The following is a 144,179-nucleotide window of genomic DNA, read 5'->3' on the forward strand; positions in this document are numbered from 1 at the left end:
CACTTACCCTGGCAGCCCGAGTGAGGTCGTGCAGCTTCTTCCTACACTGCTCCCCGGACCGGGGGGTGTGCCCCACAGCACTCACAGCGGTGCCAACGTCACGCCAACCGCGCCTCACCGTGCTGGACGGTTGGCGAGCCCACGCCTTGGGCAGAGGTCCCTTTGGTTTTCAGCCTCATCGAGGAGGGTGTCCAGGACCGTGTCCCGGAACCTCAGTGCGGCTCGTCGGGGCTCAGCCATTGCTCCGCCTCCTCCTGGGTCCTTCCGTGTGCGGATCGCGTCATTTATGGCGCTGCGCCGCATCATTCGGGCATCGCGCGCTTACGATGCTGCATTCGCGCCACGCCCCCCGAGTTCCTCGCGGCCCTGCTCCTAGTCCAATTTTGGGCCCTGAATCGATCGCGATCAGGGCCGTTTCGCGCTGTCGTGAAACTCAACGGCGTTCACGCAGGCACTTAGTCGCAGGAGCGGGGAATCTCGCCCTATATCTTCAAAAGTGAACAGTTGAAATCCCTTGTGATGTTTTGACTCATGGTGGTCACTCTCAGCAGGATGGGTTGCTGAGAAACCCATGGGATCGTCTTGGTCGCATCTACCATTTAAAACTCAGTGCGGTGAGTTTGAGCACAATTTGAACATATTCTGATGCTCAGAATGTTAGAATAATGATAGATATCGATACTTTTCTGACTTATTGGGCGTCAATATCTGCATTTAGTTAAAAGTCAACGACGATGTTGTGGATCTAGATTACATGTAGGCCAGGTAAAGATTGCAGATTTCCTTCCATTAGTGAACTAGATGGGTTTCTGTGACAGTCAACAATTCTATTAAAATAAATTTATCGTACGCAATTCTTTTATTTCCAATTGAGGGGCAATTTAACATTGCCAATTGACCTAACCTGCACATCGTTTTGGGTTGTGGGGTGAGACCCATGCAGACAAGGGGAGAATGTGCAAACTCCACACAGTGACACAGGGCTGGGATCGAACCCCGGTCCTCGGTACCGTGAGACAGCAGTGCTAACCACTGTGCTATTTTGCTGCCCCTAGTGACAATCAACAATGTCATTTGACTTAAATGTCATCATTAGACTTTTAATTCCAGATTTTGTAATGTTAAAATTTCACCATCTGCCATAGTGGGTTTCAAACCTGGATCCTAGTCATTGCCCTCGGTCTCGGATTATTACTAAGTAAAGTTGCCATATTCCCAGATGACTATCGGTTGCTTTTCCCTTTGAGGGGAGAGCTGACTGTTAGTGATTTAACCTGTGGATCACCACAATTCAGGTGAGGGGCAAGATTGAGGAGGGTGTCCTTCATGAATAACCTCAGCTGGTACGGGAATTGAACCCGCACTGGTGGTCTCGTTCTGCATCACAAACCAGATGTGTAGCCAAATGAGCTAAACCAACCCCTAGATTACTAGTCCAGTGACAATACCACCACACCACTACCTCTCCCAGTTCATTTTGTTTAAAACTGCGAATTCCTTTGTGTTATTCTCCCGGTATGTAACTGTGATTGAAACTTTGTCTACTTTATGCAAAAAGTTACTGGTCCTGAACCAAATTGCAACAGTAGCTCTGCAGGCAATTTCATGTTAGCCTTGTGAAGTGTAGCTTGAGTGACAATAAGGCAAGTTTTGAGCCTTCCTTTGTCTTTCAGCTTTTCATGAAGGCTTTCTTGAATGTCTAGATGTGTCTTTCCATAAAACCATGTCCCCTTGGGTAATGTGGGGATGAGTAATTATGTTGAATCCATACCATTCAGCAAATTCCTTATCCTCCCTGGAGGTTCCATTATTTTATTACTCGGTCAAGAATGCCATGCTCAGCAAACAGAACTCATACTGCTAAGAGAACTATAGCTCTTAATTAAGTAAAGTCGGCTCAGTCCCAGATAACCATAGGCTGCTTTCCTCTTTGAGGGGGAGAGCTGACTGGTGGTGATTTAATCTGAAGATCACCACACCTCCGGCGAGGGGCAAGTTTGAGAAGGCATGAGTAACCTCAGCTGGTATGGGACTTGAACCCACGCTGCTGGCCTCACTCTGCATCACGAACCAACCGTCCAGTCAGCTGAGCTGAACCAGCTACTTATGTAGCTCTCCAACCTTCCTGATAAAAGGGGGCATTAAACAATAGTCTGGTACAACAGAGTGTGATTGGTGTGCGTGAATAAATTGACTCTCACAGTAGGTCATGTCTGGGTGGTACTTCAGTAGCTATCTTTCAGCTGTATATTTATGAACTTCTGGCATACACAATATGTAGAAGACCATTTTCTGATGTCTTTGTAGATGCTTATCCAGTTCTGATCTGGCTGAGCTTACACATTCCCAATCCCATGCTGTCTTTATGTGTTTCTCAAAACATTTTATCTGTTAGAAGTTTTCTTTTGCCATATCTGGTCTCAGCTGATGCGAGAACTTTGGTTGTGAATGCTATTAATTTATTCTCTTGTCCAGGGCTGTTTCCGATCCTTTTGTAGAAGCATCTACTTGCAGAATGCTAAACTTATCTCCTTGCATACTACTTAGAAGTTTGTTGAAACTCCCCTCATGTGACTCTGACGCCTGGCACTCAATATCTCTCATCAACTCCCATAGGTTTGCTGTATGATCTGACATGTAAGGTATGAAAGAACCCATGTACTGGGTCAAACAAAGGAAAGCTGTCCACTGTTTTTTGTCTTTTGCAATCTCAGGGATAGCTGTGACCTTTTCAGCACTTGATGTGACTGTCAGCTAAACAAGACTGAGGCCTAGTCTGTCTGTCTGTCTCTCTCGTCTAGCTCTGCTGAAGCAAAAAGGCAACAAACGTTTTATTGGTGAGCTCTGCTGCTTGGCACTTCTAAGTGGGGCATTTTTCATCACTTACTCTCTTTTTAAAATTGACAACTTTCTTCATTTTCAAGCTTTCCTTTTCGTTCTATTGGTAATTTAAGTGGGGGAGGGGCAAAGAGGTGGGGTGAATCATTGGTTTCTTCTCTGGATATACCATGATGCGATATTCAAAATCTTCAAAGAATCCAATTATTTCACCAACACTTTGAATACAATTCTTGCTTCAATCCCAATGACACCTCCTCAATCTCATGGTTAAGGGCAGCGGGACTGTTTCTGTGGCATAGAACATGCAGTTAGCATATTTTCCTTTTATGTGTCTCTCTGATTTGGGCTGGTCCTAGCTGTTGCATATCAGTTCCATGATCTGTCGACAGCTTGGCATTGTTTGGTTTCAGGACAGCTTGCTTTGGACAACCATTTTCTTTCAAAATGTCAGTAGCTTCTAGTTTTTCCTACAGGTGAATCGAACCTGGAGCTGTGAAGCAACCGTGCTGACCCTTATGCTACCGTGCTGACCTTAATGATGTGAGCATCCTTGCCCATGCATCACTGAAATTAGGGTGCTGTAGGCAATTATGAAGGGAAATAGTGTGTTAGCCTTCATTTTAATTTAAAAAAAAAAAAATCTTTACTGTCACGAGTAGGCTTACATTAACACTGCAATGAAGTTACTGTGAAAAGCCCCTAGTCGCCACATTCCGGCACTGTTCAGGTACACAGAGGGAGAATTCAGAACGTCCAAATTACATAACAGCACGTCTTTCGGGACTTGTGGGAGGAAACTGGAGCCCTCGGACAAAACCCACGCAGACACGGGGAGAACGTGCAGACTCCGCAGTGATCCAAGTCAGGAATCAAACCTGGGACCCTGGCATTGTGAAGCAACAATGCTACCCACTGTGCTGCCCAAGATCGCAAGGGGATTTAAGTAGAGGAATAAAGCTGTCTTGCTACAATTGTACAGAGTCTTACTGTGACCTGATCAATATTGCATAATTTTGGGTTCCTTATCTGAGGATGTATTTACTATAGACAAAGTGCATTGGAGGTTCACCAGTCTAATCTCTGATGGCAGGATTGTTTTCTGAAAACAATTATACATTCAGGAAACTGGGCCTGTATTCTATTCTCTAAAGTTTTGAAACTTACAAAATACTTACAGGGAGTGACAGGGCAGATGTGGATAGGATATTCCCCCTGGCTGGTGAGTCTAGGACCAGGGGACACAGTCTCAGAAGAAGGGGTAGACAATTAATGACTGAGAGGAGAAATCTCGTCACTCAGAAGGTAGTGAATCTTTGCAATTCTCTACTCCAGAGGGCAGTGGAAGCTCAGTCACTGAGCATGGTCAAGACAGAAGGGATACGAACAACATCAATGGATATGAGGATAGTGGGAAAAATGGCCTAAGAGGTAAATGATCAGTCATGATGTTTAAATGGTGGAGCATGTTTAATGGCCCACTCTGGCTCCTGTTTCCATGACATAATCAGCTTCCAAATTCAAACTAAGCTTGAACTGCAGAATTATTGCTGAGGGAGTGGCCATTTCATTTTTGCATGATGCATCAGTTTTGTTTAGAATTCAGCATTTCATTCATTTCTAATGTTCCATTAGAGATGAATACGGCAACTTTGTCTGGATGCAGAGTGGACATGGTTCTTATGAACACATTGGGCTGGATTCTCTGTTTTTGGGACTATGTCCCTATGCCGTCGTAAAAACTGGATTTTCACGCCAAAAAAACTGGCGTGAAGGGGTCACATATTCCTAGCCCTGCAGGGGGTTAGCAGTGAACCAGCGTAAAACTAGCAGCTTTTGCTGCAGATACGGGCCCCGCACTTCCAGGTCGGAGGCCGCGCATGCGCACGGCGGCGGTCTCCAGCGGCTGCACCGTGCTCCATGGCGGACTCAGGCTGCAGAGCTGGACCCTAAATACAGTGCCCCCGATCGGCCGTGCGCCTGACCTTGACCCCCCGCCCAAAAAATTGCCCAGCCGCGTATGTGGCCCCCCCCCTGCCCTCCAATCGGTCCGCCACGACCAGGGCAGCCGTGGACTGAGTCCGCAGCCGCCACACTAGTATTCCGACCGGCAGAACCATGTTAGATCTACGCCATTGAGACTTCGGCCGATCGGGGGCGGAGAATGGCGGGGTGGGCCTCCAGCAACGGCCGCATGTGAGTGATATGCGGCGCGGCGTACTCCAAGTACGCCACTTTCTGGAGCCCGGAGAATCGGGGAACCGGCGCCGATCCCAATTCCGCGCGGGGAAATGCATTTCTGCCCCAGCGTCGGCCGCCATTTCGGCGTCGGGGTGCAGAGAATCCAGCTCTTTTTGTCTGTGTCACTAAAGGAGACTAAAGTAGAAAATGAAGTGTGAATTATTGCATGGGATAAACAGAGAGGAAGGTGTTTAGTGTCCTTGAAAGTGGACAATTCACCAACCCCAGTTGAAATGTTTTCCAGGCAACTGAAAACATTGCAGAGGCTCTGACCCTCATTTTCCAACTGCTCCTGCAACAGGCCTGTTGTAGGACTACTAATGTCCTTTGTTTTTAAATATAAAGTGAAATTTTACCACGATTTGTCAAGTGTCAGGCTCTGACTGAAAACCAGCCTGTATCCTTCCAGATCAATAGCCGAGTTTTGAGATCAGATTTTCTGTCAATCAAGTGCCCAGAAAATCTGAGGCATGGTTTACACCGTCATTCTGGCAGGGCAGAGTCTGAGAGCCAGCAAGGCCAGCTCCACAGAATTAGGAGTATCATTTTTGAAGAGCTCCACGATCTACTCTGGAATTATATTTCCATATCCCCCTGCCCCCACCACAAGACATACTGGGACCTCCGTTTCCCTCTCCCCCACAACCACACAAGTGCCACCCTCCCGTTTCTCAGGTATTGATTGCTCCACTGCCCTTTCGCAAGCATCACCCCCACCCTTTGGAATCACCCCTTGTGGGGGGAACCTCGTTATGTCACAGTTGACTTATTTCTTGACTCTCGTGGGATTTTGCGACCTCATCGGTGTTTATGCTCGCGGTGAACGCGGGTGCAAAATCCCACCCCCATACTTCATAGGATGTGAGTGTTGCTGACAAGGTAGCATACGTACTGTGTACATTCCCTTGGCCGCAGAAAAATACTTTTCATTGTACTTCGGTACATGTGACAATAAATCAATCATTTGTTGCACATCCCTAAAAGTGCTTGAGAAGGTGTTGGTGTGCCGTTTTCTTAACTGCAGCATCTATCTGGTGTGGGTTTCACTGACAGTGAAAGGAGTTCCAGATTTGTGCCATCAGAGAAAGAACGACAATATAACTTTAAAAGGGAGGTATAACCCACATTCTGGTTAGCCTAGCTCCACCAACCTCCCCCCCCACCCCCCACACAGCAACCCGAGATGAAGTTGCCCAGATCAAATGACTCACCCACTAAGCATAGCCACCCTCTCCAGTCATCCATCCCTGTTTCTAATGTCAGCATTCTTTTCCCAAGTGAACACCGATAAATTTACTCATGAAGTATTCTAGTCTTGACCTGCACCTTCAAGCAAATGTCGCCTTCTTAGTCCCTAATGGGTCTCAGAGTACCTCTTACTACCTGTTTATTATTTATATGATTTTCAGGTTACCTTTTGTATTAATTACCATTCTATTCTTGCATCAGTAGTCTGGTGCTGGAATACGTAGAGTTAGCCTGGGATGCTTCTCTAGTTATTTTACCACTCACGGCGGAGAGTATTTAGTCTCCATTCGACAGCTTGAGATGAGAAATTAATTGTGGGGAATGCAACCTTCATAGAACATTACAGCGCAGTACAGGCCCGTCGGCCCTCAATGTTGCGCCGCCCTGTGAAACCACTCTAAAGCCCATCTACACTATTCCCTTATCGTCCATATGTCTATCCAGTGACCTTTTGAATGCCCTTAGTGTTGGCGAGTCCACTACTGTTGCAGGCAGGGCATTCCATGCCCTTACTGCTCTCTGAGTAAAGAACCTACCTCTGACATCTGTCTTATATTTATCTCCCCTCAATTTAAAGCAGTGTCCCCTCGTGCTAGACATCACCATCCGAGAAAGAAGGCTCTCACTGTCCATCCTATCCAATCCTCTGATCATCTTGTATGCCTCAATTAAGTCACCTCTTAACCTTCTTCTCTCTAACGAAAACAGCCTCAAGTCCCTCAGCCTTTCCTAATAAGATCTTCCCTCCATACCAGGCAACATTCTGGTAAATCTCCTCTGCACCCTTTCCAATGCTTCCACATCCTTCCTATAATGCGGCGACCAGAATTGCACGCAATACTCCAAATGCGGCCGCACCAGAGTTTTGTACAGCTGTAACATGACCTCATGGCTCCGAAACTCAATCCCTCTACCAATAAAAGCTAACACACCGTACGCCTTAACAACCCTCTCAACCTGGATGGCAACTTTCAGGGATCTATGTACATGGACACCGAGATCTCTCTGCTCATCCACACTGCCAAGAATCTTACCATTAGCCCAGTACTCTTCCTGTTATTCCTTCCAAAATGAATCACCTCACACTTTTCTGCATTAAACTCCATTTGCCACCTCTCAGCCCAGCGCTGCAGCTTATCTATGTCCCTCTGCAACTTGTAACATCCTACCGCACTGTCCACAACTCCACCGACTTTTGTGTCATCTGCAAATTTACTCACCCATCCTTCTACACCCTCCTCCAGGTCATTTATAAAAATGTCAAACAGCAGTGGCCCCAAAACAGATCCTTGTGGTACACCACTAATAACTGAACTCCAGTCTGAACATTTCCCATCAACCACCACCCTTTGTCTTCTTGCAGCTAGCCAATTTCTGATCCAAACTGCTAAATCACCCCGAATCCCATGCCTCCGTATTTTCTGCAGTAGCCTACCGTGGGGAACCTTATCAAACGCTTTACTGAAATCCATATACACCACATCAACTGCTTTACCCTCATCCACCTGTTTGGTCACCTTCTCAAAGAACTCAATCAGGTTTATGAGGCACGACCTACCCTTCACAAAACCGTGTTGACTATCTCTAATCAAATTATTCCTTTCCAGATGATTATACATCCTATCTCTTATAAACCTTTCCAAGATTTTGCCCACAACAGAAGTAAGGCTCACTGGTCTATAGTTACCGGGGTTGTCTCTACTCCCTTTCTTGAACAAGGGGACAACATTTGCTATCCTCCAGTCTTCTGGCACTACAAAGGTGACTTAAAGATCAAAGCCAAAGGCTCAGCAATCTCCTCCCTAGCTTCCCAGAGAATCCTAGGATAAATCCCATCCGGCCCAGGGGACTTATCTATTTTCATATCGTCCAGAATTGCTAACACCTCCGCCATAACCTCAAGCCCTTCTAGTCTAGTAGCCTGAATCTCAGTATTCTCCTCGACAACATTGTCTTTTTCCTGTGTGAACACTGACGAAAAATATTCATTTAGCACCTCTCCTATCTCCTCGGACTCCAAGCACAACTTCCCACTACTGTCCTTGACTGGCCCTACTCTTACCCTAGCCATTCGTTTATTCCTTACATATCTAAAGAAAGCTTTAGGGTTATCCGTGATCCTACCTGCCAAAGACTTCTCATGTCCCCATCTGGCTCTTCTTAGCTCTCTGTTTAGGTCCTTCCTAGCTAACTTGTAACTCTCGAGCGCCCTAACTGAACCTTCATGTCTCACCTTTACATAAGCCTCCTTCTTCCTCTTGACAAGTGTTTCGACTGCTTTAGTAAACCAGGGTTCCCTTGCTTGACCACTTCCTCCCTGCCTGACAGGTACATACTTATCAAGCACACGCAGTAGCTGTTCCTTGAACAAGCTCCACATTTCCATTATGCCCATCCACTGCAGTTTTCCTCTCCATCCGATGCATCCTAAGTCTTGCCTCATCGCATCATAATTGCCTTTCCCCCAGATATAACTCTTGCCCTTCGGTATATAGCTATCCCTTTCCATCACTAAAGTAAACTTAATCGAATTCATGGCCATAACTTCCTGGCTCCGCAGTGTAGGATTTGGGAAATACCCCAAAGTTGTGCGGGTGAATTCCTCTCCGAGGTTCCCCCAAAAGGGTTTACCCGGCAATTGTCCAGAAGGGCTAACTTCCCCTGGATAATTGCACTGCGCTGGGACCATTCAACAAGGCAATTTAAAACATAACTTTGGATGGTTCTATTGGTTTTACTCATAGCTACTCTGAAAAAAGAACCAACTTCAGAGGGCCACCCCCTACATCCTCACCACCCCCCCCCCCCACACACACACACAAACCAAGAAACTACCCCCATGGTATTGCATATCCCTACCTCCCGCCGGCACAGGACTTCCCTCCTCCCCGAACTGACCCCACACCAGTCCGACCACCCTCCACAATCCAACCTGACTTCTCCCGCCCCAACCTGCCCACCCTCCCAACTCGTAAAAGGAGAGAAAATAAACCAATGTGATATATAAATCAGAACCCAACTCTCAATGTTTTCAAACTAAAGGCCCCTTAATTAATGATCAGGAAATTATATTACCCCTCACATATATGAATAATTAGGGAAAAAAGGCTAATTATTATTGTAGCTTGCTAAAAACACACTCTCGGGGAAAAAAAAACCCCAAGTTTACAGAAGACCTTGTGCACAGCTGCATTGTGCAACTTGTTTGCTTATGAATAAACAGTACAAATTACTGGATAAACTCAAAGCAACGCAGGAAGTTTCAGAATCCATAATGTGGGTGGAATTCAGTTGGCTTTCCTGAAGGTCAGTCAGTCAGTTAGATTTAAATAAAAGTACTTTGTGGAAAATACTAGATATCCCCTGGAGAGGGCTTTTAATTTAGTGACATTGATATTTACAAGAACATTCAAGAGCAACTTTAAGAGCCTTCTTTTAGTCAAAGTCAGTATACACGGAAATTCTGCTGGTCTCTGTCATTCCCAAGACAAGAAACTGACGGCTGGATTTCATCTCTCTCTCTCTTTCATTTGATGGTTGGAGTTTGTCAATTCTCGAGGAAGGCCACGTAGTCAGTTAGTCTGGCCAACTGTTGTTCATTAGGAATCTGTGGTACTGGGGGAGGTTCTGCTAAAATGACAAATAAGAAGCAAATGAACCACTTTCCGCATTGATGCTAATATTACCATTTGTAATGTGGGGGTTCAAATTAATATATTGGCACTTTATTTTTAGGTGCACAGCTTAAATAGCCTAAGTTCAGGGAGTTGCAGATGCTCAGGGTAAACAGGAAAAGACAAATCAAGATCAAAAAGCTAGTTTCTTTTATTTCCACATGCAGTTATCCATTTGTTTTTCTTTATCCTAGGAAAATAAAATCTCCTTGCAATGATGAATTAAATTACATGTGCAAAACATCTGTTGAATTGCAATGACACGGATGCAGCAAGAAAATCTATCAATACATTTAAAACCAGCAAGGCTGCTTTTCAAAGTCACATTGAAGTCACTAAGCAAACTTGAGAAGGTGGCTTCCTCATTGGATTTCTTTACAGCCAACCCATGAAACGTGACTCCAGGAAGCAAGGGAAACAAAAAAAATAAGCGACTTGGAGATGCAGATGTAACTTAAAAGGTTTTTTTTTAAGCTAAACCAGACGATTTCTGTCAGCTTGCTTCAGGGGAAATGATTTACATGCAAAATATAAAGAAATCTTTCCATTCGCTGGAGGGATAAGTGTTTTTACACTGCAGCCACACTTCTTTTTAAAATGTAGAGCAACGGCACCACCTACCTGTCTTTTTGGGTACAACCATTCGTGTCGATGGATCTGCCTGCCACCCTTGTTCTAATACAGCTGTAATTAGAAGGGAAACTTAATTGAGCATTGGACAAATGTAAAAATGCAATTTTTAAAAACCCAGATGTAAACAAGACCAAAAGTATGTTTTTACAAGCGACTATGTAGTGTTTAAGACATCTCAATTATATGATTTAATTTCAGTTGTTTCCACATTTTACACAGGATGGTTACAGCACAGGAGAAGGCCATTCGGCCTGTTGGGTCCACGCTGGCTCTCTGCAAGGGCAATTCAGCTAGTCCACTTCTCCGCCCTCTTCCGGTAATGACACAAATTTATCTCCAGGTGATTATTCAACCCTTTTTTTAATAAAGTATATTCATTAGGATTTTACACTTTAGAAAATTACACAAAGTTACAAAATAACACCATAAAATAAAAAGAAATGTAAAACAGCTCATCATACATGAGTACAGAATGGAACAGGAGAACATCATGACCGACTCAGTACAATCATTAGACAAAACTCAATGCTCTCATGACCCCACCAAGTGACGAATGTGATATAAAATAGTTACTTTAGAGATATTAGTTAATGTAATGTAGAGGTAGGCCAGTCTAATCCTGGTGAGTTCACAAAGGATTTCAGACCGCATGGCAAAGCAAAGGAAGAGGTGTGTCCACCAAAGGAGGAGAAAAGGATGCTGGGTAATAGGGGCCAGAGGAAGGGATTGGAAGTGAGCCAATCAGAATGTATCACCAGGTCAGGAGGGGTATAGGATGACCTATGGGAATCGTGTATGTGAAACTTGATGCCATTTTAATGTATCAGTAGAGATTTCTTTGTTCTACAGACTCACTTGATTCCAGAGGTGTACGAAGCAAGATGTGCTTTGTACCGCTGTGAACTGAGTCAGGCTTGCAAGCCAAATAAAATAACTAATGCTGTACCTGCAAATCCATCTCGACTTTTATTGAGGCCAGACTGACGGGTAAAGAAATTTGGAATTTGTCACAAGGACCGAGGGAAAAACAGGATAAGATCATAAAGAATGATAAAACAGTGCACACCCTCCCACACAATGCAGGGCTTCAACCATTTTACATCAGGACAAATTTCCTGCAGCAAGATCGGGTGTATGTCAACATACAATGCCCCCAGCCTTGGCAATGCCACAGGCATCAATGTCCCATCACAGCCATCTCCTTTGGATATCAGACCCAACTGTATCCGTGCAAAAGCCAAGAGCGGATTGATCACACCCAGCTCCACAAGAAACAAAAGAAAATGCACAAAAACCCCAGTGCTGAGGGGAAATTACATAGGTACCCTAAAACGCAACTTAATCTCAATCCAGGCCCAGAGCAGAACCAATATCATTCATACAATTAGAAAGAGGGGACCGGCAGCAACAAATCTAAATTATTCTCAAATCCAGGGTCTCCCATAGAAGATGAAGAAAGGAAGGACAAGAGTGAGCAGAACTAACCCACCGGGTAATAAGAGCTCAGGACCCAACCCAGGCCCTGATTCACTATGGCGCTCATGAAGCATCCATCAACAAAAAGTGAAAAGCCATTCAACTGACAAGTAGACAAAAGGGAACAACAGGGTAAGCTTAAAAGCACAGGACTAGGATAAGAATAATCATTTCTGCCCCAGTCGAAGGAGGGGCCCCGTCCCGGAAAGCGAGGAACCATCAAGACACCCACCAGTAGGGCACCTTGGGAGGGAGGGTTGACTCTCTCCTCCCTGGCACCAAGGGGCCCACCCCACCAACAAGGCCCCGTCAGGAAAAAAGCCAGCACCATGCTCATCCGAACGGGAAGGGAAAAAGACCTTGGAAAAGAGCGCCCTGACCACCATCGCGGAAAGAGCACCCAGAGCAGACCCACTCCTTTTCAGTCAGAACACCAAACTTCACTTCCCATGCAGATCAAGCAAGAAGCGAAAGGAGAGATCCAATGGCGGATCCAACCTCCAGGATCAGTATTATCCTTATCCTAGAGAAAAAGAACAAGAACTGTCAGAACTAATCGTACAGATATCGAGGAATCAGGATTCAACCCAGACCCCAAATCTCTCAGGCAGCCACTCAACACACAATGAGGGGGCAAGCCAACCATCTAGTTATCAAGAGGGCATCACACCTACCCCAGGGAGGAAACAGGATATCTACCAAGCACAGCCCGTCCCCAGACACCCTGGGAGGCCAAACCCAGCCTCTCTGGAAACCCCCCCCCACAGGCACTCCCAGAAAGGGACACCCTGACTCTCGGGGACAACAGGATAGCAGCCATGGCACTGGACCTGGCCTAGCTCAGTACCATCCAAAATACTGGAAATTATATCCCCAGGACCTCCCACACAACCCCAAAGCCTATACCCTGCAACAGAATCACAGAATAATAGTGCAGTAGATACTCTTCAACCCATCAAGTTTGCACTGATATTATGAAAAACACCTGACCTGCCTACCTAATCCCATTTGCCAGCACTTGATCCGAAGTCTTGAATGTTATGACATGCCAAGTGCTGATCCAGGTACTTTTTAAAGGATGTGAGGCAACCCGCCTCTGCCACCCTCCCAGCCAGGGCATTCCAGAGCGTCACCATCTTGGGTAAAAAAAGCTTTTCCTCAAATCCCCCCTAAACCTCCTCCCCCACACCTTGAACTTGTGTCTCCTTGTAACTGACGCTTCAACGAAGGGGAATAGCTGCTCCCTATCCACCCTTCCATGCCCCTCATAATCTTGTACACCTCAATCAGGTCACCCCTCAATCTTCCCTGCTCCAGCGAAAACACCCCAAGCCCGTCCAAACTCTCATAACTTAAACGTTCCATCCCAGGCAACAGATGCTGAATTGCCTCTGCATCCATTCCAATGCAACTACACCCTTCCTATAATGTGGTGACCAGAATTGCACACAGTATTCTAGCTGTAGCCTCACCAAAGTTCTACACAACTCGAATGTGACCTCCCTGCTTTTGTAATCTATGCCTCTATTGATAAAGGCAAGTGTTCCATATGCCTTTTTCATCACCCTATCAACCTGCCCTTCTGCCTTCTGAGGTCTATGAACAAACACATCAAGGTCCCTTTGTTCCACAGAACTTCCCAGTGTCAGGCCATTATTTGAATACTTCCTTTCCACATTCCTCCTTCCAAAGTGTATCACCTCACACTTTTCAGGGTTAAATTCCATTTGCCACTTTTCTGCTCATTTGACCATTCCGTCTATATCTTCCTATAACCCAAGACACTCAATCTCACTGTTAACCACCTGGCCAATCTTTGGGTGCGATTCTCTGGAAAGATTTCTAAGTGTTGTAGTGAGTGGGAATTGCCGTGAGCTTCCAGGCGCTCGGCCCAGCGAGCCGGCAACACTATTCAACGTTAATTGGTCCACTTTACGAGGCCTCAGAGGCTTCTCACCGCAAATGAACGTTCGCCAGTCCCTCACTAACAAGGTTGCGCAGCACTTAAGCTGCATTTGCTCAGCCAACCCCAGCCAACTTGTAACAATGGCGCCGAGGAGACCAGCCCCAAGATTCGGGGATACTGACCTGGGGAGGCTGCTAGACATGGTGGAGGACAGGAGGGATGTCCTGTTCCCCCGAGGATCCCAGAGGGTCAGCGACAAGGCAGCCTGACGAGGTGGCGGTGTCAGTGACCAGGAGGACTGGCCTCCAGTGCCGGAAATGTCAATGACCTACACCGGGCGACACCAACAGTTCCCCACCTCCCCCAAAGACTTGTCCAACCCCATGGGGCAGCTAACCCCCCAACCCTCCCCCCACCCTGTTGTGTTTGGTCCTTTGTACTTCACGAACGAACTTACCAAACACTTTGACTTGTCCAAACCAGAATCTTTTACTGAGTCTCGTGGTAAGATAGCAATCTGATACAGAGCACGTTATCATGGAGTCTGCTAACTACTCCTCTAGAACTTGCACCTCGCACTGACCATTCGCATGTATGTCTTATTACCCTCTCAACATTTTTCTGAAGATGGCCGGATATGTCTCCCTTTATATCAGAGTCACAGGTCACATGATCTTAGTCTAGAGACCACATGGGGTGTCTGTACTGCCACCTGCTGGTTGGTGGTTTCACACCTTCCAACTATGATACAGCCCATAGGCATATCATCACATCCCTTTTCTCAGAGATAATTTTTGTTTTTTACAGGTAACATTAAACTTTATTCAGTCATTGCATATAGCGAGTACGTGAGCAAGTTTTACTAAAGTATCCATTTACATGCTGTGCCTGACAAGCGTCCATTTCCTTTGTACAGATGTCATTCTTCTGAGTTGTTGCTCACCTCTTCGGAGGCTGTGACTTGCCGGTATCTTGCTTCTCTTGCGCTTCGCCCTATGCCTCTGAAAGGCCTGTGTCCAAGACTGCCATATTTGTGTTACCAGTTGCTTTCTCTTCTGTTTTCCTGCACGCTGTTTGATCTGATTTATTATTATCACATGTATTAGTATACAGTGAAAAGTATTGTTTCTTGAATGCTGTACAAACAATGCATACCGTACATAGGGAAGGAAGGGAAGGAAGTAGAAACTACAGAATGTAATGTTACAGTCATAGCTAAAGTGTAGAGAAAAGATCAACTTAATACGAGGTAGGCACATTCAAAAGCCAGATGGCAGCAGGGAAGACGCTGTTCTTGAGTCAGTTGGTATGAGTCAGTTGGTACGTGACCCCAAACTTTTGTATCTTTTTCCTGTTGGAAGAAGGTGGAATAGAGTATGTCCAGGGTGCTTGGGGTCCTTAATTATGCTGGTTGCCTTTCCGAGGCAGTGGGAATTGTAGTCAATGGGTGGGTGGCTGGTTTGCATGATGGACTGGGCTACATTCATGACCCTTTGTAGTTTCCTGCAGTCTTGGGCAGAGCAGGCTCCATACTAAGCTGGATACAACCAGAAAGAATGCTTTCTGTGGTGCATCTGTAAAAGTTGGTGAGAGTCGTAGCTGACATGCCAAATTTCCTTAGTCTTCTGAGAAAGTAGTCGTTGGTGGGCTTTCTGAACTATAGTGTTGGCATGGGGGGACCAAGACAGGTTGTTGGTGATCTGGATACCTAAAAACATGAAGCTCTCGAACCCTTCGACTTCATTCCCATTGACATAGACAGGGGCATGTTCGCCACTACGCTTCCTGAAGTCAATGACACTCTTCTTTGTTTTGTTGAGGGAGAGCTTATTGTCGTTTGTTGCTTGCTACTCGCAACTGCTTTCATTGCTGTTTGGTTGGTGGGATGAGGTAGTTCTCCCAGTCTTCTTTTTTCTTTTAATGTTTAGGACACAGTGATCTATTTTGGTGTGTCTCTTGGCTTGGTTTTTTTTGTTTGTAGCAGCCTCTTGCATTGCACTAGCTGTCGTTGTGTGTAGAGTTGTTTGCAGAGGTTTAGGCATTGCATCATCATTGGGTGGTATGACCACGCCCACTTCTGGCCTCGTCGACATGCTGGATCACCTTGGTTTTTAGTGCCGGCACGAAGGATGGAACTGGAGTTGGCGGTTTCACCTCTTCCTGCCATGCTGCAGCATCGGTGACTTGCTGTTCATCACTGGAGATGACTTTGCTTTCTGGCTGAGCTGATTCTGGCACTGGGTCTTCTTGATCAAACTCGCAAATGTGCGAGTGGTCTGTGGAGCTGCATAATGAGATAGTCATTAAGTCGTTCTCAGTGTCAGAATTGCATACTATTGCAATCTCCACATCGCTGTAATCAGCATCTTCATCTGTGACCTCCCATTCGCCATTGGTGTCGTCGACTGCTTAGGAGTAAATTACCAGAGCCGTTTCAAGGACTTGTAACGGGTCACCACATACCTCCGTGGCCACTTTTTCCAAGATTGGGATGACTTCTTGCATCTCTGGTTCAATCAATCGCTGATCTTCGGTTGTATCAACAGCTTCAATTTCTACATGCGCCATCTCCAAACTCCCACTCTCCACAGAGTCCAGCACAGTCTGGGCATCCCCCGTGACCACCTTGTCATTGCTTGCAGGCCACCGGAGCCGTACCACTGGAGCCTCGTCTGTGCTGCTGGAAAAGAGATCTGCAAGCAGCTCATAGTCTCCGTCATCAGTCTCACCTTCCATAGCATCACTTTCTGCATCATCATCGACAACCTCAAGCAGATGTTCATAGTAATCGGCCTTGGATTCAGCATCATCGTCTGTCTTTTCACCTAAAAAATATAACATCGCATACGGAATTATTTGTTTTCGGAATAGGGTGCCTTGTTCAAAAATCAGCCTTTTGTTTCGCCACCGAAGCTTGGCTTAAGATTCCACTCTGTGGAACTTCAGTGGGACTGAAGAAATTGAAGGACAATTCATTTGATATCATTCTTGTTGCTGTTCTTGGGAGTGTCCCGACTTCTGTACTTTGGTTTTGTTCCAATTGTTACATTTTTGCTCTTCCTCCAGTCGATTGTGCAGCCTGTGTAGCCGATGATTTGTGGTTCAGCAAAGAACGATTTCAGCAGCCGTGAGTCCAACTGATACACTTTAGTGATCAGATCATCTCATTCGTGAAATACTCATTGGGCCCGAATGTAAACTCCAGATTGAAGCTCCACGGCTTTCCATTCTCTATCCATTTAACATTCACATCTCGCAGATGCTTTAATACGGGTTCATCATGTTCTTGTATCATGCCATTGAGTCTATGCACGTTCCTCAAGACTGTTAGCCAGAATTGTGGAATGCTCACCAGCAGTTCTGTCCCTTTGACTGGTTTGTCATCCTCCACTACGGATTCTTCTAAATCCTCATTCACCATAAAATGTCTTACAACACCAGGTTAAAGTCCAACAGGTTTGTTTTGAATCACTAGCTTTCGGAGCACTGATCCTTCCTCAGGTGAATCCCCCGAGGAAGGAGCAGTGCTCTGAAACCTAGTGATTCAAAATAAACATGTTGGACTTTAACCTGGTGTTGTAAGACTTCTTACTGTGCTCACCCCAGTCCAACGCCGGCATCTCCACATCATGGCACTCATACAGCATGCACACCATAATGCCTTGCAGTGACTCACTGTGCTCAGGTGACCAGCTATCTTCTGGGATAAATAGCCACTCGACAAGATTCAAGGATTCACATGATTGTAACCCAAGTACTGAGTCTCCATCCATGTGTACAATGTGAACAGGTATTGTGTGCTTCATGCCTGCCACTGAGAGCATTAGTTTGCAAATATTGAAGGTCTCCAGAGTTCTCGATCATCAGCTCTGGCTGATCAGCAAAGTCCCGCTGCACGTTTAGCTTTTGCAAAGCAGGTCTATTCACGAGGTTGGCCACCGCTTTACGGTCAAAATCACAATGAATGAAAGCATCAGTGAGCATTACCTTCGATTTTAGTACAAATGTGAATGTTTCAATTTTGCTTTCATCTTTGTTTTTCAGAATTTTCTGGTTTCTCACTGCACTGAGATTGATGAAAAACTGTTCTTCCGTGTTCATTTACCGCATGAACCACTCGTGCATGGTCCATGGTGGAACGTGCAAAACATTGTTTTGCGAAGTGCCCAATATGGCCGCACCTGGAACAAACTTCTTCCAAAGGCCAGACATTGCCGTGGGGCATGGCGAGTGGTACATTTTTAGCACAAGATGGCGGCTCCTGTCGGCTGCTTAAAATGGCCGCCCACACCGAGACCGCGTTACTTCATGACGTCCGTCAGAGCACTAATGGTGCTGGCTTCTCCTTTCACGTTGGTGACAAAATCTGTTGAGCAGAGTGCACCTATTCTTTGTGCAGCAATCTTGCTCACATGGCAAATCTTCACTGCCTTTTCTAGCACCAAATCAACTTCCCACAATAATATCGCCGGAAGCTTATCATCAAGAAAACCAAAGACAATTTGGTTGCGGATTAATGAAGATTTCAGGTCACTGAAGTTGCATGACTGGGCCTTCAGCCTCAAGTCCGTGACAAAACTGTCAAATGTTTCGCCAGGTCTCTGGGTACGCATACGGAACATATAGCGCTCAAGCTTTTTATTCTTCATAGGGGAACAATGCTTAACAAAGTGCTTCATCACTTCAGCAAATTTCTTGTGATCTATCCCATTATCAAACACAAAGGAGTTATAGTTCGAGCGCTTGTGAACCTGTTACCGTTAGCAACAATGCAATTCACCTTTCATCAGGCTGGGCCTGTAGGCACACGACCGCAACATAAAGTTCAAACTGCTGTTTGAACAGCCGCCAGTTCTCACCTACGTTACTGGATATCTGAAGCTGGTCAGTCCATCCATCTCGAGCTTCAGCATTTTTTCACGCATTGGATCGCTTCAGATTGCAGTTCACCAGGCCGATCTTCAAGCCGAATGCCTAACGTTAGTATCACTGCCATTGCTATTTTAAAATCCTCAACACTCATGGTACCCTGTTGTGTTTGGTGCTTTGTACTTCACGAAGGAACTCACCAAACACTTCAACTTGTCCAAGCCAGAATCTTTTATCGTATCTCGTGTGGTAAGATAGCAATCTGATACAGAGCACATCATCGTGGGAGTCTGCTAACTACTCCTCTGGAACTTGCACCTAGCACTGACCATTCACATGTATGTCTTATTACCCTGTCAATCTTCTTCTGAAGATGGCCGGATGTGTCTCCCTTTATATCGGAGTCACAGGTCACATGACCGTAGTCCAGAGACGCATGGGGTGTCTGTATCGCCACCTGCTGGTTGGAGGTTTCACACCTTCCAACTATGATATAGTCCATAGGCATATCACCACACATTCCCTCCCCCATCAACCCCCCCACCGAACCTTCACTTCACACTGCCCCCCCCCCCCCCCCTCACCTTCACTTCACACTGCCACCCCCCCACCCCCCCACACCACTGTGAACGACGCGTGTGGCTAACGATGCCCTCGGTGTGTGACCTCAGGAAAAGCTCTCCCATTAGCACCCGGAGAGGGCCCAGACAAGCAGTGGTGTGCCAGACCCAAGATGACAGCCGTTGTCCCACTCTCCACCAGCACAGATACACACACCTTGGTGGGAAATGTTAGTGGTCAGGCCTCTGGGGCACAATCTGGTGAGCATTACTCTGCTGATGTACATCAGACGGAGGCAGGAACCCCCAGGCGAGACAGCAGTCGGAGGGCTGTTGAATTCCAGGACCAAGCTGGGTCCCAGTCTGATGCTGAGCCTGTGGAACAGGGTTACCCAGAGCTGATAGGGACGATAGGGAGCAGCCGGGACATTCAAAGGGAGATGCAGCATCACTCCAGCAGTTCCATAGTCACTTGGAGGGCTCCTAGAGGCTACGGGCGCAAGAGATGTTACCGGCAATGCGTGGCATTGAGGCCAACATTGCTCGGGTGGTGACCGCAGTGGAGAGCCTGGTGCACGACATCGGCACTATTAGTGAAGGTGTCCAAGGTGTTGCGCAGTCAGTGATGGCCAAGGCTGAGGTATTGGCAGAATGTCTAGCTCGCTGGGGGTTTCACCCAGTACGAGGCTGGCCTTGATGAGGTTCTGCGGGTCATGTCCCGCTCTCATATGGGAATGGTCAAGGCGCTCCAGAGCTTGTCAGAGTCGCAGGTGGGCATTGCCGAGGCGCTGCAGAGCATGTCAGTCTCAGAGGAACGTTGCCGAGGGTGTTGACACGATGGTGCGGACAACGGTGAACCGCCAGGAGCCAGATGATGGAGGGGCAGCTGGGGCTCGAACCAGCTGCCCCTCCATCCCAAGCTGAACCCCAGGGCCCTATGGGCACCAATCAGGAGGAGGGAGCGCTCAGTGCCAACCCGGACCCGTCTCGCGGAGTGGGGATAGTTGCCACCAGCTCCCCTGGGTTCCACCTCTCTGATGAGGCCGCTTCTCACAGCCAGCACACGAGACAGGCGGCACGGCTGTGCATGTGCCACCAACAAGTGCGCCGAGGCCCTCTGGCCTCAGAGCCCCCAGAGGACGCCAGCCAGAGGGATGAGGTAAGCAGCTGGCTGCCTCCACCTCTGATGTCCATCCTGAGGAGACACCTGGGTGTAGTGGTAGAGCTAGGAAGGCCAAGCACATAGATGCTCACTGAGGCACCGGGGGAGGGGGTGGGGGTTGGCATTATCGGGAGAGTGGGGAATTGTATTACACATTAAACACTCTTGTGCACAACCATTATGACGCCTCTTATCACTTCCTTCCGCAATGCGGGCTGACCTCCAAACCCTTGGCCCATCTCTCCAGGCATCCCCCCCCCCCCCCCATGGCACTCATCCACCCTCCGCCCGTGGACATGTTCTCGGAGCTGTGTCCCATCCCCTGGGTGATTGGATGTTGGCTGCTGCGTGTGTGGTGTTGCATCCCGCAGTGTTCCGGCACAGCGTCCAGGCATAACGGTCTGATTAGGATGCTGGGCAATAACTCCCACATGCTACATGGCCCGGCCACCCACGGGAATCCACTTGGGTTGTGTGAAGTGCTCACTTCACCATGACTGCCAATTCCCTAGAGGCTATTGCCTTCAGCCACGCAACCAGAGGTCAGTCGTTGGGGGAATGGATGGTCAGTGGGGCAGGGACAAGGGTTGCCCTCGGAACGGGTACACATGATCCAGGGGATGGCATGGTTGTGCCATGAGTGGTTGCGCCCCCACCACCTACCCCCCACCCTCTCATGGCGGCCCACCCCTTCGGAGGCTCCCCCACCCCCAGCCGAGGATCCCCCACCCCACGCCGAGCACAAGAGCAGCAAGCCCAGCACCACTGGGCTCTTTGCCTGTGACAAAGATGGCTCCTCACCTCCTTGGTTCCCCACAGCAGCTCCTCCGCCCAGTTCACGTTTTTCAAAAGGAGTACTAATCAGCACCAGTGTGAGCACTTGTTGAGGAGGCCGCTGAATGACAGGAGGCCGTTGGATATGGGGTCACTCTCGTTATTTGTATGGAAACAGAACTTTAGTGGTGATAATTGCTTTCTCGCTATGGCAAGATCCTGATTGTGTGTACGGGAGCAGGCCGTATCACAAACTGTTTGCCGCCTGGCAGGGTTCCCGTTTTTGGCCTCTCCCGCTATTTATCGGCCTTGTTTCGTTTGAGCGAGAGCGTAACGATCCTGGAGAATCGCATCCTTGGTCTCATCTGCAAAGTTACTGAACCTACCCCCTGCATAGTCATTTATATAAATGACAAACAATAGGGGATCCAGCACAGATTCCTGTGGCACACCACTGGACACTGTCTTCCAGTCGAGCCAGCACCTCCCCCAACCCCATCCAGAGCAGTACGCCGCCCCATTCACACAAAAAGAGAAAAGATAATTATACAGCCCTAGCCAGAAGGGGGCCCTAGCCCAGAAGAACTATCTAGACACCAATCAAGTGGGTGTGCTGGGAAGGAGGGCCAGCTCCTGTCTCCCCGACACCTGGAGGCCCCCACCCGCTTTACCGGACCAGACAAGGATGAGGACCAGCACAATCCTCAGCCAGATGAAGGGAGAAGAAAGAAACCTCAAGAGAGGGGGCACCCAAACCAACTCACGGCAACCACCATCACACAAAGGAAAAGCAGGGCCACCCTCCTCCCTAATTATCAGCCACAAATACTGATCCCAATTCAGCCTGCTCTAATAAAAACAAGATGTTCTAATGGTTCCAGAGAGGCCCAAATTAGGAGAAAAGATCAATTTAACCTGAAATAGTCAGAAGAAACCCAGTCCTCTCCAGGATAATAAAAAGTCAGCCTGGGCAGTTGAAGGATAAAGACATGAATTTTAAAATTTAATTCTAAAATTAAAAAGAAAGCCAAAACGGATTAGTTGAAGCAGAGGCAAAGGTTGAAGCAGGATCAACGAGCATGCTTTAGACTCGCGCAAGGATTCCCACGATCGAAGCACGAGACACCATTACTTCCACCAGGCCATCTCACCAATGCTCAGGCGATCCACAGCCTAGACCCCGACAGGTGGGGGGTGAGGGGCGGGGAATAACCCGACCACATCCAGCCCCTCACAACAAGCATCAAGAACGGGACAACCCAGTACCAGTGATCGGTGAGGCAAACTGAACCCTGGTCTCAAAGACAGTGTACATTGTACTCTATCGAATTTGATGCACCCAGCCTCGAAATCAAGATTACTGAAACATAGCAACCAATTTTCAAACTCAATTAGTAACTTGGGTTCCACCTCTTGCCAAGAACCGGGCCCAGGGAAATACCCTGCAGAGCCCCCTTCTCCCGAACCCGTCAGGATGGATGACAAGCCATGCAGCAAGACCTCGACAATACGGAGGCAAGTCCTCATTAGGGAAAGTGCTCTCTCAAGCGCAAGAACCTCCTCGCCCGCCTCCATAAATGTACCCCACAACTCATTGAAGTGAGTCCTGACAAATTCCAATGCAGGGCCGAGACTTTCAGCCAAGAAAACATCTTCGTTGGTAGCCATCATCCGATGAAACTTACAGAATACTGAGAGGCCTAGATAGAGTGAACATGGAGAGGATATTTCCACTAGTTGGAGAATCTAGAAGCCGAGGGCAGAGACTCAGACTGAAGGACGATAAAGCCGAGATGAGGAGGAATTACGTCAGCTAGAGGGTGGCGAATCTGTGAAATTCATTGCCGCAGATGGTTGTGGAGCCAAGCCACCGAATGTCTATAAGACAGAGATAGATAGGTTCTTGATTATAAGGGGGATCGGGCTATGGTGAGAAGGTAGGAGAATGTGGATGAGAAACATATCAGCCATGATTGAATGGTGGAGCAGACGCGATGGGCTGAATAGCCCAATTCTACTCCTATGTCTTATGGTCTTATGGACACAGCAACGCCAAGGCGAGGACCCACTCAACAGCAACTACGCCACTGAAGGGCAGCACGGTGGCATAGTGGTTCGCACTGCTGCCTCACGGCGCCAAGGTCCCAGGTTCGATCCCGGCTCTGGGTCACTGACGGTGTGGAGTTTGCACATTGTCCCCGTGTTTGCGTGGGTTTCGCCCCCACAACCCAAATATGTGCAGGGTAGCTGGATTGGCCACGCTAAATTGCCCCTTAATTGGATAAAATGAATTGGGCACTCTAAATTCATAAAAGAAAAAAAAAAAACGATGCCACTGCAAACTGGGCCCCACCCCAGCCCCCACAAGTATTTTAGCATTTAATCTTGGCTCTTTCTCGCAAAGGCAACGACCCACAAACAGTGCCGAAATGTGCACCAGTACGAAAAGCAGGATTAAAACATGAGCAGAGCCGGAGCTCGCGACAACACAGCCGTCACCTCTCTCCCCTCCCCCACTGCAATGACATCACGTGACCCTATTCAATTCCCTTTTGAAAACCATAATTGAACCAGCCTCCACCACCCTCTCAGGCAGGACATTCCAGATACTAACCACTTGTTGCATAAAAAGGCTCTCTCATGTGACCTTTGATTGTTTTGCCAACCTTAAATCTGTGTCCTCTTGGCTCGTGACACCTCCTGTTTTTCCTCATCTACCCTTTACAACAGGCAGACAGAAACACAGTAAATCTTGAAGCCGTCACTCATTGTCCTTGCTGAGCGGTATGATGGAGTTACACTTTGCCAGGTTTTAGCTGCACCAAGTGAGTGCACACAAATCCTGGGCATACTCGAACTCAACAAATATTTTCTGAAGCCAAAGAGCACTTCGGGTTCAGCATCTGCTTCGAGCTATTCGGCGGAATTGATCCAGTGAGTCCAGGGTTGACCCACCAGTGCTTCAAACCGAGTTCTCTCCTCCCAACAGTTGAAAGAGGGGGAGCTTGGAACCCCAAATATGACATCTATGCCCCAATTGGGGGTTGTAACTCCCAGTTTGGGAACCCCTGGCCGAGATCCTTCATGATTTTGAACACCTCTATCAAATCTCCTCTCAACCTTCTCTTCTTGGAGATCAGCCCCAGCTTCCCCAATGTATGCTCATAACTGAAGTCGCTCATCCATGGAAACATTCTTCCAAATCTTTTCTGTCCCCTCTCTAAAGCCTTCATAGCCTTCCAAAAGTACAGTGTCTAGAATTGGGCACAATACTCTAGTTGAGACCGAACCAATGCTTTATTTTTTTTTAAAAATTCAGAATACCCAATTCAATTTTTTCCCCAATTAAGGGGTAATTTAATGTGGCCAATTCACCTACCCTGCACATCTTTTTGGGTTGTGGAGGCGAGACCCACGCAGACATGGGGAGAACAAACCAGTGTTTTCTCAAGGTTAATCAGAACTTCCTTATTTTTATACTCCTATGCCTCCATTTACAAAGTTTGGGATCCTTCATGCTATTTTAACAATCTTTTCAAATGATTTGTGCACCTACACCTGCAAGTCTCTCTGTTGCTGTACCTCCTTTAGAAATTTACTCTATTGCTTATATTGTCACTCCTCATTCATCCTCAACGTATCACGTTACATTTCTCTGCATTAAATTTTATCTGCCATAAGTCCTCTTGTTTATATCATCTCGAAGTCGATCATTATCCACCATAGAGCTCACAATAATTCCAAATTTCATCTCATCAGCAAATTTTGAAATTGTGCTCTGTACATCCAGATTGTGTACCAATACTCGGGAATACCACTGTATCACTTACTCCAGTCTGAAAACCATCCGTTTACCATTTACTGTCACTCTCCAACTTTATAAAAAAAAAAAAAAAATTTAGAATACCCAATTCATTTTTTCCAATTAAGGGGTAATTTAGCATGGCCAATTCGCCTAGCTTGCACATTTTTGGGTTGTGGGGGCGAAACCCATGCAAACCCACACAGGGGGAGAATGTGCAAATCCACACAGACAGTGACCCAGAGCCGGGATCGAACCTGGGACCTCGGCGCTGTGAGGCCACAGTGCTAACCCACTGCACCACCGTGCTGCCACACTCTACAACTTTTTATCCACTGTCCCTTTTATTCCTGACTTTGAGGACAAACCTGTTATGTAGGATTTTATCAAATACCTTCTGGAAGTCCATGTACACTACATCAACTGCATTACCATTATCAACCCTCTGTTATCTCAAGTTAATTAAACACAATTAATATTTAATCGTATGGTATCTAGCACAAAGCTATGAGATAAATGCTGAATTTTATAGCTAGTAGGCAAGATAACTTTAAAAATACAGCTAACTAACTAAATACCAAAGCTTGTTAAATATTTTCTCTATTCAAGAAATGTAGTATGTATCTGTAAAATGTAATATCCAAGCTCTGATTCACAGTGCAATGGTATTTTGTTCAGGTTAATTACATGGTTAAGTGATGGTATCCTCACTGCGTCTGGGCACTAACTTATTCAATTGACACCTGTCATCGAGACATTTTAGATAATTGTTCAGAAATGAAACAGCCTAAATCTTTCAAGTCGTTAAGGTGAACTAAAGAATAAAAATTAAAGGATTACTTCCTGAGGCAGTGCATTCCATGTAACTCATGTTACATTGAGCCGATAGCACAGAAACACTGACCAGTCTACGCTTGTATTTACTCAACATGATAACCAAGTTTAAAAAATGCTGATCTCACTTTTGGCTCTTTTGCCAATTACCTTGAATCTGATTAGAAACCCTGCCGCGGTGGCAGAGGGAGAGCCGAGGCCGCGGGAACAGGGCGAGCAGAGGCTGCGGGGGCAGAGGCAGTGGAGACAGCTCAAATGCGAAGAGTGGGCTGGCCATCTGATTCAGATGTTAAGATTTGGAAAAGCAAATACAGAATAAAATCTAAACATCTGTAGAAGCCAGGTATTTCTAATACAACTAGTATAGGTAAAAGATAGCTGTTTAAGCATAAATATTAAGCCCCAGTTTTAAATACCCATTTTAAATTCACTTATAACCTCAGGTCATCTCTGAACATACAGGGACACAAAAACATAATTCCATCAGAGATTAAAACAGCACAGTTGCAAGACAGATTGACACTATACTTGTGCTGTCAGATCAAGGCAACGCCACAGTAATATGAAGGCACCATTGTTCACAATGCAGACAATAGCTAAGTCAGCAAAAGACCAGTTTTTGCTGGTAAAGATAAAGCAGAATATCGCATTCCATAACATGCACAAGTATTCAGACATAAAACAATTAAAACTAAATGTTGTACATTGAAGATGCTTGCCGTCAAATCAAATGTGTTTGAGTCTAACCCAAACCAATTAGGATCACATTGGGGTGTGATTAGATGACTAAGAAAGTTTTGCCCCACCATTTTAGTGTGTGTGTGTGTTTTTGTGTGTTTTTGGTGTTTTAGTTTAGTTGGAGTTTAGTTTTAGATTAGTTTTTGTTTTGTTGGTTTGAAGCTGAAGATTATCTCTCTCTCTCTCTTTTTTTCATATTTCATTTTCAGACTTTTGACTTTTTAAAAGTTATTATCGCGCTGTCTGCCTAAGCAAGAAGATAATGTCTGTGATTCTTTGAAAGCTTCAAATTGTCTACAAATTGCCTTTTAAATTACTTTCAAATTGTAATCAATAGAAGACAAATAAAACAATTCCTATTGGCACCTGAGAAGTTTTAACTTAAATTTCTACTGAGTTCCAGTAATCGCAAAGTGCTGCTGATAACCGAATGGTTATCCTTTAAATCCTTTAATCCTTTAAATTCCTTCAATTTGGCGTAGTCGGACAGGATTTTGAATACTATGAATCCTTCAACTTGGCGTAGTCGTGCTGGAGGGGAGCAGTGCTGATTCGACCTTCGGAGGAGGCCCAGGCGACGACGGAAAACTTCGAAGATAATCGGAGGAGGCCCGGAATATTCGGGAAGCTTCGGAGATAATCGGAGGAGGCCCGGAAGACAGTCGGAACCCACGGCTAGACTAGGGTAAGAAATATCTTTTTCACCTATTAAAAGTCTTAAAGCCGCATCAATCGGTGCTTCGACCCCTGAAAAGAACATTTTTATGGACTGTGTTAAATCAATCAGGTGCCAGTCGTTGAGACTAACATAGACGTGGCTGAAAGATTAATCACGGCAGTCAGCGATCAAGGGAAATTTATGGCTGATCCAAATCAAAGTGTAGATTCAGAGCCGAAAATTTCTCCCCACTACATCCAAGGGGGGGCGCTAGAATACCAGATGTTTCTGTTGAAGATATGTTGGCGGATTTTAGATCTTTCATTCGTAGACAATGTGACCTATGTGAAACCTCAAAAAGAATTGAATCAAAGTATGATATCCCCAGAGGACAGTGGTCCTTCGATAATATGAAGAGAGCATGGGTAAAATGCACACGATTACATGGTGCAGAACGTGTAAAATGGTCCCTGGTAATTATGGGACAGATACGCAGTCAGCAAGAGATCATTATTAAAAATAAAAGTGATAATGAGTATAGGTCCACTAATGACCAACTAATTGCAGTTGTTGAAGAATTGCAAGATGCAAAATCCAAACTTGAGCATTATGATGAAATTAAAACAGAATTGTGAGATGTAAAACCCAAACTTGAGCATTATGATGAAATTAGAACAGATTTGCAAAACAAAACTTCTGAACTCCAGCAGTTATCTTTTCAAATAGCAGAATTCCAAAATCAAGTTTTTGAAGTGGAGTCAAAATACCAACAGTTGCAATTAAAAACAGAGCGAATTGAACTTGAAAATTGCAAGTTAATCGAAGAAAGATGTGTTTTAGAAAGAGATATAAACGTCACTGAACACTGCAAATTTTCAGTCTTTCTGTGCAGAAATTTGAACAAACAGCACAAACTCAGAAAGCAGCCCAAGCACCCCACCTAGTGGCACAATCGGCAATGGCACAGCCGAGATCAGGTGTCAAGAATAAATCAGTTCCTTTGTTGGATGAATCAGACGAAGATAGTGTTCCTACAATGCAAAATACTAAATTAATTCGACTAGCCCCTTTAAAACGCAAACGGTTAGAGCTGGAAGCAAAAAAATAGAAGATGGGTGAAACTATCACTAGAAACATATATTTTTTTTAAAATTTTATTCGACATTTTCACATTTTCCTTCATAAATTTACATCCCACCCACAAACAGTAAATGGTAACAAATACAAAATTAATCCCCTTAACAATACCAATGATCCCATCCTCCCACCACCCGAAACAACAGCCCACCTGTCAATATATGCATCCAATAAACCAACCCTTCCACGGTGGAAACAGAAAACAAAGGAGAAAAAGAAAAAGGAGTCCGGGACCGCCCATGGTCACCATTGACCTATAGAGACAACTCCCCCTCCCCCCCCTACACTCAACGCCATCCAGCCTCTGAAAGAGTACCGTACATGATACCCAAGAGTTGTACACCCCACCCCCCCCCCTCCCCCTCCCCAAGTCTCCAGCTCCTCCCGTCCACTGCCTCTTGTAAAACTCCTCCTCCCAACCTCGGTTCCTTCCCCCTAACTTTCCACCCCGGCTAGACCACTCGGACCCTGTTCTGCCAGGCTCCGATGGCCGCAGCCCCTCCCCCCCACCTCATTCCCGTTCATTGGCCGACTTAAACCGGCCAGCGTGGAGGCCCCCGCCCGGGTCCCACTCCCCCTTGCCCGGCCCTAGGAAAGCCCAGATCCCCTTTTAGCACACACACCCCGCATATCCACCTACACCCCAAAGAGCTCTCATTTTGAGTGAAAGTCCCATCCCTTCCCTTGTCCAAATATATACAACATTGGCTCCTTCAGCCCTTACACCCGCACGCAGTGAAACAAAAAAGAAAAAAATAGTCATGAGGTTACATCGGCACATGACCATTTCTCAATTTGTCAGTTCTGCCACAGTCCTTCTGCCTTCGCAAACTCCTCCGCTGCTTCCGCCATTCCAAAATAAAAGTCCCTGAGCTTATAAGTCACCCTCAGCTTCGCTGGATATACAATGCCGCATTGCACCTTGCTAATGTACAGTGCTCTCTTCACCCGGTTGAAGGCAGCCTGCCTCCTTGCCAGCTCCACCGTAAAGACCTGGTATACATGTATACCAGCTCCAGCCCACTGCACCACCCGCTTCTGCTTGGCCCAGCTCAGGACCTTCTCCTTCACACTGTACCTACGGAAGCACAGAGTCACTGCCCTTGGCGGCTCACTCGCCTTTGGTACAGGCCTCCACGACCGATGAGCCCGATCCAGTTCATATCGGGAGTGATCCTCCCCCAATAGTTTTGCCAGCATCGCGGCAAAATACTCAGTCGGCTTCGGTCCTTCAACTCCTTCGGGCAGCCCCACAATCCTCAAATTCTGTCGCCTGGATCTGATTTCCAGGTCTTCCATTTTTCCTCGCAGATCCTTGTTAATGTCCATCACCTTCCGCATCTCCTTCCCCATCGAGGCAAGTTGATCACCGTGCTGCAATAACATCTCCTCCACTTCCTTCAGCGCCTCCCCTTGCTCTCGCACCTCCGCCACTGCGCTCGCCACTGCCGTCATCACCGGGGAAATCGCCTCCTCCACCAGCGCACTCAAAACCTCCCTCATCTCCTTCCTCACCGTCTCCATGCATTTCGCAAACTGCCTTTCGAATTCCGCAGCCATCACCATAGTTATTCCTTCAGCCGTAAGCACTGCGGCCTCCCCTAATACTCCAACCTCCATTTTCTTTACTGACCCCGCGGTGACCTTTCCACTCCCCGACAGACTTTCAGCCGCTTTTTTCACGGCCGTTTTTTTGCTGGTCTTCGACATTCCCCTCCTCTGTGCTGTCTCCCGACTTTTACTGCCTTCGCTGGCCCTAGGACCGGGCGTTAACCCCCGACAATGCCGTTCCCGAATGGGAGCCCTCCAACGCGCAGCTGCCTCCCCCACTAGAAACATATTTGACCACCAATGGATTCATGAACCAACAGATCCTTCAAAAATTGACGAATGGTCCAAAGATCTTCCACACCCTAAAAGAGGTGGTATGACCACATGGGATGGAATTCACAGATTACAAGCTTTTGAGGGCCACGAAGAATCCAGCACGAGTTTTAAGGATACAAAGTAATAACATTTATTTACAATAATACAGCAGCAGCAACTTCCCTTGCTGCACACTCCTTCCTGCTGGTTCCTAAACTGGCCAGCTTTATTTATACTAGGAGTTTACTAATGGTTTCTCCGCCCCCCTCATTGGGGAAGCTCATACTCCCACAGGATTGTGGGATTGTCATTAGTCCCCAGCCAATGGTAAGTAGGCAGGTTATAACACAAGCTATTTACAGTCTCCACCCATTTGATGGAGTACAAATTCTGACTATCATGCTAGGTACTCGTGTAATTTCAACCCTTAGAAATGAAGTAGAAGTTGCACTTGGAGACGATTTGCAAAATTTAGAAGCTGGTTGGCTAGCAGTCAAGAATTGCCGATTAAAATTTTGTCCCCCCGAGGACCAATTGGTCTAAGATCACATCTTGCATTCAAAAAAATAATGGAGATATTCAGGATTTTGAGGAAAGAGTTTTTCATACTTGGATGGAATATTCAGGGATGTCACTCGACCAGAAAAATGACACATGGGATGCAAGCACTTTAAGTCCATTAAAAACAGCTTTTATAGCTGGTGTTAAACCTGAAGTTTCTGCTGCCTTGAATTTGGTTTTACCAGCTTGGGCCACAGCTGGCACATACCGAGACATAGTTGACCGACGCATTCAGATAGATTGTGGTTTGCACAATCAGGCAATTTTTAACACTGCAGCTGCTCAAATGCAGCCTATTGCTCAAATCCAGCCCATGTTACCTGCTGCTTCAGCGGTGGCTGTTGCAGCACCTGCAGGAATATCAGCAGTAACTACAATTTCACCACCAGTGCCAGGGCAAACACGTACCCTTGCGCCATTAAAATCATGTAAGAAAATACCACAATGTCTTTTCTGTGGTAGAGTAGGACACTGGATGGCAAAATGCTATCATAAACAACGGATGGATTCGAGAGATGATAATGAAGGAGACAATGTTTACTACAATACATTTCCACCTCGTGGTCAACCATGTAACTCGTACCAACAAGACACACCCAGTACGGCTTCTGGTCAGTACCACTGGCTAAGCAACTACAACCATGGTTTACTTTTATAGTTAATCAGCAACAGTATCACAATAGCCCAACTGTTTACCACATGGCTCTCCAGAATCATCTCAGGCAACTGCCTGTTCGGCCTTCCACCATTATCCAGTATGAAGATGATGTTCTAATAACCTCCATCAATAAAGATGATCATGACAAAGACTTACGGGTGGTCTTGAACCACCTCAGTGCTAATAGTCACAAAGCTAGCTTTGCCAAAGCACAAATTGCCCAGAAAGAAGATGTTTACTTGGGACAGAAAATTTCCAAAGGAAAAAGGGAATTTACTCAGAACAGAACGGCTTCCATCAAAGCAGCTAAAGAAACCTCAATGTATCGCCAAAAAGTTGCCAAGAACTGTCAACTTAAGAAAACTGTCATTATTATGAATGTTGCTTTATTAATTTAAAGAAATTAACATATCTTGTCAGCTGTGTTTCCTTTCACAGAAACGACAAATTCATCTACAGAAAACCAAGATACAGCGCAAGATTGGTTCAGTTATATATTCAATGTTATTGTGTTTGATATTTTAAAATAAATGTTTAGAATTAGCTTGGAAATTACAACTTCAGAAAAGTAACTCTGATTAAAAGCAAATCTATAATCCAAAAGAACAGATCGTTCTAAGAGACTTGATAACGGGAATTTGGCAACAATCCAACTTTTACTCCCAGTCCATTTGAGTGGCAAATATAAAAAATGTTTAGAAGATGCGAATGACATCATTTTAAGTTACACGCCCCTTATTGTCTCTGCAAGAAAATTAACCCTTTCAACAAGCTTTTGTGTATAATCCAGAAGATGTCAAAGACTTGACAATTCACATCCAATACAAAGTTTCATTATTGTTCATTTATTAATACATTATTATTAATAATTTATTAATAAATTACATAATCAATTTTGATAATCATTTTACCATTTATTACTAGATCATATCTTCAACTTTTTATTGTATAATCATTGTATTTGTATACATGAAATTATTATTATTAACTGTTTATTGCTGAATTATGTAATCATGATACCAATTTTCAATCAGTATATCAATGTTAAGATCTGTAAAATGTTAACCGTAATACTCATTTTCAGTTTTTTGACTGGCTTTGTAAATGTTGTACCAGGTTCACATCCAAAAATCTATTAACTTATGGAAATCTGCAGGCTATCCACTAAATACCTTTTCAGGATGGCACCAACTTAAATATAACCTTGACAAAAACCTCAACATCTTAACCTCCCAACTAATATTAAACAAGGATCAATTTGCCTCATCAGTAAGAACCCTAAAGGGATACAAATGAGTAATAGTGTTTGTACTAATTATGTAGATGTTAACACAGCTTATAAATGTACAAACGATCGCTTACAAAGAGTTCTGTGGTCCTCAAGGATAACAGGCATACCTAACCTCAAAAATAATAAAACATTCAAAGACCGATGGTTCTTAGAATATATTTACTTGTATTCTGTTTATAATGGAACTTATTTTATTTGTGATAATAAAGCATATCCCTGGCTCCCAAGATCCTGGTCAGGATCTTGCTATTTAGGATACATTGTACCGGCCATTCGTCATGGGACTAATCTCCCTCATGTTTCAGAAGCAGCTGCTCGAAGAAATAAATGTTCCATTACCTTAAAAGATGCAATTTATGCTAGAATGATTCCTTTCTATTGGGAAATGAGGATGGAGAATGAATTAAATAAAATAACAACCATCATACAAAACGTAGCCGATTACAGTGCCACTGCCCTAGATAAAATTTCTGACAAAATGCGAGCAATTCGAACCGTAGTATTACAAAATCGAATGGCACTTGACTATGTGCTAGCTGAAAAAGGTGGCACCTGCGCCCTGATTGGTGCAGAATGTTGCACTTTCATTCCCGATAACTCTAAAGAAGTTAAAGATTTGGCATTACATATCCAAAAAGAAATCAAAAAACTTGATCCACCCCAATTTCTCTCTCTCTGGGATAAAATTTGTGGGTGGCTTGGACACACTGGAATGGCCACAATAAGAATAATCCTATTCTCCTGTGTAGCTGTATTCATCATTTACATAATATACAATGTGCTAAGTGCATCAAAGAACTATTCGCTAAACGCAGGGAACCAACTATCAGAATGATTCAAACTAACCCAACTGCACCCCCAATTGATGAATTTGAGCTGAAATATTATTGTTGAAATGTTACTGATCAAACAACTATTTGACTGTATTATTAACATACTGTATAATTTATTAATACTGAATTAGTAGTATCAAATTTGATTAATTTATTAATTATAATAATTATTTTGAAATGCCTGTTGCAATGCTAAGTGTCCATTCTATTGTTTAAAACTGCAATGACAACATGAATAAGTTATTCTTTGTGCTTTTACCTATCCTATCGCATTAATGATGTATTTTATCTTATTCTGATATATCTCACTTAATCTTTCGATTTATCAAAGGACCGACTGTAGAAGCCAGGTATTTCTAATACAACTAGTATAGGTAAAAGATTGCTGTTTAAGCATAAATATTAAGCTCCAGTTTTAAATACCCATTTTAAATTCACTTATAACCTCAGGTCATCTCTGAACATACAGAGACACAAAAACAGCATAATTCCATCATAGATTAAAACAGCACAGTTGCAAGACAGATTGACACTATACTTGTGCTGTCAGATCAAGGCAACGCCACAGTAATATGAAGGCACCATTGTTAACAATGCAGATAATAGCTAAGTCAGCAGAAGACCAGTTTTTGCTGGTAAAGATAAAGCAGAATATCGCATTCCATAACATGCACAAGTATTCAGACATGAAACAATTAAAAATAATGTTGCACATTGAAGATGGACGGCTTGCCGTCAAATCAAATGTGTTTGAGTCTAACCCAAACCAATTAGGATTATATTGGGGTGTGATTAGATGACTTAAGACAGATATGAAAGGGTATAACTAAAGAAGTTTTGCCCCACCATTTTAGTGTGTGTGTGTTTTAGTGTGTTTTTGGTGTTTAGTTTTAGATTAGTTTTTGTTTTGTTGATGTGAAGCTGAAGATTATCTCTCTCTCTCTCTTTTTTTCATATTTCATTTTCAGACTTTTGACTTTTTAAAAGATATTGTCGAGCTGTCTGCCTAAGCAAGAGGATAATGGGTGGGATTCTCCCCTACCCAGCAGGGCGGGGGGGGTTCCGGCGTAATGGAGTGGCGGGAACCACTCCGGCGTCGGGCCGCCCCAAAGGTGCGAAAGTCTCCGCACATTTAGGGGCCAAGCCCTCACCTTGAGGGGCTAGGCCCGCGCCGGAGTGGTTTGCGCTCCACCGACTGGCGAGAACGGCCTTTGGCGCCACGCCAGACGGGGCCGAAAGGTCTTCGCCGGGCGACGCAGATCGGCGCATGCGCGTGAGCGTCAGCGGCTGCTGACGTCATCCCCTCGCATGCGCAGGCGAGGGGGTCTCTTCCGCCTCTGCCATAGTGAAGACCATGGCGAAGGCGGAAGAAAAAGAGTGCCCCCACGGCACAGGCCCGCCCGCGGATCGGTGGGCCCCGATCGCGTGCCAGGCCACCGTGGGGGCACCCCCCTGGGCCAGATCGCCCCCCGCCCCCCAGAGGACCCCGGAGCCTGCCCTCGCCGCCTTGTCCCGCCGTTCAAAAGGTGGTTTAATCCACGCTGGCGGGACAGGCATTCCAGCAGCAGGACTTCGGCCCGTCGCGGGCCGGAGAATCGGCCGGGTGGGCCCGCCGACCGGCGGGGTGCGATTCCCGCCCCCTCCGAATCTCTGGTGGCGGAGACTTTAGGACACGGCGGGGGCGGGATTCACCCCAGCCCCCGGCGATTCTCCGTCCCGGCGTGGGGTCGGAGAATCCCGCCCTATGTCTGTGATTCTTTGAAAGCTTCAAATTGTGTACAAATTGCCTTTTAAATGACTTTCAAATTGTAATCAATAGAAGACAAATAAAACAATTCCTATTGGCACCCGAGAAGTTTTAACTTCAATTTCTACTGAGTTCCAGTAATCGCAAAGTGCTGCTGGTAACCGAATGGTAGAAATCCTTTAAATTCCTTCACCTTGGCGTAGTCGGACAGGATTTTGAATACTAAAAATCCTTCAACGTCTAATTAGATATTTTGATAAGGCCAAGTGAAGCTGCTGAAAGAATTTTTTTTAATTATAAATTTAGAGAACCCAATTATTTTTTCCAATTAAGGGGCAATTTAGCATTACCAATCCGCCTACCCTGCACATCTTTATGTGTTGAGGGTGCGAGACCCCCGCAGACACAGGGAGAATGTGCAAACTTCACACGGATGGTGACCTGGGGCTGGGATTGAACCCAGGTCCTCAGCGCCATGAGGCAGCAGTGCTAACCACTGTGCCACCCATCTGCTGAAGGAATACAAGGTTTCAAAGACTTAAGGACTTTTAATGAATTGCAGCAAGAAAGAAAATGGAAATAAATATCTAAGCCTGGAATTAATGCATGAATAATTAACATGTGTCTGAAATTACTCCCCATCATTGGAAAAACGCTAGAATCCATTATTAAGAAGGTAGTAATAAGCCACTTAGAAAATCATAATACATTTAGGCAGTCAGTGTGGTTTTGTGAAAGAGAAATCAGGTTTAACAAATTTGGGTTCTTTTAAGGATGTAACAAGTAGGGTGGGTAAAGATTTAGCGTATTTGGAGTTCCAAAAGGCATTTATCAGGTGCCACATAAAAGGTTACTCCAGAAGATGACATGGTACTGGAGATGATATATTAGCATGGATAGAGGATCAGTTAGCTAACAGGAAACAGAGTGGTGGGTGCCTTAACTAATTCCAATCTACGTTAATAACTTGGATGAAGGGACGGACTGTATTGTAGCCAGATTTGCTGACAATACAAGGCTAGGTAGAAAACCATGTTGTGAGAATACAAAAAGTCTCCGAAGGGACATAAATAGCTTAAGTGAGTGAGGAAAAATTTAGCAGATGGAATACAATGTGAGAAAATGTGACATTATCCACTTTGGCAAGGAGAATAGAAAAGCAAAATATTATTTAAATGGAGACTGGTACAGAGGAATAAGGGTGGCCCTGTACATCAAGCTCATGCAGGTACAGCAAGAAAATCAAGCAGTTGGGATGTTGGCCTTTTTTCCCGGGGTGAGGTGAAGTGATGCAAGTAGAGTCTAAAAACAAGGAAGTTTTGCTACACCTATATAGGACATTGGTGAAACCACACCTGGAGTCCGGTGTACAATTCTATTCTTCTTACCTGAGGAAGCATATACTTGCTTTGGAAGCAGTTCAGAGAAGGCTCACAAGGTTGCTTTCTGAGGTGAAAGGGTTGTTTGATGAGGAAAGGTTGAGCAGGTTGGGCTTATTATCATTGGCATGTGGAGGAATCGGAAGTGACCTTATGAAACATATAAGATTCTGAGGGGACTTGATAGGATAGATACATAGATGATGTTTCCTCTTGCAGTGGAATCTGGAATTAGGAGACACAATTTAAACATAAGGAATCTTCCGTTTCCCGTTTATGAGAGAGACAAAGAGCAGTTTCTTCTCTCAGAGGGCTGTTAGTCTTTGGAATTCTCTTCCACAGGGAGCAGTGGAGGCTGGGTCACTGAATATATTCAAGGTGGAGTAATAAAGCTCTTTAACTGACAAGGGAGTCAGGGTTTCAGGGACAGGCAGGAAAGTGAAAGGATGGCCATAATCAGACCAACCATGATCTTCATGAATGGCAGAGCGGACTCCACAGGCCAAATAGGTGCTTCTCCTCCTATTTCTTATGATCATAATGTAACATTTGACAACCAATTTCGATTTAAAAAAATCTACTCCCAAACATCTGAAGCACGCTAAATTTCCACACTTATAAATACTTGAAAATGATGAACAAATCATGCAATATTCAGGATCAGAGCTTAAATGTACGAAGCAGTTCTTGAGGAACTGAAGTTTACAATGAGCAGCAATGGCAAATTAACCATTTTGAAATATTTGGTTTTGGGCACAAATATATTTGGGTATTTGTTTTAGATTATCAGCAAAAATGCTACCTTTAACAGCATCTTCTACTGGAAGTCCCACAAAGGCTGCAAGATCATCGGCACTAATTGAGGTGTATGCTTGAGAAACAAGACCAAAGGCACGTCGTCTTGTAGCATCTTAAAAATAAAATTAATAGAACAGCTGTGAGACTTGGAAATTGGCTGCAAACCTACACTGCTTACCTTTCAGCAACAGCCATTTTAAAAAATCTTAGAAATGTGATACACCAAATTAATGTCAGGTAAATGTCATAACACAACCTAGCCACTCACGCGGAAAATGCTTGGGAAAGCTGTGATAGGAGCGACACACTCTTTTGTGCCTATTCCACAGTAGGAGGAACATATCATTTAACAATAGCTTCATGATGAGTATATTTGCCACACAAGAATGTGAGCAAATATCAACATATCTCCTTTAAAAACAAAAGTGACTTTTACAATACTACTTCCATAAAGTGCAAGTACACAAGTGGTTTCCAGGTATCAAACTAAAACTTTGGTACCTTTGTTATTTACTCAATAAAACATTATAAGGTGGCTCTTTAGATAGGACATATTGATTAAATCTTGATGTGGAATAAGAGTTTGCTGAATATGGCTGATTGTTAAAAAAGTTATGGAGTTGAGCTTTTCCTGTGAACAAAGCCTTTATGTTGGAATCAACTGGAATAAAACTAACACCAGTTACAATTCTTCAGCACTACAAATTGAATCATTCCTTCAAATGGACTGGGGTTTTAAAGGAGGAAACATTGTTAACTCGGATAAGCTATGCAAATGGTTAAAATCAAATCTGTTTTTGTTTAGGGGGCCCCATACCAGCTGAGGCAGCTGAATGGTAAACCTCACATACAGACAAATTAAGTGACATTATTATTCACACCAAATTGGGTCAGAGCTAGGGGTGGAGAAAGAAATAAGTGTGGCATTAAAAGTCTGATTTTTAATTGTTCTCACGTGTGCAAAAGTATTTTGATTTTTAAAAAGTGATATGCTAATGTTGCTCAGATTGTTCGATGAATAGAAGACTTACTTATTATATAATGCCTTTCACATCTCAGAACCTAAGCAATTTACAAAGACAATTAAGTATTTTTTTATTGTGTAGTCATTGTTCTACTCATAGAATCCCACAATGCAGAAAGAGGCCATTCGGCCCATTGAGTCTGCACTGACCCTCTTAAAGAGTACCCCACCCAAGCTCACTCCCCCGACCTATCCCAATAACCCCTTAACTTAGTCTCCACATCTTTCTTTTTTTGGATACCAAGGGGCAATTTAGCATAGCCAATCCACCTAACCTGCACATCTTTGGACTGTGAGAGGAAACCAGAGCACCTGGAGCAAACACACGCAGACACGGGGAGAATGACAGACAGTCACCCAAGGCCGAAATTGAACCTGGGTCTCTGGTGCTGTGAGGCAGCAGTGCAAACCTCTGTGCCAGCGTGCCACTATTTGTAGGAAACATGACAGCCTATTTAAACACAGCATTCTCCCACAGGCAGCGCTATGACAATGATCAGATAAACGTTTTTCAGTGATCTTGATTGGAAGATAAATAGTAGTCAGGGCATCAGGGATTAACGTCTTTGCTCTTCCTTAAAATAATACTATGGGATCTTTTATGTTCTTGTCAGAAAGTAGACAGGGCAGACATTAAATGTGGCATTTCCCACAGTGCAGCACTCCTTCAGTACGGAGGGATGATTCTTAGTGCTGGATTTAAAATTCACCTTGCATTAAAATACTCTAAAGGGGTTGGGGAAAGAGTTATTCAGTTATAATATAAAGGTGCAGCAGACTTTCAGGAAGAGGGACTCAGAGAGGGTGCTCTGTTTGTGCGGCTGGCAAAATAATGACATAGCTCAAGTGCCTGATCCAAAGGCAAAGAGACTGGAATTAGAAAAGCTACTCCACTCAGTGTCATTGATATGTGAAGTGGGGAAGGAAGGTTCCATTCGACAAAAATGAAGTTGATGGATTTGAGTCATCCCAACCCAAGTGCTCGGCATTTACAAACAGGAATAGACAGCACTTACACACAATGAACCAAACATAATCAACTGATAAAGTGCCAAATTCTGGAGATTGGCCCAGACAAATGACCATGAAATAATAATCAAAACAACTTCTAGATATTCAAAGGCAGGTTGTCTGATTCAAGATATTGGGAAGTATATTGATTTTTAGCACTGTTGAGACTTTTCAGGTTCCAAAGATGTCAGTTGTTGCCGGTTTTACAGAAAATCCATATACATGGGAGAGTCTTTTAGGCGAATCATGTAATGGCATCATTTTAAAAGCCGCACATTTTGGGGGCATTTGTTTGCTTGGCATGGGTGGCACAAGCAAGGCCAAATTTATTATCCTTCTCTACTTCTTACTCATGACCTGAGATAGCGTGAGACTCTGTGACACACTGGGCTTGAATTGGGCTTCGACTTGTTGCACTATCCTGTTTGAAGTAAAAACTATATATCACCACCTTTGGCTGATTGATGCACACTTGTGCAATTCATTCCTCAGAATTTGTCACTCCTTGACATTTAAATACTAGATGGACTCTAGATTAAACACACACTAGTACAGATTCTCTCAATCAGTTTGCAACCTGAAATTCAAACTTTCTGGCTTGCAACCTTAGCTGCCAAAATGTTGAAATTACTTGACAGCCAGATCCCTCTGCCCATCAGAGTTCTGCAATCTCTCACCATTTAGATAATAAGCTTCTTTTTTATTCTTTCTGCCAAAATGGACAATTTCACATTTTCCCTCATTATACTCCATTTGTCAGATTTTTGCCCACTCACTTAACCTATCTCTGCTCCTTTCTAACCTACTTAAGTCCTCTTCATAATTCACTTTCCTACACATTTTGTGTTAAAAAGTTGGGGTCCCAGCACTGATCCCTGTGGTACACCACTTGTCACATCCAGAAAAAAAAACATTTTTGCTGTGAGCTAGCCAATCTTCAATCCATGCCAATATGATACCCTTGCACCATGACCTTTTATTTTACACAATAGCCTTCATTTAGCACCTTATCAAATGCCTTCTGGAAATCAAAGTACAGTACATCCACCGGTTCATCTTTATCTATAGCACTTGTGGCTCATTCAAAGAACTCCAATAAATAGGTTAAACATGATTTCCCTTTCACAAAGCTATGTTGACTCTGCTTGAATGCCTTTTAAGTGCCCTGCTAGAATATCTTTAATAATGGCTTCTAACATTTTCACTTTTGACTGGCATTGATAGGAGCTGGCGGAGAATCCGCCATTCACCGGTTGGCTGCTGCCTCGTCTATCACATCGACATAACAGGTTCCGCCACAGAACCTAGAGGGGATGTCTTGGCCTGGTCCATCGGGATAGGGGTGTTCAAGCTCTGGTGTGACAGGCTAGCTGGCCTGTAGATTCAGGCTTTCTGTTTCCCTCCCTATTTTCAAATCTAATGGAACGTTCCCCGAATCGAGGGACTTTTGGAAAATTAAAACCAATGCATGAACTATCTTTCAAGGCGTCAGGGTGAAGTCCACCCGGACCAGTGGATTTGTCAGCCCACAGGCACAACAATTTGCTCAATACCACTTCCCTGGTGATTGTAATTTTTCTGAGTTTCTCCCTCTCTTTCATTTCCTGATTTACATCTATTTCTTGAATGCTACTTGTGTCCTCAACACTGTTGCAAAATACTTGGTCAATTAATCCGTTATAGTCCTGCTTTCCGCTACCAATTCTCCAGATGGGTGAAGTGGAGAGGACAGAGAACAGGTTATGCAACCAAAACAGAAGGGAAATACACTTGACAGTGATGGTACAGAATGGATAAAAATTTAGATTAATTATCCCTGGGGATTCAGAATAAGTTTAGCTGCTCTTTCCGTTGGAAGATATCATAGACTTTACAGTGCAGGAGGCCATTTGGCCCATCGCGTCTGCACCAGCTCTTGGAAAGAGCACCCTACCTAAGCCCATGCCTCCACCCGATCCCAGTAACCCCACCTAACCGTTGGACACTAAGGGGCAATTTAGCATGACCAATCCACCTAACCTGCACATCTTTGGACTGTGGGAGGAAACCTGAGCACCAGGAGGAAGCCCAGGGAGACACAGGGAGAAAGTGCAAAGTCCACACGGACAGTCACTCGAGGCCGGAATTGAATCCAGGACCCTGAAGCTGTGAGGCAGCAATGCTAACCACTATATTAAGTGCTATACAATATATGAAATGGTAGATTGATGGGCCAAATTTATGATTCATAAAGAAGCCATCCTAAGCATACAGATCCACTCTACAGCACACCAATCCCAGCACAGGAACTACTTTACAGCACAATGTATTCAATCTAAGCACCATGGAATCTACTCCATCGCACAATTAATCCACTTCAAGCAATGTGGGATCTACTTCACTGCATAAAGAGGAGCAACCTTGAGCAGCACGAGATGCAGTCCAAATCTTGTACAGAAAGCAGTACCAGAACCACTCTGTAGCCCAGAATGAAATAATTCTACAAAGTGCCCATTCTATTCCAGAGTATTGGGAAGTTGTTCAGAGTAGCTCTAGGTCTATTCTACAAAGGCTTTAAAAACTATTCAGAGTCTGGTTGGGAATTCCACAATCCAGATTGTTAGGATATTGTTGTAAACCCATTTGTCTATCTCATGTCGCCTTTTGTATCCCCGTCCTGCTGCCCGCTTTGATCTACAGTTTTCTGGTTAGCTGCTACAACATTATTGCACCCGTTGAGATTTCTGTTAAACTACAAATTTTCGGCAGAGCTTGAACACCCCTGTCTCGATGGACCAGGTCAAGACGTCCCCTCTAGGTTCTGTGGCAGAACCTGTGTGTCGATGTGATAGACTTGGCAGCAGCTAATCGGTGAATGCAAGATTCTCCCCCAGCTCCTATCGATACCTGTGACTGGTGAAGCCAGCCAAAAGCTTTCAGGAAAGAAAGTGGGTCTTGGACAGAGCTCCATTTTGCCCTCAGTTCTGAAAAGGTTTTTAGCCAGGTCACAGCTGGAAGGTACTCTCCCTCTCTGCTGCTCTTTCTCCCTCTCAATCTGGCGATATATAAAACCTCCAAGCCAGTTCTGTGAAGGTTCTCCCAGGGAGGAGGCAGACCGCACTCAAGTTTATGGAAAGCTTCTGGAGTAAGAAAACAAGCAATCACTCACCATATCTGTCACCTTTTAATCCTCTGTCTGGAAGACTGGGAAGAGCTCAAATTTGAAGCTTAAGGTGAGAGCATTTGTGTTAAAACCGCCAGAGCTTTGCACAGAAATCAGGCAAGGGAAAGACTGCTAATCCCGGAGTTAAAGCTGTAGCAACCTCAAAGCGAGGCGAAAGCTCCATCTGGTGGTAGAAGAGAAGTGCACTGATCTGAACATCCTGTGTACAGCACCATTTGGTGGCTGGCGATTGGCATCACGCGGACCTGAAAATCACTGTACCTAGCTCCATTTGGTGGCAGAAAGACGAAACTGTGCTGATCCTAAAATCCTTGAGCAAATCTATTCCCAGAGGCCGCAACCACAGCAGTGAAGACTCATCACAAACATACCAATTAATCCCCGTTTTCTTTTTATCCCCACCAACCCTTGTCTTGTGTCTGTTTATTGTATGTCTGGGTTGAGGGTGGGACGGGGTTTTGGAATTAGGTAGACTGATAGATCATTGTGCTGTTATTTCTTTACATACTTTCATCTTTTCCCCCGTTTATTAATAAACAGTTTGCTAATGTTTTACTTGTAAATCTGGCGTATGTAGCGCATTGGAGCAGTTAAGGCTTAAGGATCTTCGGAAAACACAAATTAGTGGTTAATTCACTTAAGTTGGGTCTCTGGGGTCTGTGGGGCTGGAGTTGACTGTGCATTCGCCCAGTGTGTCATAACAAGATTTAGAATCAGAAAGGCAATTAAAGCATTTTACACACTACTTGTATTCTCTATCTTCCCTCATTGGAATGCACATATTGTGCTTCCTGAAACGTCACATAACAGTCTCCCTAACATACTTCAATTCTGAAGCACTGATAAAGATCATACCTCTGAGTTCCTCCATTATAGGCTGGATGGTGTCAGACCATTGATGAGAGCTAATCACTGTGTAAATTCCAGGAAAGTCCCTTTGCCAGATACGCTGTCCCACAGACCAAATTGCTCCCAGCTCAGGATTGGCCTGCGACATAGAAGAGAAGAAACATCAGAGAGAACAAACCATTGAGTTAGTCCCAAGTGTGGAAAAATATTAGTTTACCTGGAAATACATTGTCAAGTTGCAGAGGCTTTTTGAGATTGAGTTCAGCAGGAAATCACTCCACAAGCCTATAAAGAATCCATTTTATAAAATGGTAGCCACTGCTGCTTACCAATACTTGAGAAGGATTTAATTGACCACTTTATAAACTTGGCATCCTTGCCACCTTTTCAGGACAGGTACACGGAACTTCTAAGCAAAAATGTCATTAAAAGTGATGGGCCGCAATGGAAGATATTCCTAACTGTTAACTATAGGGTGACTGCAAAAACTAATTTTCCTCGGCATTTCATTGCGGCTCACAGACCCCTGGCTCTACTCAAGTGCCTAGAGTTTTGTTCCTGAGAATGGCAGCATGTGCCAGCAAATTTCCTGGCTCACCCATACCTGTCTCGGGAGAAACTCCCCGAATAGCAGAGGTGGAGGTGAGTGGAGTGGTGGTGGTAGGGGTAAGTGGAGAGGTAGAGTTAGGTCCATCAACCCCGGGCGCAGATCAGAGGCGGCCACAAGTGCTGTGTGCCAATGAAGTCTGTTTAAAATCCCTGACACTCTGTCCCAGTTGGTTACTTGAGGGGTGTTGCCCTATCAACGTTACTCCCCCACCATACCCTTCATCTCCCCACCTATTCCCCAACACAATCTCAAGTTTCCCCAACCACCTTCAATGGCCCTCACACCTCCCATGCCATCTTAATATCAACTCGCCCAAATCCACCCAAGTTATAGCCTCAATGTCAACTAATCCACCCCTTCATCCTTATACCTTCCATGCCAACTCACCTAGCATTCACCTTGGAAAGACCTCAGGAGCCATGTTGAGATGAAATAAAATAAAGGTCAAAATATTTATTACAGCCTTCAATCACTCCCAATTATGAAAGCCCATTCAAAGCTTTTAGGGTTAAGTTCTTTAATAATCGTTTTGAGCTATAAACCAAACTGAGAACTTTGAGACCCCTGATGAGATCATTATAAATTGCAGAAAGCAGCCAGTCATTCATAAAGAGCAATTAGGTCAACAAACAGCTATTGTAACTGCTGGATTTGGATTACTTTTTTGCCTCTCCTTGGCATGTTTTGTTCTCAATTTTAAAGATCTGGTCATCCAAAAACTTCAGAGATAGACTCTACTGCAGAACTTATCCGGCCTTCATGACTATTTGTCTGCTCCAAAAACTTGTAAACCCCATACTGGGTTAAGATTTTTGCTACAGAGAAAATGGGGTCTGTTTGTTGTCATCACCAAGTTCAAATGATCCCGAATTTGGGTTTCCTTCATGTGAGTCACGCCTTGTCCCGTTTCACCGACCAGCAAAAATAGGACGGCAAGAGCGAGTGACTCCACCTAGAAAAAAAAAATCAAGTTTGCTATACGAGGGCCAGAGGACGGGTTCTCCTCAAGGTGGAGGTTGTTCATTGGTTTCTTTCAGGGACATTAACACGTCGGTTCTTTGTGTTTTGTTTGGGCTTTTGGGGGTGGAAGCTGAGTACAAAAGGAGGGGGTGGAGGGAGCAGCATGGGTAATTGTGAATGGTTTACTGTTGCTGTTTGCTTGTTTCTGTTCTGTTTACATTTGAAAATACCTCCACTAAAATATTTTTTAAAAACTAAAAAAAGGATTCCCAAAAGAACGTCACAGGTCCTGTGTGGTAATTATTTTCTGGATTTGGTTCATAGTGTTAAAACCTATGGAATGTTGTTTTCGGGGAGGTGTGTTCTATGAGTTTAGGAAAGTAGATTTGGATTGGGAGGGTTATTTAAGTATACTGTCTGGGTAACTATTATTGTGGTTAATTGCAAATGTTGTTTGTACAGTTGCTTTTCTTGTGTGTTTTAAAGTTTAATAAACGTTTTGTTATTTGAATAATTTAAAACACCCTTTCCTCACCGGGTTTCATCTCTGCACATTTTTCCAAATCCTAAAAAAAAGGTCAAGAACCAGCTTTCTAAGTTTCCCGTCTGGAATTTGGGATGCCCTTGCATTGAACATCAGCGAGGTTCATGCACTGGAACAAAAAACTGGTAACAGTAATAGTGTCCAGTTTGGGGAGAAAACGTGTTGTGTTTTTCTCCCCATCTGGCAGATTTGTGACTCCACACATACAACTGCATTCAACATGGTGGCTCATCATCATTTTGTCAAGGCAATTAGATGTGGGTAATAAAAGCCCTGCCAGCGACACCCACATCCCACGAATTAAAAATATAATTTGCCATAGTTGTCTCCAACAGATGCAACACCCTATTCTATCAATGGTATATCATGCTTCTGAAGCAAACAGCAGCATAGAAAGCAATGTTCTTAAAACCATATACTCACAGTTTTGATGGCTTGAGGTATTCTCTTCCAGAGATATCGCGCAGTATTCCTGCAATAATAAATTGAAACACCATTCCATCGGATATAACAATTTCAGTCATTATAGCATTAGGATTGTCAAAATATCAAACAAACACGCAAATTCTAATAGTCTTCATTGTGTATCTGAATCAGCCACATAAAGACATATCCATTTTCATTTTGATTCAAAAGCCATTGCAGATTCAGAGGCAGAGATTAGCAGAGGGAAAAAAGGGAATGAAGACCACTTTGTGGTCGAAACAGTGTGCAGTTCTGTTTTGTAAGCCCATGCCCATTAGGAAGTGAGTTGAGAGGAGCTTGAAGCTATTTTAAATGGAATTCTTTAAGGCAAAAGAGTAAAATTTCACCTGGACACACAAGAAATTGGACTGCAATCCAGGTCCTGGTGGTGAAATACAGAACTGGCAGCCTTCAAAGATAATAAATTACTTCAAATTCACTAAAGGCTATATACTCTAAAAATGGTGATGCACTTCGGTTACACGGATAAATGGGCAAAGCTCAGACTCTTCTCAGAGAAGATTGAGAAGAGATTTAATAGAAGCATACAAAATCATGAGGAGTCTAGACAGAGTAGATACAGTGGAGCTGTGCCAATGGCCAGAGGTGAGAGCTAGCAGATACCGAGTTAAGCGAATGGCAAAAGAACCAAAAGCAATACGAGGAAGGACTTTTGAAATATCAAATGATAAGGATCCAGAACGCACGCCTGAGAATGTGGCTGAGACAGATTTAATCGGGACTTTCAAAAGAAAATTAGGTTGTAAATTACGGGGCTATGTGCAAAAGGCGAGTGGGACTGTTCTTGCAATGAGTCGGCATGGTCACACGTGGCGGCATGGTCGCCTTCTGTGTTGTAAGCATTCTAAGATTCTCCAGCAGCATTTTAATTCACTCTGCCAGTTTCAGGTGTAGCAGTCTAGACTGTGGCTGAAGTCAAAAGATATCATCTGCTTTCGCTCAATCCTATAGTACAAAGTGCCCTCTCCCTTGTTTTATTACTATCTAAATTGCTTGCTTACAAGGAGGACATCTTTGAATTAGATGGTGGCATTGACAGTGCATAGATGCTTTACCTTGGACTATTGAGGCAGAAAATAAATTGCACGAGAATATGAAAAGGAAGCCAACGTAAAAGGATTAGAGCACAGAGCTCCAGTTAAAAACATGATGGGTTGAATAGCTGTCTACCATGCAGTAACACCTACACAATAATTATATAGCATCTTTTAACACGACAAAACATTCCAAAGTTTTTAAGAGGCATTATAAAGCAAAACATGACAACAAGACATGCAAGTAAATATTGGGCAGAATTCTTTCAAACAGCCTCGGCGGGTCTGGTGGTGGGTGGGCACAGTGGGGCGGGTCTGGTGGCAGGTGGGCACAGTGGGACAGATCTGGTGGCGGGTGGCCACAGTGGGGCAGAACCAGAAAGTTGGGAACCCGCCAAGGTAAAATCCCAATGGTGGGTTAATGGCAGGGTCACACTTCCCACGTGTCACAAACGCAATTTGCATCTCATGAATACCCATTAAAACAGCTGCTGGCATCAGGTCAAGCCTTTCAATCGGTGTCACGCCAGTGGGAATTTATGCCGCCGTCAAACTCCACTGCTAATCGGTGGCGTGCACAAGATGGACCTCAGTTCACCAGATACTTTGGGGTGAGTGCAACAATTTTTTGCCATAGTGCTGCGCTGCTCCTGATGTTCTGGCACTGAGCAGATCGATTCCTACCTCCATTCCCATGCCAAGCTGGTCATCATGGACAGCACAGTGCTACTGCATCCATGGACACTCCTGTGTCGCTGACATGAATCAGAACTGCGCTAGGTATTGGAGAGCACATCTGTCTCTGGGTGTGTGTGTGGCGGTGGTGGTGCACATGAGGACAAGGCAATGTGGAAGACGTGTGAAGTTTCGCAATGGCATGCAGTGGGGCAAGGAGATGCATGAATAAGATGAACATGGAAGGCAGGGGGAAGAGAAGCTAGGCCCCGACAAAGCTGCATAAAAATCTCACAAACAACGAGACAAAGTGTTAAGACATCCTTGATAAAGGCGAGATCAATTCTAGACCCACTTGTCCCGGAGTCACAACACAAGCATAATAATAAGAACATAATAAGAACTAGGAGCAGGAGTAGGCAATCTGGCCCCTCGAGCCTGCTCTGCCATTCAATGAGATCATGGCTGATCTTTTGTGGACTCAGCTCCACTTTCCGGCCCGAACACCATAACCCTTAATCCCTTTATTCTTCAAAAAACTATCTATTTTTATCTTAAAAACATTTAATGAAGGAGCCTCAACTGCTTCACTGGGCAAGGAATTCCATAGATTCACAACCCTTTGGGTGAAGAAGTCCCTCCTAAACTCAGTCCTAAATCTACTCCCCTTATTTTGAGGCTATGCCCCCTAGTTCTGCTTTCACCCGCCAGTGGAATCAACCTGCCCGCATCTATCCTATCTAGTCCCTTCATAATTTTATACGTTTCTATAAGATCCCCCCGCAACCTTCTAAATTCCACTTAGTACAGTCCCAGTCTACTCCACCTCGCCTCGTAATCCAACCCCTTCAGCTCTGGGATTAACCTAGTGAATCTCCTCTGCACACCCTCCAGTGCCAGTATGTCCTTTCTCAGGTAAGGAAACCAAAACTGAACACAATACTCCAGGTGTGGCCTCACTAACACCTTATACAATTGCAGCATAACCTCTCTAGTCTTAAACTCCATCCCTCTAGCAATGAAGGACAAAATTCAATTTGCCTTCTTAATCACATGTTGCACCTGTAAACCAACGTTTTGCGACTCATGCACTAGCACACCCAGGTCTCTCTGCACAGCGGCACGTTTTAATATTTTATTATTTAAATAATAATCCCGTTTGTTATTATTCCTACCAAAATGGATAACCTCACATTTGTCAACATTGTATTCCATCTGCCAGACCCTAGCCCATTCACTTAACCTATCCAAATCCCTCTGCAGACTTCTGGTATCCTCTGCACTTTTTCCTTTACCACTTATCTTAGCGTCGTCTGCAAACTTGGACACATTGCACTTGGTCCCCAACTCCAAATCATCTATGTAAATTGTGAACAATTGTGGGCCCAACACTGAACCCTGAGGGACACCACTAGCTACTGATTGCCAACCAGAGAAACACCCATTAATCCCCACTCTTTCCTTTCTATTAATTAACCAATCCTCTATCCATGCTACTACTTTACCCTGAATGCCATGCATCTTTATCTTATGCAACAATCTTTTGTGTGGCACCTTGTCAAAAGCTTTCTGGAAATCCAGATATACCACATCCATTGGATCCCTATTATCTACGGCACTGGTCATGCCCTCAAAAAATTCCACCAAAGTAGTTAGGCACGACCTGCCCTTTATGAATCCATGCTGCGTCTGCCGAATGGGACTATTTCCATCCAGATGCCTCGCTATTTCTTCCTTGATGATAGATTCCAGCATTTTCCCTACTACGGAAGTTAAGCTAACTGGCCTATAATTACCCGCTTTCTGCCTACCTCCTTTTTTAATCAGTGGGGCAATAATTCTTAGAAAAATATCTTGCAGGTGATGGGTTCGGGGAGGGGAAGGGTTGTTGAAACAAGGAATAGACTTCTTGAGACTGTTAGCCTTTTCATGCTGACAATCTGCATGGTCTGGTGAAGACAGATGGGCTGAAGAGAGTGATACGAGTGTGCTGGACTGTTATTTAAATATGGCAGCAGGACCTTCAAACCTGTCAGTTTAGTGGGGACAAGGATGGGAGGGTAGGATGCGCATCTCATGATCAAGATGAGCTCTGAGAGGGCATGAGAGGAAATGGGTGAAAATCCAAGGAAGGAAATAAGCTCAGAGCAAGGGCAAAGGGGTGGGGTAAGAGGGAAAAGCCTTCAAGTAAGTTGGCATGGGATAATGGAAGGGTGGTAAGTTATCAAATGGGTTTAAATCTAGGTGATAAAGTAATCTATTTGTTGGTGCAGAGGATGGTGTAAGACAGACGAATGGGGTTTAAGAATGTGGCTTAGAATACAGAAAAGCAGCTGCTTTACCAGGCTGATCCGAGAAGAGTACGGAATTTCGTCGACAAGAATACGACTCAATGGTATTTTGTATGGTCTTGCCAGATCTGACACTAAATGACCAGAGCATGTATGCCCCATGGTCAACTCTGTGTCCACCGAATTAAACAGCTTAGGCACAAGGGCCACATCAGGGGACACGACCAGGCGGAGAGAGAGTAATGGTTTAAATGGGGACCAGGGCATCAAAGCTGGCAGTGTGAATGCAGTCGAGCAGATCAGTTGGCCCAGAAATATCACAGTGAATAACAGGCTAAAGGCTTGACAACTGGGAATTTCAAAGTGCAGTTCTAAGTGAACAGGGAGAAACTTTCCCAGGGGCAGATACAGCAACAAGTAGGGCTATGAGGCAAATGCAGGTTATGGTTGAAGAGCGATTCAAGGAAGTGATCAAAGATATCTGAACCTTTGAGTGATACTACTCCCAGAGTAAGGCCAGGCGAGATGACAAGTTCAAGCTGGTAGTTGTGAATATGGGTTGTGGGGTTTGTAAGGATCCTCCTGTTAATCCTGGGTTGTCCCTTGTTTTCCTTTCAATATCTGTTGTTTTTTGTTATTACAATTTGGTCCATGGCTGATTAATGGTTTTAAGGGCAAGCAGCTTGCCTTTAATTTTAAAACAGGAATGTCCAGCAGGATGTTCTGTTTGGTCCGACGTCAGTGATGATACATCTTGATGGACTACTTGGCTGGTGGCCAATGAGCTGTCCCATAAACGGGGTTCTTCTCAAGGACAGGCAGTGATTGGTCAAGCTTTTCTCTGGAATGATCCTTCATCTGTTGGCTTTTAGTTAAGTTTTGATCTGAAGCTGGAGGGTCATAGTCTGGATCTCTCTCTCTCAACTGATGAATTTTGTCCAAAGTAAAGATCTTTCTCTCTGCAGGAAAATCCAGTCTAGCAGCAGCTGAAGGCAAGGCCAGTTGTGTAAAAACTCTTTTAAAAATCTTGTGTGGGGGAAACGGTGTTCTTATCTCAGAAAGGCTGTTGGTCGTTTTGGTGGACTTGGAAACAAGAAAGAACTAAAACAAGCCTGAGGCAAATCTTCTGAGTGAAGACCCAGGGTAATGCAAGTTAATGTGACTCCCCAGAGGGAATCCGACAACCAGAGTACTGACTGAACACACCTGCCAGGGATTATCTCTAACCATACACTGGTGGTTTTGATCCATAAGCATCCTGGCAAGAGTGCTTGCAAAAACAACCACAACATTCAAAACAACTTCACTCATCTCTCTCTTTCCACTTTAACTCTTATTTTCTATCCCTCCCTCTGTATGTGTCTGTCATGTGTGGGTTTGGGTAGAGAGTGGGATGGTAATGGGTTGGTGGGAGGAGGGGGGAGTAGATTAGCTGGCCATTATTCTGTTAGAATTATTGCATATCTCAACTTTGTTCCCGTTATAAATAAACAGTTTTTGTGTTCAACTTTCAAACCTGGTGGCTACAGCGTATTGAGCAGTCAAGGGCCAAAGATTCTGCAAACCGTGTACAAATTATTGGTTAATTCACTTGTGTTGGGACTCGGGGGCCTGTGGGGACGGAATTAACCAGGCACCCATCCAGGGTGTCGTAACATAAATTGGGGGCTCGTCAGGGATCTTGGAACGTTAGACGGTGAATGTGGGTTACAGCGTAAATGAAAAAGAGACACCAGGTTTGTAGTGATATAACAGACGTATTCAGAATTTGAAAGGATTAAGTACAGAACAATTTTAATAGTTGGGTACGAGTTTTGGAAGTAGAAACTACCTTTGAGGCTCTGAGAGAGGTCATTGTCTTAAAGGAGTTTAAGAATTCCTTACCTTCTATAATAAGAACCCATGTTGAGGACCAGAGGGTACAAACTGCCAGGTAAGCAGCAATTATGGCTGACGATTATGAGCTAATCCATAATCTAAGCATTTGTTCCATCAGCCCCATAATTTTGAAAAGGAAAGGAAGTGAGAGAGTGAGAGAAAGGCAGGTAGCCAAGGTAGAGAATGGTGGGACATGGTCATTCAGCATGTTGGGTTCATAGGGAGGATTCTGAAAACAAAGACTTCAGTGTTAACTGGATTTAAGAGAACAGAGGCCCACACTGCTGTGGAGCAGGTGTGAAGACTGAGATGGGTGGCACGGTAACACAAGTGGGTAGCACTGTTGCTTCACAGCGTCAGGGTTCCAGGTTCGATTCCCGATTTGGGTCACTGTCGGTGTGGAGTCTGCACATTCTCCCTGTGTCTGCGTGGTTTCCTCCCACAAGTTCCCGAAAGACGTGCTGTTAGGTGAATTGGACATTCTGAATTCTCGCTCTGTGTACCCGAATAGGCACCAGGTCATCCCTGGTGCTGTGAAGCAACAGTACTAACCACTGTGCCACCGTGCCGCCCCAAATGAGAGTGATAGTGAACCAGATCGTGAACATTCTCAGGCCGAAAGCAACCATAAGAATGAAGAATCAGACGAGAGTCTTGACTTCGATTTCGGTTCTGATTATGAGTTAATGGTAAACAGTTATTACCAAATAAACCCAACACTAACCAACCTGGAAGGGTCAGGAAAGGGATTCGAAACTGGAACCCTGTACAGCTTGTTCACGATTCAGTTTTTCAGTGGTAGCAGCATGAGTAGTAACCAGGGGGCTGTCGGGAAGGTAAGTTTCCCTTTCTAAAAACCTACCTTACAGGAGCGGTGAGAGGGAGGAGCTGAGTGGGAGCGGTCAAATTGCGCTCTGGGAAGGTGAGTGAACTGATATATTTGGGCAGCGGCTGAACCTGAGACACTACACGTGTAGTGTCTCCCACCCGCCCTCCTCCTCTAACCCCCCCAAAAAAAGACTGTGCTTTGTTGATAAGGTAAGGTTTTTCTATTTCTATTTCTTTTTATCGTGTGATTGGTAACAATTTTTCTTTTTTTTTTTTCCTTTTTCATTTATCTATTATTTGATATTATAGTTGGACTAAGTTAAGCTTAAGATTAAAAATGGCCGGCGATCTCAGACCCTTGTTATGTTTCTCTTGCTCAATGTGGGAGCTCAGGGACGTGGCTGATGTCGCTGACTCCTTCTCTTGCGGGAAGTGTGTCCAGCTGCAGCTCTTGTTAGACCGCATGACGGCTCTGGAGCTGCGGATGGACTCACTTTGCAGCATCCGCGATGCTGAGGAGGTCGTGGATAGCACGTTTAGCGAATTGGTCACACCGCAGATTAGGATTGCTGAGGGAGAAAGGGAATGGGTGACCAAAAGGCAGAGAAAAAGCAGGAAGGCAGTGCAGGTGTCCCCTGCGGTCATCTTCCTCCAAAATAGGTATACCGTTTTGGATACTGTTGGGGGAGATGGCTCACCAGGGGAAGGCAGCAGTAGCCATGTTCATGGCACCGTGGCTGGCTCTGCTGTACAGAAGGGCAGGAAAAAGAGTGGAAGGGCTATAGTCATAGGGGATTCAATTGTAAGGGGAGTAGATAAGCGGTTCTGTGGTCGAAAACGAGACTCCCGAATGGTATGTAGCCTCCCAGGTGCACGGGTCAGGATTGTCTCAGATAGGCTGCAGAACATTCTGAAGGGGGAGGGTGAACAGCCTGTTGTCATGGTGCATATAGGCACCAATGATATAGGTAAAAAACGGGATGAGGTCCTACAAGCAGAATTTAGGGAGTTAGGAGCCAAGTTAAAAAGTCGGACCTCAGAGGTAATAATCTCAGGATTGCTACCTGTGCCACGTTGCAGTCAGTGTAGAAATGAAAGAATAGGCAGGATGAATGCGTGGCTCGAGAGATGGTGCAGGAGGGAGGGGTTCAGATTTTTGGGACATTGGGACCGGTTCTGGGGGAGGTGGGACTCTTACAAATTGGACGGGCTACACCTGGGCCGGACTGGAACCAATGTCCTCAGGGGTGCTTTTGTTAATGCTGTTGGGGAGGGTTTAAACTAATGTGGCAGAGGGATGGGAACCAAATGAGGTTAGTGGGCAGTAAGGAGGTAGTAACTAAAGCCTGTAAGGAACTAGATCATGAAGTCAGCAAGACTAAGGGGAAGAGTAGGCAGGGAGCAGATGATGAACGCAAAAGGACAGGTGGTCCTCATTTGTTTTAATGCAAGTAGTGTAGTAGGTAAGGCAGATGAACTTAGTGTTCGGATTAGTACCTGGGAGTGTGATGTTATTGCTATTACTGAGACTTGGTTGAGGGAAGGGCATGATTGGCAACTAAATATCCCAGGATATCGATGCTTCAGGCGGGATAGAGAGGGAGGTAAAAGGGGTGGAGGAGTTGCATTACTGGTCGGAGAGGATATCACAGCTGTGCTGAAGGAGGGCACTATGGAGGACTCGAACAGTGGGGCGATATGGGCAGAGCTCAGAAATAGGAAGGGTGCGGTAACAATATTGGGGCTGTACTACAGACCTCCCAACAGCGAGCGTGAGATAGAAGTACAAATATGTTAACAGATTATGGAAAGATGTAGGAGCAACAGGGTGATGGTGATAGGAGATTTTAATTTTCCCAACATTGACTGGGATACACCTAGTGTTAGAGGTCTAGATGGAGCAGAATTTGTAAGGAGCATCCAGGAGGGTTTTTCTAGAGCAGTATGTAAATAGTCCAACTCGGGAAGGGGCCATACTGGACCTGGTGTTGGGGAATGAGTCCGGCCAGGTGGTTGAAGTTTCAGTAGGGGATTACTTTGGGAATAGTGATCACAATTCCGTAAGTTTTAGAATACTCATGGACAAAGACGAGAGTGGTCCTAAAGGAAGAGTGCTAAATTGGAGGAAGGCCAATGATACCAAAATTCGGCAGGATCTGGGGAATGTGGATTGGGAGCAGCTGTTTGAAGGTAAATCCACATTTGGTATATGGGAGGCTTTTAAAGAGAGGTTGATTAGAGTACAGGACAGACATGTCCCTGTGAAAATGAGGGATAGAAATGGCAAGATTAGGGAACCATGGATGACAGGTGAAATTGTGACACTAGCTAAGAGGAAAAAGGAAGCATACATAAGGTCTAGGCGACTGAAGACAGACAAAGCTTTGGAAGAATATCAGGAATGTAGGACCAATCTGAAACAAGGAATCAAGAGGGCGAAAAGGGGTCATGAAATATCTTTAGCAAACAGGGTTAAAGAAAATCCCAAAGCCGTTTATTCATATATAAGGAGCAAGAGGGTAACTAGAGAAAGGGTTGGCCCATTCAAGGACAAAGGAGGAAAGTTATGCGTGGAGTCAGAGAAAATGGGTGAGATTCTTAACAAGTACTTTGCATCGGTATTCAGCGAGGAGAGGGACATGACGGATGTTGAGGTTAGGTTTCATTACTCTAGGTCAATTCAGCATAAGGAGGGAGGATGTGTTGGGTATTCTAAAAGGCATTAAGGTGGACAAGTCCCTAGGTCCAGATGGGATCTATCCCAGGTTACTGCGGGAAGTGAGAGGAAATAGCTGGGGTCTTAACAGATATCTTTGCAGCATCCTTGAACACGGGTGAGGTACCGGAGGACTGGAGAATTGCTAATGTTGTCCCCTTGTTTAAGATGGGTAGCAGGGATAATCCAGGTAATTATAGACCGGTGAACTGACGTTAGTGGTAGGGAAGCTGCTGGAGAAGATACTGAGGGATAGGATCTATTCACATTTGAAAGAAAATAGGCTTATCAGTGATAGGCAACATGGATTTGTGCGGGGAAGGTCATGTCTTACCAACATAATAGAATTCTTTGAGGAAGTGACAAAGTTGATTGATGAGGGAAGGGCTGTGGATGTCATATACATGGACTTCAGTAAGGCGTTTGATAAGGTTCCCCATGGTAGGCTGATGGAGAAAGTGAAGTCTCATTGGGTCCAAGGTGTACTAGCTAGATGGATAAGAACTGGCTGGGCAACAGGAGACAGAGAGTAGTAGTGGAAGGGAATTTCTCAAAATGGAGAACTGTGACCAGTGGTGTTCCACAGGGATCCGTGCTAGGACCACTGTTGTTTGTGATATACATAAATGATCTGGGGGAAGGTACAGGTGGTCTCATTAGCAAGTTTGCAGATGACACGAAGATTGTGGAGTAGCAGATAGTGAAGGGGACTGTCAGAGAATACAGCAGAATATAGATAGATTGGAGAATTGGGCAGGGAAATGGCAGATGGAGTTCCGGGCAAATGCGAGGTGATGCATTTTGGACGATCCAATTCAAGAGCAAACTATAAATGAAAAAGCCCTGGGGAAAATTGATGTACAGAGAGATCTGGGTGTTCAGGTCCATTGTACCCTGAAGGTGGCTGCGCAGGTCGATAGAGTGGTCAAGAAGGCATACGGCATGCTTTCCTTCATCGGAAGGGGTATTGAGTACAAGAGTTGGCAGGTCATGTTACAGTTGTATAAGACTTTGGTTCGGCCACATTTGGAATGCTGCGTACAGTTCTGGTCGCCACATTACCAAAAGGATATGGATGCTTTGGAGAGAGTGCAGAGGAGGTTCACCAGGATGTTGCCTGGTATAGAAGGCGCTAGCTATGAAGAGAGGTTGAGTAGATTGGGATTATTTTCATTAGAAAGACGGAGGTTGAGGGAGGATGTCATTGAGGTCTACAAAATCATTAGAGGTAGAGACAGGGTGGATAGCAAGAAGCTTTTTCCTAGAGTGGGGGACTTGATTACTAGGGGTCACGAGTTCAAGGTGAGAGGGGAAAAGTTTCAGGGAGGTATACGTGGAAAGTTCTTTACGCAGAGGGTGGTGGGTTCCTGGAACGCATTGCCGGCGAAGGTTGTAGAGGCGGGCACAATAGCGTCATTTAAGATGTATCTAGACAGATACATGAATGGGCAGGGAGCAGAGGGATACAGATCCTTAGAAAATAGGTGACAGTTTTAAATAGAGGATCTGGATCGGCACAGGCTTGGAGGGCCGAAGGGCCTGTTCCTGTGCTGTAATTTTTCTTTGTTCTTTGATTGACAACATAATGTTGGGGAGAAACCTATACACACTTTCAGTGCAAAAGTAGCAATTCACCACTATAAATTTGCATCTAATTGGGGTGGTGCTGCATGGAGGTTGTGAAAAGAACATGTCGCACAAACACTGAAAGACTATCGAAAAAAGTTGACAAAATCTGCATCCTGCAATCAGGACAAACAAGAACACAACATTTCATACAATCTTACCAATTTACACTCTTGGAGGAAACGGTACTGACTGTTTGGCAAGCTAACTCTCGTTTGGCCAAGGCATTGCCATAGAGAAAACAATAAGGACACATAGATGCCCAAGTTCCCAGGTAATTCAAACAAGGAGCAAGGCTTGAACATATTCCTTTATTTGCAGAGTGGTTCTCTGGATGAATGTATGTTACTTTTAGCAGGCATAAATGAACCACTAAGAGCCCCTGGTCGCCACATTTCGGCACCTGTTCAGGTACACAGGGAGAATTCAGAATGTCCAAATTACCTAACAGCACATCTTTCGGGACTTGTGGAAGGAAACTGGAGCACCCAGAGGAAACCCACGCAAACACAGGGAGAACATGCAGACTCTGCATGGACAGAATCGGGAATCAAACCTGGGACCCTGGCGCTGTGAAGCAACAGTACTAACCACGTGCTACTGTGCTGCCCACGGTGGTAGGAAGAAAGTCTTTTTGGACTAATGGCAGCATATTGTTGGTGTAAAATACCACTTGCATAGCCACTACATAGTAACAGCATGAAATGGCTTATTTAACTTGTTGTTTACATTTTTGAGATATTCCGCCTTTCCAAAGTAACTTGAGATAGGGCACGTTTTTAGGTCTGAAAGTGGCGGTCTTTGGCCCATTTGTGAGTTTGTGCAGTAAACAATGCTCTGATCAGGATAGCCATTTATGAGCTCTATTTCTGCAACAAGCTTGTAAGATGGACAAATGGAGAGTAGGGCTCTTGTTACAAAATTGCTGATAAGGCCAATTTTATAGCATCTGGAGCTAAATGAATCCCAATGTGTATATTGACAGGTGAAGACAGGCTAATGGATTACATCTATCTTGATCCATCTTGTCACTAGCCCAATGTTTATTTACACAAGATAAAGAGGTCCTATGTGCTTAAAGCTTGTTATTGATGCTTTAAAAGTTCAGTTGATTGACACATCTGTAGGGTTGTAGCAACAGCAGTTGTTTTTGAAGAAAATTGTGAACAGCTGTTTTTTTCAGCATTTCCACACAGGATTCCTTTTATTTGCAGAGTGGTTCTCTGGATGAATGTATGTTACTTCTAGCAGGCATAAATGAACCACTAAGAGCCCCTGGTCGCCACATTTCGGCACCTATGCTAGAAGGTTCTGTACAGTGTATATAAGGTGTGAATGGGCATGGAAGTGCTATGCGTTGGCATGGAGGATATCAGGAAATATTGGAGAGCGGGAGACATGGGTTGGCATGGTGTATGGGGGACATGGAGGGCATGTGTTAACAGGGGGGGGGGGGATGAGCAAGACCTTTTGAAGTTATCATTTAAAAGGTTCCCACATCCAGATTATAGTTCACGTCTCCTCTGAGGGGCTGTGAGTACAGGTCCTTGAGAAGCGAGCCCAACTTCACAAAAATGGCAGGGCTAAGAGGTGTCTATCATTTCAATGGAGCTGGTCAGGGTTGGGAATGCAGGTTGTGGGCTCACTGCCCACACTCTTCTCCTCATCTCCATTACTCTGTGAAATCCGGCCCATTGTCTTTGTTAATCTAAGTGCTTTGATAACTTAAGCCAAGACAATCTCTGGTCATTTCTAGCCAAGTTCTAACCAATTGCATAATGGAATCATGGACAAATGCAACTGACCAATCTTCATCTTAAACAGTGCAACACAGTTATGTTTCAGCACCCATTGATTCTGCATAGACATGCTTGAGGATGTAACCATAAACCAAAGCACCAGATTTTATATCCAGGTTCAAATAGGTAGCAAGCTCTTCAAGATCAGAAAATTCCAAACGGTCAAATTTAGGGAAAAACTTATCTGAACTCCCAACTTTCAGACAACTGCACATTTCTCATCTACAAACAACAAAATCTCCAGGACATAACACACCTCTTTAGAGTCGCTGTAAAATAACAGTGCAGTAATCAACTACATATACATGCAAATCACATGTTTGACTCACTTCACATCTGACACCAATGACTGTTATAGTCATTAGCAATTGATAAGATTACAAGCTTCTGGAGAAAAATTGAATCATAGAAATACTGCAATATTGAAACACTAGAGGTGTAGTTACTTGGCCTACATCAAAATCAGCAGCTAACTGAGGTCAGAAATACCTGCAACATACTCCAATTTAGGTCAGTAAATGTTTACCAATACACTAGATGCACCTCAAATTATTGCCACCAATATGGCTCAATAATCTCAGCACACAAAACCCAAATTAAACAGCTTAAATTTAGATAGACAAAGTTTGCAATACCATGTACAATAAGAAATTATGCAAAGCATTTTCATTAGCCATATTTTACTGAAATCTTAATGATATTGAATTTTGATCATTTATTTACTTCTGATGGACATGCATAGAAATTATACAGATTTGAGTGTGGCATTAGCTCTTCACTCATTACTCACATGTCATTGTGTAGGAGATATAAAGCAAGCAGCTGACCATAAACTTGTGGTGTTGCTACTCCACCAGGTGCCTGCAAATTAAACATAAAATGTATGTTAACACCACTCAAAATAAAACAAAATCACATCTAGTAAGGAGTCCCTAATGTTGACACGAATCTCACCAAGGGTGAGTCATCAGCTCCGGGATGCTGCAGTTTCTATAGCACAAATTCCTCAAGCTTCGCAAATTCCTCGAAGTTGGTTTCTCCAAGAATGCAATTAGCCAGTACTTTACAAGTATTCAAAGCAAAAAGATTTTACTTATCAATTACAAATTCTACACAGTATTTTCACTTGCCGTATTGATTATTTGATGGCTAGTGCCCATTTTAAGTTAGACGCGTTTTTTTTAAACGGATGTTGTCATCTGCTATGAGGATAATTGTTCCTTCATCTGTTCCACTTGCAGTAAAATGGTCAACGTCCTGAATCTTAGGCCTGACACATAAGTGGACACTTTAAATTCAGAATTGGACATTATACTGGACAGAGACAGACAAGCCAGGGCTTGTCCTGTAACGAGGAGATGGAGATAATCGGCCCTATTCAGACAGATTGATTTTTGGTGATTACCCAGATGCAGCCAGACTTTCTGGCACCTTGATTTCCCGCCATTATATGGGATACGGCTACGTGAAGACAATGAACCTGAGGATGGACCCTGGGGATTGGGGGAGGAGGGGAGAAAGAGAGTTCCTGGTGCCCTGCAGAACTGCAATCAGCAACTCCATTGGGTGTTGCAACCCCCACCCAGTGACCTCATTGGCTGAGGGTCACGGAAACCTCTGGAAGGACGCGAAGAGGGAAAGAAGAGTCACCCAGAGATCCTCATCAGCAAAGACTCGACATGTAGACAACAGAGATGAATCGACGGCAGACCAGAGACCGGACGGAGGAGGCATGCAAGATCGACCTTCGCAGAATATGGCCCTGAGACGACTGAGGCTCAGATGGACTGATGGACTCGCAGCTCGATCAAGTTGATCGGCACGGGTAGAATCTTGGGTAGATAATATTTGGGAGAATAACTGTTTTGTGTTTGTGAATAAATTTGGATTGAATTGTGAACCTGTGTTTGTTCTTTGTTCATCTCGCAAATGAGGGAATCTGGGTAAAACGTTTTCCTAATAAACTGGTCGAAGTGTTTGATAATTTACAGACAACAGACTAATACTCTGAGCCAGTACCAGCGGTTCCACATGCTGCACAGTAACGATTTTCAAGTCTATATTCGGGCCCATGGGGAGGAATAAAAGTGACTCCCTTGCTATATCACTCCAAGTCTGACTGCAACCAGGTTCTTTGTGAATTTACTGAGGATCATGGTATTTTATCAATGTCTGTACTTAATCATTTATGTGCTGATTGCAATGAAACTAGTCTGGCAGTCTTGAGTTTAAAACACAAAGGAGTTTGTTTTTATTGCGTTAAAAACTCACATTGAGGTAAGGATATAAAAATATTTTTAGAAGATGCATCTAAGTCTCTACCTTTGCAATGCATACACCCACAAACACAATCATGCAGGGTTGGAAGTTACTTTCTTAACCAAATTAAAGTTCAATGCAAAAATAAAAAATATAGCGAGTTCACTGTTTGAGATCTTTGCTGGCACCTGTGGTTGTGACAGAATTTTCTCCACGCTGGTCTTGAAGTTCTAGGAGTTGAAGTCAGGACAAAGTCTTTTTTTAAAAAAATAATCCATGCTAGTGTGGCAGCGCTGAGCACCCCAGCCATCGCCTTAAACATTCACTCCTTTTACACTGTCAACGGTGTGTACTGTATTAATGATGCACTGCAGCAACTCACCAATGCAGTGGTTCAAGACAACTACTCACCATCAACTTCTCAAAGGCAGTTAGGGATGAGCAACAAATGCTGGCCTTGCCAGTGATACTCATCCCATGATAGGAATTTAAAAAATTCTGTATCTTTTTGCACGCTGAGTCCATCTCACATTCGCACTTAGCCAATTTTCATCATCTGTTTCCTTATCTAAATCAGGGGTGCCCACTGACTCCAGATCTACTTTGACAGTTATCTGAACATGATTTACCAATCTGGCCATCCTCCCCTTCAAACATGTCGCACAGTATAGGCCTTTAGCACTGGTCTATGAACAAAAAGAAGAAAAATGCACCAAAGACATTTTGCACTCTACTATCCCCTAAAGGGCATTAGTAAAGCACGCTCTGCCATTTAATGAGATCATGGCTGATCTTCCACTTCAACACCATTTTCTCTCTCTCTCAACCTATGTCCACCTGAGAACTCAACAATGGTCAATTTCATATCTCTCACCGCCACCCTGGCTGACACCCACTAAGTCAGCAAAGCTCCTGATATCTAATCCTTCTGTATTCATTTTTTGTCTGATTACACTGGTGTGGAGCATCTGTCGATAATTTGCTACATTACAATGCTTTCTAAATGAAAGCTATTGAGTAATTTCTTTCTGTTGAGCTTCATATATTGGACCTGGTTCTTAACCATTATTCCAGTTTTCAGGTTTAATAATCCTCTCAAATTCAAAAGTTCACACTGCACATGCGCTGCTTGGGTGCAGATGCAGAAAGCACAAACTAAGCATGTGTCGGCTCCACGCATGTGCAATGTGCAAAAAGCACGCAACGTGCATGTGTAGTACATAGAAAGCACACACTACGCATGTGCCAAGTGCACGATGAGCTAAAGGCGTGCGGTCAATTGGGAATGAGTTCCTGGTCGACCAGTCAACCATTGTCGATGTGGTCTAAATCATTAATTTAGATTGTAAACAGTTGAGGCCCCAGTGCTGATCCTTATAGCATTCCATTAGTCATGCCTTCCAACTTAAAAATGCCCCATTCATCCCTCCTGTCTGTTTGTATTCATTAACCAATCCTCTATCCATATCAATGTATTACTTGTAACTCCATGCACACTTATCTTGCATATTAGCCTTTATGTGGCACCTGCTTCAATTCTCCAGGTTCCCCTTTATCTACTTACTAGATACACCCTCAAAATGTTGTAATAAATTTGTCAAATAGATTCCCCTTTCATAAAACTATGTTGATTTTGGTCACACTATGATTTTCTAAGAGTGTTAAGGCTCAAGAATAGATTCCAGCATTTTCTCCATAATTGATGTCAGGCTATCAAGGCTGTGGTTCCTTGCTTTCTCTGTCCTGTTCTTCAACAGCAATGTTACATTTGTTAACTTCCAATATGCTGAGACCATTCTAGAAGCTAAATAATTTTGAAAACCCTTAAAAATCATAGAATAGTTATGGCAGGCACCATAAGGCTGCGTACTTAGCCACCTACTATACTCCCTGTGCGCACACGACTGCGTGGCAAAATTTGGTTCCAACTCCAGCTACAAGTTTGCTGATGACACGACCATAGTGGGTCGGATCTCGAATAACAACGAGTCAGAATACAGGAGGGAGAGAGAGAACTTAGTGGAGTCGTGCAACGACAACAATCTATCCCTCAATGCCAGGAACAACCAAAGAGCTGGCCATTGACTTCAGGAAGGAAAGTACTGTACTCACCCGTCAGCAAAAATGGGGCCGAAATGGTGATGGTTAACAACTTCAAATTCCTTGGAGTGCACATCACCAAAACTTTGTCGTGGTCCACCCACATCGACGCTACCACCAAGAAATCACAACAGCGCCTATACTTCCTCAGGAAAACAGGAAATTCAACATGTCCACACTGACTCTATCAACTTTTACAGATGCACCATTGAAAGCATCGTATCTGGTTGCATCACAGCCTGGTATGGCAACTGCTTGGCCCAAGACCGCAAGAACCTCCAGAGAGTCATGAACACAGCCCAGTCCATCACACAAACCTGCCTGCCATCCATTGAGTCTATCCACACCTACATTGGGGAATGCGGGCAGCATAATCAAAGACCCCTCCCATTCAGCTTACTCACCTCTTCCAACTTCTTCCATCGGGCAGGAGATAAAGTCTGAGAACATGCACAAACAGATTCAAAAACAGCATCATCCCTGCTGTTACCAGACTCCTAAACAACCCTCTTATGAACTGACCTGATTAATACTACACTCCTGTATGCTTCACCCGATGCCGGTCTCTATGTATTTGCATTGTGGACCTTTTGTTGCCCTTTTATGTATTTTCTTTTTATATTATTTTCTTTTCATGTACTAAATGATCTGCTTGAGCTGCTCGCAGAAAAATACTTTTCATTGTACGCCGGTACACGTGACAATAAATAAATCCAACAGCAGAAATCAAAATAAAATTTACTCTAATAAAGCTCTGGGAAATAGTCCTCTAACTTTTAGCCAGATATTGAAAAGCACTGTTAGCTGGCAAATAAATTTACTTCAGCAATTTATATGCAACAGTGTAGGAAATTAGTAATGTTATACAAAAGTAGTTACACCCCAATTTGTGTTCTCTCTCTCACATATCCCACTGTCTTGGGAAAGTGGACAGCATAATCAAAGACCCTTCCCACCCAGGTTATTCTCTCTTCCATCGGGCAGGAGGTACAAAAGTCTGAGAATAAGCACCAACAGGTTCAAAAACAGCTTCTTCCCCGCTGTTACCAGACTCCTGAACGACCCTCTTATGGACTGAACTGACCTCTTCACACATCTTCTCTATTGAGTAATACTACCGTCCTTATGCTTCACCTGATGCCTGTGTATTTACATTGTGTATTGATGTAGCCCTATGTTTTCCATGTATGATCTGTCTGGATTGTACGCAGAACAATACTTTTCACTGTACCTCAGTACACATGACCATAAATAAATCAAATCTCCCTTTACCCAATTCTAGGCAATTGAATTGGTTAATGGCTATTTCCTTCGTGTATCATACCGGAGATAACTTTCTGACACCTGTCTGTTTGCATAAGTTCCTCCACTCATCTATCATGGTTCATTTTTCCTCGATCCTCGTTCAGCCTGTCAATGACTGACAAATATAACCGGATTTTCAATCTACCCATTCATAAACTATATGTGTATTATATACATGTGCGTGTGTGTGGAATACATGGACAGACGACCAGCCGATCTGACTGTACACTCCGGTCTGTCAGTATCAGTCCCCCGCCCGCCGGCCGAAATCTGACAGACCCGGCTCCCTCCGCCCTACCTCCAGCTCCTGGATCTCACATTGCTCCAGCAGTTTGCTGAATCCCAGCGAGTTTTCCGCCATCACCGCAGTGGGCATCTTCCCAACCTCACTCCCTTCCCGCACTTCCGCTGCCGGGCTACAGGTCAGAGGTCACAAAGCCCGGGCCCGGGGCTCCAGCTCCTCAGCGCCGCCCTGGTGGCCGGGAGGAGTTTATGCACCGAAACATCGCAGCTGTTGGTTCAGTTGATCTGAAGCAATCTTAGGAGTGCCAGTCCATATCGTTATAACCAATTTAAATATACCGCCAGTGACACACTGTCATGGAATTAAAAATATTAGTCCATCTTCGAAACAGTTGCTGATTTAAGTATTGGAGTCAAAGTTTTCAGGTGGTGGATGTGATGTCAGTCGAGGTAGATGTTTGTCTCCAGTGTGGCAGAGAGCATTGCAAAGAGCTTAGAACATACCATTTTCACTGTGGAAACGGTGGTGAAATGCATAAGAGCACCTCCAGCGTGTGGTGTTGGGTGCTCTGGTGCACAGATGAGCCAACACAGTTGTATGTGGTACAACTCTATTTTATTTTAACTCTTATAATACAGTTCGTTCTGGATACTCTGCACGTGCTGTCTCCCTGAATGTGTTTGGTAGCAGATCTGTCCTGGTCCTCCTCTGCAGCGAATACTGACCACCGAGGGTCGTGTCTGTGCTTTTATATCTTTCTGTCATTGGTTGTGGTGTTGTGTGTTCTGATTTGTCTGTTGGTGTGTCTATCATGATGTGTGTGTTTGAATATCATGACATCCCCCTTTTTTACAAAGATATGTGCCTACGTGGTTATAAATATAATTGTGTCGTGAGTGCATCTAAGAGTGTGTGTGTGTGTTGTGTACAGCGTGTGTATATGACGTAACTATTTACATGGGGCGATGTCGGGTGCGTCACACTAACAAGGTTGTACCATAACAAAACATGGATGCGAGAGAGAAAAAAAAAACTTGAACAGTGGTCCGGTCAGACGATATCTGGAACAATAAACAACAACAGGTTATAATACAGAAGTGTTTGACTTTTTGAACGTATGAACAGCGTTATAAGTCCAGTCTAATGGGTGACCGCCTCAAGAATGGGCTGGTCCTCAAGCCGGTTCAGCTGTGGAGATTTGTGGTCACACTGGTTCACCTTGGACTGTTGGAGGTGATGCTGTTGCCGAAGTCTCTACTTTACCATTTGTTGTACTTCGTGCAGTGCTTGGTTTTTTCATTCGTGCAAATATAACATTCAACATCTTTGTTAGTGTTGCCTTGGCTGTGGTTTGGTTCTGGTGGCGATGGAAGGGGCATGATCCGTGGCATCTCCACGAAGTCATCCTTGGGAACCAGTGGAGGATCCGGCGTGTGCGTACGGTTCAGTTGCGAGCGTGGAAGGCGGCGCAAAGCTCGCTGATTGCGCCTACGCACCAATCCATCCGCCCTGCATGCCAGGAACAAGGTGGAGTCTTTTTTCTTTTTATGTTTGTGGTGGACGGCATCTTGTAGCCGATGGGTCGTTGCCATCGAAGTAGCACCATCACTAATATCATGCAAGGCGATGACTGTGCCAGATGTGGAAGTTGGCCGAGACCGTGCACGCTGGTTCCGGCCACCTGCTGTGCCGGAAGGGTGACTCCGCAGAGAAACGTCGAAGCATGTCGCCTTGGAGAGAGAATTGTTGCTCGCATCAACGCCTGGCGATGGCGCGAATTGGTGTGTCCATCTTGGACCGCCGGTGCTGGTTGCCACTGCCGACCCAGTGGGACTGCCACGCGATCCATTCCCTGTCGCCGTGGCATCCGCCGTCACCCTGAGCGTGCCATCACCGAGGCCGCGACACCGCCCGTCCGGAGCAAGGTCTGGCGTGCGCGAATCAGAGTCGGCACTTGGCTGCTCCCCATCTGGAGTCCGGTCTGCCTTCCGTCGATGCTCCCCGTCCGGAGTCCCAACAGGTTCACTGGAGGCAGCCGAGATTCCCTGAAGCTGCACTTCTGGAGTCGGAACATGCAGGAATGCACCAACCAGTGGAGAGGCTCGAGCCATCGAGGGTGGAAGCGGTGCGCCGCCACCGCAGTCGTCAGTGGTCCCACCGTGATCGTCGAGTGCCTCGGTACGTACTAGGCGAGGTCTGTCACCTTGCACCTTTTGCATGGGAAGTGGGATGCTGTCGTCACTCGTCTCACATCCCGTGGATAGATCCTCATTAGCAGCTTGCTGTTCACTAGGGTTGGGTAAATTGTCAGAGTTTTCATCTGGTGGTGCACACCATGTCGGTGGACTGTCATTGTCTTGCCGTTGTCCTTCATTTGGGCTTTTCTTCTTTGGAATTTTAAATCTTCCCCCAGACATTGCAGAACCTTGTTTATTATCCCCAAATTCTCCCATATGTATGGTCTCGAATATAGGATCCAATGTTTCTATCGACATTGTACTATTTTCCAAAGAACATTCCGTTTCACTTTTCTTCTCAGGTACCTCATATGTATCTTTGTCTAATGTACATGCCTTCATGGTCTCTGGGTCTGATTTTGCTGGGACTGGCATGGTCACAGTCTCTCTTTTACTGTTCTCAATTGCCCACATTATACTCCCCATACATAACTGCTTAATCACTGGGGTTAGTGTGGTACAATGGATAATCGGGTCGACCTTATCTGCATCTTCACCATTAGTGGAAAGCACACTTGGTTCACTTGAAACTGCTGTGGGTTTTAAATTCGTTATCTGGCTACTCGATGTCGGTGTCCTCAGGATTCTTGCTCCAATGTTCTGCTCATTTATCAGTGGAGTGTGTATAGGTTCAATGCAATTAATGTTCCCCTCAAGGTTTGAAGAGTCATTACTGACTAACTGCTGGTCTTCGAAGTTGGGACTTTGCGGCGTTGTGTTGAAGGGAGACATTTGTCCCTGCTGTAGATATGATTCAGGTTGTGTTATTTCCATTAACTGAGGATCAATGTCTTGTCCATTTTTTCGATCCGTACTAAAACACTGGCAATTCTCAGTCTGCTCCTTGCAAGTTAAACATTCAATTAATTTCTTTAGCAAATCCTCAGCATCCTTCTGTGGCCGTGCAGCATTATTCATCTCTGTTCGGCTATAATGATCCTGAAGGTCAGCGCATAAACCTTTTTTCTTCGGGCTTGGACGAGGCGATTCCTTTGGCTTGTCTTCAGTTGGGCTTGAACAGTCTTCAGCGCTGTGCCCTTCATTGTAGCATGAGAGACCGTCATGGTCATGCTGCTGTGTAGTGGAGCATGGTAGGCTGTTATAGCCTTCTTGCTGTTCACGTGAGCATGGCAGACTTGCATCGTCTGCCGCTGGTTGGTCAGGAGAGGTTGCTAGACCCTCATGGTCGTGTTCCTGCAAGGACTGCACTCTGGAGTCTTGCGTTGCTTCTATCGTGGAGGCTGTCCACGAGCTCCCTGTGGAGGCTTGTGACTCTGGAGTCACTTCTTGTTCATGCAAGGACTGCGCTCTGGAGTCTTGCGTTGCTTCTATCGTGGAGGCTGTCCACGAGCTCTCTGTGGAGGCTTGTGACACTGGAGTCACTTCTGGTTCATGCGAGGACTGCGCTCTGGAGTCTTGCATGTCTTCTTTCATAGAGTCGGGAACGTTGAGCGGGACGTGGACCACGCTCTGTGTGGCAGCAGGGCGCTCTCCGTGTGCTTGCAGCGCTCCCTGTCTGTTAATGTCAGGCTGCAGCATCATCCGGTACTGATAAGTTGGGATGTCATATCTGCTGGATTGAAGATCCTCAAATCCGAAAAATGAATCCGCATCTGCGTCGGATTCAATGTGGGGGCCGCCAATGTGCAACACGAAAGGTTCGTCCGAGTCATAGTCGTATAGGACCACGGAGCTATCATTGGGCTCGCGAGGTCCGGAAACACTGTAAAGATCATCATCGAAGTATTCGAGGTCGGAATCATCGGCTTGTGCGGAGGTAACTGCTTGTCGGAGGGTTCTTCGGAGGTCAAATTCATCTCCTGGGTCAATTTGCGGCAATGTGCTGTCATTCCAGGTGAGGGAAGGTTGTTTTACAGCTTTAACAGATTTTTGTTTTTTTGATTTGGGACGTTTCCCTTTTAAATTGGATTTGGGACGTTTCCCCTTTAAATTGGTGCAGTCTGGGGCCTCTGACATCCTGACGCTCGGTATGTAGCACGTAGGAAGCGACTGCGCATGCTCAGATCGCTGTTCCTTTACCGATGGCCGTTTTCTTGACTTCCGGTTCTGCGCACTGCTCGCGCAACTGTGCTAGCGTGATACCTTTAGCAAGGTGGCCGCCAACCTCGACCCAGCCCTCTCTCAGGCCCGGGATTTCGGCCTCTGGGAATTCGGGCTCCGGGATCCCAGCCACGAGGTGAGTACTGCCGCTTTTCTTACCTTTACTTGCCGATTGGATTGCGTTTTCTTCACAGTACTTGGAGAATTTGTCCAGGACTGCCTGGTAATCGTACCTTTGCTGCCTCCTGAAGAACCTGAACCTTGTGAATATTTCTCTTGCCCTTGCACCGGCGATGGTGAGGAGAAATTCAATTTTTTCGCTATCATCCAGGTCTTGGAGTTCAGCTGCCACCAGGAACAATTCGAACCATTGCCGGAATCGCCGCCAGTTTTCGCGGAGATCGCCGTAGCACTGGAGCGGCTGCGGAACCGGGAGCTCTATCATTTTGCCTGGGCACTGCTGGTTGTCTGTGTACACTGAGGTATGCCGGCAGGTATTGATCCACTCCTGTACCATGTGGTGTTGGGTGCTCTGGTGCACAGATGAGCCAACACAGTTGTATGTGGTACAACTCTATTTTATTTTAACTCTTATAATACAGTTCGTTCTGGATACTCTGCACGTGCTGTCTCCCTGAGTGTGTTTGGTAGCAGATCTGTCCTGGTCCTCCTCTGCAGCTAATACTGACCACCGGGGGTCGTGTCTGTGCTTTTATATCTTTCTGTCATTGGTTGTGGTGTTGTGTGTTCTGATTTGTCTGTTGGTGTGTCTATCATGATGTGTGTGTTTGAATATCATGACACAGCCGACCAGTGATGCAGCATCTACTGCATTTTCTCAAGATGTACCTCAGCACAGTCGGAAGTTCCAATGTCTGAGTGTGGCAGTGCAAGCAAAGCCAAAAGTCTGTGGAATGTTCTTACTTCCAGTCAAGCTCGGACTGTTGCCATCGTGATTGCTGATCTCAGAGCTGCAAAGGATATACAGTCTCTTGTGGCAGTCCAGCTGGCTGTCCACCAACAGGTTACTGAGATTGTAGGGATGCTGCATGGAGTGGCAAGGCTGCCCTCTCTCATGAAGGCATCATTCATGCTCTCACCATTGCTATGGACCAAGTAGTCACGTGATGATGCAGCGACAAAAGGCATCACTTGTCGGGAATATGGGCAGAGTACAAGCATGGGGTAGCTGCTGAGCTAATGAATAAACTACTCCAAGTCCTTGTTTGTGATTCGGGAACCCACAACGTTTACACGGTGTCAGGAGTTGGCAGTGTGGCACAAGGACTTTGCCACATCAACTCACTCGTCTTTATGAAAACATTGCAGACTGTTGGGAAACGTTTGAGGAGGAGTTGCATTATTTACTGCAGTGCTACATTGTTTGACAGGGTTGAAAAAGGTACAGGCTCACACCTTATTGTGGTAATCACCACTGTTGTATATATTAGGATATTTGTGGTAAGGTCCTGTACTACAGGTATGGGGATAATCCCTGCCTGCTGGCTCTGCCCAGCAGGCGGAGTATAAATATGTGTGCTCCCCATACAGCAGCCATTTTGCCAGCTGCTGTAGGAGGCCACACATCTTAGAGTAATAAAGCTTCAGTTGTATTCAACTCTCGTCTTTGTGCAATTGATCGTGCATCAATTTATTACACTAAAGTTCTCAGAAGATGGACCTCCGCATCAATCCGAATCACCTGCCACTGGATCCGCCTACAGGTTGACTGCTCTTTATACCTCCCTTCAAGGGAGGAGCCATGGGCGGAGCCCATTCAGGCCCTATTCGCGCAATATCCAGGCCTACACCCCCGGCCGCGCAGCCCACTCCTCCTACGCATCGTGGACTCCGCAGACAGCCGCCCCACCAGGGACCCCACCCAGCCAATCCTACGCCTGTGCCACGCGCCAGCCAGCCATCCTAGGGGCCCCAGATGTTACTTCTGTGGACAGCAAAAACACCCCGCCAATGCTGCCCGGCCCGCAGCGCCCTTTGCAAGGGGCACTTTGCCACTGTGTGACAGGCCCACTCTGTCACCGCGATCGCCCCGACCCCCCCCCCGCGCGTACGGACAGTGGGTGCCGCCATCTTCCCCTCCTCGGACCACGCGCAGCCCATGGGCGCAACCATCTTTTTCAACCCCCGCCACGTGCGGCCCGTGGGTGTCGCCATCTTGTCTACCTCAGGATCTTCAGGCTCACGATCTTGTCTCCCCCACGGCACATCGTACCAGCACCCGTGCCCCCGGGCACCCCATCGTCCGACACCAGCGACAACCAGCCGCGACTCGCCTCGGTCACGATTGACCAGGCTCGCCCGCACAATCTAGCCACTGCCTCGACAAGCGTGAAAATCGATGGGCACAAGATCTCCTGTCTGCTGGACTCCGAGAGCACCGAAAGCTTCATCCACCCCAAAAAGGTAAGGTGCTGCTCCCTCACGGTACACCCCGCCAATCAGCGAAGCTCCCTGGCCTCCGGGTCCCACTCCGTGGCGATCCGGGGGTACTGTATAGCCACACTCACGATCCAGGGAGTAGAATTCAGCGGCTTCCGCCTCTACGTCCTCCCCAACCTCTGCGCTGTCCTGCTACTCGGCCTGGCATTCCAGTGTAACCTCCAGGGCTTAACATTGAAATTCGGCGGGCCCCTACCACCCCTTACTGTGTGCGGCCTCGTGACCCTAAAGGTCGACCCACATTCCCTATTCGCAAACCTCACCCCGGATTGCAAACCCGGCGCCACCAGGAGCAGACGGTACAGCACCCAGGACAGGAGCTTCATCAGGCTTCGGGAAGACATCATCGAGGCCAGAAACAGCCCCTGGAGAGCCCAAGTGGTAGTGGTGAAAACTGGGGAGAAACACCGAATGATCGTGGACTACAGCCAGACCATCAATCGGTACACGCAGCTCGATGCGTACCCCCTCCCACGCGTATCTGATATGGTCAATCAGATCGCACAGTACCGAGTCTTCTCAACAGTAGACCTAAAATCCGCCTACCACCAGCTCCCCATCCGTAAGGCGGACCGCCAATGTACTGCTTTCGAGGCAGATGGCCACCTCTACCATTTTCTTAGGGTTCCCTTCGGCATCACCAATGGGGTCTCGGTCTTCCAAAGGGAGATGGACCGAATGGTTGACCGTAACGGGCTGCGGGCCACTTTCCCGTACCTAGACAATGTCACCATCTGCGGCCACGATCAGCAGGACCATGATGCCAACCTTGCCAAATAGCTCCACACCGCCACTCTCTGAAACCTCACCTATAACAAGGAGAAGCGCGTATTCAGCACAAACCACTTCGCCATCCTCGGCTATGTGGTCCAGAACGGAGTTCTGGGGCCCGACCCCGACCGCATGCGCCCCCTCATGGAACTTCTCCTTCCCCACTGCCCCAAGGCCCTCAAAAGCTGCCTGGGGTTCTTTTCTTATTACGCCCAGTGGGTCCCAAAATATGTAGATGAGGCCCGCCCACTCATCCACACCACTCTTTTCCCCCTGACCGCCGAGGCTCAACAGGCCTTCAACCGTATTAGGGCCAACATCGGCAAGGCCGCAATGCACGCAGTCGACGAGACGTCACCCTTTCAAGTGGAGAGCGACGCATCAGACATCGCTCAAGCTGCCACCCTCAACCAGGCAGGCAGGCCCATGGCATTTTTTTCATGAACCCTTCATGCCTCCGAAATTCGGCACTCCTCCATCGAAAAAGAGGCCCAGGCTATCGTTGAAGCTGTGCGGCATTGGAGGCATTACCTGGCCGGCAGGAGATTCACTCTCCTCACTGACCAACGGTCGGTAGCTTTCCTGTTTTACAACATACAGCGGGGCAAGATCAAAAATGATAAAATCTTGCAGTGGAGGATCGAGCCTACAACTACGAGATTTTGTATCGCCCCGGTAAGCTCAACGAGCCCCCCGATGCCCTATACCGAGGTCCAGGTGCCAGCGCACAGGTGGACCGTCTCCGGACTCTGCACGGCAACCTTTCTCACCCGGGAGTCACACAGTTGTACCACTTCATCAAGGCCCGCAATCTGCCCTACTCCGTCAAGGAAGTACGGGCAATCACCAGAGACTGCTAGGTCTGTGCGGAGTGCAAATCGCACTTCTACCAGCCGGACCGCGCATGCCTGGTGAAGGCCTCCCGCCCCTTTGAACGCCTCAGCTTGGATTTCAAAGGGCCCCTCCCCTCCACCGACTGTAACACGTATTTCCTCAGTGTGGTCGATGAGTACTCCAGACTCCCCTTCGCCATCCCATGCCCCGACATGACATCTGCCACCGTCTTCAAAGCCCTCAACACCATCTTCGCTCTGTTCGGCTTCCCGCCTACATCCACAGCGACAAGGGATCCTCATTCATGAGTGATGAGCTGCGTCAGTTCCTGCTCAGCAGGGGTATTGCCTCCAGCAGGACGACCAACTATAACCCCTGGGGAAATGGGCAGGTGGAGAGGGAGAATGGGACGGTCTGGAGGGCTGTCCAACTGGCCCTATGGTCCAGGAACCTCCCGGCCTCCCGCTGGCAGGAGGTCCTCCCTGATGCACTGCACTCCATTCGGTCACTCCTATGCACTGCGACTAACGACACACCCCATGAACGTCTCTTCGCCTTCCCCAGGAAGTCCACGTCCGGGGTGTCGCTCCCGACTTGGCTCGCAGCTCCAGGACCCGTACTCCTCCGTAAGCACGTACGTCTCCACAAGGCTGACCCGTTGGTTGAAAGGGTGCAGTTACTCCACGCTAACCCCCAGTATGCCTACGTAGTGTACCCCGATGGCCGCCAGGATACTGTTTCCCTCAGGGACCTGGCACCAGCAGGCTCCCCCCACACACATCCCTTCGGCCCGGCGCCACCCTCCCCTCCCCCGGCGCACCCAGCAGCAACCCCCCCCCGGGACCATCAGTCCTCCCCCTGCCCACGCCCGACGATGAGGAGGGTTTCAGCATGCTCCCAGAGTCACTGAGGCCCAGACCGGCAACAGAATCGCCGTCACCACTGCGTCGCTCCCAACGTCAGATCAAGGCCCCGGACCGGCTAAATCTGTAATTGGCTTGGGACTGTTAAAGCACCATGTACTGGACTCCAAAAAGTTTTTTGCTTCTGTATATTAAAACTTGTTCTGTATATAGTTCTCTGCCACCCCCGCCGGACTCAATTTTAACAGGGGGTGAATGTGGTAATCACCACTGTTGTATATATTAGGAGATGTGTGGTGAGGCCCTGTACTACAGGTACGGGGATAGTCCCTGCCTGCTGGCTCCGCCCAGTAGGCGGAGTATAAATATGTGTGCTCCCCATACAGCAGCCATTTCGCCAGCTGCTGTAGGAGGCCACACATCTTCGTGTAATAAAGCCTCAGTTGTATTCAACTCTCGTCTTTGTGCAATTGATCATGCATCACTTATTAAAGCTAGCGGGCCTCAAGACCATGAAAAAAATTGAGACATTTGTTTTCCAGAATCTGTAAATTTCTAGAAAGCCACATCAGCTGGATTTAAACCTCTCCAAACTTTGATCTGCAATGTTTTCATTCATATGTGAAATTCATTTTACCAGGTTGTTACTCTCAGCTTGCACACAGCCATCTGTCTGGATTGTTTAGTCTCATTTCCTTTCACGATTGGGTGGATTTCAAAGTAGCCTTGCCGTGAAACTAACGCAATGTTTATAAACATCTAGCTATGATTGACAGTCCTTGGACCACATAAAAGAGTTACCCCATTGGCCCATTGTGATGTTCACTGGGCTAGGGCCACCCTGGGAAATATCTGCCGGGTATACCTGAGATTCACGCAGTCCTGGAGAATCTGGTGGCCAGTGTAGGGCACGAACCTCAATGCTGCCGCCAGCAGGGAACGAGAGCATCGGCCGATGCAGAATTCTCAGCCAGTGGCGGGAGGCAGAGAATCCAGTGGGGCAGCACGGTAGCACAAGTGATTAGCACTGTGGCTTCACAGCGCCAGGGTTGATTCCCTGCTGGATCACTGTGCGGAGTTTGCACGTTCTCCCCATGTCTGCGTGGGTTTCCTCCGGGTGCTCCGGTTTCCTCCTACAGTCCAAAGACCTGCCGGTTAGGTGGATTGGTCGTGATAAATTGCCCTTAGTGACCAAAAAAGGTTAGGAGGGGTTATTGGGTTACGGGGATAGGGTGGAAGTGAGGGCTTAAGTGGGTCAGTGCAGACTCGATGGGCCGAAAGGCCTCCTGCACTATTGATGCGACCATCAATTCACTCGAAGACACGTGGAGAAGTAAACCGTGGTTTACTTGCCTGCCTGCCTGCGACCGGTACACTACTGAAGGCGGCCCCGCAGGTCAGCTGCTCTTATACTTCCTCTAAAGGGGTGGAGCCATGGACGGAGCCCGTACATGCCTCAACATATCTCCCTGTGGATGAAGCCACACAATGGCCCATAGATGGAGCCCACAGAGTTAATAACATAACAACATAATACAGTGCACTGGTGAATTATCAGTAATTATACATTCACCCCCTGTTTAAAAAATGAAGTCCGGCGGGGGGGGGGGGGGGGGGTGGCTCATTGATTCAGTCGGTCCGGTGCCCGGATCGTACATTGCGATCGCCGAAGCACTGGTGTTGCAGCCGCTTCGGCTGGCTGTGGAAGTGGGTCCAGAGCGGGCACAGGCTCCGGACCCACTTCAGGAGCGGCTCTTCGGAGCTTCATTCCTGTGGACTGGTGCGGCGGGTGGGAGGGAGCGCGGGAACCATATAGGGGTGGGGGCGCTGAACATGGGAGGTTGGACGGGACATAGTGTGGGGGATGCAGTAGTGGTAGTGGTGGTGGAGCCTGCGGGCGCCAAGTCCCGGAGGGAGATGGTATCTTGCTGGCCATCAGGGTGTTTGACGTACGCATAATGTGGGTTGGAGTGCGATGCGCAGGTCAAAGAGACACAGCCTGAGTGAGTGAGACACATCCAGAGTGGGGAATTTGGAACTTGGTAATTTGGTGCAGTGAGGTAATTCGGTGCAGAGTGGGAGAAGGTGCTTTTTCTCTACTGCCTTGTTCTCTCTCTTCTGGCCTGTAACTTTTAATCAGCAGGGAGAGAAACTGAGAGCATCTGAGACCCTCAGAAGGTAAATAAGTGATTTTTACTCATTTTTACTTTTATTACCGTTTCAAATTGTGTGTGTGGCGGGGTGGGGGGGGGGACTGAATTGGGATCACAGAAAATCTGTGACCTGATTGGCTGGTTGGGAATCTACACTAAATTCAAAAAATTAAGCATTGGTAAACTAATTAAACATAATTACTTAATTATAATTTAGAGGGGTATCTAAGCCTGAGATCGGAGAGTACTGTATTTAGCTTTCACATTTATAATAGAAATCTAGTGCTAGGAATATAGTTAGCAGTAACTTTTTTCAAAAGTTTTAAATTTAATTTACTAATTAATTGACGCAATGTCAGTTAGAGGGGTGCAGTGCTCTGACTGTGAGATGTGGCAGGTCCGGGAGGCGTCCAGCATCCCGGATGGCTTCATCTGCAGAAAGTGCACCCAACTGGAGCTCCTCACAGACCACATGGTTCGGTTGGAGCAGCAGTTGGATGCACTTAGGAGCATGCAGGTGGCGGAAAGCATCATAGATAGAAGTTATATAAATGTGGTCACACACAAGGTGCAGGCAGAGAAATGGGTGACCACCAGAAAAGGCAGGCAGTCAGTGCAGGAATCCCCTGTGGTTGTCCCCCTCTCAAACATACCCCTTTGGATACTGTCGGGGCGGATAGCCTATCAGGAAAACAGCAGCAGCCAGAGCAGTGGCACCACGGCTGGCCCTGATGTTCAGAAGGGAGGGTCAAAGCGCAGAAGAGCAATAATCATAGGGGACTCTCTAGTCAGGGGCACAGATAGGCGCTTCTGTGGACGTGAAAGAGACTCCATGATGGTATGTTGCCTCCCTGGTGCCAGGGTCCAGGATGTCTCCGAACGGGTAGAGGGCATCCTGAAGGGGGAGGGCAAACAGGCAGAGGTCGTTGTACATATTGGTACTAACGACATAGGCAGGAAGGGGCATGAGGTCCTGCAGCAGGAGTTCAGGGAGCTAGGAGAAAATTAAAAGACAGGACCTCCAGGGTTGTAATCTCGGGATTACTCCCTGTGCCATGTGCCAGTGAAGCTAGAAATAGGAAGATAGAGCAGCTAAACACGTGGCTAAACAGCTGGTGTAGGAGGGAGGGTTTCCGTTATCTGGACGACTGGGAGCTCTTCCGGGGCAGGTGTGACCTATATAAGAAGGACGGGTTGCATCTAAACTGGAGAGGCATAAATATCCTGGCCACGAGGTTTGCTAGTGTCACACGGGAGGGTTTAAACTAGTATGACAGGGGGGTGGGCACGGGAGCAATAGGTCAGAAGGTGAGAGCATTGAGGGAGTACTAGGGAATAGGGACAGTATGGCTCTGAGGCAGAGCAGATAGGGTGAGGTTGCTGAACACAGCGGGTCTGATGGCCTGAAGTGCATATGTTTTAATGCAAGAAGTATTACGGGTAAGGCAGATGAACTTAGAGCTTGGATTAGTACTTGGAACTATGATGTTGTTGCCATTACAGAGACCTGGTTGAGGGAATGGCAGGATTGGCAGCTAAACGTTCCAGGATTTAGATGTTTCAGGCGGGATAGAGGGGGATGTAAAAGGGGTGGCGGAGTTGCGCTACTGGTTAGGGAGAATATCACAGCTGTACTACGGGAGGACACCTCAGAGGGCAGTGAGGCTATATGGGTAGAGATCAGGAATAAGAAGGGTGCAGTCACAATGTTGGTGGTTTACTACAGGCCTCCCAACAGCCAGCGGGTGATAGAGGAGCAGATAGGTAGACAGATTTTGGAAAAGAGTAAAAATAACAGGGTTGTGGAGATGGGAGACTTCAACTTCCCCAATATTGACTGGGACTCACTTCGTGCCAGGGGCTGAGACGGGGCAGAGTTTGTAAGGAGCATCCAGGAGGGCTTCTAAAACAATATGTAGACAGTCCAACTAGGGAAGGGGCTGTACAGGACCTGGCATTGGGGAATGAGCCCAGCCAGGTGGTAGAAGTTTCAGTAGGGGAGCATTTCGGGAACAGTGACCACAATTCAGTAAGTTTTAAAGTACTGGTGGACAAGGATAAGAGTGGTCCTTTGGTGAATGTGCTAAATTGGGGGAAGGCTAATTAAAACAATATTAGGCAGGAACTGAAGAACCTAGATTGGGGGCGGATGTTTGAGGGTAAATCAACATCTGACCTGTGGGAGGCTTTCAAGTGTCAGTTGAAAGGAATTCAGGACCGGCATGTTCCTGTGAGGAAGACGGATAAATACGGCAATTTTCGGGAACCTTGGATAACGAGAGATATTGTAGGCCTCGTCAAAAAGAAAAAGGAGGCATTTGTCAGGGCTAAAAGGCTGGGAACAGACGAAGCCTGTGTGGAATATAAGGAAAGTATGAAGGAACTTAAGCAAGGAGTCAGGAGGGCTAGAAGGGGTCATGAAAAGTCACTGGCAAATAGGGTTAAGGAAAATCCCAAGGCTTTTTACACGTTCATAAAAAGCAAGAGGGTAGCCAGGAAAAGGGTTGGCCCACTGAAGGATAGGCAAGGGAATCTATATGTGGAGCAAGAGGAAAAGGGCGAGGTACTAAATGAATACTTTGCATCAGTATTCACCAAAGAGAAGGAATTGGTAGATGTTGAGTCTGGAGAAGGGTGTGTAGATAGCCTGGGTCACATTGAGATCCAAAAAGACGAGGTGTTGGGCGTTGACAGAAATCTTTGGATCCTCACTGTCTTCAGGTGATGTCCCGGAGGACTGGTTAATAGCCAATGTTGTTCCTCTGTTTAAGAAGGGTAGCAAGGATAATCCAGGGAACTACAGGCCGGTGAGCATTACGTCAGTGCTAGGGAAATTACTGGAGAGAATTCTTCGAGACAGGATCTACTCCCATTTGAAAGCAAATGGACGTATTAGTGAGAGGCAGCATGGTTTTGTGAAGGGGAGGTCGTGTCTCACTAACTTGATAGAGTTTTTCGAGGAGGTCACAAAGATGATTGATGCAGGTAGGGCAGTGGATGTTGTCTATATGGACTTCAGTAAGGCCTTTGACAAGGTCCCTCATGGTAGACTAGTACAAAAGGTGAAGTCACACGGGATCAGGGGTGAACTGGCAAGGTGGATACAGCAGGTCATAGAAGGCAGAGAGTAGCAATGGAAGGATGCTTTTCTAATTGGAGGGCTGTGACTAGTGGTGTTCCGCAGGGATCAGTGCTGGGACCTTTGCTGTTTGTAGTATATATAAATGATTTGGAAGAAAATGTAACTGGTCTCATTAGTACGTTTGCAGACGACACAAAGGTTGGTGGAATTGCGGATAGCGATGAGGACTGTCAGAGGACACAGCAGGATTTTGATTGTTTGGAGACTTGGGCGGAGAGATGGCAGATAGAGTTTAATCCGGACAAATGTGAGGTAATGCATTTTGGAAGGTCTAATGCAGGTAGCGAATATACAGTGAATGGTAGAACCCTCAAGAGTATTGAAAGTCTGAGAGATCTAGGTGTACAGGTCCACAGGTCACTGAAAGGGGCACACAGGTGGAGAAGGTAGTCAAGAAGGCATACGGCATGCTTGCCTTCATTGGCCGGGGCATTGAGTATAAGAATTGGCAAGTCATGTTGCTGCTGTATAGAACCTTAGTTAGGCCACACTTGGAGTATAGTGTTCAATTCTGGTCACCACACTACCAGAAGGATGTGGAGGCTTTAGAGAGGGTGCAGAAGAGATTTACCAGAATGTTGCCTGGTATGGAGGGCAGTAGCTATGAGGAGCGGTTGAATAAACTCGGTTTGTTCTCACTGGAACGACGGAGGTTGAGGGGCGACCTGATAGAGGTCTACAAAATTATGAGGGGCATAGACAGAGTGGATAATCAGAGGCTTTTCCCCAGGGTAGAGGGGTCAATTACTAGGGGGCATAGGTTTAAGATGCAAGGGGCAAGGTTTAGAGTACAAAGAACAAAAAAATGTACAGCCCAGGAACAGGCCCTTCGGCCCTCCAAGCCCGTGCCGACCATGCTGCCCAACTAAATTACAATCTTCTACACTTCCTGGGTCCGTATCCCTCTATTCCCATCCTATTCATGTATTTGTCAAGATGCCCCTTAAATGTCACTATTGTCCCTGCTTCCACCACCTCCTCCGGTAGCGAGTTCCAGGCACCCACTACCCTCTGTGTAAAAACTTGCCTCGTACATCTACTCTAAACCTTGCCCCTCTCACCTTAAACCTATGCCCCCTAGTAATTGACCCCTCTACCCTGGGGAAAAGCCTCTGACTATCCACTCTGTCTATGCCCCTCATAATTTTGTAGACCTCTATCAGGTCGCCCCTCAACCTCCGTCGTTCCAGTGAGAACAAACCGAGTTTATTCAACCGCTCCTCATAGCTAATGCCCTCCATACCAGGCAACATTCTGGTAAATCTCTTCTGCACCCTCTCTAAAGCCTCCACATCCTTCTGGTAGTGTGGCGACCAGAATTGAACACTACACTCCAAATGTGGCCTAACTAAGGTTCTATACAGCTGCAACATGACTTGCCAATTCTTATACTCAATGCCGCGGCCAATGAAGGCAAGCATGCCATATGCCTTCTTGACTACCTTCTCCACCTGTGTTGCCCCTTTCAGTGACCTGTGGACCTGTACACCTAGATCTCTCTGACTTTCAATACTCTTGAAGGTTCTACCATTCACTGTAGATTCGTACTTGCATTAGACCTTCCAAAATGCATTACCTCACATTTGTCCGGATTAAACTCCATCTGCCATCTCTCTGCCCAAGTCTCCAAACAATCTAAATCCTGTATCCTCTGACAGTCCTCATCGCTATCCGCAATTCTACTAACCTTTGTGTCGTCTGCAAACTTACTAATCAAACCAGTTACATTTTCTTCCAATTCATTTATATATACTACAAACAGCAATGGTCCCAGCACTGATCCCTGCGGATCACCACGGCCTTCCAATTAGAAAAGCATCCTTCCATTGCTATTCTCTGCCTTCTATGACCTCGCCAGTTCTGTATCCACCTTGCCAGCTCACCCCGGATCCCGTGTGACTTCACCTTTTGTACTAGTCTACCATGAGGGACCTTGTCAAAGGCCTTACTGAAGTCCATATAGACAACATCCACTGCCCAACCTGCATCAATCATCTTTGTGAGCTCCTCAAAAAACTTTATCAAGTTAGTGAGACATGACCTCCCCTTCACAAAACCATGCTGCCTCTCACTGATACCTCCATTTGCTTCCAAATGGGAGTAGATCCTGTCTCGAAGAATCCTCTCCAGTGATTTCCCTACCACTGACGTAAGGCTCACCGGCCTGTAGTTCCCTGGATTATCCTTGCTACCCTTCTTAAGCAGAGGAACAACATTGGCTATTCTCCAGTCCTCCGGGACATCACCTGAAGACAGTGAGGATCCAAAGATTTCTGTCAAGGCCTCAGCAATTTCCTCTCTAGCCTCCTTCAGTATTCTGGGGTAGATCCCATCAGGCCCTGGGGACTTATCTACCTTAATATTTTTCAAGACGCCCAACACCTCGTCTTTTTGGATCTCAATGTGACCCAGGCGATCTACACACCCTTCTCCAGACTCAACATCTACCAATTCCTTCTCTTTGGTGAATACTGATGCAAAGTATTCATTTAGTACCTCGCCCATTTCCTCTGGCTCCACACATAGATTCCCTTGCCTATCCTTCAGTGGGCCAACCCTTTCCCTGGCTACCCTCTTGCTTTTTATGTACGTGTAAAAAGCCTTGGGATTTTCCTTAACCCTATTTGCCAATGACTTTTTGTGACCCCTTCTAGCCCTCCTGACTCCTTGCTTAAGTTCATTCCTACTTTCCTTGTATTCCACACAGGCTTCGTCTGTACCCAGCCTTTTAGCCCTGTCAAATGCCTCCTTTTTCTTTTTGACGAGGCCTACAATATCTCTCGTTATCCAAGGTTCCCGAAAATTGCCGTATTTATCCTTCTTCCTCACAGGAACATGCCGGTCCTGAATTCCTTTCAACTGACACCTGAAAACCTCCCACATGTCAGATGTTGATTTGCCCTCAAACAGCCACCCCCAGTCTAGGTTGTTCAGTTCCCGCCTAATATTGTTATAATTAGCCTTCCCCCAATTTAGCACATTCACCCTAGGACCACTTTTATCCTTGTCCACCAGCACTTTAAAACTTACTGAATTGTGGTCACTGTTCCCAAAATGTTCCCCTACTGAAACTTCTACCACCTGGCCGGGCTCATTCCCCAATACCAGGTCCAGTACCGCCCCTTCCCTAGTTGGACTGACTACATGTTGTTTTAAGAAGCCCTCCTGGATGCTCCTTACAAACTCTGCCCCGTCTATGCCCCTGGCACTAAGTGAGTCCCAGTCAATATTGGGGAAGTTGAAGTTTCCCATCACCACAACCCTGTTGTTTTTACTCTTTTCCAAAATCTGTCTACCTATCTGCTCCTCTATCTCCTGATGTGTGTTGGGAGGCCTGTAGTTAACCCCCAACATTGTGACTGCACCCTTCTTATTCCTGATCTCTACCCATATAGCCTCACTGCCCTCTGAGGTGTCCTCCCGTAGTACAGCTGTGATATCCTCCCTAACCAGTAGCGCCACTCCGCCACCCCTTTTACATCCCCCTCTACCCCGCCTGAAACATCCAAATCCTGGAACATTTAGCTGCCAACCCTGCCCTTCCCTCAACCAGGTCTCTGTAATGGCAACAACATCATAGTTTCAAGTACTAATCCAAGCTCTAAGTTCATCTGCCTTACCCGTAATACTTCTTGCTTTAAAACATATGCACTTCAGGACACCAGACCCGCTGTGTTCAGCAACTTCTCCCTGTCTGCTCTGACTCAGAGCCACACTGTCCCTATTCCCTAGTTCTCCCTCAATGCTCTCACCTTCTGACCTATTGCTCCCGTGTCCACCCTCCTGCCATACCAGTTTAAACCCTCCCGTGTGACACTAGCAAACCTCGCGGCCAGGATATTTATGCCTCTCCAGTTTAGATGTACGAGGCAAGTTTTTTACACAGAGGGTAGGTGCCTGGAACTCGCTGCAGGAGGAGGTGGTGGAAGCAGGGACAATAGTGACATTTAAGGGGCATCTTGACAAATACATGAATAGGATGGGAATAGAGGGATACGGACCCAGGATATGCAGAAGATTGTAGTTTAGTCGGGCAGCATGGTCGGCACGGGTTTGGAGGGCCGAAGGGCCTGTTCCTGTGCTGTACTTTTCTTTGTTCTCTTTGTTCTTTGTTTGCAGGAGAGCTGGACCCTCTCTACCAGGGGGTCGGTCTTATGGCTCCGAACGTGTTTTCGGAGGAGGACTGGACCCGGTGTCATCAGCCAGGGCGGAAGCGAGGCCCCTGAGGTAGCTCCCCTAGGGAAAACAAACAAACGGTCATGAGGAGTCTGGTTTGTGGCCGTGCAAAGGAGGGGCCTAATAGCGTCAAGCGCATCGGGGAGGACCTCCTGCCAATGAGAAACTGGGAGATTCCTGGACCGTAGGGTCAGTAGGTCAGTCTTCCAAACCATCGCGTTCTCCCTATCCAACTGCCCGTTTCCCCTGGGGTTATAACTGCTAGTCCTGCTTGAGGCGATGCCCTTACTGAGCAGGTACTGACGCAGTTCGTCGCTCATGAACGACGCACCCCTGTCGCTGTGGACATAACTGGGGAAACCAAACAGGGTGATGACACTATGCAGGGCTTTCATGACAGTGGGGGTGGTCATATCGGGGCAGAAGATGGCAAACGGGAAGCGGGAGAACACATCTATGATGTTAAGGAAGTACGTGTTGCGGTTATTGGAGGGGAGGGGCCCTTTGAAATCGATACTGAGGCGTTCAAAGGGCCGGGATGCCTTTACCAGGTGGGCATTATCCGGTCGATAGAAGTGTGGTTTACACTCCGCACAGATTTGGCAGTCTCTGGTTATAGCTCTGACCTCCTCGGTGGAGTAGGACACATTGCGGGCCTTGATGTAATGGGCGAGCCGGGTGACTCCCGGGTGGCAGAGGTCATCGTGGATAGCCCGTAGTCAGTCATCTTACATGCTGGCGCATGTGCCGTGGGACAGGGCATCTGGGGGCTCGTTGAGCTTCCCAGGACGATATACTATATCGTAGTTATAGGTGGAGAGTTCGATCCTCCACCTCACGATCTTATCATTCTTGATCTTGCCCCGCTGCGTATTGTCAAACATGAAGGCAGCCGATCGTTGGTCGGTGACGAGGGTAAACCTCCTACCAGCAAGGTAGTGCCTCCAGTGACACACGACTTCCACGACGGCTTGGGCTTCTTTTATGACCGAGGAGTGTCGAATTTCAGAGGTGGTGAGGGTGCGTGAAAAGAACGCTACCGGTCTGCCTGCTTGGTTGAGGGTGGCGGCGAGAGCGACCTCTGAGGCATCGCCCTCCACCTGGAAGGGGACGGACCCGTCCACCGCGCGCATAGCAGCTTTGGCGATGTCCGCCTTGATGCAGTTGAAGGCCTGGCGGGCCTCGGCTGCCAGTGGAAAGAGGGTGGCCTTAAATAGTGGTCGGGCTTTGTCCGCAAACTGGGGGACACACTGGGCGTAATAGGAGAAAAATCCAAGGCACCTCTTCAGGGCCTTGGGACAGTGAGGGAGAGGGAGTTGTAGGAGGGTGCGTATACGGTCAGGGTCGGGCTCTAGGACCCCGTTTTCCACGACGTAGCCAAGGATGGCTAGCCTGGTTGTGCGGAAAACGCATTTCTCCTTGTAGGTGAGGTTGAGTTTTTGTGCGGTTTGGAGAAATCGGTGGAGGTTGGCGTCGTGGTCCTGCTGATCATGGCCGCAGATGGTGACATTGTCCAAGTACGGATACGTGGCCTGCAGTCCGTACTGGTCCACCATTCGGTCCATCGCTCGTTGGAACACCGAAACCCCGTTCGTGATGTCAAAGGGGACCCAGAGGAAATGGAAAAGGCAGCCGTCTGCCTCAAACGCCGTGTAGTGGCAGTCCTCCGGGTGGATTGGAAGCTGGTGGTATGCAGACATGTCTGCAATCCGGGGAAGGGGGTACGCATCGAGTTGCATAAACCGGTTAATGGTCTGGCTGTAATCAACAACCATCTGGAACTTTTCCCCGGTCTTGACGACCACACCTGAGCTCTCCAGGGGCTATTGCTGGGCTCTATGACCCCCTCTCGCAAGAGACGCTGGACCTCGGACCTAATGAACGTCCTGTCCTGCTTGCTATACCGCCTGCTTCTGGTGGCTACTGGCTTGCAATCGGCGGTGAGGTTTGCGAAGGGGGGGGAGTAAATTCTTAGGGTCGCGAGGCTGCATATGGTGAGCGGGGGCAGGGGCCCCCCGAACTTAAGAGTTAGGCTCCTGAGGTTGCACTGGAAGTCGAGTCCGAAAAGGAGAGGAGCGCAGAGGTCTGGGAGCACATATAGTTGAATATTAGCATACTCAGCGCCCTGTATCGCGAGGGTTACAGTAGTGCACCCTTGGATTTGCACCGAGTGCGACCCAGAGGCGAGGGAGATGGTTTGTTGCGTTGGGAATATTGGGAGCGAGCAGCGTCTTACCATGTCCGGGTGAATGAAGCTCTCTGTGCTCCCGGAGTCGAAGAGGCAAGGTGTCTCGTACTCGTTAACCCGGACAGCCATCATGGAGCTCCGGAGGTGCTTAGGTCGCGACTGGTCCAGGGTTGCCATGCTGAGTTGTGGGTAGCCGGCGGCGTGATCGGAGGTGCTGGGGTGGCCCCACGATGGCTGTCCGTGTAGGTCGTACGCGTTGAGCGGCATAGCAGATGGCAGCCAAGATGGCGGCCCTCTTGATCGAGCGTGGCGGGCAGTGAGGAAGGTGGCGTCCAAGATGGCGGCCCCCATGGATCGCACGTGGCCGGCCGCGTGGGGGACGATGGCCAAGATGGCGGTCCCCATGAGTCGCACGTGTTGTACGGAGATGGAGTCGGCAGACACGCTGCCACCTTGCGGGGTCTGCGGGCCTGTGAGTCTGTGGATCGGGTCTGTGAGTTCGAGTTCTTAGACCTGGCCAGGCAGACCTTGGCGAAGTGTCCTTTTCGCCCGCAGCTGCTGCAGTTCGCGTTGCGGGCCAGGCAGTGTGTCGGGGGTGTTGGGACTGGCCGCAAAAATAGCAGGGTAGCCCCCTACGGGCGGCCGCGTGGCACTGGCCTGGGGTAGTCTCTGGTCGGGGGCCCACGAGGGGGTCGCGTGGTTGGCCGGGAACGCAGTAAGGCTCTGAAAAGTGACCTCCAGAGAGGTAGCCAGTTTTACCGTGTCGTCCAGGTCCTGGGCCCCTTTTTCGAGCAGGCGCTGTCTCACATAGTTCGATTTGACCCCCGCCACGTAAACATCTCGGATGGCGAGCTCCATGTGCTGAGTGGCCGTAACGGCCTGGTAGTTACAGTTGCGCGCGAGGGCTTTGAGGCCGCGTAGGTAATCATCTAGCGACTCCCCGGGGCGCTGGCGGCGAGTGGTGAAGACGTGTTGCGCGTAGACCTCGTTCACAGGCCACACATAGAGGCGTTCGAGTATTGCGAGGGCTTCTGTATAGGAAGCGGCTTCGTCGAGCTGGACAGAAATGCGATGGCTCACCCGTGCGTGGAGGAGGCTCAGCTTCTGTTCATCAGTGACGGATGGCGGAGATGATGCGGCGAGATAGCCCTTGAAGCATTGAAGCCAATGTGAAAAAATGTCTTTCGCCTCCGTGGCCTGTGGATCGAGTTCCAGTCTGCCAGGTTTGAGGGCTGATTCCATCGTAGTATTTTAAGCTGATTAAATTGATGCGACCATCAATTCACTCGAAGACACATGGAGAAGTAAACCGTGGTTTTAATCAGCTTAGAACTGTGCCTGCCTGCGACCGGTACAATACTGAAGGCAGCCCTGCAGGTCAGCTGCTCTTATCCTTCCTCTAAAGGGGTGGATCCATGGGCGGAGCCCGTACATGCCCCAACATATCCCCCTGTGGGTGAAGCCACACAATGGCCCATAGGTGGAGCCCACAGGGTTAATAACATAACATAACATAATACAGTGCACTGGTGAATTATCAGTAATTATAACTTCACCACAACTATATGTTCTATGTTCTATGTATGTTTTGATCCTTGACAGGCATGCATTCATATCAACAAACCAAAGAACAGATAAATCAATATCATCTTACATGTGGCTTCGCAGCACCAGGGTCCCAGGTTTGATTCCCCACTGGGTCACTGTCTGTGCGGAGTATGCATGTTCTCCCCGTGTCTGTTTGGGTTTCCTCCGGGTGCTCCGGTTTCCCCCCACAGTCCAAAGATGTGCAGGTGAGGTGGATTGGCCATGCCAAATTGCCCTTAGTGTCCAAAAGGGTTGGGGTCATTGGGTTACGGGGATAGGATGGAAGTGAGGGTTTAAGTGGGTTAGTGCAGACTCGATGGGGCCGAATGGCCTCCTTCCACACTGTATGTTCTATATTCTACATGGCCACCCTGAAAATATTGGCAAAGGAATGTGTGCTTGGAACTCTCAAATTAATCAGGGATCGAATAGGCTGTGGAATTCACAGCAATTTAATCCGTAAGCAACTGCTGCGAGAGAAAGACCTAACATTACAAGCTGCCATTAGTACCTGTACATCAGAAGAATCAGAGATTTTAAAGGGGAAACAGAAGTATTTGCATCTTGCTCCAATCGCAGTAGCAGCACCCTCAGAATAGGTGTCATTCCTACATACGAGGCCAGTGGCTGCTGGAAAGAAGGAAATGAAATGAAATGAAATGAAAATCGCTTATTGTCACAAGTAGGCTTCAAATGAAGTTACTGTGAAAAGCCCCTAGATGGCACAATCAGGATATGTATTGGCGCAGTGTACTTGATCACCCTATTAAGACAGTGTAACAGGTGATAGCAGACATGGTTCAGCATTCTCAATCAAAAATGTGTTGTTCTGGCAGATCCTGTTAGATGAGGAACCTTGAAATTAATCATATTCACATCTCCGGTAGGCAGATATTGTTTTCTTCCTATGCCCTATGGAGTCGGCCTATGGGATTTCCACTGGAAGCCAGGGCTTGGGTACATGGGGAAACTCTTTGCAGGATAACCTTGCGCGATCATTGTTGATGACATTCTGGTCTGGGGCTATACTAGGCAAGAATATGATATTATGGACATCTGGTCAGCTCTCAACAGTGGTTAAGAGACTGGATCAGATGCCATAACTTGTTAAAGTTTTAATGCGGTGTGGAAAGAGCGATTCATTCCAGGAGTGATAATATAAGAAATAGGGCTTGGTTATTTTATAAACAAACTTTATTACAATGAAAGAAAATAAAACAATCTTTTTTTTCTTCTTTTTTTTTAAATTTAGAGTACCCAATTCATTTTTTCCAATTTTAGGGGCAATTTAGCTTGTTCAATCCACCTACCCTGCACATCTTTGTGTTGTGAGGGCGAAACCCACGCAAACACGGGGAGAATGTGCAAACTCCACACGGACAGTGACTCAGAGCCGGGATCAAACCTGGGACCTTGGCGCCGTGAGACTGCAATGCTAACCACTGAGCCACCGTGCTGCCTATTAAAAAAAACAATCTTAAACTTTCACTTCAGCTCCAACATCACATTAGTTCCTTCTCCAGGGTATATTAATTTGATTTTCCTGTTGCGGATCCTTTCTTCTGTGTCCTTGTGTCCATCTGAGGCAAAGAATCCCAGGTACCATATCACGAGGGCGCAATACATTCTGTCGAGAGAGATCAGAGTAGCATCTGTTATTATTTGTTCATATCTGATTGCTTCTCCCCATTATTCCACCCAACAGATTTTGGCTCACATTCTTCGCTAACTACCACTAACTCCCTTTTTATAATAGTTTTATCCAGGGCAGCACGGTGGTGCAGTGGTCAGCATTGCAGTCTCACGGCACCAAGGTTCCAAGTTTGATTGCGGCACCGGGTCACTGTCCGTGTGGAGTTTGCACATTCTCCCCGTGTTTGCGTGGGTTTCACCCCCACAACCCAAAAGATGTGCAGGGGAGGTGGATTGGCCACGCTAAATTATCCCTTAATTGGAAAAAATGAATTGGGTATTCTAAATTTATAGAAAAAAAAAATAATAGCTTTATCCCAGAATCTGGGGCGGCCAGGCATTTGTGTTTAATTTATTGCCTTCTGGAGACGATGGGTTTTGTGGCTAATACCACAATGCAGAGCTGCACAAGCGGAAGTCACGTGTGCGAGAAGGGAAGACGAAGCTACTGCCAATCGGAGTGGTCTAGGAATCCGTGTTTATGAGGCTTTCCTGAGGTGATGAGTCTTAGCTTTCATCACAAGGCTGAGTTGCACAGGTGGAAGTTGCGGATGTGAGAGGAGAAGACGGAAAAGGATGGCAGAGGTTTGCAGACTTCGGAAGAGTGCAGGATGATCATGGTCTTATGTTCTTGTATGATCAGCATGGATACTTGTCATGGGGTTGTGGATACAAATGACCAGATAAAAAAACTAACAGAGACCGCAGGCTCTGGGCTAGTAAAAAACCCCCAGAAGAGTTGAAGGATATCTGAGGATGTGTTGGCTTCAGTACCAGGATAGGGCCAGTATCTGAATCAGGCTCGTAAGTGTGCTGATGGCACTGCAGGTGAAAACTCATGGAGGTTTATACTGTCCTCCCAAAGTAAAAGTCAAGTGAGACCTGCTCCCAGGGGAATGTGTTTATTCATTGAGCAGAACCAGTATCTGCTGCCTTCTCACGGCAATTTTCCTCAGTGAAATTAAAGGAGGGGGAAAGTGTATCAAGGGAAAGAAAACAGGGGGCTTGTCGCAGGGGAAAATAAACACCATATATTCTATTTACAATGAGGTACGGTAGGGTCCCTGTACTCTTCCTGAGGTGATGATTTATTTAAGTGGGCGGACCCGGACTACTTGAGACCTGCTCTTCCACCACCTCCCTGTCTGAGCGCCGTGCCAGGTACTTCAGGGGATCCCTGCGCCAGGTGCCCCCGAGTGTACGTGGCTTGATCACAACTCGCTTCTTTCTCCTTCTGGACATTAGATGGAGTTTTACGTCTGGGGCCTGTGGTGGTGGAACTTCCAACAAGGGGTTGGGGTCCAGATCACGGGGTTGGGGACCCCTACCTCAATTCCCTCTAGCAAAACATGGTGATGGTGATAGTTGTTTAGGGAGCCAAATGCCTTAATTTGGTTGACATGGTACCATCCAGAATCACCGAATAATACAACACGGAAGAGGCCCTTCAGCCCATCGATTCTGCACCGATGCATGACTAAGGGGAACAGCTGCTCCATACCCAGCCTGTCCATGCCTCTCATAATCTTGTACACCTTGATCAGGTCACTCCTCAGTCTTCTGGGCGGCATGGTAGCACAATGGTTAGCACTGTGGCTTCACAGCTCCAGGGTCCCAGGTTCGATTCAGGGCTTGGGTCACTGGCTGTGCGGAGTCTGCACGTTCTCCCTGTGTCTGCGTGGGTTTCCTCCGGGTGCTCCGGTTTCCTCCCACAGTCCAAAGATGTGCAGGTTAGTTGGATTGGCCATGCTAAATTGCCCTTCGTGTCCAAAAAGGTTCAGAGGGGTTATTGGGTTCTGGGGATAGGGTGGAAGTGAGGGCTTAAGTGGGTCGATGCAGACTCGATGGGCCGAATAGCCTCCTTCTGCACTGTATGTTCTATGTTCTTTAATGATGCTGTACTTATGGTCTTGGGCAGTCTGTTTTGTACATACAAGGGGAGTCCACAATGAGTTGAGCAGAAGAAAAAACGTTTATTTCCAAGGCTTGAGGTACATCGCTCCCGGTGAATTTCAACTGGGTGAACATTCGGCCGGTCCCCAACTGGCCGGCTTTATATATAGCAGTGATTAAACTTCCCAGGGCATTAACCTGTATCTTCTGAACCTCGCACTCCATGCTCCCCTGGGACAAGGATATCTGCAATGTCTGAGGTTCAGGGAAAGCTCGGCCAAGAGCTTCTTTTGTGTCTTCTCATCGCCGATGCTGCAGAGTAGCCGATCGCGCAACATCTCTGACAGCGCAGCCGCATATTTGCAGAACTCAGCAATTTTCCATAGCTGAGACATGAACCCGGTGACTGACTCACCCTGGGCTCTTTTCGGCATGTTGAAACGATATCGTTGGACTATCACAGATAGCGTTGGGCTTAAGTGCTGACCGACGTGCTCCACGAATTGGTCAAAGGTGCGGGTGTCGGGTGCAACTGGGTACGTAAGGCTCTGGATAATCCCATAAGTATGAGTGCCATAAGTGGTCAGCAGGATCACCATTTGGCGCTCATCCTCCGCGATATTTTTGGCACAAAAGAAATAGCGCATTTGCTCCGCATACTGGGCCCAATCTTCGACTGGGGCGTTCAAGATGTCCAGCCACCCGAACAGAGGCATGGCAAAAATACAAGGCTCCTACCAGCAACACAAATACAGGGAGGTGGCAGAACTGGCAGGGCCACAGCGTTGGCAGTAGACCAGGTTTACGACTCGTTGCCAGTTTTGCACATACAAGGGGAGGCCACACTGAGTTGAGCAAAAGAAGAAAGGTATATTTGCAAGGCTTTAAGTACATGGTTCTGGGTGATAGCCAACTGGGTGAGCACTCCTGCTGTATATACAGTAATGATTAAGCTTCTCTGCCCCCTGTAATGGGGAAGTGCGTATTCCGCAAACGACTCAGGGAATACGATTGCCAACACCGTAACTTCGGTACGGGTAAAGGTTATGATAGTCTGAAAAATAAACTTTACTAGAGGTGGAAACGGTAAGGGTTTCTCGTCTGCCGAGACAAATCCGCTAGCTTCCCACAGTGGCAGGAATTCAGTTAAACTATTGCAGACACACATGCCACCATGCTGCCGTCCGAGTGGATGTCTGCTGGTGTGGGGAACTTGTCAGGGTGGCTGACCACGTAAGCTATGGCAGTTCACTCTTCAGCCTGGGCACCCAACTGAGTCGGACGTTTTAATGCTATCTTCCTCAGGGACTTGTCTTGCTGGTCTTCCAAATAGATGCCGCACCTTGCCTTTCTGTACCTGTCCTCCACCACAGAGCATTGTCTACAAATATTTGTAGGGCCTGGTTATCTGTTTCTCTGGGTCCTCCCCCTTTTGTTTTGGCACAAATGGCCCTTGGGGTCATTTATTCCCATGACCTGGTACTCGTGAGGTTCTCCTCCATAACTCAAGCTATCAGCTAGGAAGGTGGGGGCTTGGGTTTGCTTTACCGCAATGTCTTGGACCTGGAGCATGAGTGCCCAGCGGGCTATACAGTCTTGACTAACTGTCCGGTCTTTGATCTGGCCGTCTAACAATTATATGGGAGTGTGCTCTGTTTGAATGCTCGATGGATTTGGGCCAAAGATATAACTGAAATGTTGTACCCAGACAACCGCGAAAAGGTGCTTTTCACTTACTGAGAAACCCTGTTTGACTGGGGTTAGGAGCCGGGAGGCATAGGCTACCAGTCCAAATCTCCCGTGGCTATAAGTGTGCTGTCCCTGGCCGCTATTTCTAGTGCAAAAGGGAGGTCTGGCTTAGGTTCTTGCAGTGCAGGGGCCTGTGCTAGGGCCTGTTTTAACTCTGAGACAACCTGTATGTGTTGTTTAGTCCACTCCCATGGGGCATTTTGCTTTAAGAGGTCTGATAGGAGGCAGCTTTGGTGGCAAAAACGTCGATGTGCTTTTGACAATACCTCACCAAACCTAGAAAGGAGCGCAATGAGCTCACATCCTTCAGCAGATGAAGATGTGTTACTAACAACTTTTAAGAAGTATTTAGATGAGCCAAGTGCTGGGAAATGGGATTGGAATAGTTAGGTGCTTGATGGTCGGTGCGGACCTGATGGGCCGAAGGGCCTCTTTCCATACTGTAAAACTTGTACGGGCAGCATGGTGGCACAGTGGTTCACACTGCTGTCTTACAGCTCCAGGAACCCATGCTCAATTCTGGCCTCGGGTGACTGTCTGTGTGGAGTCTGCACGTTCTCCCCGTGTCTGCGTGGGTTTCCTCCGGGTGCTCCGGTTTCTTCCCACAGTCCAAAGATGTGCAGGTTAGGTGGATTGCCCCTGAATGTCCAAAGAAAAAAGGTTACATGCAGATACAGGGATAGTGTGGAGATGTGGGCTGAAGTAGGGTGCTCTTTCCAAGGGCTGGTGACAACTCAATGGGCCGAATGGCCTCCTTCTGCACTGTAAATTCTATGATCTCTTCTATGATAACCTGAGAAGGTACCGAACCGCCTTAATAAGCCGATAATTGTCGCCAAACTCTCCAGCGGATCTGACACATATAACAGCAGGTCGTCCGCATACAGCGACACCCGGTGCTCCCTTCTCCCGCTCCTAACCCCCTGCCACTCTGCTTGTCTCCTAAGGGCCACCGACAAGGGCTCTTTCGCTAGTGCAAACAGCAGCGGCGACAGCAGACACCCCTGCCTCCTTCCCCTATGAAACCCAAAACTCTGTGAGCTAGACTCATTGATCCGTACACTTGCCAACGGAGCCACGTACAGCAGATGCACCCATGCCACAAGGTTTGCCCAAGCCCAAACCATCCCAAGACCTCAAACAGGTCCCTTCACTCCACGTCCAGAGACACCACTCCCTCCGGTGCCTGTCTTTTCTTGACCACATTCAATAGTTGCCTTATATTACTCGAGAGTTGTCTGCCCTCCACAAAGCCCGTTTGATCCTCCGCACCACCCCGGAATGCATTCTTTCAACCTTCCCGCCACTAACGTAGCGAACACTTTCACATCTGTATTCAACAGTGATGAGGGCCTGTATGACCCACACTCTACAGCGTCCTTCCCTTTCTTTGGAATTAGCATGATTGTCACCTGTGTCATTGTCTACAGTAGCACCCACTTCTTCAGCACCTCGCTGAATTCTCCCAGTAGGTGTGGTGTAAGCTCTGCCGCAAACTCCTCATACAATTTCACCAGGTAACCGTCCAACCCTCGGGCCTTCCCGACTTCATCCCTCTTATGCGTTCCACTACCTCCCTCAGCTCTAAAGGCTCCTCTTGTGCCTGCCTCCTCTCTTCGTCCAGCCGTGGGAATTCCAGCCAATCCAAAAACTGCCCCATATCCCCTTCCTCATACTCCCCCGGATCGGCCCTGTACAATTCCTCATAATACTCCCTTAATGTCTCATTTTTCCTCCCAGGCTCCGACAGTATCTCCCCTTCCCTGTCCGTACTCTCAGGATTTCTTTGGACGCGGCCTGCCTCCATAGCTGATGGGCTAGCATGCTGCTCGCCTTCTCTCCATATTCATACTGCACCCCCCTCACCCTGTGTAGCTGCCCAACAGCCTTTCCCGCTGTCAGCCTTTCGAACTGCCCCAGTAACGTCTTTCTCTTCGCCAATCCTTCCGCGGTGGGGACCATCGAATACTCCCTGTCCATCTCAACTATCTCGCCCAATAATCATTTGTGCTCCTCTCTCCTTTTCCTATTTCCGTGAACCATGAACGAGATTATCTCCTCCTGAACCACCACCTTCAATGCCTCCCAGAATGTGGCCGCCCATCCCTCCTCATTTTGGTTCAACTCTACGTACTCCTTAATCACCGACCGCACCTTTATTGCCGAACCCCCTGTGCTCTAACAGCCTGAATCTAAACTCTATCTTGCCAGAAGCTATTGCTGATGTCCAGCACGAGGAAATACTTGGCCTGTGGGGCCTGCCTCATCATGTGGTAAACCACTGTTTACCACGGGGCTGGTCGTTATTGTAGGAGCTGTGATTTGGGTGGCTCGGTTCAGTTCCTGGTAATCGATCGTCAGCCTCCATGATCGTCTAAATTGGGGAATTATTGGTGGAGGAGGACTCCCTGCTGTAATAAACAGTGGATGACTTTGGTCACATCCCTCTCGGCTTGCTTGGGAAAGCCCTGCTGTCTTTACATTTTGGATTGGGGCCCGATGCACGATCAATTGGACAAAGACAAGAGTTGAATACAACTGAGGCTTTATTGCTCTAAGATGTGTGGCCTCCCACAGCAGCTGGCGAAATGGCTGCTGCACGGAGGACCCGCATATTTATACTCCGCCTACTGGGCGGAGCCAGCAGACAGGGACTACTGCCGTACCTGTATTGCAGGTCCTACCGTACATCACCTAATATAGGTGCAACAATGGTTTACCACATTCACCCCCTGTTAAAATTGAGTCCGGCGGGGGTGGTGGAGAACTATATACAGCAATTGAATTTGCATATACAATATTTGCGGGGGGGAAAAAAAAATTATTTTGAAGTCCAGTGAACCAGTTAGAGGTTTAAATGGTCCGGGGCCTTTATGTGCCGCTGGGAGCGATGCAGTGGTGGCAGCGAGGCCGATGCTGGTCTGGTCTTCGGTGACTCCGGGAGCGGGCCGAAATCCTCTTCATCCTTGGGCGTGGACAGGGGGAGGACGGATGGTCCTGGGGGGGGTTGCTGCTGGGAGCGCCTGGGGAGGGTGGGGTGGAGCCAGGCCAAAGGTGTGTGTGAGTGTGGAACCTGCTGGTGCCTGGTCCCTGAGGGAGACAGTATCCTGACGTATGCCACGTTGGCATACTGAGGGTTCGCATGGAGCAACTGTGCACCCTCTCCACCAAGGGGTCCGCCTTGCAGAGTCGGATGTGCCTACGGAGAAGGACGGGTCCTGGAGCTGCAAGCCAAGTCGGGAGCGACACCCCGGATGTGGACTTCCTGGGGAAGGCAAAGAGACGCTCATGGGGTGTGTTGTTAGTGGCGGTGCACAGTAGTGACCGAATGGAGCGTAGTGCATCAGGGAGGACCTCCTGCCAGCGGAAGGCCGGGAGGTTCCTGGACCGTAGGGTCAGTTGGACGGCCCTCCAGACCATCCAGTTCTCCCTCTCCACCTGTCCGTTTCCCCAGGGGTTATAGCTGGTCGTCCTGCTGGAGGCGATACCCCTGCTGAGCAGAAACTGACGCAGCTCATCACTCATGAATTAATATCCCCTGTCACTGTGGATGTAGGTGGGGAAACCGAACAGAGCGAAGATTGTGATGAGGGCTTTGATGACAGTGACAGATATCATGTCGGGGCATGGGATGGCGAAGGGGAATCTGGAGTACTCATCGACCACACTGAGAAAATACGTGTTACAGTCGGTGGAGGGGAGGGGCCCTTTGAAATCCACGCTGAGGTGTTCAAAGGGGCGGGAGGCCTTCACCAGGCATGTGCGGTCTGGCTGGTAGAAGTGTGGTTTACACTCTGCACAGACCTGGCAGTCCCTGGTGATTGTCTGTACATCCTCGACGGAGTAGGGCAGATTGCGGGCCTTTATGAAATGGTACAACCATGTGACTCCCGGGTGACAAAGGCTGTCGTGCAGGGCCCGGAGTCGGTCCACTTGTGCGCTGGCACATGTACCTCGGGATAGGGCATCTGGGGGCTCATTGAGCTTCCCGGGGCAATACAAAACCTCGTAATTGTACGTGGAGAGCTCGATCCTCCACCTCAAGATCTTATTATTCTTGATCTTTCCCCGCTGTGTGTTATTGAACATGAAGGCTACCGACCGTTGGTCAGTGAGGAGAGTGAATCTCCTGCCGGCCAGATTTGTGCGACCATCAATTCACTCGAGACATGAGTAGAAGTAAACCGTGGCTTTAATCAACTTAGAACAGTGCCTGCCTGCGACTGATCCAATACTGAGAACCACCGCCAGGTCGACTGCTCTTTATACCTCCCTTCAAGGGGAGGAGCCATGGGCAGAGCCCATACATGCCCCAACATTTTCCCCTATGGATAATGCCATACAATGGCCCATAGGAGACGCCCACAAGGGCAACAGCATAGCACAGATACAAATACAAGGGCAACAGCACAGATACAAATACAATGATGGATTATTGGCATAATACATTCACCACAGTGATTCGGGAACCCACAACATTTACACGGTGTCAGGAGTTGGCAGTGTGGCACACGGACTTTGCCGCATCAACTCACTCGTCTTTGATGAAAACATTGCAGACAGTTGGGAAACATACATGCCCCAACATGTTACCCTATGGATAATGCCATACAATGGCCCATAGGAGACGCCCACAAGGGCAACAGCATAGCACAGATACAAATACAATGGTGGATTATTGGTATAATACATTCACCACACAGGTAATGCCTCCAATGCCACACAGCTTCAACGATAGCTTGGGCCTCTTTTTCGACGGATGAGTGCCGAATTTCTAAGGCATGAAGGGTGCGGGAAAAGAATAAGAACATAAGAACTAGGAACAGGAGTAGGCCATCTGGCCCCTCGAGCCTGCTCTGCCATTTAATGAGATCATGGCTGATCTTTGTGGACTCAGCTCCACTCTCCGGCCCGTACACCATATCCCCGAATCCCTTTATTCTTTAGAAAGGCATCTATCTTTTTCTTAAAAACGTTTAAAGAAGGAGCCTCAACTGCTTCACTGTGCAAGGAATTCCAGAGATTCACAACCCTTTGGGTGATAAGTTCCTCCTACACTCCGTCCTAAATCTACCTCCCCTTATTTTGACGCTATGCCCCCTAGTTCTGCTTTCCCCGACCAGTGGAAACAACCTGCCTATCTATTCCCTTCATAATTTTATGTCTCAATAAGATCCCCCCGCATCCTTCTAAACTCCAATGAGTACAGTCCCAGTCTACTCAACCTCTCGTCATTATCTAATCCCCTCAACTCTGGGATCAGCCTAGTGAATCTCCTCTGCACTCCCTCCAGTGCCAATATGTCCTTTCTCAGGTAAGGAGACCAAAACTGAACACAATACACCAGATGCGGCCTCACCAACACCCTATACAATTGCAGCATAACCTCACTAGTCTTGAACTCCATCCCTCTAGCAATGAAAGACAAAACTCGATTAGCCTTCTGAATCACCTGTGCACCTGCACACCAACTTTTTGCGACTCGTGCACCAGCACACCCAGGTCCCTCTGCACAGCAGCATGTTTTAACATCTTACCGTTTAAATAATAATCCATTCTGCTGTTATTCCTTCCAAAATGGATAGCCTCACACTTGGCAACATTGAATTCCATCTGCCAGACCCTAGCCCATTCACCTAACCTATCCAAATCCTTCTGCAGACTTCCGGTATCCTCTGCCCTTTTTGCTTTACCACTCATCTTAGTGTCGTCTGCAAACTTTGACACATTGCACTTGGTCCCCAACTCCAAATCGTCTATGTAAATTGTGAACAACTGCGGGCCCAACACTGATCCTTGAGGGACCCCACTAGTTACAGGTTGCCAACCAGAGAAACACCCTTTTATCCCCACTCTGCTTTCTGTTAGTTAACCAATCCTCTACCCATGCTACCACTTTACCCTCAATGCCATGCATCTTTAGTTCATGCAGCAACCTTTTGTGTGGCACCTTGTCAAAAGCTTTCTGGAAATCCAGATATTCCACATCCATTGGCTCCCCGTTATCTACTGCACTGGTAACGTCCTCAAAAAATTCTACCAAATTAGTCAGACACGACCTACCCTTTGTGAACCCATGTTGATTCTGCCCAATGGGACAATTTCCCTCCAGGTGCCCCGCTATTTCCTCCTTAATGATAGATTCCAGCATTTTCCCTACAACCGAAGTTAAGCTTACCGGCCTATAATTACCCGCTTTCTGCCGACCTCCTTTTTTAAACAGTGGTGTCACGTTTGCTACTTTCCAATCCTCTGGGACCACCCCAGAGTCTAGTTTTGATAAATTATCTCTAGTGCGTTTACAATTTCCCTAGCCATCTCTTTTAACACTTTGGGATGCATCCCATCAGGGCCAAGAGACTTGTCTACCTTTAGCCCCATTAGCTTGCCCAATACTGCCTCCTTAGTGATTACAATCATCTCAAGGTCCTCACCTATCATATCCTTATTTCCATCAGTCACTGGCATGTTATTTGTGTCCTCCACTGTGAAGACTGTGAAGACCAAAAAACCTGTTCAGCTCCTCAGCCATTTCCCCGTCTCCTATTATTAAATCTCCCTTCTCATCTTCCAAAGGATCAATATTTACATTAGCCACTCTTTTTTGTCTTATATATTTGTAGAAGCTTTTACTATCTGCTTTTATGTTCTGAGCCAGTTTACTTTCATAGTCTACCTTACTCTGCTTTATGGCTTTTTTAGTAGCTTTATGTTGTCCCCTAAAGACTTCCCAGTCCTCTAGTCTCCCACTAATTTTTGCCACTTTGTATGTTTTTTCCTTCAATTTGATACTTTCCCTCACCTCCTTAGATATCCACGGTCGATTTTTCCCCTTTCTACCGTCTTTCTTTTTTGTCTGTATGAACCTTTTCTGAACACTGTGAAAGATCGCTCGGAACGTTCTCCACTGTTCCTCAACTGCTTCACCATGAAGTCGATTTCGGCGTGAGAACAGCTGGTGAGTCAGTTTCAGCGGGAGCATTGCGGAAGGAGGTTGCTGGGAGGTAAGTCAACCTTTAAAAGCACTTGTCTTTGCAGGGGCAGGCCAGTCGATTTCGGCGGGAGAACAGCTGGTGAGTCAGTTTCAGCGGGAGCATTGCGGAAGGAGGTTGCTGGGAGGTAAGTCAACCTTTAAAAGCACTTGTCTTTGCAGGGGCAGGCCAGTCGATTTCGGCGGGAGAACAGCTGGTGAGTCAGTTTCAGCGGGAGCATTGCGGAAGGAGGTTGCTGGGAGGTAAGGCAACCTTTAAAAGCACTTGTCTTTGCAGGGACAGGCCAGTCGATTTCGGCGGGAGAACAGCTGGTGAGTCAGTTTCAGCGGGAGCATTGCGGAAGGAGGTTGCTGGGAGGTAAGTCAACCTTTAAAAGCACTTGTCTTTGCAGGGGAAGACCAGTCGATTTCAGCGGGAGTGGAGCTGGCTGGTTAGTCAATTTCAGCAGGAGCTGAGAATTTTTCTTTTTTTTAAATTAGTTTTTTAGGCGGGAACAGGAAGTCGACCCGCGGACGTCTGGGAAGACCCTCACCAATAAATTCTGGTGGAGAGGAAACCCGAGACACTACACGTGTAGTGTCTCCCACCCGCCCTCCTCCTCTAACCTAATAATAAAACCCATTGGTCTGAGGTAAGTACCATATTTTATTATATTATTATTATTTTTTATAAAAATTTAATTTAGTTGTTAGCCAGATCTTGGTAGAAAGTTAGAGGAATGGCAGGGAAGGGAGTGCAATGTTCCTCCTGCAGGATGTTTGAGGTGAGGGATGCAGTTAGTGTCCCTGCTGATTTTACCTGCAGGAAGTGCTGCCATCTCCAGCTCCTCCAAGACCGACTTAGGGAACTGGAGCTGGAGTTGGAAGAACTTCGGATCATTCGGGAGGCAGAAGGGGTCATAGATAGCAGCTTCAGGGAATTAGTTACACCAAAGATTGGAGATAGGTGGGTAACTGTAAGAGGGACTGGGAAAAAGCAGTCAGTGCAGGGATCCCCTGCGGTCGTTCCCCTGAGAAACAAGTATACCGCTTTGGATACTTGTGGGGGGGGGGACTTACCAGGGGTAAGCCATGGGGTACGGGCCTCTGGCACGGAGTCTGTCCCTGTTGCTCAGAAGGGAAGGGGGGAGAGGAGCAGAGCATTAGTAATTGGAGACTCTATAGTCAGGGGCACAGATAGGAGATTTTGTGGGAGCGTGAGAGACTCACGTTTGGTATGTTGCCTCCCAGGTGCAAGGGTACGTGATGTCTCGGATCGTGTTTTCCGGGTCCTTAGGGGGAGGGGGAGCAGCCCCAAGTCGTGGTCCACATTGGCACTAACGACATAGGTAGGAAAGGGGACAAGGATGTCAGGCAGGCTTTCAGGGAGCTAGGATGGAAGCTCAGAACTAGAACAAACAGAGTTGTTATCTCTGGGTTGTTGCCCGTGCCACGTGATAGTGAGATGAGGAATAGGGAGAGAGAGCATTTAAACACGTGGCTACAGGGATGGTGCAGGCGGGAGGGATTCAGATTTTTGGATAACTGGGGCTCTTTCTGGGGAAGGTGGGACCTCTACAGACAGGATGGTCTACATCTGAACCTGAGGGGCACAAATATCCTGGGGGGGAGATTTGTTAGTGCTCTTTGTGGGGGTTTAAACTAATGCAGCAGGGGCATGGGAACCTGGATTGTAGTCTTAGGGTAAGTGAGAATGAGAGTATAGAGGTCAGGAGCACAGATTTGACGTCGCAGGAGGGGGCCAGTGTTCAGGTAGGTGGTTTGAAGTGTGTCTACTTCAATGCCAGGAGTATACGAAACAAGGTAGGGGAACTGGCAGCATGGGTTGGTACCTGGGACTTCGATGTTGTGGCCATTTCGGAGACATGGATAGAGCAGGGACAGGAATGGATGTTGCAGGTTCCGGGGTTTAGGTGTTTTAGTAAGCTCAGAGAAGGAGGCAAAAGAGGGGGAGGTGTGGCGCTGCTAGTCAAGAGCAGTATTACGGTGGCGGAGAGGATGCTAGATGGGGACTCTTCTTCCGAGGTAGTATGGGCTGAAGTTAGAAACAGGAAAGGAGAGGTCACCCTGTTGGGAGTTTTTTATAGGCCTCCTAATAGTTCTAGGGATGTAGAGGAAAGGATGGCGAAGATGATTCTGGATATGAGCGAAAGTAACAGGGTAGTTATTATGGGAGACTTTAACTTTCCAAATATTGACTGGAAAAGATATAGTTCGAGTACAATAGATGGGTCGTTTTTTGTACAGTGTGTGCAGGAGGGTTTCCTGAAACAATATGTTGACAGGCCAACAAGAGGCGAGGCCACGTTGGATTTGGTTTTGGGTAATGAACCAGGTCAGGTGTTGGCTTTAGAGGTAGGAGAGCACTTTGGGGACAGTGACCACAATTCGGTGACGTTTACGTTAATGATGGAAAGGGATAAGTATACACCGCAGGGCAAGAGTTATAGCTGGGGGAAGGGCAATTATGATGCCATTAGACGTGACTTGGGGGGGATAAGGTGGAGAAGTAGGCTGCAAGTGTTGGGCACACTGGATAAGTGGGGCTTGTTCAAGGATCAGCTACTGCGTGTTCTTGATAAGTATGTACCGGTCAGACAGGGAGGAAGGCGTCGAGCGAGGGAACCGTGGTTTACCAAGGAAGTGGAATCTCTTGTTAAGAGGAAGAAGGAGGCCTATGTGAAGATGAAGTGTGAAGTTTCGGTTGGGGCGATGGATACAAGGTAGCGAGGAAGGATCTAAAGAGAGAGCTAAGACGAGCAAGGAGGGGACATGAGAAGTATTTGGCAGGAAGGATCAAGGAAAACCCAAAAGCTTTCTATAGGTATGTCAGGAATAAGCGAATGACGAGGGAAAGAGTAGGACCAGTCAAGGACAGGGATGGGAAATTGTGTGTGGAGTCTGAAGAGATAGGCGAGATACTAAATGAATATTTTTCGTCAGTATTCACTCAGGAAAAAGATAATGTTGTGGAGGAGAATGCTGAGCCCCAGGCTAATAGAATAGATGGCATTGAGGTACGTAGGGAAGAGGTGTTGGCAATTCTGGACAGGCTGAAAATAGATAAGTCCCCGGGACATGATGGGATTTATCCTAGGATTCTCTGGGAGGCCAGGGAAGAGATTGCTGGACCTTTGGCTTTGATTTTTATGTCATTATTGGCTACAGGAATAGTGCCAGAGGACTGGAGGACAGCAAATGTGGTCCCTTTGTTCAAAAAGGGGAGCAGAGACAACCCCGGGAACTATAGACCGGTGAGCCTCACGTCTGTAGTGGGTAAAGTCTTGGAGGGGATTATAAGAGACAAGATTTATAATCATCTAGATAGGAATAATATGATCAGGGATAGTCAGCATGGCTTTGTGAAGGGTAGGTCAAGCCTCACAAACCTTATTGAGTTCTTTGAGAAGGTGACTGAACAGGTAGACGAGGGTAGAGCAGTTGATGTGGTGTATATGGATTTCAGCAAAGCATTTGATAAGGTTCCCCACGGTAGGCTATTGCAAAAAATACGGAGGCTGGGGATTGAGGGTGATTTAGAGATGTGGATCAGAAATTGGCTAGCTGAAAGAAAACAGAGGGTGGTGGTTGATGGGAAATGTTCAGAATGGAGTACAGTCACAAGTGGAATACCACAAGGATCTGTTCTGGGGCCGTTGCTGTTTGTCATTTTTATCAATGACCTAGAGGAAGGCGCAGAAGGGTGGGTGAGTAAATTTGCAGACGATACTAAAGTCGGTGGTGTTGTCGATAGTGTGGAAGGATGTAGCAGGTTACAGAGGGATATAGATAAGCTGCAGAGCTGGGCTGAGAGGTGGCAAATGGAGTTTAATGTAGAGAAGTGTGAGGTGATTCACTTTGGAAGGAATAACAGGAATGCGGAATATTTGGCTAATGGTAAAGTTCTTGAAAGTGTGGATGAGCAGAGGGATCTAGGTGTCCATGTACATAGATCCCTGAAAGTTGCCACCCAGGTTGATAGGGTTGTGAAGAAGGCCTATGGAGTGTTGGCCTTTATTGGTAGAGGGATTGAGTTCCGGAGTCGGGAGGTCATGTTGCAGCTGTACAGAACTCTGGTACGGCCGCATTTGGAGTATTGCGTACAGTTCTGGTCACCGCATTATAGGAAGGACGTGGAGGCTTTGGAGCGGGTGCAGAGGAGATTTACCAGGATGTTGCCTGGTATGGAGGGAAAATCTTATGAGGAAAGGCTGATGGACTTGAGGTTGTTTTCGTTGGAGAGAAGAAGGTTAAGAGGAGACTTAATAGAGGCATACAAAATGATCAGGGGGTTGGATAGGGTGGACAGTGAGAGCCTTCTCCCGCGGATGGATATGGCTGGCACGAGGGGACATAACTTTAAACTGAGGGGTAATAGATATAGGACAGAGGTCAGAGGTAGGTTCTTTACGCAAAGAGTAGTGAGGCCGTGGAATGCCCTACCTGCTACAGTAGTGAACTCGCCAACATTGAGGGCATTTAAAAGTTTATTAGATAAACATATGGATGATAATGGCATAGTGTAGGTTAGATGGCTTTTGTTTCGGTGCAACATTGTGGGCCGAAGGGCCTGTACTGCGCTGTATTGTTCTATGTTCTATGTTCTAAGTCTTTGCTCCCAGTCTACCTTAGCTAGTTCTTCACCCATCCCATTGTAATCGCCTTTGTTTAAGCACAAAACACTAGTGTTTGATTTTACCTTGTCATCCTCCAACTGTATTTTAACTTCCACCATATTGTGGTCGCTCCTTCCAAGAAAGAGGATCCCAAACTATGAGATCATTAATCAATCCTGCCTCATTACACAGGACCAGATCTAGGACCGCTTGTTCCCTTGTAGGTTCCATTACATACTGTTCCAGGAAATTATCCCAGGCACATTCTATAAACTCCTCCTCAAGGCTGCCTTTACCAACCTGGTTAAACCAATCGATATGCAGATTAAAATCTTCCATGATAACCGCTGTACCATTTCTACATGCATCCGTTATTTCTTTGCTTATTGCCTGCCCTACCATCCTGTCACTATTTTGTGGCCTATAGACTACTCCTATCAGTGACCTTTTCGCCTTACTATTCCTGATTTCCACCCAAATTGATTCAACCTTGTCCTCCATAGCACCAATATCATCCCTTACTATTGCACGGATGCCATCCTTAAAAGCTACACCACCGCCCGACCATCTTTTAACCATGTTTCAGTGATAGCCACTAAATCATAGTCATTCACGATGATTTACGCCATCAACTCATTTACCTTATTTCGTATACTCCGAGCATTCAGGTAAAGTACACTTATGCTGTTTTTTATGTCTTTGTTATGAATCCTAACACCTTGATCAGTAACTTTTCACAATCTATTTTTCCTCTTACCCTTTCTCCTAATTTTCCTTGTCTTTGAACCCATATCTCTACATAATAACCTGTCACGTAACCTGCTGCCTTGATCTCCATTAACCATTATACTGTCCATAGCTTTACACTTCCCTTCCCCCCAACTTGCTAGTTTAAAGTCCTTGTGACCAACCTATTTATCCTATTCGCTAGAACACTGGTCCCAGAATGGTTCAGGTGAAGACCGTCCCAACGGTACAGGTCCCTCCTACCCCAGTACTGATGCCAATGCGCCATGAAATGGAATCCCTCTTTCCCGCACCACTCCTTTAGCCACGTGTTACCTTCTCTAATTTTCTCAACCCTATGCAAATCGGCACGTGGCTCGGGTAGTAATCCAGAGATTATAACCCTGGAGGACCTGCTCTTTAATTTAGTCCCTAGTGTTTGATAATCCCCAAACAGGTCCTCTTTCCTAGTCTTACCTATGTTGTTAGTCCCAACGTGGACCACAACAACTGGATCCTCCCCCTCCCTCTCCAAAATCCTTTCAAGCCGATCAGAGATGTCCCTCACCCTGGCACCGGGCAGGCAACATACCATGCGGGACTCTCGATCTGGCTTACAAAGGATGCCATCAATCCCCCTAATTATAGAATCCCCTACAACTACCACTTGTCTTTTTGCTCCCCCCTCTTGAATGGCTTCCTGTACCACGGTGCAGTGTTCAGTCAACGCATCCTCCTACAGCCCTCTTCCTCATCCACACAGGGAGCAAGTACCTCATACCTGTTGGACAAGGTCAAGGGCTGAGGCTCCTCAACTCCTAAACTCAGGATCCCCCTACCTGCCTCCCTTGCAGTCACACCACTCTGTCACTGACCACTGTCCGAATTAACAGAACTTATTCTACCGGGTGTGACTGCCTCCTGAAACAAAGCGTCCAGGTAATGTTTCCCCTCCCTGATGTGCCACAGTGTGTGCAGCTCGGTCTCCAGCTCATCAATTCTGAGCCGAAATTCCTCGAGCAGCCAACATTTGCTGCAGATGTGGTCACGACGGTCTCAATGGGATCCACCAGTTCCATCATCATACAGCAAAAACACATCACCTGTCCAGCCATATTCAACTAGTTAATTAATTTAAATATATTTTTAAAAAAATTTCTTTATAGAGCCTCAAGGATAAACCCGAACACCAACAAAAACACAGCCACTCACCCGAACTCAGTCACTCACCTAAACTCAGATGCACTCTGTTCCAATCAGCACTCCGTGTCTCAAGGAACTCCTGCCACACCTTTTGTGCACTCACCTCTCCCAGCACTGTCCTGGCTCTCTCCTCCCGCGCTTTTTAAATCTCCCGGCTCTCTCCTCCGGCGCTGTTTTCGCTGTCCTGGCTCTCTCTGCTCCCGCGCTGTTTTCGCTGTGAATGCCACGGACCTGCCTGATTGAGGGTGGCGGCTAGGGCGATGTCTGATACGCCGCTCTCCACTTGAAAGGGCAGTGTCTAGTCTACTGCGTGCATTGCGGCCTTGGCAATATCGGCGCTGATACGGGCGAAGGCATGTTGAGTTACGGCCATCAGGGGAAAATGGGTGGACTGTATGAGTGGGCGGGCCTTGTCCGCATAGTTTGGGACCCTATAGAGTGGGCATCGTATGAAAAGAACCCCAGGCAGAGTTTGAGGGCCTTAGGGCAGTGGGGGAGGGGGAGCTCCATGAGGGGGCGCATGCGGTCGGGATCGGGCCCCAGAACTCCGTTCTGGACCACATAGCCGAGGATCGCTAAGCGGTTCGTGCTAAACACGCACTTCTCCTTGTTTTACGTGAGGTTTAGGAGAGTGGTGGTGTGGAGAAATTTGGCAAGGTTGGCATCGTGGTCCTGCTGATCATGGCTGCAGATGGCCACATTGTCTAGGTACGGGAAGGTGGCCCACAAACCGTACCGGTTGACCATTCGGTCCATCTCCCTTTGGAAGACCGAGACCCCGTTGGTGACGCCAAAGGGAACCCTGAGGAAGTGATAGAGGCGACCGTCTGCCTCGAAGGCAGTGTATGGACGGTCCGCCTTATGGATGGGGAGCTGGTGATAGGCGGATTTGAGGTCTACCATTGAGATGACCCAGTACTGTGCAATCTGATTGACCATATCAGATATGCGTGGGGGGGTACGCGTCGAGCTGCGTGAAACGATTGATGGTCTGGCTGTAGTCCACGACCATTCTGTGTTTCTCCCCAGTTTAACTACTACCACTTGGGCTTTCCAGGGGCTGTTGCTGGTCTCGATGATGCCTTCCCGAAGCAGCCGCTGGACCTCGGACCTGATAAAGGTCCTGTCCTGGGTGCTGAACCGTCTGCTCCTGGTGGCGCCGAGTTTGCAATCCGGGGTTAGATTTGCGAAGAGGGAAGGTGGATCGGCCTTTAGGGTCGCGAGGCCGCACACAGTAAGGGGTGGTAGGGGCATGCCGAATTTCAGGGTTAGGCTCTGGAGGTCACACTGGAAGTCCAAGCCAAGTAGTAGGGCAGCGCAGAGGTTAGGGAGGACGTAGAGGCAGGAACCGCTGAATTCTATGCCCTGGACCGTGAGTGTGACCGTACAGTACCCCCGGATCCCCACGGAATGGAATCAGGAGGCCAGGGAGATTCTTTGATTGGCGGGGTGTACCACGAGGGAGCAGCGCCTTACCGTATCCAGGTGGATGAAGCTTTCGGTGCTCCCAGAATCCAGCAGGCAAGAGGTCACGTGTCCGTCGATTTTACCGCTGGTCGATGCGGTGGCCAGGTTGTGCGGACGAGACTGGTCGATGGTCACTGAGGTGAGTCGTGGTTGGTCGTCACTGGTGTCGGGTGATGGGGTGCCCGGGGGGCACGGGTCCTGGAACACTGGCGGTGCCCATGTGCCGTTGGGGAGACAAGATGGCGGCACCTGAAGATCTTGGGGAAGACAAAATGGCGGCACCCATGGGCCGCACGTGGCGGGTTGTTGAACAAGATGGCGGCACCCATGGGCTGCACATGTTGCGCGGAGGGGAAGGTGGCGGCGCCCATTGGCTGCGCTTGGTATGAGGGGGAGAAGATGGCGGCGTCCACTGGCCGCACGTTGTCTGAGGGGGAGAAGATGGCGGCGCCCACTGGCCGCACATGATCCGGGGAGGTGAAGATGGGGGCGCCCATTGTGCGTAAACGAGAGGGTGGGGGCGATAGCGGCAACTGCGCGGGCCTGGCACACACGCGGCGAGTGCCCCTTCTTACCACAAGCCTTACAAAGGGCAGCGCGGGCCGGGCAGTGTTGGCGGGAATGTTCTTGCCGGCCGCAAAAGTAACATCAGGGACCCCCGGGGTTAGCTGTCTGGTGCGTGGCGCAGGCGTATTGGCTGGGTAAGGCCCCCGCTGGGGCGGCCGTCTGTGTGATCCACGATGCGTAGGAGGGGTGGGCCGCGCGGCTGGAGGCGTAGGCCTGGATATTGTGGGAGGCGACCGTCATAGAGTGCGCTAGCTTCTTTGTCTCTGCGAGATCGAACGTGGCCCCTTTTAAAAGTCGCTGGCGTATGAGGTCCGACCCAATCCCCGTAACAAAAGCATCCCGCATGAGGAGGTTTGAATGTTCAGTGGCCGTAATGGTCTGACAGTCACAGTCCCGGACTAGTGGGATTAGGGCCCGCCAGAAATCTTCTAGAGACTCACCAGGGAGCTGAGAGCGAGTGGTGAGTACGTGTCTGGCGAAGAGCGTGTTCGGCCGCTTGGCGTAATTTTCTTTAAGTAGCGCCATGGCTTTGTCATAGTTCGGCGCGTCCTGGATCAGTGGAAAGACGTTGGAGCTCAACCTCGAATACAGTATCTATATTTTCTGAGCCTCCGGAACAGGGTCTGGTGCAGACCCGATGTATGCCTCAAAACAAGCTAGCCTGTGCTGAAAGTCCTTTTTGGCGTTGCTTGATTGCGGATCCAGCTGCAGGCGATCCGGTTTGATACGGAGGTCCATCTTCTGAAAATCTTAGAGCAATAAATTGATGCACGATCAATTGGACAAAGACGAGAGTTGAATACAACTGAGGCTTTATTGCTCTAAGATGTGTGGCCTCCCACAACAGCTGGTGAAATGGCTGCTGCATGGAGGACACACATATTTATACTCCGTCTACTGGGTGGAGCCAACAGGCAGGGACTACCGCTATACCTGTAGTACAGGTCCTACCGTACATCACCTAATATAGGTGCAACAGTGGTTTACCACAGGGCCTTCAATAATGACTTCACCTGTCATCCGGCCACAGTCATGCTTATGATTTGCGAATGCCTGAGTGTGCTTGGCAATGATTCCCTGTGACACAGGGTCATCCGTCATGTCTGTGGGTTTTATCCATAACTCCCCAATCCAAACTATATAGCTCCCTGTGGCTACTTCTGTTGGTGTCTCACTTTTCTGGGCCATCAACCATATACAACAGTTCTCCAGGTCCAGGAGAGATGAAATCGGAACCCAGAATATGTTCTGCTTCGGGTGGAGGTTGACAAAAATGGCTGGAATAGAACACACCACATCCTCAAACCTGAATTCTAATGGGACCGCCTCGGACACTTCCTGTACATGTCCTGTGACGCCACTTAGCATGATCTTCTTGCAGGTGCGCCACATGTTATCCAACTCGTGGGATGTGTTAAGGGTAGTGCGGAATCCCACAGGAACTCGACAGGGTGGCCTCCTACGTTTACCTTGTACTAGGGGTCTCCCTACACTCTCCCACTTGGAGTTACACACCCAAGTGACACTGTCACGCACTCGGTTCTGTGTCTAGCTGGGGGTACAGGCTGTATGGATTGTTGGTTTTCTCCACTGGGGTTACTGCAGTCTGTCGGGTCGGTCCTTGCAGTGGTATGGGTCAAGAACATTGTTCGGGAAACCACTGGTGTATCTGTGGCTGTTGGCGGGTGCCCACATTCTCTAACATAGTGGCCTGTCTAGCTGGAATTGTAACATCGTCCCTATGGAGGTGCAAACCTGGGGACTCCTTGGGGCTGATCTCTGCTTCTAGGATTGGGAGGTGCATATGGCAGTGGGTACCCTCTGTAGTTACCTCTCCTTTTCCTGTGCCCCCCCTCATTCTACCACACAGGGCCGGGATTTGAGTTCATTTTCCCCTTTCTCGTGGGTTTCGGCTGATCTAGCTCCTGTGCCTCCTTCTCCCAGGCGCGGGTCATTTTCCAGATCGCCCATGCTTCATTGTGTGTGCTGTCGGCTGGGTCAAAGTTCTCACATGACTCCTGACTCCCTTCGGTGGCATGCGAGACCAGCGTTCGCTCCAAGTGGATCGGTTCCGCTCATTCAACTGGGCTCAGTCTAACCGCCCAAAATTTGCTGTAAATTGACTCCACAAGTGACTTATGTATGGGTTGGGTGTTCCCCTTTCTTTTGCCTACACTTATTCAGGTCATCCACAGAGTCACTTCTATCGTATCCTCAGACAGTCAAAACTGCCGCCTTTATTTCTTTTAATGTCCCTCTGGCTACGTTTTGGAGATTGGGTAAAGCGGATAAATATTAGCATTATTATATTATATTATTAGCATTGCGCAGGTCAAGGAGACACAGCCTGAGTGAGAGAGATACAGACAGTGAGAATTTGGTAGTTTGGTGCAGTGAGGTAACCAGGAAAGGTAAGTGGTTAATTTAATTGTGCTGTTTTTCCGTTAAAAGTGCAGAGTAGTGTCTGATTGGCTGAAGCTGCCCCCACCATAAACTTAAATGAAACAAATTAATTAATTAGTGATGGCTGGTCAGGTGATGTGCTTGAGCTGCTTGAACAGCAGTCAGGAACTCAGGAGCCTCAGCCCTTGACTCTGTCCAACAGGTATGAGGCACTTGCTCCCTGTGTGGATGGCGAACAGGGTTGCAGGAAGGATGAGTCAGCTGACCAAGGCACCATGGTTCAGCAGGCCATTCAAGGGGAGGGAGTAAATAGGCAAGTTGTAGTTGTAGGGGATTCTATTATCAGGGGGATAGATAGTATCCTTTGTGAGCAGGATAAAGAGTCCCGCATGGTATGTTGCCTGCCCGGTGCTGGGGTGCGGGACATCTCTGACCGGCTTGAAAGGATACTGGAGAGGGAGGGGGAGGATCCAGTTGTTGTGGTCCATGTCGGTACCAACAACTTAGGCAAGTCTAGGAAAGAGGACCTATTTAGAGATTATAAAGAGCTAGGATTCAAATTAAAAAAACAGGTCCTCAAGGGTCATAATCTCCGGATTACTGCCCGAGCCACGTGCAAATTGGCATAGGGAGGCAAGAATAAGGGAAGTTAACACGTGGCTGAAAGCGTGGTGTGGGAATGAGGGGTTCCTTTTCATGGGACACGCATCAGTTTTGGGACAGGGGGGACCTATACCGTTGGGATGGTCTCCACCTGAACCGAGCTGGGACCAGTGTTCTAGCGAAAAGAGTAAATAGGGTGGTCAATAGGACTTTAAACTAAAGATTGGGGGGGGAAGGGAAAGTCAGGGAACCAAGAGGTGAAGTAATCAGCGGGGAGCGTAGCTGCTTCGGAATACAAAAAAACACGAACAGACAAAACTCAAGAGTGGTTACGATTGTCCCCATCCCACAAAATATGACACAGTGTATGGAAAGGCTCAGTAAACCAAGGTCCACCACACTAAGGAAACAAAAAGGGACGGTCAATAGAGAATTAAAGGTGCTATATTTAAATGCGCGCAGTGTACGGAACAAGGTAGATGAGCTTGTGGCCCAGATTGTGACTGGCAGGTATGATGTGGTAGGCATCACAGAGACATGGTTGCAGGGGGTTCAGGACTGGCATTTAAACATCCAGGGATTCACAACCTATCGAAAAGGCAGAGGGGGCGGGGTTGAATTGTTAATTAAGAATGAAATGAAATCAATAGCACTAAACGACATAGGGTCAGATGATGTGGAGTCTGTGTGGGTAGAGTTGAGGAACCACAAAGGCAAAAAAACCATAATGGGAGTTATGTACAGGCCTCCTAACAGTGGTCAGGACCGGGGGCACAAAATGCACCACGAAATAGAAAGTGCATGTCAGAAAGGCAAGGTCACAGTGATCATGGGGGACTTCAATATGCAGGTGGACTGGGTAAATAATGCTGCCAGTGGACCCAAGGAAAGGGAATTAATTGAATGTTTACAGGAGGACTTTTTGGAACAGCTTGTGATGGAGCCCACAAGGGAACAGGCCATTCTGGACTTAGTGTTATGTAATGAGCCAGACTTGATTAAAGATCTTAAAGTAAGGGAGCACTTAGGAGGCAGTGATCATAATATGGTCGAATTCAATCTCCAATTTGAAAGAAAGAAGGTAGAATCAGATGTAAAGGTGTTACAGTTAAATAAAGGTAACTACAGGGGCAAGAGGGAGGAACTGACGAAAATCAACTGGGAGCAGAGCCTAGTGGGAAAGACAGTAGAACAGCAATGGCAGGAGTTTCTGGGAGTAATTGAGGACACAGTACAGAGGTTCATCCCAAAGAAAAGAAAGGTTATCAGAGGGGGGATTATGCAGCCATGGCTGACAAAGGAAGTTAGGGAATGCATCAAAGCAAAAGAGAAAGCCTATAATGTGGCAAAGAGTAGCGGGAAGCCAGAAGATTGGGAAGACTACAAAAACAAACAGAGGATAACAAAGAGAGAAATAAGGAAAGAGAGGATCAAATTTGAAGGTAGGCTAGCCAGTAACATTAGGAATGATAGTAAAAGTTTCTTTAAATACATTAAAAACAAACGGGAGGCAAAAGTTGACATTGGGCTGCTCCAAAATGACGCTGGTAATTTTGTGATGGGAGACAAGGAAATAGCTGAGGAACTGAATAAGTACTTTGCGTCATTCTTCACAGTAGAAGACATGAGTAATATCCCAACAATTCCGGAGAGTCAGGGGGCAGAGTTGAATATGGTAGCCATCACAAAGGAGAAAGTGCTAGAGAAACTAAGAGGTCTAAAAGTTGATAAATCCCTGGGCCCAGATGGGCTACATCCTAGAGTTCTAAAGGAGATAGCTGAAGAAATAGTGGAGGCGTTAGTTATGATCTTTCAAAAGTCACTGGAGTCAGGGAAAGTCCCAGAGGATTGGAAAATCGCTGTTGTAACCCCCCTGTTCAAGAAGGGAACAAGGAAAAAGATGGAAAATTATAGGCCAATTAGCCTAACCTCGGTTGTTGGCAAGATTCTAGAATCCATTGTTAAGGATGAGATCTCTAAATTCTTGGAAGTGCAGGGTCGGATTAGGACAAGTCAGCATGGATTTAGTAAGGGGAGGTCGTGCCTGACAAACCTGTTAGAGTTCTTTGAAGAGATAACAAATAGGTTAGACCAAGGAGAGCCAATGGATGTTATCTATCTTGACTTCCAAAAGGCCTTTGATAAGGTGCCTCACGGAAGACTGCTGAGTAAAATAAGGGCCCATGGTATTCGAGGCAAGGTACTAACATGGATTGACGATTGGCTGTCAGGCAGAAGGCAGAGAGTTGGGATAAAAGGTTCTTTTTCGGAATGGCAACCGGTGACGAGTGGTGTCCCGCAGGGTTCAGTGTTGGGGCCACAGCTGTTCTCTTTATATATTAACGATCTAGATGACGGGACTGGGGGCATTCTGGCTAAGTTTGCCGATGATACAAAGATAGGTGGAGGGGCAGGTAGTATGGAGGAGGTGGGGAGGCTGCAGAAAGATTTAGACAGTTTAAGAGAGTGGTCCAAGAAATGGCTGATGAAATTCAACGTGGGCAAGTGCGAGGTCTTGCACTTTGGAAAAAAGAATAGAGGCATGGACTATTTTCTAAACGGTGACAAAATTCATAATGCTGAAGTGCAAAGGGACTTGGGCGTCCTAGTCCAGGATTCTCTAAAGGTAAACTTGCAGGTTGAGTCCGTAATTAAGAAAGCAAATGCAATGTTGTCATTCATCTCAAGAGGCTTGGAATATAAAAGCAGGGATGTACTTCTGAAGCTTTATAAAGCATTAGTTAGGCCCCATTTAGAATACTGTGAGCAATTTTGGGCCCCACACCTCAGGAAGGACATACTGGCACTGGAGCGGGTCCAGCGGAGATTCACACGGATGATCCCAGGAATGGTAGGCCTAACATACGATGAACGTCTGAGGATCCTGGGATTATATTCATTGGAGTTTAGGAGGTTGAGGGGAGATCTAATAGAAACTTACAAGATAATGAATGGCTTGGATAGGGTGGATGTTGGGAAGTTGTTTCCATTAGCAGGGGAGACTAGGACCCGGGGGCACAGCCTTAGAATGAAAGGGAGTCACTTTAGAACAGAGATAAGGAGAAATTTCTTCAGCCAGAGAGTGTTGGGTCTGTGGAATTCATTGCCACAGAGGGCGGTGGAGGCCGGGACGTTGAGTGTCTTTAAGACAGAAGTTGATAAATTCTTGATTTCTCAAGGAATTAAGGGCTATGGAGAGAGAGCGGGTTAATGGAGTTGAAATCAGCCATGATTGAATGGTGGAGTGGACTCGATGGGCCGAATGGCCTTACTTCCACTCCTATGTCTTATGGTATTATGGAGCGTATCGCTGGGCTCAAGCACATCTAACCCGTGCAAAACCGACTGTCGGTTTGTATTCTCGAAGAATGCGTTTGAATCCCCTGATGGCTCAAACACCTCAACTGTTTTGGTGATGTCGGTCAGTGTACTACAATGTACGGAGTACATATGTGATGTAAGCATCTGACCATCTCGAGCGGAACAGTGACACGCTCGTTAGCACTGCTGCCTCACAGCGCCAAGGACCCTGGTTCAATCCTAACCCTAGGTCACTGTCCGTGTGGAGTTTGACATTCTCCCTGTGTCTGCATGGGTCTCACCTCCACAACCTAAAGATGTGCAGGGTAGGTGGATTGGCCACACTAAATTGCCCCTTAATTGAGAAAAAAAGAATTGGGCACTTTGAAAAAAAAGCACTCTTGCCGGCTCGTGGTGAGCGGGTTCATAGGGGCAGGGAAAATTTCTGGAGGTGCCGACAGTTCTATCGTCTGAAACCTCTTCCGTCCTTTCTCTGGTCTGCCTTCGAGTCTTCTCCAGTGCCTCTGCATCAAGTCTTCGCTGGGGAAGATCTCTGGGTGTCTTCTTCTTATACCCGTCTTCACAGGACAAGCCCAGACTTGCCCTGGCTGTCTGCCTCTGTCCAGTGTATTTGAGCTTGGTTATTTGACTTCCGATCAGGCCTGTCTGTCGTTCTGACTGTGGTTTCAATTTAAAGTGTCCAATTCTTAATTTAAAGTATCCAATTCTGTATCAGGCCTAAGAATCAGGCTGTTGGCCATTTTACCATTCAATAAGATCGCATCTCATTATTCTGAACTCCAATAGGTTTAGGCCCAACCTGTTAAAACTTTCCCCATAAATTACACCCTTTATCCCAGAAATTAGTTTAATGAATCTTCTCTTTACTGCTTCTAATGCAATAATATTCTTTTTCAAATGAGATCTCCAGATGTGTCCTCACCAATGTCCTGCACAGGAGCAGTAAAATTTGCCTAAAATGTTATAAATTGGAGAGTTAAAAAGAATGTAGTTGTGGTAGGGGACAGTAGAGTTTGGGGTCAGATATGGTTGTCTTCAACTGAGATTGTGAGTTCCAAATGCTGTGTTGCCTGCTTGGTGCCAAAATTAAGGGCATCCTGGGGGCTGGAGAGTAACCTGGAGTAGGAGAAGAGTAAAACCAAAATCAAAATCACAGGGAGGACTAAGAAATTGGAAGGAGCTGAGGAGGAATTTCTTCATCAGAGTCATTAATCTTTGGAATTCTCTTCACCAGTGAACAGTGTAGGTTGAATCATTGAACATATTCAGGCTGAGATCAATAGATCTTTCATCTACAAGAGGGTCAAAGCTTATGGTGGGTCAGTAGGAAATTGGTGTTGGGGCCATAATCAGATCAGCCATGATCTTATTGACTGATGGAGTATTTAATGTTCCATAGAATCCATACAGTGCAGAAGGAGGCCATGCAGCCCATCAAGTCCAAAAGAGCACTCTACCCAAGCTCACTCTCCCACCCTATCCCCAGGTAGTTATCATAACAATCCACCTAACCTGCACATCTTTGCACACGAAGGAGCAATTTAGCATGGCTAATCCATCTAAACTGCACATCCTTGGACTGTGGGAGAAAACCAGAGCACCTGGAAGATACCCACGCAGACATGGGGAGAACGTGCAAACTCCACACAGAATCGAACCCTGATCCCTGGCGCTGTGAGGCAGCAGTGTTAACCCCTGTGCCGCCCTCAGTTCCCTGGCTATACATATTGAATGCCAGAGCATGCACAGCTGTAGTGGGTTCACAAAGCTATGTTGGGTAAGTTCAAAGATCGTCATGCTGCAGGAATCAATGTTAGTTGATTTATGCAGATGAGGCACCTTTAGATCCAACTCCTGAGATTGAGTTATGATCTGAATTGCAGGTCCATAGCGGTTCTCTGAGTTGATCAGTCTCTGGAAAAAGAAACAACTGTAGTTACTAACCAGAGCTGGAAGGCAGCATAAGCCTCCATCTCAGTTCAAAGGACTGTTAGTTGCTATTGTGCCTGCTCTTGTTATTTGAGTTAAATTTCAGAGTTCCTTTATTTGTGTTTGTAATATTTTTGTTCCTGGTTGGGAAGTTGTTGGATGCTAAGTGTGTGGCGTCTGTGAATTCATCATTTGCCTGATCAAGTGATAAGTTAGAAATTCCTTTCTTTCTTGCATTCTGTCCTCTGGATTTGATAAGCGGACCTTTCTTGCTCATTTGAAGTTTAGTATCAATTCCAATATACATATGGAACTGCCATAAAAGGAGAACTTCAATCCTGATAATGCCACCAGAGGGAGCCCTCTGACCAGGTTCAATAATCCATTTCCCAGCTTCTTTAAAAAGTTTTCCAAGGAGTTCCCAGTTGTTAACTTATAAGAAAATATGAGTCAGGAATTTTCTCAGGATTTTCTGGTCCTCTTCCACTACTGTTTTTACGAGCAATGCTGTACTTTGACAGAAGTTATGGCATTGGATCAGGAACATCTCCAAGGACACTTTCCATTACCAATGATCAAAATAACCAAACAAATAAAATGTTTTTCTTTAAAACAGGAGTTCTACCCTGAAAGTGTGTGCCAACACAGCCTCTTTTTGAAGTTGCTACCCATTGCATCACCTCACATGATCAGAGATAATTATGGATAAGGAAGATCCTTCCCAGGATATTAAAATGAATGCCAACTTTGTTGAATTAGTTTCCTTCCCGTTTCCTGGTTACCTAATAATAGACAGAAGCTGACCAAATTTCTTGACTTCTTCAGTTAATATAACTCCTATCCAGGGTAAAGCAGGAGAGAACCAATGAGCTCTCCAGAGGAGTGGTATCAGCGTGGTGGGATTACTGAGTGGAGGAGCCATGGAGCTCTGGGCGTTGAGGTCATTTTAATTTAAATGATTCATTCAGAAGATGAAATTTTCTTTCACGATCTGACCTCAGAATCTGGTGAGAGTGGGGTAGTCTATGGGTAATACAATTATTTCTGCCTCACTGCCCACCATGCATTCCCTCCCTCCCTCTGCCCCCTCGTGAGGTGACTGCCCACTGTGTGCCCTCTGGTCGCTGTTGAATTCCATCTTGTCCATTATCTTACCGTTATTTCCTGGGATGACTTGGAAAAAGGGATAGCAGGCTCGCACCAAGACATTGTTGGACAGGCAGGAAGATTGGATTTTTCTGTAATAACAAATTAAGGTGGGTTGTAATATATCCTGATATGTAATTATCTCCTAAGAAGTCAAAAAACTATGGGCGGGATTCTCCGTAGCCCGACGCCGAAATCGTCATTGCCAATCGGGCGGAGAATGGTTTCTGACGCCAAAATCAGTTTTGCTGCTGGCCCCCCATTCTCTGCCCCCCTCCGAACTGGCATCATCATAACGTGGTCGTGCGCTGTTTCAACAGCGTTGACGCATCATCGGCCTGCCCACACAAGATGCTGTGCCCCCGATGGGCTGAGTTCCCGACAGCGCGGGCCACATGTGGTCCCAACTGTGTGGGTACCTGGCGTGCCGACTGCGGACTGTGTCCAGCACCACCACATTCGGCGGGGATCTGTGCTGGTGGCCGGGAGGGGGGGTCTTCCGCTCTGGCTGGTGGGGGTTGGCAAGGGGGTGGGCTGTGGGGTCGCGGTTGGCAGGTTGGGTTCGCACACGGACGTCGCCATGTAAATGTAAATAATCTTTATTGTCACAAGTAGGCTTACATTAACACTGCAATGAAGTTACTGTGAAAAGCCTCTAGTTGCCACTTTCCGGCGCCTGTTGTACGGCACAACAGGTGCACGTCGTCAGCCGTGCGCATGTGCGGCCCAGGGCCCGGCCACTCTCCGGCCGTTTTGGGTGTGGTCCGCAGGAACTTCAGTTGGCGCTGGTGCTAGTCCCTCACCGGTACCAGAATTGGTGAGGGTTTCATGCCGAGTTTTCGATCATAGAAGTCCACACATGCTCCGCTGGCATCAATACTTAGTCTTCCAAATGGAGAATCCAGCCCTGTTTGTTTTTTTAAAAGGCTTTTATTTTAGCTGTATCAAAGCAAGAGTTTTTTGTTAAAATTTCCTTCTTGATGTCAGTCAATGCAGTCGAGCTGAAAACACTTTGGACATAAGGTGCCAATAATTTTGTCTGTGTTGCATTCGCTGATACCAGTTGGCAAGGCACTTGGTACTCTAAGGTCGAGTTTTTCACTCCCAAGGGTGGGGGGGTGGGGGAAGATCAGTCAGGATTATTATTAATTTCTCCATACTGACAATTATTAGTGATATGGACATAAGCCGGCGCGTTGTTCAGAACTTGAGTATTGCTGAAAAAAAGAGCCATGTCAAAACCTTTGTTTTCTCTTCAGCAGAATACTTCACACCAATATATGGGGGAAACAACAATTCATACTATATGGATTGGATTGAATTTGTTTCTTGTCACATGTACCGAGGTACAGTGAAAAGTATTGTTCTGCGGAACAGTTCAGATAGATCTTTCTGGACATGAAAAGAAAATACATAGGGCAAACATCAAATACACAATGTAAATACATACACACAGGCAACGGGTGAAGCACACAGGAGTGTAGTACTACTCCTGAAGATGTGTGAAGAGTTCAGTTCAGTCCATAAGAGGGCCGTTTAGGAGTTTGGTACAGCAGGGAAGAAGCATTTTTGATTTAGGGAAGCGAGTGCTGATTGATTGGCAAGTATACTCTGATTGGTAGAGGTGTTGCCATGGAGAATGCACCAGTTGATGGTGATTGAAATTTAACTGCCAAGCATTGTTTGGAATTTAAGCCAGGCGGCTTGACCTTTACTGTTCAAGACATGCCATTTCCTTGAGGAATGAGAAAGCGAATGGCTGTCATTTATTTTGTGCAATGTGTAGCGCACAAAGACTCCGTGAGACGAATAGAGTGAAGTCGATGAGGCTTTATTAAGCGTGTCTGTTCCCCCGCAGCTCGATAGTAGAATGGCCTGCGGGGGAGGACTCCGGCTTCTTATACTCCGCCTTCAGGGCGGAGCTAGAGGTCAACGGCCAACCAGGACCCGGGATCTGTCAGCCAATGACATTAGGGCTTCCAGTCCCACATGACCCCTAATACATACTACCACATTCACCCCTTGTCAAAAATGAACCTGGCGGGGTGATGCTTCGCATGGTGGTAAGGGTTTACAGGGCTGGTCCTGGGAGGAAAACATTCATATGGCAATACAGTATGTACAATTTTGTCCTGTTTCAACTATTTACAGAAGGTATCGGGAGAAAAGCAAAATGTTCTTGTGAAAAGTCCATATATTGATTTAGATCGATGCCACAAGTCGGTCGGGCGGTCTGGTCCTCCGTGTCGATCGCCTCGGCCCCGGTGGTGGTGGTGGTGCTTGTACCTGTGTTGTCGTCTCCGGGAGCCTTACGGTTTCAGCTTGGGCTTTATTCTTGGTCGGGCCTGAGGGGAGGGGAACCGATCCTCCTGGGAAGGGGGCGGTCGCGGGGTGCGGCGGTGGCAGGAAGGGGGGGGGTTGGGTGAATGGTGTCGGGGGGGTGTGTGTGTTGCCGGCGGGCGCCAGATCCCGCAGGGAGACCGTGTCCTGTCGGCCGTCGGGGTACTCCACGTAAGCGTACTGCGGGTTCGCGTGGAGGAGGTGAACCCTTTCGACCAACGGGTCCGCCTTGTGTGCCCGCACATGCTTTCGGAGCAAGATGGGTCCTGGGGCCGCCAGCCAGGTCAGCAGCGACGTTCCAGAGGAGGACCTCCTAGGGAAGACAAGGAGGCGCTCATGAGGCGTTTGATTAGTGCTCGTACATAATAGCGACCGGATGGAGTGGAGAGCGTCCGGGAGGACCTCCTGCCACCGTGAAACTGGGAGGTCCCTGGACCGTAGGGCCAGTAGGACGGTCTTCCAGACCGTGCCGTTCTCCCTCTCTACTTGCCCGTTCCCCCGGGGGTTGTAGCTGGTCGTCCTGCTTGAGGCTATGCCCTTGCTGAGCAGGAACTGGCGCAGCTCGTCACTCATGAAAGAGGACCCCCTGTCGCTGTGGACGTATGCGGGGCAACCGAACAGTGTGAAGATGGTGTTCAGGGCTTTAATGACTGTGGCCGCGGTCATGTCAGAGCAGGGAATGGCGAATGGGAAGCGGGAGTATTCGTCCACCACATTAAGAAAGTATGTGTTGCGGTCGGTGGAGGGGAGGGGCCCTTTGAAATCCAGACTAAGGCGTTCAAAGGGGCGGGAAGCCTTAATCAGGTGCGCACCATCCGGCCTGGAAAAATGCGGTTTGCATTCCGCGCAGATGTGGCAGTCCCTTGTGACTGTACGGACCTCCTCTAAAGAGTATGGGAGATTGCGGGACTTGATAAAGTGGGAAAACCGAGTGACCCCCGGGTGGCAGAGGTCCTCGTGGAGGGTTTGGAGGCGGTTAATTTGTGCGTTGGCACATGTGCGGGATAGGGCATCGGACGGCTCGTTCAGCTTTCCGGGACGATACAAGATCTCGTAGTTGAAGGTGGAGAGCTCGATCCTCCACCTTAAGATCTTGTCGTTTTTGATTTTGCCCCGCAGTGCATTATCGAACATGAAGGCTACCGACCGTTGGTCCGTGAGGAGAGTGAATCTCCTGCCGGCCAGGTAATGCCTCCAATGTCGCACAGCTTCCACTATGGCTTGGGCTTCCTTTTCCACTGAGGAGTGGCGGATTTCTGAAGTGTGGAGGGTTTGAGAGAAAAAGGCCACGGGTCTGCCCGCTTGGTTAAGGGTGGCCGCTAGAGCTACGTCGGAGGCATCGCTCTCGACCTGGAAGGGGAGGGACTCGTCGATGGCGCGCATCGTGGCCTTTGCAATATCCGCTTTGATGCGGCTGAAGGCCTGGCAAGCCTCTGTCGACAGAGGGAAGGTCGTGGTCTGTATTAGGGGGCGGGCCTTGTCTGCGTACTGGGGGACCCACTGGGCGTAGTATGAAAAAAACCCCAGGCAGCGTTTCAGGGCTTTTGAGCAGTGCGGGAGGGGAAATTCCATGAGGGCGCGCATACGTTCGGGGTCGGGGCCTATTATCCCATTGCGCACTACGTAGCCCAGAATGGCTAGCCGGTTGGTGCTAAAAACGCACTTGTCCTCGTTGTACGTGAGGTTCAAGGCTTTGGCGGTCTGGAGGAATTTTTGGAGGTTGGCTTCGTGGTCCTGCTGGTCGTGGCCGCAGATGGTTACATTGTCGAGATACGGGAACGTGGCCCGCAACCCATGTTGATCAACCATTCGGTCCATCTCCCGTTGGAAGACCGAGACCCCGTTTGTGACGCCAAATGGGACCCTTAGGAAATGGTATAATCGCCCGTCTGCCTCGAAGGCTGTGTACTTGCGGTCACTTGGGCGGATGGGGAACTGATGGTAGGCGGACTTGAGGTCCACGGTGGAGAAGACTTTATATTGGGCAATCCGATTGACCATGTCGGATATGCGGGGGAGAGGGTACGCGTCTAGTTGTGTGTACCTGTTGATGGTCTGGCTATAGTCTATGACCATCCTTTGTTTCTCCCCTGTCTTCACTACTACCACCTGTGCTCTCCAGGGACTATTGCTGGCCTGGATTATGCCTTCCTTTAGTAGCCGCTGGACTTCGGACCGAATGAAGGTCCGGTCCTGGGCGCTGTACCGTCTGCTCCTAGTGGCGACGGGTTTGCAATCCGGGGTGAGGTTCGCAAACAAGGACAGGGTTGCACCTTGAGGGTTGCGAGGCCGCAGATAGTGAGTGGGGGTATTGGGCCGCCGAATTTGAACGTAAGGCTCTGTAGATTGCACTGGAAATCTAATCCCAGTAAAGTGGTGCGCAGAGTTGGGGAAGAACGTGTAGTTTGTAGTTTTTGAACTCCCTCCCCTGCACCGTTAGGGTAACTATGCAGAAACCTTGGATCTGTACGGAGTGGGATCCTGCAGCACAATCTTTTGTGCGCTGGGATAGGTGGTCAAGGAACAGCGTCTTACCGTGTCGGGGTGGATAAAGCTCTCCGTGCTCCCGGAGTCGACTAGGCATGGTGTCTCCTGGCCGTTTATTAGCACCGTTGTCGTCGTCGTCTGTAGTGTCCGGGGCCGAGCTTGATCGAGCGTAATTGAAGCGAGGCGTGGTTGTTGTAGTGGAATGGGGTCCGTTGTTGCCGTCCAAGATGGCGTCGGGGATGAACAAAATGGCCACCCCCATACATCGCACATGGCTGGGGGGTCACAAGATGGCGGCGGGGGTGGACAAAATGGCCGCCCCCACGCGTCGTACAGGTCTGGGGTGGTCCAAGATGGCGGCGCCCTTCCTCCTCTCGTGGTGGCCGGGACCCAAAATGGCGGCGTCTGCGGGTCGCACATGGGGCGCTGGGGGGGTTGGGGAGCGTTAGGACCGCGCGGGGCTCCCTCATCTCTGGGGACAGCGGTGGTTGGGACCCAAATTGGTAGCGCCGGCGGGTCAGAGGTGGGGCGCGGGGGGGGGGGTTTGGGGGGCGTTAGAGACGCGCAGAACTCCCTCTTCTCCGGGGAGAGCGGTGGTCGGGACCCAAAGTGGTAGCGCCGGCGGGTCATACATGGGGCGCGGGGGGGGGTTGGGGAGCGTAAGCGGCGTGCAGGGCTCCCTGTTCTCCCGGGACCGCGGTGGTCGGGACCCAGAGCGGCTGCGCCTGCGGGTCGTACATGGGGCGCTGGGGGATTGGGGAGCGAAAACGGCTTGCAGGGCTCCCTGTTCTCCCGGGACAGCGGCGACCTCGCGGGACTGGCACACAACCGCGAAATGGCCCTTTTTCCCGCAGCTCTTGCAGATTGCTGCGCGGGCCGAGCAGCGCTGCCGGGGGTGTTTCGCCTGGCCGCAGAAATAGCAGCGGGCGCCCCCGGTGCGACTTGGCGTTTGGACCGCGCAAGCCTGTGGGGTGTCCGGGGGGGGGGGGGTGGGTTTGTCGTGACAGGTGCGTACGGAGCCCAATGGGCTGCTGCGCGGTCGAGGCCGTAGGCGCGGGTATTACGTGCGGCCACGTCTAGGGAGGCTGCTAGGGCCCGTGCCTCTGAGAGTCCTAGCGATTCTCTTTCTAGAAGTCTTTGGCGGATTTGGGAGGAATTCATACCTACCACAAAAGCATCGCGCATTAACATGTCCGTGTGTTCATTTGCGTTCACCGAAGGGCAGCTGCAGGCTCGTCCCAAAATCAGCAGCGCGGCGTAGAATTCGTCCATTGATTCTCCGGGACCTTGCCGTCTCGTCGCGAGCTGGTAGCGAGCGTAGATTTGGTTAACTGGGCGGACATAGAGACTTTTCAGTGCTGCGAACGCCGTCTGGAAATCCTCCGCGTCTTCGATGAGGGAGAAAATCTCCGTGCTTAACCTCGAGTGCAGGACCTGTAGTTTTTGGTCTTCTGTGACCCGGCCGGTGGCCGTTCTGAGGTAGGCCTCGAAACAAGTCTGCCAGTGCTTGAAGGCTGCTGCCGCGTTCACTGCGTGGGGGCTGATCCTCAGGCATTCCGGGATGATCCTGAGCTCCATAGTCCTTTTTAGGCACGCTTAATAAATTGTAGCGCACAAAGACTCCGTGAGACGAATAGAGTGAAGTCGATGAGGCTTTATTAAGCGTGTCTGTTCCCCCGCAGCTCGATAGTAGAATGGCCTGCGGGGGAGGACTCCGGCTTCATATACTCCGCCTTCAGGGCGGAGCTAGAGGTCAACGGCCAACCAGGACCCGGGATCTGTCAGCCAATGACATTAGGGCTTCCAGTCCCACATGACCCCTAATACATACTACCACACAATGTATTTACATATTCTCTCTGTCTGCAAAGAACAGGTCCCTGTGCATTAAAATATGTAGTTTCCAAATGTGACAACTGTTGGTTATCAGCATGATTTTTAGCACACTTGAGGATTGTTTAGTAAATGTTATCAAATTACGGAATCACACCTATGTTGGACACTAGTTTGAGTTTTGCAAGTATGGGTTGTTGGGTGCAGTTTGCCAGTCTTTGGGATGTATATCCTAGCAGTACACTGGCACTGGAATTCCCAAACAACATTACTCATATGTGTAATAGCCAGAACGCCTTACTGGCTTGATGACAGTATTTTGTTGGTGATGACTACCACTCATGTTGCTATTGCATTGTAGCAGTGTGAAATAACTAACTTCACCTGTTATTCAAATTGTTGAGATGCCTTGCCCTTTGAGCATAATCTGAGGTAGACAGGGCTCTTTCAGGGCCAAATGTGACATTAGGCTCTGAGGCTCGTTCATGGGTTTGCATGAGGCCAAACTTAGCCAACCAGTTTAAACTTAGACTTAGACATAGAAACTACAGAGCAGAAGGAGGCCATTCGGCCCACCGAGTCTGCACTGGCCCTTGGAAAGAGCACCCTACTTAAGCCAACACCTCCACCCTATCCCCATAACCCTGTAAACCCACCTAACCTTTTTGGACACTAAGGGCAATTGATCAGGCCAATCCACCTAACCTGCACATCTTTGGACTGTGGGAGGAAACTGGAGCTCCCGGAGGAAACCCACGCAGACACAGGCAGAACGTGCAGACTCCGCACAGTGACCCAAGCTAGGAACCTGGGACCCCAGAGCTGTGTAGCAACAGTGCTAACCACTGTGCTACCATGCTGCCCCCAGTTTAACTTTGGTGGTGTGGAATCTTCTAAGAACAATAAGTAGGGACAAAATTAAGAGTCGCATGGTAAAATGTAGGTTTAGTAAGGAAATGCAGAATTGCTTTTTTCATGTTTAATTAACTTAGTCACAGAGGTTTACAGCATGGAAACAGGTCCTTCGGCCCAACTTGTCCATGCCGCCCAGTTTTTACCACTAAGCTAGTCCCAATTGCCTGCATTTGGCCTATATCTATATCTGTCTTATCCATATAATTGTCTGAAAGCTTTGTTAAAAGACAAAATTGTACCCGCCACTACTACTGCCTCTGACAGCTCATTCCAGACACTCACCACCCACTGTGTGAAACAATTGCCCCTCTGGACTCTTTTGTATCTCTCCTCCCGCACCTTAAGCCTGTTCCCTCTAGTTTTAGACTCCCCTACTGTCATGATATTCAAACACACACATCATGATGGACACACTAACAGGCAAATCAGAGTACACAACACCACAACCAATCACAGACAAGAACACCAACCACATAAAAAGCACGAGCACGACACCTGGAGGTCAGTAGGTCTGGGGAGAAGGGAACAGAAAGAGCTGATGAAACACCACAAGCAGGGAGCCCCCCACGTGCAGAGTGCAAAGACCAAGTTGTAAATAGTGAGTTTAAATAAAGAAGTGTTGTACCATATGCAACTGTGTTGGCTCATCTGTGTGTCAGAACACCCAACACCACATGGTACAGGAGTGGATCGATACCTGCCTACTAACCTGCCATTCTGGACATGGACCACACCGGCAAACCGCAGCCGATGCAAGTCACGGGGAACCTAGGCACCAACTGGAAGCTCTACAGGCAGCGATTTGACCTGTACATCCGTGCCACCGAAAAACAGAATGCCTCGGATGATTCGAAGATTGCAATGCTCCTCTTCTACGCAGGCCCCCACCCGAACGATGTCTTTAATTCACTGGTGTTCGAAGAAGGCGAAAACCAGGCCAAATATGACACGGTCATCCTCAAACTGGACCAGCACTTTCAAACTGAAGTAAATGAAACTTTTGAAAGATACATCTTTCAGCAACGCCTGCAAGGTAAGGAGGAGCTTTTTCAACCCTTTTTGACGCACCTCCGGATTCTAGCGCAGTCCTGCGGTTACGGCACCACTACAGAGTCCATGATCAGGGACCAGATTGTTTTTGGCGTTGCCTCTAGTGGCCTACGCCAGCAGCTTCTTAAAATAAAGAGCCTCACCTTAGCGTCTGCTGTGGAAGCCTGTGTCCTCCATGAAAATGCTACCTGCCGTTTTGCCCGATTTCAGGCGTCCGAGTTGGCACGGAGGGGGTCCCCAGCCGTCGAATCGGCAAGCCAGGCCGCCCACGACGTTGAACGCATCCAGGCCGTCGATTTCTTCCCGCCCCACGGCCCGGACGACAGCGGCCGCTTCCCGCGCTTTTCGCGGTCTCCCGCGCAGGTGCGCGCCAAAAATAACGGCCACAACGAGGGACGCACTGCGCAGGCGCGCCCACCGCAAGATCGCACTGCGCATGCGCAGTGGCGCAACAAACGCCGTGACGTCATGACGTGCAGAAATTGTGGAGGTCTACACTTAAAAGGGCAATGTCCTGCAAAATACCGACAGTGCAACAGATGTGCCATGATAGGCCACTACGCAGCCCGCTGTCGTGCGGCTCAACCCATGGATCCGGCGCATCCTCGACAACCTCGCACACGAGTCAGGACCGTCCAGCCCACGCATCAAGACTTCCAATTAAGTGATGCAGATGACCAGGATGACTTCCGAGTTGCCGTCATTGATGTCAACAAGGTCAATGCCATCAATCCAGACGATGAGTGGTGTGCCACCCTGACGGTCAACCGATCGCGCGTCGCCTTCCGTCTGGACACCGGCGCATCCGCCAACCTGATTGCTTACTCTGCAGTCCAGGCCATGAAGGTCAAACCACCCATCACACCATCCCGGCTTAAGATGGTTGACTATAACGGGAACGTTATCCCGTCCATAGGATCTTGCCAGCTACAGGTGACTCACAAGAGGTACACGGCCACACTCCCCTTCGAAGTTGTGGGCTCATCAAAGGACTCGTTACTGGGCGCACAAGCGTGTAAGGTCCTTCACCTGGTACAGCGCATCATGTCTCTCTCTCCAGATGAGATATCCGACTTCCCGGATGCTGAGTTCCACGCGAATCTCCATTCCCTCCTCGCTCACAACCAGGAGGTTTTTGAAGGCATGGGGACATTGCCACACACGTACAAGATTCGACTCAGACCGGACGCCATCCCTGTCGTTCACGCACCTCGCAGGGTTCCTGCGCCTCTCAAAGACCGCCTCAAGGCACAACTGCAGATTCTTCAGGACCAAGGGGTCCTATCCAAGGTCACGGAGCCCACGCCATGGGTCAGCTCCATGGTCTGTGTCAAGAAGCCCTCTGGCGAGCTCCGTATATGTATAGATCCAAAAGATCTGAACAACAACATCATGCGGGAACACTATCCCATCCCGAAACGAGAAGACCTCACCAGCGAGATGGCGCGAGCCAACATATTCACTAAATTGGATGCGTCCAAAGGATTCTGGCAGATCAAACTGGACCCGGCCAGCCGAAGACTATGCACATTCAACACCCCTTTTGGCAGATTCTGCTACAACCGGATGCCATTCGGCATCATTTCGGCATCTGAAGTATTCCACCGCATTATGGAACAGATGATGGAAGGCATCGAAGGGGTACGTGTATATGTGGACGATATCATCATTTGGTCCACCACTCCGCAGGAACACATGCATCGTCTTCGACGTGTCTTCACCCGCATACGGCAAAATGGCCTGCGTCTCAACCGTGCGAAGTGTGCTTTCGGCCAGACGGAGCTGAAATTCCTCGGGGACCACATCTCAAGGTCCGGGGTCCGTCCCGATGCAGACAAGGTTAGCGCCATCACAGCCATGCCACGACCGGCTGACAAGAAGGCTGTCTTAAGATTCCTCGGCATGGTCAACTTCCTTGGGAAGTTCATTCCCAACCTGGCTTCTCATACAACAAACATGCGCCATCTCGTAAAAAAATCGACGGAATTCAACTGGCACCAGTCGCATCAGCGGGAATGGGAGGAGCTCAAGCACAAACTGGTCACGGCACCAGTGCTGGCCTTCTTTGACACGACTCGCCCTACAAAGATCTCAACAGACGCCAGCCAATCTGGTATTGGAGCGGTACTCCTCCAAAAAGACAGCACGTCATCATGGGCCCCGGTTGCGTATGCCTCACGAGCCATGACCCCTACCGAACAGCGCTACGCGCAAATCGAAAAAGAATGCCTGGGCTTGTTAACTGGACTGGACAAGTTCCACGACTATGTGTATGGCCTGCCACGATTCACGGTCGAAACTGACCACCGCCCCCTGGTCAACATCATTAACAAAGACCTGAACGACATGACTCCTCGCCTCCAGCGCATCTTACTCAAACTCAGGAGGTACGATTTTGAACTGATCTACACTCCGGGGAAGGAACTCATCGTGGCGGACACTCTTTCCCGAGCAGTGAGCACACCACCAGATGCAGAGGGGTTCGTGCGTCAAATTGAGGCACACGTGACTCTGACAGCAGCAAATATGCCAGCTGATGATCCTAGTCTGGCCCACATACGCGCAGAGACGGCGACTGACCCTCTGCTGCAGCGAGTGATGCGCCACATGACGGAAGGGTGGCTAAAAGGGCAGTGCCCCCAGTTTTATAATGTGCGAGATGATCTCACCAATATAGACGGGGTCCTTATGAAATCGCATAGGATCGTCATTCCACACAGTGTGCGCCAGATGATTCTTCGTCAACTACACGAAGGCCACTTGGGCGTCGAAAAATGCAGACGAAGGGCCCGGGAGGCGGTATATTGGCCGGGTATTAATGAAGACATAGCCAACATGGTGCTCAACTGCACAACCTGTCAGAGGTTTCAGCCAGCGCAACCTCCGGAAACACTTCTACCACACGAGATGGTGACGTCCCCCTGGGCGAAGGTGGGTGTTGACCTATTTCACGCGCTCGGCAGAGATTACATTGTTATTATAGACTACTTCTCAAACTACCCGGAAGTCATGCCTCTCCATGATCTGACGTCGTCCGCAGTCATTGGGGCCTGCAAGGAAACGTTTGCTCGCCATGGCATTCCAAGGACTGTCATGTCAGACAATGGACCTTGTTTTGCCAGCCGTGAATGGTCGTCCTTTGCCGCAGCATATGGTTTCACTCATGTGACATCCAGCCCTCTGCATCCACAATCGAACGGGAAGGCTGAAAAGGGTGTCCACATCGCAAAGCGGCTCCTGTGCAAGGCGGCTGATGCCGGATCGGACTTTAACCTTGCCTTGCTGGCCTATCGATCGGCCCCGTTATCCACGGGCCTCTCGCCAGCGCAGCTACTAATGGGTCGCTCCCTCAGGACGACGGTACCTTCCGTCCTGGCACCGACAACAGACCATGAGGCGGTTCTTCGGAACATGCAACTGCAGCGTGATCGCCAGAAAGGTCGGTACGACACACGAGCGACGGACCTGCCCCCCCTGTCCTCCGGAGACAAAGTACGCGTCCATCAACCGTATGGTGGCTGGTCAGCACCGGCCGAAGTCCTCCGACAAGTGGCTCCCCGCTCGTTCCTGGTTCGCATGCCGGATGGTTCCGTGCGTCGCCGCAATCGGCGCGCCCTTCGCCGACTTCCACGCTCACAGCCACACAACACGCCAGATCCTCAACAGGCTTCCGAGGATGACTTTGTGGAGCTGCCGCACATCACGCCCTTTCCATCGCCACCCATGGCCATGCCTGCACAGCAGCCGGTGGTTCTTGATCCACCCTTAAGGCGGTCAACCCGAATTTGTCGCAAACCCATTAGAATGGACTTATAATACAGTTCATATGCTTAATAAGTTGGACAATTTTACATGATAACCTGTTGTTGTTTATCGTTCCAGATGTCGTCTGACTGGACAACTGATCAAATTTTTTTTTCTTCTTCTCTCGTTCGCATTTCTGTTATGTTATGGTACAACTGGATTCATGTGACGCACTCGACATCGCCCCATGTACATAGTTCCGTCATAGACACATGCTGCACACGACACACACACACTCTTAGATGCACTCACGTCACGATCATATTTATTACCACGTAGGCACATATCTTTGTAAAAAGGGGGGATGTCATGATATTCAAACACACACATCATGATGGACACACTAACAGGCAAATCAGAGTACACAACACCACAACCAATCACAGACAAGAACACCAACCACATAAAAAGCACGAGCACGACACCTGGAGGTCAGTAGGTCTGGGGAGAAGGGAACAGAAAGAGCTGATGAAACACCACAAGCAGGGAGCCCCCCACGTGCAGAGTGCAAAGACCAAGTTGTAAATAGTGAGTTTAAATAAAGAAGTGTTGTACCATATGCAACTGTGTTGGCTCATCTGTGTGTCAGAACACCCAACACCACACCTACCTTTGGGAAAAGATATTGACTATCTACCGTATCTATGCCCTTCATTATTTTATAGACCTCTATAAGTTCACCCCTAAGCCTCCTACGCTCCAGGGAAAAAAGTCCCAGTCTATCCAGCCTCTCCTTATATCTCAAACCATCGAGTCCAGGTCGCATCCTAGTAAATCTTTCCTGCACTCTTTCTAGTTTAATAAATCCTTTCTACAATAGGGTGACCAGAACTGTACACAGTATTCCAAGTGTGGCCTTACAAATGTCTTGTACAATTTCAACAAGAAGTCTCAACTCCTGTATTCAATGTTCTGACCAATGAAATCAAGCCAAGCATGCCGAATGCCTTCTTTACCACCCTGTCCACCTGTGACTCCATTTTCAAGGAGCTATAAATCTGTACTCCTAGATCTCTGTGTTCTATAACTCTTCCCAACTCCCTACCATTAACTAAGTAGGTCGTACCCAGATTTGTTCTACCAAAATGCATCACCTCACATTTATCTAAATTAAACGCCATCTGCCATTCATCGGCCCACTCGCCCAATTGACCAAGATCCCGTTGAAATCCTAGACAACTGTCTTCACTGTCCACTATGCCACCAATCTTGGTATCATCTACAAACGTACTAACCATACCTCCTAAATTCTCATCCAAATCATTAATATAAATAACAAATAACAGTGGACCCAGCATTGACCCCTAAGGCATACCACTGGTCACAGGCCTCCAGTTTGAAAAACAACCCTCCACAACCACCCTTTGTCTTCTGTCATCAAGCCAATTTTGTATCTAATTGGCTACCTCATCCTGGATCACTTGGGATTTAACCTTATGCAACAATCTACCATGTAATACCTTGTCAAAGGCCTTGCTAATGTCCATGTAGATAATGTCAACTGCACTGTCCTCCTCTACCTTCTTGGTTACCCCTTCAAAAAGCTCAGTCAAATTCGTGATGCATGGGGCGGGATTCTCCGACCCCCCCGCCGGGTCAGAGAATCGCCGGGGGGGGCGGCGTGAATCCCGCCCCGCCGCCTCGCCGCCGGCTGCCGAATTCTCCAGCGCTGCGATGGGCCGAGCGGCCGCCCGTTTTCGGCCAGTCCCGCCGGCATAAATTATGCAAGGTTCTTACCGGCGGGACCTGGCTCTGCGGGCGGCCAGCGGTGTCCTCAGGGGTGGCGCGGGGGGATCTGGCCCCGGGGGGTGGGGGGGCCCACGGTGGCCTGGCCCGCTATCGGGGCCCACCGACCTGCACCGATCACAGTGCCGCTTTCCCGCTGTGAAGCTTCGCAATGGCCGGTGCGGAGAAAAAAACCCGCGCATGCGCTGGGATCATGCCCGCAGTTCGGTGCATGCACCAGAACACGCTGGCGCTCCTACGCATGCGCCAACTCACGCTGGCCAGCGGAGGCCCTCCGACGCCGGTTGGCGAGGCGCCAACCCCTCCAGCATCGGCCTAGCCCCATCCACCACACCTTCCGGGCGGCCCGGCACCAGAGTGGTTCACGCCACTCCTCGGCGCCGGTACGGCCCGCTGCGCCGGTGAGGAGAGAATCCCGCCCATGATTTTTCACTCACAAAACCATGCTGATTGTCCCTAATCAGTCCTTGCCTCTTTAAATGCCTATAGATACTGTCTCTCAGGATACCTTCTAATAGTTTACCCCCACAAATGTTAGGTTCACATGCCTGTACTTCCCAGGCTTTTCCCTGCGGCCCTTCATAAACAAAGGCACAACATTTACTACCCTACAGTCTGCAGGCACCTCACCTGTGACTGTCGACGATTCAAATTGTTATTTATATTAATGATTTGGTGAGAATGTAGGAGGCATGGTTAGTATGTTTGTAGATGATACCAAGAGTGGTGGCATAGTGGACAATGAAGAAGGTTGTCTAGGATTGCAATGGGATCTTGATCAATTGGACCAGTGGGCCGATGAATGGCAGATGGAGTTTAATTTAGATAAATGTGAGGTGATGCATTTTGCATTCAAATACCTCTGCTCGGGACGCGTAATTTCCTCCCTAGCCTCCCACACGTCCTGGGATACATTTCATCAGGTCCCGGGGATTTATCAATCTTGATGAGCTTTAAGACTTCCAGCTCCTCCTTCTCTGTAATACGTACACTCCTCAAGACAGCACTATTTATTTCCCAAGTTTCCTAACATCCATGCCTTTCTCAACAGTAAATATCGATGAGAAATATTCATTTAGGATCTCTCCATTGCTCCGCTGAGAACTGACATGGATTCAATGGACTGAATTTTCTTTGTTCTTTAAGTGCAGAAGATTTTAGTTTAGACGGGCAGCATGGTCGGCACAGACATGGAGGGCCGAAGGGCCTGTTCCTGTGCTGTACTTTTCTTTGTTCTTTGTTCTTTGTTCTCTCCCATCGCTTGTGGATCCACACATAGGTGACCTTGTAGATCCTTAAGAGGCCCTACTCTCTCCCTAGTCACTCTTTTGCCCTTATGTACTTGTAGAAGCTCTTTGGATTCTCCTTTGCCTCATCTGCCAAAGCAATCTCATGTCCCCTTTTTGCCCTCCTGATTTCTCTCTTAACTCTACTCCAACAACCTCTATACTCTTCAAGGGATCCACTTGATCCCACATGCCTATGCCTCCTCCTTTTTGACTACTTCTACCAGCCTTGCCCTTCACTCTAAAAGGAATGTGCTTACCCTGAACCCTGGTTAACACTTTTGAAAGCCTCCCACTTACCAGCTTCCCTTTGCCTGCCAACAGGCTCCCCCCATCAACTTTTGAAAGTTCCTGTCTAATGCCACCAAAATTGGCCTTGCCCTAATTTAGAATTTTAACTTTTGGGCCAGACCTAACTTGCTGGAGTTTCTTGAAGAGGGTTGATGAGGGCGATGCTGCTGATAAGGTAAATGTGGATTTTGATAAACCATTTGATACAGCACTGCATGACAAACCTGTGAGCAAAGTTAAAGCTACTGCAATGAAATAAACTGTTACAATACGAATATGAAATTGGCTGAGTGACAGGAAACAGTAAATACTGGTTAATGAATGTTTCTTGAACTGGAGGGAGGTTTGTAGTGGAATTCCCTAGGAGTCAGTTTTGGGACCTTTGCTTTTCCTAATAAATATTCATGTCCTAGACCATTGCTGTACATGCACAATTTCAAAATTTGCAGATGATACAAAACCGTGAGGAGGGTAGTTCAGAGTTTCAAAAGAACAAACGCAAGTTTGTGGAATGGGCGACAAGCCAGATGAAGTTCCATGTGGAGAAATGTGAAATGATTCATTTTTGTAGGAAGCGCTTAGAGAGACAATCTAACATAAAAGGTTCAACTCTTGAAGGAGATGCAGTTGCAAAGAGACCTGGGTGTATATAGTGCTTAAGTCATTGAAGACGGCAGGAAAATTTGAGAGAGAAGTTAAGAGCATACAGTATCCTAGACTGAGTACATGGAGTACTAGAGCAAGGAGGTTATGTTGAACTTGTATAAGCCATGATTTCAGCCTCAGCCGGAGTACTACGTCCTGTTCTGGGCACCATATTTTGGGAAATATGTGAAGGAATCGGAGATAGTGCAGTAAAGGTTCACAATAAAATGGTTCCATGGATGAGGAACTTCAGTTATGAGGATAGATCGGAGAAGTTAAGACTGTTCCTTGGGGTGATAAAAGCTGAGAGGAGATTTGATTGAGGTATTCAAATCATGAGGAACCAGGGGCGAAATTCTCCCGAAACGGCGCGATGTCCGCCGACTGGCGCCCAAAACGGCGCCAATCAGACGGGCATCGCGCAGCCCCAAAGGTGCGGAATGCTCCGCATCTTTGGGGGCCGAGCCCCAACATTGAGGGGCTAGGCCGGCGCCGGAGGAATTTCCGCCCCGCCAGCTGGCGGAAACGGCCTTTGTTGCCCAGCCAGCTGGCGCGGAAATGACATCCCCGGGCGGCGCATGCGCGGGAGCGTCAGCGGCCGCTGACAGTTTCCCACGCATGCGCAGTGGAGGAAGTCTCTTCCGCCTCCGCCATGATGGAGACCGTGGCGAAGGCGGAAGGGAAAGAGTGCCCCCATGGCACAGGCCCGCCTGCGGATCGGTGGGCCCCGATTGCGGGCCAGGCCACCGTGGGGGCACCCCCCGGGGCCAGATCGCCCCGCGCCCCCCCCAGGAACCCGGAGCCCACCCACGCCGCCTTGTCCCGCCGTTCAAAAGGTGGTTTAATCCACGCCGGCGGGACAGGCAATTTATCGGCGGGACTTCGGGCCATCCGGGCCGGAGAATCGAGCGGGGGGCCCGCCAACTGGCGCGGCGCGATTCCTGCCCCCGCCAAATATCCGGTGCCGGAGACTTCGGCAACCGGCGGGGGCGGGATTCACGCCAGCCCCCGGCGATTCTCCGACCCGGCGGGGGGTTGGAGAATGACGCCCCTGGACAGAGTTGACAGAAACTGTTCCCATTTGTAACATGATCAAAAACGAACGGGCATATTTTAAAAATATTTGGCAAATGGAACAAAAGTGATATGAGAAAGAACTTTTTCACACAGTAGGTGGTTCAAATCTGGAATGCACAGCCTGACAATTAGGTGGAAGCATGTTCAATTGAAACTCCCACCAGCATTCTGCATGGTAACTAATAAAAAAAACATTTTCCTCTGCTCCATATTGGCTTTTTTCTTAAAAACAGAGAATGCTAGATAAACTCAGCAGGTCTGGCAGAATCTGTAGAGAGAAACAGAGTTAACATTTTGAGTGGGCTTAAGTAGGGTGCTCTTTCCAAGAGCCGGTACAGACTCAGTGGGCCAAATGTCCTCCTTCTGAACTGTAAAATCTATGATTCTATGATCCTTCTTCAGAACTGAAGAGGGGTAGAAAAATAATGAATTATATAGTTGGGGAGGGGCTGGAGGCGGTGGGGCAGAATAGAAGGTTGGGGTAGGTAGGAGCTAAGGAGAGATTGACAAAGATGTTATGAACACAAGACAAAAGGAGTGTTAACTGTAGCATTAAGGACTAAGTCTCTGATCTCCGAGTAAGCGTTCTCCAAGGCGGCCTTCAGGACCCGCGACAACGCAGAATCGCCGAGCAGAAACTTATAGCCAAGTTCCGCACACATGAGTGCGGCCTCAACCGGGACCTGGGATTCATGTCGCATTACATTCATCCCCCACCATCTGGCCTGCGAAATCCTACCAACTGTCCTGGCTTGGTACAATTCACACCTCTTTAACCTGAGGCTACCCCATCTCTGGATCTGTAAAGATTTAATCACCTGCTAATGCTCGCATTCCTAGCATTGTTTGGCATCTTTGAATTTGTCTATATATGTGTTTCTGGAACAGACCTCTTCGTTCACCTGAGGAAGGAGCAGCGCTCCGAAAGCTAGTGATATCGAAACAAACCTGTTGGACTTTAACCTGGTGTTGTAAAACTTCGTATTAAGGACTAAAGAAGTGCTAGTGGCAGAAAGATAAGAGAGCAGAATGTGTTAATAGGAGAACAAAGACCAGTGCTCAGTGAAAGCAAATCTGAAGAACAAGTGACAGATGGTCCATTGTGAGTGGGCGGTTGGGATGGGGGGGGGGGGGGGGGGGCGATGTTTGCACTGGGACAAATAAAATAAATAAAAGACAAAAAGGGATCAAGATGAAGTGGAACGCCAACAGTTTAAAGTTGTTGAATTCAGTGTTGAGTCCGGGAGGCTATAACATGCTGAATCAGAAGATAAGGGACTATTCTCCAGTTTGTTGGGTTTCACTGGAGAATTGCAGGAGGCCAAGGATGGACATGTGGCCATGAGAGCAAGGCGCTCAGTTGAAATGGCAAGCGACAGGAAGGTGTTCCGCAACGTGGTCACCCAGCCAGTGTTCAGTCTCCCCGATGTAGAGGAGACTGCATTGGAAGTAGAAAATTTAGCAGACCAAGTATAAGGAGATGTGATGAAATGCTGCATCACTTGAAAGGAATGTTTGGGCCCTTGGACAGTGAAATGGGAGGAGGTAAATGGGTGGCTTGGTAGCATAGTGGTTAGCACTGACGCTTCACAGCGTCAGGGTCCCAGGTTCGATTCCCGCTTGGGTCACTGTCTGTGTGGAGTCTGCACGTTCTTCCCATGTCTGTGTGGGTTTCCTCCGGGTGCTCCGGTTTCCTCCCACAAGTCCCGAAAGATGTGCTTGTTAGGTGAATTGGACAACCTGAATTCTCCATCAGTGTTTTGCGGATGATACAAAGCTTGGAAGTACTGTAAACTGCGAAGAGGACAGTGTAGAAATTCAAAAGGACATAGACAAGGTGGTGTAGATAATGTTCAATGGGAGAAGTGTGAGGTGATGCATTTTGCTCGGAAGAACATGGAGAATCAATATATATAAAATGAGGTAAACTTCTTAAAGGGGTGAAGGAGCAGTGCGACCTGGGTGTATATGTGCATAGATCATTAAAGGTGGGAGAGCAGGTGGAGAGGGCAGTTAATAAAGCATATAGCATCCTGGGCTTTATTAGTAGGGGCATAGAATACATGAATAAAGAGGTTATGCTAAATCTATACAAGTCATGAGTTCGGCCTCAGCTGGACATACATAGAACATAGAAAATACAGCACAGAACAGGCCCTTCGGCCCACGATGTTGTGCCGAACCTTTGTCCTAGATTAATCATAGATTATCATTGAATTTACAGTGCAGAAGGAGGCCATTCGGCCCTTTGAGTCTGCACCGGCTCTTGGAAAGAGCACCATACCCAAACTCAACACCTCCACCCAACACCAAGGGCAATTTGGACATTAAGGGCAATTTATCATTGGCCAATTCACCTAACCCGCACATCTTTGGACTGTGGGAGGAAACCGGAGCACCCGGAGGAAACCCACGCAGATACAGGGAGGACGTGCAGACTCCGCACAGACAATGACCCAAGCCGGAATCGAACCTGGGACCATGGAGCTGTGAAGCAATTGCGCTATCCACAATGCTACCGTGCTGCCGTTAAGAACAAATAAATCTACACTATATCATTTTACCGTCATCCATGTACCTATCCAATAGCTGCTTGAAGGTCCCTAATGTTTCCGACTCAACTACTTCCACAGGCAGTGCATTCCATGCCCCCACTACTCTCTGGGTAAAGAACCTACCTCTGATATCCCTCCTATATCTTCCACCTTTCACCTTAAATTTATGTCCCCTTGTAATGGTGTGTTCCACCCGGGGAAAAAGTCTCTGACTGTCTACTCTATCTATTCTCCTGATCATCTTATAAACCTCTATCAAGTCGCCCCTCATCCTTCTCCGCTCTAATGAGAAAAGGCCTAGCACCCTCAACCTTTCCTCGTAAGACCTACTCTCCATTCCAGGCAACATCCTGGTAAATCTTCTTTGCACCTTTTCCAGAGCTTCCACATCCTTCCTAAAATGAGGCGACCAGAACTGTACACAGAAGTTTTGTGTACAGTTCTGGGTGCCACACTATAGGAAGGAGGTGAACGCATTGGAGAGAGTGCAGAACAGGTTTACAAGAATAGTTCCAGGCATAAGAAACTTCAGTTGTGAGGATGGGTTGGAGAGGTTGAGACTGTTCTCCTTGGTGAGAAGAAGTCTAAGAGGAAAATTGATGGAGATGTTCAAAATCATGAGGGGGCTGGATAGATCTGATAGGGAGAAATTGTTCACACTCATAAAGGGATCGAGGGCACAGATTTAAAGTGATTTGCAAAAGAAGCAAATGTGATGTGAAAAAAAACTTTTTCACGCAACGAGTGGTTGGGCCCTGGAATGAGCTGTCTGGAAGTGTGGTGGAGGCAGGTTTAATCAAGGCATCAAGTGGGCATTAGATGATTATTTGAATGGAAACAATGTGCGGGGATACGGGGACAAGGCAGGGGGATGGCTTAAGTCATGATGCTCATTTGAAGAGCCGGTGCAGACTCAATGGGCCAAATGTCATCCTGGTGTGCTGTAACAATACCGTGATAATGTGAACAGGAGTGGAGCAGCAATCGGATAGTGATTGTCACACCTTGGAAGATTTGACCCAAAAAAACCTATAATGTCTAGCAATCATGACTATCCCAAATTTCCAGATCCTTGATAGGCAAAAGTTGCAGAGGTATGGGAACAACATCGGGCCATAACTTCTTCAGAGTTGACTAAGCTGTGCTTATATACTTAAGCAGTTCTCTCGCCTGCACTTCCTGACTCAGGCAGCACAGCACATTCCACCGTTCCAGCTGTGAAGTGTAAAAGAAGTGGAGCAAAGGAAGACAGGCCCATTTTGTCACAGCGCTAGCTGCCGTAAACCAGGTGAGTTTAAATGTCCCATTGAAAATAACAGGCCAGGGAGAAGGTATGAGTCTAAGGTAAGTGAATGAGATGTGCGGGGTGGGGGTTTGGACTTTGGCCGGGGGGGGGGAGGGGCAGTTGGATATTGGAGTTCGACATCGAAGGGGGATTCAGATGTGGGGTGGGCAGGGTGGGGGGGGGGGGGGGGGGAGGGGGTTCAGACATTGTGGAGACTGTCGGGTTGGTGGTGGGATGGGTGCACTGTTGGCAGGTCTGGTCAGTCGGGGGTGGTGGCCAGGCCAGGTCAGCGGCGATGTGGGGGCTGGGTTGGGTCGGTTTGGTGGTGGCAATTGGTAATCCTGTGCTGGTTGGCAACACTGCGGGGGTATCACATGCGGGTCTCAGTCTTGTTTTTTTTAAACAATTACTCTGGAGTTGGAAGTGCTCTTTTTCCTTCAAACTCTTTAAGAGAATGATGTGGAGATGCCAGCGTTGAACTGGGCTGAGCTCAGCAAGAAGTCTTACAACACCAGGTTAAAGTCCAACAGGTTTGTTTCGAATCATTAGCTTTCGGAGCACTGCTCCTTCCTTAGGTGAATGAAGAGGTATGTTCCAGAAACATATATATAGACATAAAGTCAAAGATGTAAGACGATACTTTGAATGTGATCTTTGCAGGTAATTAAGTCTTTACAGGTCCAGACGGGGCAACTGGAGAAAGGGATAATCACAGGTTAAAGAGATGTGAATTGTCTCAAGTCAGGACAGTTGGTCGGATTTCGCAAGCCCAGGCCAGATGGTGGGGGTGAATGTAATGCGACATGAATCCAAGGTCCTGGTTGAGGCCGTACTCGTGTGCAGAATTTGGCTATAAATTTCTGCTCGGCGATTCTGCATTGTCGCACGTCCTGAAGGCCGTCTTGGAGAACGCTTACCCGGAGGTCAGAGGCTGAATGCCCTTGACTGCTGAAGTGTGCCCCGACTGAAAGGGAACATTCCTGCCTGGCAATTGTCGCGCGATGTCCGTTCATCCGTTGTCGTCGTGTCTGCAAGATCTTGCCAATGTACCACGCTTCGGGACATCCTTTCCTACAGCGTATGAGGTAGGCAACGTTGGCCAAGTCGCACGAGTATGTACCGCGTACCTGGTGGGTGGTGTTCTCACGTGTAATGGTGGTACCATGTCGATGATCTGGCATGTCTTGGCAGGGTTGTGTGGTGTCTTGGGCGCCGTTCTGAAGGCTGTGTAGTTTGCTGCAAACAATGGTCTATTTGAACTTCTGCAGTTGTTTGAAGGCAAGTAGTGGGGCTGTGGGGTTGACCTTGGCAAGATGTTCGGCTTCATCGTTTTTCCGCTCCGGGGGAGTACTGGATGGCGAAGGGTACTCTGTCAGTTGTGTCCCGTGTTTGTCTTTTGAGGAGATTGCGCGTTTTGTTTGCTGTGGAGCGTTGGCTGTCGATCGATGAGTCGAGCGCCAGATGCCGTTCATACGAGGGCATCTTTCGGCGTCTGTAGATGTCTGTTATGCTCCTCCTTGTCTGAGCAAATCCTGTGCATATGGAGGGCTTATCCATAGGGGATGGCTTCTTTAATGTGCTTAAGGTAGAAGCTGAAGAAGTGGAGCATCGTGAGGTTATAGAACATAGAACATAGAACAATACAGCGCAGTACAGGCCCTTCGGCCCACGATGTTGCACCGAAACAAAAGCCATCTAACCTACACTATGCCATTATCATCCATATGTTTATCCAATAAACTTTTAAATGCCCTCAATGTTGGCGAGTTCACTACTGTAGCAGGTAGGGCATTCCACGGCCTCACTACTCTTTATCCGTAGGCTTGCGGTAAAGCAAAGTGCTGAGGTGACCATCCTTGATGGAGATGAGTGTGTCCAAGAATGCAACTGATTCTGGAGAGTAGTACATGGTGAGTCTGATGGTGGGATGGAAATTATTGATGTCATCGTGTAGTCGTTTCAGTGATTCTTCGTCGTGGATCCAAAGGAAAAAAATGTAATTGATGTATCTGGTGTTTAACGTCGGTTGACGGTCCTGTGTGGTGAGGAGGGGATGTTCAAACATGTGCATGAAGATGTTGGCATATTGAGGTGCGAATTTGGTCCCCATGGCTGTTCCGTGTGTCTGGATGAAGAACTTGTTTTCGAAGGTGAAGAAGTTGTGATCCAGAATGAAGCGGATGAGTTGCAGAATTGCGTCTGGAGATTGGCAGTTGTCGGTGTTGAGTACTGAGGCTGTTGCACCAATGCCACTGTCATGGGGGATGCTGGTGTAGAGTGCCGAGACTGCCGAGACGTCCATTGTGACGAGGAATGTTCCTGGTTCAACTGGTCCATGGGTGCTGAATTTCTGTAAGAAATCCGTCAAATTGCGACAGAAGCTGGGCGTACCTTGCACAATGGGTTTCAAGATGCCCTCGATGTAGCCAGAGAAGTTCTCACACAGGGTCCCATCGCCTGATATGATAGGACGGCCAGGTGAATTGGCCTTGTGTATTTTCGGAAGGCAGTAGAGATCTCCAACGCGGGGAGTAGGTGGGATGAGAGCACGTAGGGTGCTCTGAAGATCTGGATCCAAGGTCTTGATTAGTCTGTTGAGTCGGCGGGTGTGTTCCTTGGTCGGATCTGCAGGTTCCTGTAGTGTTCCTGGTTGTTGAGTTGTCGGTACATGGCTTTGCAGTAGTCCGTTCTGTTCAGCATGACGGTGGCCCCTCCTTTGTCTGCTGGTTTGATGACGATGTTGCGGTAGGTTTTGAAAGCGCGGATGGTGTTGCGTTGTGCTTGGGTGATGTTCGGGGCTCTCTTGTGAATGCGACTGATGAATTTGGCATTGACGCGACTCCTGACGGCTTGAGCATAGGTCGAGTCTAGGGCAGCGGCCTTCCGGAGGGGTCCAATTCGACTCTTACCTCTTCGGTTGCCACACTGCAGCTCTTTCAGAGAAACTATTGGTGTAAAACTGGCAAACCCATCCAGAAGTTCACGATTTAAATTGCTTTGTTGGATGATTCCCAGTGTTGGAGACTTTGGAGGCTTCCAACTCGTTTACCGAGGTAGTTACCTGGGAAATAATAGACAGGAAAAAACATGATTAATTGCTGCTTAATTCTCTGCAACTGATCCGCCTAGACCCTCTGATGTCCACTTGACCCTCTGACTTGCCTCCTCCTACCCATCTTGACTCGAGCAAATCGGCACCCATCACCTACCATCTGCCTACTCTACCACCTTACCGACTTACTCGGCTGGTTTAGCTCTGGGCTAGACAGCTGGTTTGTGATGCAGAACAAGGCCAGCAGCATGGGTTCAATTCCCGTACCAGCTGAGAATTCTGAATTCACCCTGTGTGCCCGAACAGGTGTTGGAATGTGGCTGTAGTAATCTGCACATCTGCATGAAAACAAGGGGTTATTGTAAATACACTACAACTAAGTAATCCCTAGAGGACTGGTTTCAGAACGCTTACTGGACAGATTATACAAGATGCAAACAAAGAAAGATCGAAAAGAGAAGAAAACTCATACTGGACATTCGACGTGGGGGAGACTTCACTGATTCGATGGAACTCATTGGAACTCCAGCGCAGCTGGAAACAACCGGTAATTTAAGTAACAACTGGAAAACTTCTAAACAAATGTTCGAAATATATATCGTAGCAAATGATTTGAATACTGCCTCTGAAGAAACAAAAATAGCACTGCTACTAGCAGGACATCAAGCTGGAGAAACCTATAACTCCTTTAATTACTTGGAAGGTGAAGACAGAACTAAATTGAAAGTGATACACGGAAAATTTGAAGACCACTGTAATATCTGTAACTATGCTGCTTTAAGACATTCAATGCTCAGAGACAAAATTGTACAGGGAATAAGTGATGCAAAACTCAAACAATCATTCTTAAAACAGAAATATTAAAACGCTGGAAATCGCGATTGAAAAGTGCAAATCGCAAGAAAAAATTAATAATCAGTACCTTGAGTTTTCACAAACAAAGAACGCTCTCCACGAGGCTGAGAAACTTAAATTGGGGCCTCAGCATTCAAACCAGCTTCTTCATTACGGCACCGCCGATTCAGAACTGTCAACACATGTGCACATCAACAAAAGACGCAAACCGGCAAAATTCCATTCTGCGCATGCGCAGGAACCCGAAGCCGCGCATGCGCAGTTGAGAAAAGACGCATTGGATGAAGATCGTTCTGTGCATGCGCATGCGCAGTCGATTAGTACGCATGATGTCACGGGGGTCATGATGTCAGAAGACTCCGACCACACCCACTTAAAGGGGAAATTCCCGCAAATCACAATTAAGACTCTTAAAGGTACAAAACCCAAAACTTGAACCTCAAAAGGCACAACATTGCCTGAACTTCAATAAAAAGTTGAAAATAACTTTTGCTGCACCATGGCACGAGCAATTTGCAGCATTAAAAATGAAGAGCAAATTAACAAATCCAAAACTGATGAAGATGATTTGTTAATAAAAAGTGAAGAGCTCAAGAACCAATCCGAAGCCAAAGAAGATTTGTTAATGAAAAGGGAAGAGCACAGAAACAAATCCAAAACCACAGAACCAAGATTTGTTTATTAAAGAATACTACTCAGACATGGCTGAGTTGTATGGATATGATCATAATAGCATCAGCAACATAGTTGAAAAGCTCAACACGACTCTACTCATGGTAGATGAATCTAATACCATGATGCAATTGCAGATCATAGATACATTGGATGACAGCAACCTGCCAAGTAGCCAAGACGAAAACGATGCCACACAGAGAGTACTGACCGACTCCACAGAGAGAACACTGCACGACTCCACACAGAGAGCGATGAAAGACTCCACAGAGAGAGCGACGCAAGCCTCCACAGAGAGCTCATTGACAGACTCCAGAATAGTAGCAATTAAAGACTCCAGAGTGACAACCATGCATGAAGAAGACTATGAAGGTCTATCCACCTTATTTCAGCAACCAGAAGCAGACTATGAAAGTCTACCCA

General features: G+C 47.6%; 1 protein-coding gene across 2 annotated transcripts; it reads right to left on the reverse strand.

The window, feature by feature from the left end:
- Positions 1–9,677: 9,677 nt before the first annotated feature.
- Positions 9,678–65,288, reverse strand: cops8 (COP9 signalosome subunit 8). Of its 2 annotated transcripts, none has more exons than XM_072480587.1 (7): positions 65,140–65,288; positions 59,968–60,038; positions 46,268–46,316; positions 43,737–43,869; positions 37,688–37,795; positions 10,623–10,685; positions 9,678–9,954 (listed from the first exon to the last, which is right to left on the reverse strand). In XM_072480587.1, exons 1-7 carry the CDS (start codon positions 65,215–65,217, stop codon positions 9,875–9,877), a joined length of 582 nt encoding a protein of 193 aa, XP_072336688.1. In that variant the 5' UTR covers positions 65,218–65,288; the 3' UTR covers positions 9,678–9,874. The 2 variants fall into 2 exon arrangements, with proteins under 2 accessions (XP_072336688.1, XP_072336679.1); XM_072480578.1 differs by having other exon boundaries at positions 9,678–9,957; positions 65,140–65,287.
- Between the last annotated feature and the right edge of the window lie 78,891 nt (positions 65,289–144,179).

This window comes from Scyliorhinus torazame, chromosome 2 (assembly GCF_047496885.1).
Source record: "Scyliorhinus torazame isolate Kashiwa2021f chromosome 2, sScyTor2.1, whole genome shotgun sequence".
NCBI classification, from domain to species: domain Eukaryota; kingdom Metazoa; phylum Chordata; class Chondrichthyes; order Carcharhiniformes; family Scyliorhinidae; genus Scyliorhinus; species Scyliorhinus torazame.

Coding starts and splice junctions, on each gene's coding strand:
- cops8 (XM_072480578.1), bottom strand. CDS start 65,217: ATGCCCACTGCGGTGATGGCGGAAAACTCGCTGGGATTCAGCAAACTG. Junction 60,039..65,139: donor GTGAGATCCAGGAGCTGGAG/GTAGGGCGGAGG, acceptor TTTAATTTGCAG/GCACCTGGTGGAGTAGCAAC. Junction 9,958..10,622: donor GGTTGTACCCAAAAAGACAG/GTAGGTGGTGCC, acceptor TTGTCATTTTAG/CAGAACCTCCCCCAGTACCA.